The sequence below is a fragment of the Pleurodeles waltl genome, chromosome 3_1 (genome assembly GCF_031143425.1).
Source record: "Pleurodeles waltl isolate 20211129_DDA chromosome 3_1, aPleWal1.hap1.20221129, whole genome shotgun sequence".
In the NCBI taxonomy this organism is placed as follows: Eukaryota; Metazoa; Chordata; class Amphibia; order Caudata; family Salamandridae; genus Pleurodeles; species Pleurodeles waltl.
The window spans coordinates 897,288,042-897,432,220 of record NC_090440.1 but is presented as its reverse complement, the minus strand read 5'-3'; the positions used below and the strand labels follow the sequence as shown (position 1 = coordinate 897,432,220).

At 44.4% G+C, this 144,179-nt stretch overlaps 1 protein-coding gene across 1 annotated transcript; it reads right to left on the bottom strand.

Moving 5' to 3' along the window:
• Positions 1–32,884: 32,884 nt before the first annotated feature.
• On the bottom strand, positions 32,885–87,014 carry ZC3H12A (zinc finger CCCH-type containing 12A). Its single transcript, XM_069223873.1, has 6 exons — positions 86,728–87,014; positions 81,584–82,196; positions 45,342–45,481; positions 38,043–38,277; positions 35,154–35,260; positions 32,885–35,043 (listed from the first exon to the last, which is right to left on the bottom strand). Exons 2-6 carry the CDS (start codon positions 82,150–82,152, stop codon positions 33,941–33,943), a joined length of 2,154 nt encoding a protein of 717 aa, XP_069079974.1. The 5' UTR covers positions 82,153–82,196; positions 86,728–87,014; the 3' UTR covers positions 32,885–33,940.
• Positions 87,015–144,179: the final 57,165 nt, after the last annotated feature.

Below are 144,179 nucleotides of genomic sequence, written 5' to 3'. Positions count from 1 at the left end.
TTCTTTTTTGTAAAAGATGAAATCCTGGAGGGTCGGATTAATGTTCATCCTATGCCTGTCTTACTTCATAAACAAATATGGTAATGCACTGTGACACCTCAGTGAGTGAGGCTGTTATCAGCCAACATGTGCCAGAGTTGCTATTTTGCACTAAATAAATTCTTTGAATCCTGAAAGGGCATAGCTTTTTTGAGCAAAGTGAAATTTTCTTTGGTTGTAATATTTTGAGATCTGTTCATCATGGAAGTGACAATTAATGTGGCAAAATAACAGGTTACTTAGAGTAATTGTCCTAATAAAAGCATGTTCACATATTTATTACTAGACTTCAAAGATCAAATTCCATTTTATTATGAAGTACAACAAATCTAACATGAGAACAACTGTTTAATTCTTCACAGACTGCACTTAACTATTACTTAACACAGGGAAACATATCTCTGTACAGTGACAAGACCTTTTCAATGGGGATTTTACCTTACTGAAAGTATTTACCATCTTGCATCCGGGTTTTGCTTAAATACCTTTTGTTAAAATAAATAAACATTACAGATGTCATGGCATAAACCAAATATATAGATATACGGAGAGAATATGTCCCTTATTAACATTGTTAAGGGAGATCAGTAGCTTCAATGCCCGCTTATGGTTGCCCCTCTTGTTTGTCAAGGCCTCTTCCAACACTTAACAATGAAAAGGTTTTTTTTCTATTTTGGCTATACTGTTGCAAACCACTAAGGTATGTACATGGCATTTGGAACTCACTTTGCATAGTCCTGTGAATACGGGGGAAAAAGTTGAGCTGTGTCAAAATGAAGTGGTTTCAAAGTTAGCTCCCATAGAAAGTGCTGCTCTTCGCCACAGTAGAAGTCAGTTTACCAATCTAACATAAATAACCGCGTACATTAATAGAATAGCATCCATTTTTGGTAAACCACCCTTCACCTGTGGTATGCAGCAAGTTCCCCAGGTTCCCCAGATGACTTTCCTACTCTGGCCATTCTTCTGAGTCTATATTGAAGTTTAAGCTGCATATCACGAGCATCACTCCGTACCGATCTAAACTATAATGCCACTCTAACTAGGTATTCCTAAAACATGTACAGTAAATCTCTAGAAACTTCATATGTGAAAAACACTTTTAGACTTTGCAGGGTGTCCGAGATTCTCCTGTGACTGTCTTGTCGCGCATTCCCTTACTACTCTACTGTACTTCAAGCTGTGATCCATCTTCCGAAACTGCCCTTCCACCATCGAATATGCGCCTCATTGTCCTCCGGCTAAAAGGTGTACCTAGAATTAAAGACAGTTTTTTCATACATTCGTTGGTACCAATAGACTAAGTAAGAGGAGTAGGCAGTGGACTGTGCCCTCCTACAGACACAATTGGGTTTCCAAACATTTTTACCGATTTTATTTATGTATTTTGCAAGGATGTAATTTAAACACTGGTTTCTTCCCATCCAGTACACTACCTGTCTGCGGAATTAAAGAAAATTGATCAAATGTGGCTGCGTATGAGAATAGCTTAACCCTCCGAGTCATATCACCCAATGATTATTCAATGTGAAGGCTGGAAAGGAGACATGGAAGACATGGTGGAGTCCACACTGCTTCAGGAAGCCGTCGGTGGTGTAATTGACACCTCAGGGACACCCAGCACCAGCAAAGGTAAGGGCAGTAACGATGTGTATCCCCATATGTGCATGTACAAATGTCCCCTAGAAATAGCTATTAGCTTGATAAGTAGTCCATGCCACATCTTACATACAATGCAACAATGCCTTATGGGAGTGATAGTCCACCATCCTAAGATCACTAAACCACATTAAAAACAACTTGGTGTTCAGCCACATAGAGAAACAACACACACAAGTCACAGTGATACAATGTCAGAGTACAAAATGTACTATTGTGCTACTTATTGTGAGATATAAATAAATGACATGCTGCACATTGTCGTTGCAGACGTCCCGGGCCCTGCTGCAGCAGAAGGTGGAAATGTGGGGGATGCGGAAACACAGCCACAGTCCGACTCCAACACAAATGAGTCTCTCCGTATTGTACCAACCAGACGCAGGGCAAGGGTGTTACCTCTCCCAGAGTAGAATCTGGATTCAGATAAGATACCGGATGAACTCCCCACAACACCCGCAGAGGATAGATCCACAGGAACACAGCAGTCCCTGTCCCAGCACCAGTTAACTCCCCTCAGGAGGCATCATGATGCAGGCAGACAGTGCACAGAGGAAGGAGAGGGCCCATCAATCTTTGGCGGCCTTGAAACTTCTATGCTGAAAGTGCAGCGCCTGCAATGTAAACACATGAGGTCAATGCACAGGCAGTTGGTGTCATTCAATCAGAACATGGGCGCAATGAGCAAGCAGTTGGAGTTACTGAATGAGAGGCAGCAAACAGCAGCCGAAAACACAAAGGACCTGACAAATGCCATTTGGGACCTCTGCACTGAGATTCAGCAGGAGCGTGTCAGCCACCCTAGGCGCCATCACCAATTTATGAGAAGGTTTGATGAGTTCTGCAGAATGGTCAATCGGCTTGCTAGCTCAACTACCATGATCTCACGACTTGCTGTGGGCATACAGGTGGAGATGGCCCACTGCAGTCATGACGTTGCACAGGGCTTAGTGCAAATAACCAATGTCTGGGTGGGTGCAATGCAGACAGCACGTAGTGCTACAAACAGCAAACTGGGTGCTGGAGATAGTGAGGAGTTCTCTAGCCTCAGCAGTTTTACAGCCCCTCTGATGGATCCTAGGTGTCACAGTACCAGACACAGTACTGCCAGTGAACCCGCTACAAGAGGTATCAGTGAGGCCACTGAGCACTCAAGTGGAGTGCATAGACGTAGGAAGTAATTTAAAGGCCTACTGGGGACTACCTTAATATGTAGCTGTGCAGTTATACTATGATGCTAATAGTGTGACACTGTTATTTGCACATGGTAGCCTATGGTTCATGGCTATGTCTTACTGACGCATACATTACCTGAAGCCAAGGTAATAAAGTTGTCAACTACAGAAAGACATAAAATTGCAGTGGTGTTGTCATTACTTACATCAGAAATGGTTGTGCGTGATGTCAGCATGTCTTTGCCTGCCCTCTGCTGCACTGGTCCTGTCTACTGGGTGATGAGGTGGTAAGGGATCACCATCTTCATCTGAGTCCGTCTCTATTGGTTCAACAAGTATGCCCCTTCTTGTTGCAATGCTGTGCAACATTGCAGATGTAGCCACAATTTTGAAGTTTGTCTCTGGGCTGTACTGTAGTGTCCCTCCACTCTTATGGATGCACCTGAAGCGGCTCTTCAGGAGATCGAAAGTCCGCTACACCACACTGCGGGTTGCCCTGTGTGCAGCATCGTACCTCCTCTCTGCAGGCGTTGCAGGGTTCAGGTAAGGCATCAGTATATAGGTGCGCATTGCGTAGGCACTGTCTCCTGGAATGAAGAGGGTTAAGTGAGTAATGTTGGAATCTGCAGTCAATATAACTTCAATGCAACATAGTCATCTATTACTTTACCCAGTAGGTATCCTTCGCCAAAATCCCCAGCTAGCAGTCTTGTGTGAATCCTGCTGTGGTGAAAGGTGTATGAGTCATGTGTGCTACCTAGGTATCTGGCCACAAGATCGCTAATGATGTTAGAGGCATTGCTAATCACCGGTATGTTCATGAAATGATGGTTTTTACGGTTGCAATAAAAATACTCAATGGCTGATGGTGGACAGATAGCTACATGTGCCCCATCGATGGCACCTATGAAATGTGGGAACTGTGCAATCTGATAAAAATTGATTTTCGTTTGTTGTAATTCCTGTGGGGTGTTGGGGAATATTATGTGCTCTTGTATTTTGCTCAGCATGGCATTTAGAAATGCTTTGAAGAATTGTGAGAGAGCACTCTGTGAGACCCCTCCTGCTGCTGCTATGACCCCGTGCTAGCTCCCTGATGCTAATACATTCAGGGAGCATAATACCTGCACATGGGTGGGTATGCTATTGGTCCGGTCTGTGGTATGCTGCAGTAGGGGTTGTAGATCTGCTATCAGGTCAAGTATCATGGCTGAGCTTAACCTGTACTTCTCATATATCTCCTCCTGTCTGGTCAAAAAGGGTTATGCGCACTGTGAAAATGCGCTCCTGTCTCCTCCTCCCTCTCCTCAAACCTGCCAAGATCCTCATTCTTCTTGCCATCACATAGAGTGCAGCCATTGTGGAAGAGCGGCTGAGTCATTCTGTACCTCTTTATATAGGCTGCACCTTGTTACCACCTGATTTCAATTTGTGGTAAATCGCATGTGCAAAAGCCCATTCTGCAAATTTTCGCAAATTGCTAATTTTTTATGCATCACATTGCAACATGGTTTTGTGTGTCGCAATCTGCGTATCGCAAATTGCGCCAGGATTTTGCGGATCGCTATCTGCGATTCACTAAACTGTGTCGCAGTTTGTGACTCGCAAATAGCGATTCGGTATTTCATGTTGCTATTTGCGATACGCTGATTGTGATACACAAACCCATGTCATATTTGCTCAAAATTGCAATTTTTGCGATTCCGTACTGTCACACTGCAAATGCCTTTCATACATCGCAGGGTCCATTTTTGCATTCGCAAACGGACGATTTTTGAAATTTGCACCGTTTGTGAATGCAAAGAAGTTTGATACATCTGGCCCCAAATGCGGTATTGGCAAAAACAATGTTCAAAACAGTTCAATACCAATCCTCCCGTCTTCCTCTCGGTTTCCCACAAACACTTTGGGTCTCTACTTTCGCTCTCTTTTGTTTCTATATTTATCTCACTTTCCTATTTCTTACTCTCTCTTTGTTTACATGTACAGTGAGAACGTGTACATCATTCTCTCTCTTTCTTAACTGTTTTCGTTCCTTGAGCCCCCACAATGCATGGAGCAAATTACCTTGGAAAGCACGGGAAAGTACTGAGGTGTCAGCAATGCTCTTAAATCTTCTCATGAGGACCTCAAATGGCTCCTCACATCTGAAACGCCAAATGGAACAAATGGGCAGTCTAACTATTGTTGTTTTTTGCCTCATCAAGATGGCGGATGGGAACTGATCTTCCTTGTCTCAGTCTGTACAACTAGCTGTGATCTGTCGTCTTCCCATTTTTTAAATATGTAGACTGTCAACCTCACCTTCTGCAGAGGCAAGCTCAAAGGGGTGTTGAAAATTACTTTACAAGAATGAAGACTTGGGAGATTCTTGCATGCAGTTCCCTGATTGGACAAACATAGGGCATTCTAGCTGAAATAGACTACAAGTGTTGCAGAAACACAAAACATCAGCTCTCCTAAGGCTATTCAGATGTCATCAGGAAATCAGGAAAAAATGGCAAACTGTGAGGAGAGAAACCACACAGATCGAGGGAGAAAGATGTAGAAAGGGTGTGGTTATTCTGCTGTGCAGAAGACAAAACCTTTAATACAGGAGAATAATGATACCTTGTGTTATGAAAATTCTCTGGTTTGGTGTTATTGATCTGTTTTACCTGCAACAGTTGCAACGAGGGCCAAAATGTAAGGCAGGAGGATGTGGGTAGAAGTGCCTTGATCTTATGTGACTGGTGGCTGCAAGAAATCTGGTGTCCAAGAAAGAGAACCGCTGTTGTGATCATGAGCTTGTCCAAATTAACAAACTGGGGGTGGGCCTTCACATTAGAGAAGGGATACTCAAAGTGTGGCCCTCTTGACCTCTACATGCAGCCCCTAGGCTGTTGTTTACTTGTCTTAGCACAGACCTTCAGGCTGCAATAAAACAGGCAAGTATTTATTTATATGTTTATAAATTAAAAAAGAAATACAAAGAAGGTGCCCTGCACCACTTATAGAAGCATCTGTATTTATAAAGACTGTGCAGCAATTATGAATAAATGTGAAAATTTAAAAGTGCATTTCATTAACATACGGAGGAGGTGTTTTATTTTAGTGCATCCAATTAGATCAGTGCATTGGCAGGTATTTATTAAAAGTTACAGTCCTCATGCTTGAACTTAGAAACATACATGCTTTCCCCACTCTGGCAAGAATGCTATTAGTTAACCAAGAGGTAAGTTAGCTGTCATGCCATATGCACCCGCTATGTGGCCCAGGTTTGTAATAGACATGGAACAACATGATAGTTTATTAAATCTAACACAGGATGTTTTGTACAGAGCACATCTTGAATTCGTACATTTTGAGGTGCTCTCCTCATATATGATTGTTAGAAATGGGGTCTTTGGTTGGCAGTCAGGTTACCCCCTGTCCAAGCAAGGACCCTCACTGTAGTCAGGGTAAAAGAGAATCACCCTCAGCTAACCCTTGCTTACCCCTTGGTAGCTTGGCACGAGCAGTAGGTTTAACTTCAGAGTGCTAGGTGTAAAGTATTTGTGCCAACACACACAGTAAGTTAATGAAAACACTACAAAATGACACAACACAGGTTTAGACAAATAGGAAATATTTATCTAAACAAAACAAGACCAAAACAACAATAATACACAATACACAAGTCATCAATTAAAAAGCAAAAAGAGTCTGTATGTAGTTTAAAACACACACTAACACTGTCAGCGTGAAAATGTACCTTGGGTGTGTCAAAAATAACCCCGCACGGGCCAGAGTGCCTCAATAAGGGCTTGCGTTTCGTCGATTTCACTCACGAGCGAGACCTTGCATCATTTCTCTTTTTGTCCGGTCGGTGCGCGTTGTTTCTTCTCTCCACAGGAGAGTGATGTGTCGATCGGGTCAGCACTCTGGGGTCCAGGCAGGCTTGGCGTTGTTTTTACACATCCAGCGGTGTTTGCGTCGGAAATCCAGCTACATGATGATCTGAAAACCACACAGCGCTGGTTGCGATCTCCCAGTCTCCGTCAGGGATTCTTCGCGTCGTTTCTCCAGCTCCGTGCGTCGATTCTTTGGTCGCATTGCAGGCGAGCATTGATTTTCAGCTGCGAAGCCGGCGGCGCATCGATTTTTCAGCCACAGATCAGAGTTGTGTCGATCTTTTCCCGCACAGCGTTCTGTGTGTGGATTCCTTCCTCTTGGGCTGCCAGCTTCTCCTTTTAGGGTCCCAGGAACTGGATGGGCACCACATGGCAGAGTAGGAGTCTCTCCAGAAACACCAGGTGCTGGTAGAGAGAATTCTTTGCTGTCCCTGAGACTTCAAACAGCAAGAGGCAAGCTCTAAATCAAGCCCTTGGAGATCTTCACAAGATGGAAGGCACACAACGTCCATTCTTTGTCCTCTTACTCTGGCAGAAGCAGCAACTGCAGGATTGCTCCACAAAGCACAGTCACAGGCAGGGCCAGCTCTTCTTCCTCAACTCTTCAGCTCTTCTCCAGGCAGAGGTCCCTCTTGGTTTCCAGAAGTGTTCTAAACTCTGTGGTTTTGGGTGCCCTTCTTATACCCAATTTCGCCTTTGAAGTAGGCCTACTTCAAAATAAAGTCTCTTTTGAATGTGAAATATTGCCTTGCCCAGGCCAGGCCCCAGACACTCACCAGGGGGTTTGAAACTGCATTGTGTGAGGACAGGCACAGCCCTTTCAGTTGTAAGTGACCACTCCTCCCCTCCCTCCTAGCACAGATGGCTCATCAGGAAATGCAGACTACACCCCAGATCCCTTTCTGTCACTGTCTAGTGTAAGGTGCAACCAGCCCAACTGTCAAACTGACCCAAACAGGGAATCCACAAACAGGCAGAGTCACAGAAATGGTATAAGCAAGAAAATGTTCACTTTCTAAAAGTGGCATTTTCAAAAGCACAATCTTAAAATCAACTTTACTAAAAGATGTATTTTTAAATTGTGAGCTCAGAGACCCCAAACTCCACATATCCATCAGCTCCCAAAGGGAATCTACACTTTAATCCGATTTAAAGGTAGCCCCCATGTTAACCTACGCGAGAGCAGGCCTTGCAACAGTGAAAACCACATTTAGCAATATTTCACTGTCAGGACATATAAAACACCATACACTGCATCCTGCCCTTGGGGCTACCTAGGGCCTACCTTAGGGGTGCCTTACATGTAAGAAAATGGAAGGTTTAGGCCTGGCAAGTGGGTACACTTGCCAAGTCGAATTTACAGTTAAAACTGATTATACAGACACTGTAATGGCAGGTCTGAGACATGATTACAGAGCTACTTGTGTGGGTGGCACAACCAGTGCTGAAGGCCCATTAGTAGCATTTGATTTACAGGCCCTGGCACCTCCAGTGCACTTTACTAGGGACTTACTAGTGAATCAGATATGCCAATCATACATAAGCCAATTACATACACCTTTTGTAAAGGAGCACTTGCACAGTAGCACTGGTTAGCAGTAGTAAGGTGCCCAGAGTGACAAAAACAGTAAAACCAGAGTCCAGCACACATCAACAACCTGGGGAACAGAGGGAAAATGTTAAGGGAGAACACAACAAGGATGAAAAAGTCTAACAATGATAATGAACAAAAAGGAGGTAAGGTGGAAGAAAACAATTAAACAACCGCCTATGATCATACAGTTTGGTCATGTGGGGGAGCCAGGATTCATATGATCTTTCTGGAGACTAGGAGCTTAATTTAGAGGGCAGTATTGAGTGAACCCCTCAAAATAACACCACCACTTACTGTGAACACTACACACCTGCTTTGCAAACCCTACGTCCACATTCCAATTACTCCCACCAATTCTGCTACATTAATGCAACTCTCTGCCACCTCACGGACCATACTTTTTGGCCCCTGGGAAAATTTTTGTGAGTACCCATGCATTAGAGAAACTCCAACAACTCCTCTTCCTAATGCCAAATGAGCATACTGGTTCTCAGGTATGCACTGAAAGGAGGGCATTCCCACAGGCTGCATGGGACAATGGCACTATGCAAATAAGGAAAATTCATTTTCCTGTTTGCATTCCCCAATTAAAGAAGCAGACACACAGGCATAGGGAGACAGGGCTTTTATATCCGATTTTCTTGTTAGTGCAGCAAGAACCATTCTGATAGGATGAGTGCATTAGTTCTTCGGGGTTGGTCTGTGCTCCCCTCACAAAGGAAGGGTAAAGTTTATTAGAAATCATTATCTATGTGTGAGTGGAACCACTTAGAGACACAAAAAATGAGAGCATCCATGGCTCTTTGACTGCCTATTGTATTGTTCTTTCCATACACCTCCAGAGAAGCTGTGAGCACCTTCACAGAGGAGAATACATGTACTCTTTAATAGGGCATACAGCCCTGCTGCTCTTGTAAACATGTTGTACTCAGCAAGCATGGGTATATATCAATCATATGGGCATGCACCGGCTATGTTACTATGCCCCTTGTGCAAGTGGCTGACATCTAGCTTGGGTAAAAACCTTCAAAGATACTAGATAAATGTAATTGAAGAGTAATGTAAGAGCTTAGAACTTTCTGAAAAAAATCTAAAGAGCATTGTGGGTGCCTCTTACGGGACAGAAAAGAATGAATGCCAATTAGAGTGCACTGGTGAGAATTAAAATGACCAGTAATAATTCACGTTATGGCCCAATTATGAGTGAGGGCAAATCAGGTGTAAAATTTCCGGGTGGTTGGATGTTCTACTTTTGGATGAAATCTTTGCACATAATTCCACCAATCACATTTGAAACACAAGGGAAAGGGGACTAACTGTATGAACCTAAATCTACTGGCTGGAATTCCACACATAATTCCCAAATCAGTGAGATTTAACACAGACCTCTGCCATCTGCTCTGTGCTCTTATGCATTCCATTGTTTGTTAGGACTAGATTGTTCTCATAATTTACCTGCTTATCTTAAACAGCCTTTCCAAATCAATGTCTTTATAACACTCATTTAGGTAATTATTGGTCTCATTTACACTTAACTTGCATTTTGGAGCACCAATATCACTTCACCGCTGGGTGAAGTATTAACATACCATTACCCTTTGTGCACATAAAAAAAGGACATGGTAATATTGCATGCTCCTCGACATTCCTAGCTGCAAAATTCTAACCCTTTGTTTTTTGCTACTGGGCAAATTCTGCCAGGTTTTATCTGCTGGAAATTATAGAGCAAAGGATTCAAGGTGCAGTACCCTTGAATAATTTGTACTCCTAATTCTGGTTCAAATTCCCATTTTCACTCGAATTGGGAGAAGAGTGAGTGTCATTGGGAAGCTCTAAGACCTTTATATGTGACAGCATAATACTCTATTGATTTAGCATGCTTCAATAACTACTCTATTTATTTTTAGGCCCGGGTCATCACAACAATATTAATACAATAGGCTTTGGGTCCGATCCTTTCAACCACTGTCTTTCTTTAACCAGTCTCTTTTAGCTGTTGGTGGGAGACTTTGTCAATCATGTCTTGGTCCAGCCGAGCAGTGTTTGAAACTTAGCTAATGCTAGTGGCTGTTTGGGTGTAACCCATTGCCTCCACTTTAGTGCTTCCTCTGAACAGCATGAGGGACTTTTTCTTAACAACTGGTGCCACCATTGTACGCTTCTGATGGCTCCCTCTTCAGTGTCTTGCTGTAGTGTGTTGATGCTGCTTGCATTAGCACAATTACAATGCTCGCCTCAAAATAGCTTTCAACCAGGTGGTGGTTTAAAATGACAACAGGTTCATATAAGTCTTCTAATGAAATCATGCAGTATATTAGTACCATAATAAATAGTGATGCTGCAGGTACAACAAACGTGGTTTGGAGATAAAGCTGTTCTTTTGATTGAATGTTAATTATCTAAAAATATTTACAGGCAATACGTCGGAACGTATTCACCCTTTCATTTTATGTTCCATACCTAACGAAAAAAATCGCAATAGAGGTCTATCTCAAGATAGCTAAAAGATATCAGACATGTTTCGCCGTCCTTATTGTTCAAAATGCAGTGGCATAAAGCTATTTAGCATGGAACTATGCCATAAAGAAACTACTTCCCGACTTCTTGTGAAATAAGGTAGACCTCAAACAACTCGACTGAGCTTTAGTTTGTCAGGCCCTCTAGGATTACATGTCAATTGAGGACCAATTTTAGCAGCTGGGTTAACTAAATTGTCCGCCACAAAAAGGGAAAGTCTGCAGCACATTCTCTTATAGTATTATTTTCATCTACGTGAGAATGAATCATGTTGCTGTAATGTGGGAAATATGTAGTAAAATATGTTGCAATTGTGGTAACTCCATAATTATGCAGAAAACAGCTAAACAGCAGAATCACATGTTTCCACTTGCCCTGGCCATTGCATTTTTCAGTTAATTAAGATTTTTTTTCATGAAATCTAAACTTTCTAATTCTATTGGTTTCTATTTTTAAGTGCACCTTGAAGAGAACACCTTACTCGATTTCTCACTTCTATAAACAGAATACTTTGTTAACAAAGCAAAGGGTGCTTACTTCTAAAATTCAGCATTTGTAAGTGTAAAATTAAATACCTGTTACTGCAAACAAGCAGTGTAGTGCAATATATAATTTAATAATCATTTTAATATTTAAAAATATATATTTTCAATCTATCTCAACAAGCACTATACCGCCAATAGGTTTCACCTGTGGGACATATTGGTTTTGCGAATGCCTTTTGAACATGATGTACAGAATCAGTAGGTTATTGTGGGTCTGTCCAAAAAAAAAAGGAAAAAAAAAAGGGAGACGCTGCCACAGGGGATGTTATATTGCATGCACACACGTGAGAACACAGTTCCACACATATATCATTAAGCATGTTTGCCAACAAAATGACACGTGCCATTTTTTAAATTTATCGATCCGAGATGGATTGGTAAATAGAAAAAAAGGAAAACATGTTTTTAAAAAATGATAGTAGGAGTGGGGGGCAATGGAAGAGCAGATGGTGGAAGGAAAAGGGAAGTGGCTTGAGGAAGAGAAAAGCAGCACTCTAGGGAGCATAAGGGGTGCGGAGAAGCACACGTGAAATAGCAACCAGGAGTGCATGGGAGGCAAGGTGTTTAGCAGGAGGAGAAGCGTACAAGAGTTTGCAACACGAGTAAGAAAACAATATGGAGCACAGTAGAGGAATTTGGAGGAGGTGGAGGAGAAACACAAGTAGGGGAGATCTGGAAAACTCATGTGCTTGCTTGCATTACTTAAGCCAAAAAAATATAGTTCCCTAAAAGTGAGCAGTGGAAGAATACAAGCCAGCCAATAAGAAAGATGATGAGGGCTGTGCTCCAGGGGAGGGACAATCACAAGATAGACAAGCTGGCATGAGGGAAGCCATAGAATAATAAGTAAGCAAATGAGAATGACAAAGCCAGCCAACAGTAAGCAAGGGGCGGACTGTAAGCCCATGTAAGCTCTTGGAAGCCCACAATAGGTTTTTCTGCAAACAGCTTGTGCTGTCTAGCACGCTCAAGCTACAAATAAATATGTCATTTAGTCCTAGGTTACCACCTCAAGGTTTCAGTGACACTTACAAAGTGCCTTAACGTATATCGTCTTACACAGTTACATATAACACAGACCTAGAGGTCTGTAAATTTCACCACAAGCCATAGTTAGCCACATAGGACTATATTACATATGTTACACATAATTCATTTTTATACTGCATGTTTATTTTGGTGCAGTTAGCATAGAAAGTGACTTTTCCGCTACAATTACATATTTGAATGAAACGAGCGAGACACTTGGCTGTAATGCTTTACTGTCTGTAGTAAAAAGAAGAGATAATGTTTACATATATAGTTAGTGTCAGAAATGGGGTCTCTAGTTGGCAGTCAGTTTGCACCCTGTCCAAGCAGGGACCCTCACTCTAGTCAGGGTAAGGAAGATACACAGCTCAGATAACCCCGCTCACCCCCTTAGTAGCTTGGCATAAGCAGTCAGGCTTATCTTAGAGGCAATTTGTAAAGTATTTGTACAAAAACACACAGTAAAAACACCACAAAGGGACTCCACACCAGTTTAGAAAAAAAGCCAATATTTATCTAAATCAAACAGGACCAAAACGCCAAAAATCAACATACACAAGCAAAGATATGAATTTTAAAAGGTAAATCGCAATAAAAACATTTAGACGCCCAATAGCTACAACCGGGGCTATCACAGCGTCTTTGATGGAGTCATTCCCAACAGTCGGATGCCATTCGTGGGCAGTGCTGGTCACAGAGTCGTACGGACCCCCAGGTACAATAACTTTAGTAATGAGGAAAATCAAGCTGGTGCACGGAGGCGAGGAGGTGTGGAGTAGCTGGATCCGCTGCAGCGCTGGCTCCTTACTGCAGAACAGGGAGGTGATGTGACATTGGTACGAGACATCTGTCCCCTATAATCTGGCAGAGTTGATGAATCCGGAACATCAAGATGCAGTGGGGCGACCTCAGGGGGTCACGGTCAAGACACAGAGATATAGGTGCTGTGGCAGGTGTCACAGACGTCAGTGACATGGCACTAAAGGGGTCATGATGTTGCAGGACTTCAGTGGGGCTGAAGTGGTGTTAGTGGTGTCGTCGCACTCCAGCGGGGACCGCGGCTTCGGGTTGCATGTAACGACACAGTCATGCAGTGGCGCAGGTTCTGAAGTCCTCCGGAGTCGGTGTGCCTGTTTTTTCTTAGTTTTCACGCCACCTTTCACTACCAAGGGCCCAGGAACTGGATGGACACCACTTGGCAAGTCAGAGTCCTCAGCAGGAGTACTCAGGTGCTGGCTGGTGACATATTTGCTGTCCCTTAGACTTCTTAACAGGAGGCAAGCTCAGTCCAAGCCCTTGGAGAAACTTCACAAGCAGGATACACAGCAAAGTCCAGCCTTTGCCCTCTCTCAGGCAGAAACAGCAACATCAGGCCAACCCATGAAAGGGGCAGTACTCCTCCTCACAGCTCTTCAACTCTTCTCCTTGGCAGAAGTTCCTCTTGATCCAAAAGAGCTCTCAAAGTCTAGGGTTCTGGGTCCACTACTTATACTCATTTCTGCCTTTTAAGAAGGCAAACAAAAAAGGAAATCTCTGTTGTTCACAAGATCCTTCCTTGCCCAGGCCTGGCTCCAGACACACTCCAGGGGGCCAGAGACTACATTGTGTGAGGACAGGCACAGCCCTTTCAGGTCCAGGTGTCATCTCCTCCCACTCACTCTAGCCCTGGAAAACCCATCAGGATATGCAGGACACACCTCAGCTCCCTCTGTGTCACTGTCTAGAGGAAATTCACAAACAGCCCACGTGTCAGTCTGACCCAGATGTGAGTTCCACAGGCAGGCAGAGGCACAGAATGGATAAGCAAGAATATTCCCACTTTCTACATGTGGCATTTTCAAACACACAATCTAAAAACCAACTTTACGAAAAGATGTATTTTTTAAATAAAGTTCAGAGACCCCAAACTCCAGATCTCAATCTGCTCCCAAAAGGAAATTACACTTAAAGATATTAAAAAGGCAATCTCCATGTTAACCTATAAGACAGAGAGGCCTTGCAATAGTGACAACAAGTTTAGCAGTATTTCACTATCAGGACATGTAAAAAACACAATTACATGTCTGTTGGACCTGGCTTTTTGACAGGGACATCCCCAAACTTTTTGCCTCCTTCCTCCTATTTTTTTCTGACCTGTTGTTGTTGGCTTTTGACCTCTGAGCACTTTACCACTGCTAACCAGTGCTAAAGTGCATATGCTCTCTGTGTAAATTGTACTATTGATTGGTTTATCCATGATTGACTATTTAATTTACCTGTAAGTCCCTAGTAGAGTGCACTACATGTGCCTAGGGCATGTAGATTAAATGCTACTAGTGGGCCTGCAGCCCTGGTTGTGCCACCCACCTCAGTAGCCCCTTAACCTTGTCTCAGGCCTGCCATTGCAAGGCCTGTGGGTGCAGTTTCACTGCCACTTCAACTTGGCATTTAAAAGTACTTGCCAAGCCTAGAACTCCCCTTTTTCTACATATAAGTCATCCCTAATGTGTGCCCTAGGTAACCCCTAGAGCAGGGTGCTGTGTAGGTAAAAGGCAGGACATGTACCTGTGTAGTTATATGTCCTGGTAGTGTAAAACTCCTAAATTCGTTTTTACACTACTGTGAGGCCTGCTCCCTTCATAGGCTAACATTGGGGCTGCCCTCATACACTGTTGAAGTGGCAGCTGCTGATCTGAAAGGAGCAGGAAGGTCATATTTAGTATGGCCAGAATGGTAATATAAAATCCTGCTGACTGGTGAAGTCGGATTTAATATTACTATTCTAGAAATGCCACTTTTAGAAAGTGAGCATTTCTTTGCACTAAAAACTTGTTGTGCCCTTCAATCCACGTCTGGCTAGGTTTAGTTGACAGCTCCTTGTGCATTCACTCAGACACACCCCAAACACAGGGTACTCAGCCTCACTTGCATACATCTGCATTTTGAATGGGTCTTCCTGGGCTGGGAGGGTGGAGGGCCTGCCCTCACACAAAGGACTGCCACACCCCCTACTGGGACTCTGGCAGACAGGATTGAGCTGAAAGGGAACTTGGTGCATTTCTTAGAGACTCTTTGAAATCACCCCCACTTCAAAGGCACAACTTAGTATAAAACAGGGCCTCTGCCCTACCTCATCAGACACTTGCTGGAGAAGAAACCGGAACCAGAAACTACATCCTGCCAAGAAGAACTGCCTGGCTGCTCAAAGGACTCACCTGTCTGCTTTCTCCAAAGGACTGCTGTCTTGCTGTTGCCCTGCTGCCTTGCTGAACTCTTGTCTGGCTGTGAAAGTGCTCTCCAAGGGCTTGGATAGAGCTTGCCTCCTGTTCCTTGAAGTCTCAGGACCAAAAAGACTTCTGCCTTTCACGTGGACGCTCCGTGCGCCGAAAATTTCGACGCACAGCTTGTTTCGCGGCGAGAAAAACGCCGCACACCGACGCTGATCAACGCGACGCCCTCGGGACGATCGAGACTTCGACGCACAACCTCGCAAGGACAAAGCCGCCCGACTTCCAAGGAGAAATCGACGCGACGCCTACCGTGAGTGCGAAACTTTGACGCACGGCCTCGCAAGGAAAACGCCGCCCGACTTCCAAGGAGAAATCGACGCGACGCCTGCCGTGAGACCAAAATTTCGACGCACGGCCTCGCAAGGTCAACGCCGCCCGACTTCCAAGGAGAAATCGACGCGACGCCTACCGTGAGATCGAAACTTCGACGCGCAGCCCCGCAGAACGACGCGCAGCCGGAAAATAAGCAGGAGAATCCACGCACAGACCCGGGACATCTGGTAATCCCCGCGATCCACAAAAAGAGACTGTCTGCGCGCCGGAAAACGACGCCCGACTTCCCCGCGTGGAAAAGAACGACGCAAGTCTGTGTGTGCTGAGGAGAAATCGACGCACACACCCCTTTTTCCACGCATCTCTTCTCCTGTGGCCCTCTGAGGAGATTTCCCACCAGAAACCAGGTACTCTGTGCTTGAAAGACACTTTATTGCTTTTTAAAGACTTAAAGACTCTTAATATCACTTTTCAGTGATATCTTTACAAATTCGTATTGCAACTTTGATCGTTTTGACCTACAATTATCCAGATAAATATTCTATATTTTTCTAAACACTGTGTGGTGTATTTTTGTGGTGTTATACTATGGTGTTGTATGATTTATTGCACAAATGCTTTACACATTGCCTTCTAAGTTAAGCCTGACTGCTCGTGCCAAGCTACCGGAGGGTGAGCACAGGCTGATTTTGGATTGTGTGTGACTTACCCTGACTAGAGTGAGGGTTCTTGCTTGGACAGAGGGCAACCTATCTGCCAACCAAAAACCCCATTTCTAACATTGGTGATCAGCGGTGAGGATAGGACTTGTGTTTGTGCAGTGACATACAGTAGCTAAGTATTTCACTACCTACCCACAGTTGAAGGTCGACTTGATTTTTTATCTCTTTTTTGACTTTTGGTCTCTGATGTCCTCCTGGATATACTATTGATATTTTGGACTTTGGATTTTGGTTTTTGCTGGTAAGATCCTATCAGAATGGGATCGCTTACCTACTTATTCTTTTTGCCTACTGACCACCTCACTAAGGCTGACCTAAAGAAGCTTTGCAGAGAATGTGGCCTTCCTGTAGCAAAGAGATCTACTAAAGCAGAGATGCTACATGCCTACATAGTCTGGGAGGAAGACAGATGGGCAGAGAGAGAGGCAGCAAGAAACCAAATGACTAAGTACCCCTCAGAGGAGGAGGAGGACGACTCAGATGAGGAAAGAGACCCAGTGAAAAAAGAATGGCTCATGGCTCAAGCACGGTGGATGGAAGAGCTAGATGAGTTTATTGAAAGGGCTGAGGCAGCAAGTCTCTTAGCCCTGGAAGAAGAAAAGATTGCAGCTCAAGAGCTGAGCTGTAAAGAGCTGAAACTGGAGGCCGGAAGGGCTGAGTCCAGTTCAGATGGTGGCAGCAAAAATCTTGCATCTAGTACTGCTGAAGAAGGGCACAAGCCCAGAGATGTGGTGCCCAACTTGAAGAAGGGAGTTGACACACCCCAGGCAGTTCAAGGGTATGAGGTAGTTCCCGTTATGCACAGGGTCCCTGAGAAGAATTGGGGAACTGGCACAGGGAGTCATATTCCTACTGGGGGGAGGGACACTTTACTGACTCTAGCAGAGAGTGACAGAGAAAAGGGTTCCCCCCTGGTGGACGTCCTGGATATAGAGTGTAGAGACATCCCAGAAGAGTTTGGGTTGAGTGTCAGGGACAGACAGAAACTGTCTCACCAGTCTCAAGAGGGTGATGTAGAGTGCTTTTCCAAGGCTGAGTTACTAGGTGGTTGGGTGAAGGGTACTGTGGTTAATACATGTGAAGGGCAGAGTGATGTAATTGCTGGAGAGCATATGTCTGGTCCTTATTTTCCAGAGCTACGCCAACACCAGGTGGAGTGTGAGTTCTCTGACCCCAGGGAACTTACAGTGGAGGCAGACTTTTGGGTGAGTACCAGAGAGTCTGAAGAGGCATTTGGGGGTGCTCCTGAAGGGAGTGGTCTAGGTGGTTCCCGACCAAGTGAGGTGGGAGAGGATTGTAGTGTCCCAGGTAGGTCTCAGAGCCTAACCTGTACCGTAGGGCCACCTTTTGAGGGAAGCCCCGCAGTGTCAGAAGAACTTGGGGGGATGACTGTAGACAGCATCCCAACAGTTCTGGTGTCTGGCAGTACCACTCCTAGTGAGGGGGTGCAGAAGTTCAGACATAGGGTTGAGAGGGGGTGGCAGACCCCAGTGGAGGATCTTGAAAGTCAGGGGTCAGCTCTGAGAGCAGAGCCCCCCAGGAATGACCCAGGTGAGACCGTTTCTGGTTTGGGGGAAACCCAGACTCTGCCGGATGGGCAGAGGTCGGGAGACCTGCGCCAACCAGACTCTTGTGTGGCCCTTGGGGACGGCGTGTCCCTTGTGGGGGGTGAGAGTGCCCCCCAGGAAGTCCTGGCATGCCAGGCAAAGATTCAACCTCAGGGTGGTGACTCTGGGTTGGATAACCGGGTTCAGAGGTTAAACTTTGACCTGGTGGAGGGTAGATGTGCCCCCCAGAAAGTCCTGGAATGCCAGGCAATGGCTCAACCTCAGGGTGGTGACTCTGGGTTGGCTTACCAGGTGAAGAGGTCAAACTCTGACCTGGTGGGGGGTAGGTGTGCCCCCCAGAAAGTCCTGGCGTGCCAGGCAGTTGTCCAACCTCAGGGTGTCGACTCTGGGTTGGATGGCCAGGTTCAGAGGTTAAACTCTGACCTGGTGGGAGGTAGGTGTGCCTCCCAGAAAGTCCTGGGGTGCCAGGCAATTGCCCAACCTCAGGGTGGTGACTCTGGGTTGGCTAACCCGGTTCAGAGGTCAAACTCTGACCTGGTGGGGGGTAGGTGTGCCCCCCAGAAAGTCCTGGTATACCAGGCAATGGTTCAACCTCAGGGTGGTGACCCTGGGTTGGAGAACCAGGCTCAGAGGTTAAACTCTGACCTGGTGGGAGGTAGGTGTGCCTCCCTGAAAGTCCTGGCCTGCCAGGCAATGGTTCAACCTCAGGGTGGTGACTCTGGGTTGGATATCCAGGTTCAGAGGTTAACCTCTGACCTGGTGGGGGGTAGGTGTGCCCCCCAGAAAGCCCTGGTGTACCAGGCAGTTGTCCAACCTCAGGATGGTGACCCTAGGTTGGAGAACCAGGTTCAGAGGTTAAACTCTGACCTGGTGGAGGGTCAGTGTGCCCTCCAGGAAGTCCTGGCGTGCCAGGCGATTGTTCTACTTCAGGGTGGTAACTCTGAGTTGAATGGCCCAGTTCAGAGGTTAAACTCTGACCTGGTGGAGGGTCAGTGTGCCCTCCAGAAAGGCCTGGCGTGCCAGGCAATTGTTCAACCTCAGAGTGCTGACTCTGGGTTGGATACCCAGGTTCAGAGGTTAAACTCTGACCTGGTGGGAGGTAGGTGTGCCTCCCAAGAAGCCCTGCTGTGCCAGGCAATTGTCCAACCTCAGGGTGTTGACTCTGGGTTGGATGACCAGGTTCAGAGGTTAAACTCTGACCTGGTGGGGGGTAGGTGTGCCCCCCAGAAAGTCCTGGCGTGCCAGGCAATTGCCCAACCTCAGGGTGGTGACCCTGGGTTGGGGAACCAGGCTCAGAGGTTAAACTCTGACCTGGTGGGAGGTAGGTGTGCCTCCCAGAAAGTCCTGGTGCGCCAGGCAATTGTTCAACTTCAGGGTGGTGACTCTGAGTTGAATGGTCAGGTGCAGAGGTTAAACTCTGACCTGGTGGAGGGTCAGTGTGCCCTCCAGGAAGTCCTGGTGTGCCAGGCAATTGTTCAACTTCAGGGTGGTGACTCTGAGTTGAATGGTCAGGTGCAGAGGTTAAACTCTGACCTGGTGGAGGGTCAGTGTGCCCTCCAGGAAGTCCTGGCGTGCCAGGCAATTGTTCAACTTCAGGGTGGTGACTCTGAGTTGAATGGGCAGGTGCAGAGGTTAAACTCTGACCTGGTGGGGGGTAGGTGTGCCTCCCAGGAAGTCCTGGTTTGCCAGGCGGTGATCCAGTCTGAGGGTACAGACCCTGGGCTGGAAGACCAGGTTCAGGGTGTCCCCCCGGACCTGGAGGGAGGGGCTACTGATAACAGTGCCCCTACCAGGTGGTCTTCTGAGGAGGCCACTCCTAGTTGGAGGGTGCTGGACCCCAGAAGGGAGGGCAGGGGGAGGGAAGCCTCACCCCGGGCCCTAGTCCAACCTGAAGGTACAGACCCCAGGTTGGAGGGCCAGTGGCAGGTTAACAGCCCTGCACTGGTGGAGGAATGGTACAGGGCGACTTCTGTAAGCCCCCTGGCCATGTTGGACTCTGGGGGTACCGCTCCAGGAGGGAGGGTACAAAGCCCCAGAGGGGAGGACCAGGTTCAGGCTGTCATCCCTGACCTGGTGGAAGGGAGAGTGGTTAAAGGGTGCCCAGCACCTGGGGCTACCGCCCCCCACTCTCCACAGCCACAGTGGTTGGAGAGCTTTGAGAGGCCTGGGGCCTGGCTCTCATCCCTGGCAGCTGTCAGTAATCACTGTGGCTTGCTGTCCGGGTGGACAGAGTTATCCCTGGGGAGGGGACAAGTGTCCCACCCTGGGGATAGAATGGGCAACACCACTGTGTTGGTCCTGGTGGTACTATCCTGCTCCTGGGATACATCTGTGAGCAATGTAAGGTTAGGTGCTGCACAGATGGGATCCGCAGGAAAGGAGAAAGGTTCCCCATGGATGGGCTTAGTGGGCCCTGAGAGTATGGACAGAGGGATCCAATTGGAGTCAGGAAGGCGAAGAACTGGAGCATGCCCCTGCTGTTGTGGGCCTGGGTCCTTGTTCTGTCGCCTCAAACAGGGAAGTACATCAGGATAGTGATTGTTCTCCCCTGGCTTTAGGCTGGTGGGGGGTCATGTTGGACCTGGCTTTTTGACAGGGACATCCCCAAACTTTTTGCCTCCTTCCTCCTATTTTTTTCTGACCTGTTGTTGTTGGCTTTTGACCTCTGAGCACTTTACCACTGCTAACCAGTGCTAAAGTGCATATGCTCTCTGTGTAAATTGTACTATTGATTGGTTTATCCATGATTGACTATTTAATTTACCTGTAAGTCCCTAGTAGAGTGCACTACATGTGCCTAGGGCATGTAGATTAAATGCTACTAGTGGGCCTGCAGCCCTGGTTGTGCCACCCACCTCAGTAGCCCCTTAACCTTGTCTCAGGCCTGCCATTGCAAGGCCTGTTGGTGCAGTTTCACTGCCACTTCAACTTGGCATTTAAAAGTACTTGCCAAGCCTAGAACTCCCCTTTTTCTACATATAAGTCATCCCTAATGTGTGCCCTAGGTAACCCCTAGAGCAGGGTGCTGTGTAGGTAAAAGGCAGGACATGTACCTGTGTAGTTATATGTCCTGGTAGTGTAAAACTCCTAAATTCGTTTTTACACTACTGTGAGGCCTGCTCCCTTCATAGGCTAACATTGGGGCTGCCCTCATACACTGTTGAAGTGGCAGCTGCTGATCTGAAAGGAGCAGGAAGGTCATATTTAGTATGGCCAGAATGGTAATATAAAATCCTGCTGACTGGTGAAGTCGGATTTAATATTACTATTCTAGAAATGCCACTTTTAGAAAGTGAGCATTTCTTTGCACTAAAAACTTGTTGTGCCCTTCAATCCACGTCTGGCTAGGTTTAGTTGACAGCTCCTTGTGCATTCACTCAGACACACCCCAAACACAGGGTACTCAGCCTCACTTGCATACATCTGCATTTTGAATGGGTCTTCCTGGGCTGGGAGGGTGGAGGGCCTGCCCTCACACAAAGGACTGCCACACCCCCTACTGGGACTCTGGCAGACAGGATTGAGCTGAAAGGGAACTTGGTGCATTTCTTAGAGACTCTTTGAAATCACCCCCACTTCAAAGGCACAACTTAGTATAAAACAGGGCCTCTGCCCTACCTCATCAGACACTTGCTGGAGAAGAAACCGGAACCAGAAACTACATCCTGCCAAGAAGAACTGCCTGGCTGCTCAAAGGACTCACCTGTCTGCTTTCTCCAAAGGACTGCTGTCTTGCTGTTGCCCTGCTGCCTTGCTGAACTCTTGTCTGGCTGTGAAAGTGCTCTCCAAGGGCTTGGATAGAGCTTGCCTCCTGTTCCTTGAAGTCTCAGGACCAAAAAGACTTCTGCCTTTCACGTGGACGCTCCGTGCGCCGAAAATTTCGACGCACAGCTTGTTTCGCGGCGAGAAAAACGCCGCACACCGACGCTGATCAACGCGACGCCCTCGGGACGATCGAGACTTCGACGCACAACCTCGCAAGGACAAAGCCGCCCGACTTCCAAGGAGAAATCGACGCGACGCCTACCGTGAGTGCGAAACTTTGACGCACGGCCTCGCAAGGACAACGCCGCCCGACTTCCAAGGAGAAATCGACGCGACGCCTGCCGTGAGACCAAAATTTCGACGCACGGCCTCGCAAGGTCAACGCCGCCCGACTTCCAAGGAGAAATCGACGCGACGCCTACCGTGAGATCGAAACTTCGACGCGCAGCCCCGCAGAACGACGCGCAGCCGGAAAATAAGCAGGAGAATCCACGCACAGACCCGGGACATCTGGTAATCCCCGCGATCCACAAAAAGAGACTGTCTGCGCGCCGGAAAACGACGCCCGACTTCCCCGCGTGGAAAAGAACGACGCAAGTCTGTGTGTGCTGAGGAGAAATCGACGCACACACCCCTTTTTCCACGCATCTCTTCTCCTGTGGCCCTCTGAGGAGATTTCCCACCAGAAACCAGGTACTCTGTGCTTGAAAGACACTTTATTGCTTTTTAAAGACTTAAAGACTCTTAATATCACTTTTCAGTGATATCTTTACAAATTCGTATTGCAACTTTGATCGTTTTGACCTACAATTATCCAGATAAATATTCTATATTTTTCTAAACACTGTGTGGTGTATTTTTGTGGTGTTATACTATGGTGTTGTATGATTTATTGCACAAATGCTTTACACATTGCCTTCTAAGTTAAGCCTGACTGCTCGTGCCAAGCTACCGGAGGGTGAGCACAGGCTGATTTTGGATTGTGTGTGACTTACCCTGACTAGAGTGAGGGTTCTTGCTTGGACAGAGGGCAACCTATCTGCCAACCAAAAACCCCATTTCTAACAATGTCCTACCTTTTAAATTCACTGCACCCTACCCACATAGCTGCCTGCGGCCTACATTAGGGGTAACCTATATATAGTAAAAGGGAAGGTTTGGGCCTGGCAAGTGGGTACATTTGCCAGGTTGAATTGGCAGTGTAAAACTGCACACACAGACACTGCAGTGGCAGGTCTGAGACATGATTACAGGGCTACTCATGTGGGTGGCACAATCAGTGCTGCAGGCCCACTAGTAGCACTTGATTTACAGCCCCTGGGCACCTCTAGGGCACTTTATTAAGAACTTACTAGTAAATCAGATATGCCAATCAAGGAAAAGCCAATTACCAATACATTTTAGATAGAGAGCACTTGAACTTTAACACTGGTCAGCAGTGGTAAAGTGCCCAGAGTACCAAACCAGCAAAAACGAAGTCCAGCACACAGTCAACAATACAGGAAGCAGAGGCAAAACGTCAGGGATAACCATGCCAAGGATGCCAGGTCTAATAGTTAGGAATGTAAGATTTTAGAAACACATTTTGCTTTGCTAAACAATTTGAATTAGAATGTTCAAGTTGTGTTTGCCTTTAAAAAAAAATGCTTGTTAAACAATAAATAATGGTAAATCAAAGCAGGGCATTTCAGAGCTGCCATTATTTGAATGTACTGTCATGGCTACAGACTGATTAGCTGAAGGGAAGGAAATGAGACTGGGACAGGAACTACATTAGCACCAATGTCATGTTTCACAACAATAATGTCATTTCTGTAAATTATTGTAATGTTTGATGGGTATGACGTCATGATTAAGCCTATGCAGAGTTTGCTGAGTTCTGCTGACAGTAATCTGCAAAGTGCCCAAAAAACACCTCAAGCATTTTGCGGAGCTCTGCGAGCAGTGTAGTTTGGGTAAGTCTGCTGTTTGCGCTGATTATCAGCGCCAGGAGTGTCTCCCGTGCTGTATAACCAGCACGAACAGCATCATGCTGTGTGCCAAAGGGCGCTAACTCCTTTTTGCTAGAACGGCAGCTTCCTAAACACATGCAGAAGCTTTCTTATTGCGAGCGGTTGCAGTCTACCACGGCGACTCACGTTCAGAAATTTCTTTGCGCTCGCCAACTTAGCAATTCCTCATGCTCGCCAACTTAACGATGATGAGCTAGAGAAAAAAACTCTGCTCTGCGTCACTTTACAGAGTTTTTCAGAACTCTGCGCAGAGTGGGGAAAACTCCACAAACTCTGCCGGCAGAGCAGAGTTCTTCACCCACCCCTAATCAAGGCTGTGAAATATGGGGTTTTAATGACTGCTTTCATGCAGTAAAAGCCCAAATTAATACATTGCATAGTACAATACCTCACACTGATTCCAATCACAAATAGTACAGACGCAGCTGGTGACTCGGAAAAGTGAAAGGGGGGATAAAACATTTAGCCCCTTAGCTGCTGGGCCTTTTCCCCCCCAGTGCTGAGCCCTTTTTTGGCTATTTGGGGTAGTTCGCGCTTAGGGCTTCATAACTTTTTGTCCACATAAGCTAACCACGCCAAATTTGCGTCCTTTTTTTCCAACATCCTAGGGATTCTAATGGTTCCCAGAGTTTGTGGTTTACCCTGGAGGAGACCAAGAAAATAGCCAAAATACAGTGAAAATTTAGTTTTTTCCAAAAAATGGGAAAAAAGGGCCGCCGAAGAAGGCTTGTGGTTTTTTCCCTGAAAATGCCATCAACAAAGGGTTTCTGGTGCTGAAATCACTATCTCCCCACCTTTCAGGAACGGGCAGACTTGAATCAGAAAACCACATTTTCCAACACAAATTTGGCATTTTACTGGGACATACCCCATTTTTACTATTTTTGGTGCTTTCAACCTCCTTCCAGTTAGTGACAGGAATGGGTGTGAAACCAATGCTGGATCCCGGAAACCTAAACATTTCTGAAAACTAGACAAAATTCTGAATTCAGCAAGGGGTCATTTGTGTAGATCCTACAAGGTTTTCCTACAGAAAATAACAGCTGAAATAAAAAAATATTGAAATTGAGCTGAAAACAACAGCCATTTTTCTTTATGTTTTACTCTGTAACTTTTTCCTGCGATGTCAGATTTCTGAAAGCAATATACCGTTTTGTCTGCTGGACTCTTCTGGTTGCGGGGATATAAAGGGCTTATAGGTTCATCAAGAACCCTAGGTACCCAGAGCCAATAAATGAGGTGCACCCTGCAGTTGGTTTTCATTCTATACTGGGTATACAGCAATTCATTTGCTGAAATATGAGGAGTGAAAAAGAGGTATCAAGAAAACCTTTGAATTTCCAAAATGGGATCAAGATAAGGTTTTGAGGAGCAGTGGTTATTTGCACATCTTTGAATTCCGAGGTGCCCATACTAGCATGTGAATTGCAGGGCATTTCTCAAATAGACGTCTTTTTTACACACTCTCTTATATTTGGAAGGAAAAAATGTAGAGAAAGATAAGGGGCAATAACACTTGTTTTGCTATTCTATGTTCCCCCAAGTCTCCCGAAAAAAATGATACCTCACTTGTGTGGGTAGGCCTAGCGCCCGCGACAGGAAATGCCCCAAAACACAACGTGGACACATCCCATTTTTTCACAAAATACAGAGCTGTTTTTTTGCAAAGTGCCTACCTGTGGATTATGGCCTCTAGCTCAGCCGGTACATAGGGAAATCTACCAAACCTGTACATTTTTGAAAACTAGAGACCTAGGGGAATCCAGGATGGGGTGACTCGCGGGGCTCTGACCAGGTTCTGTTACCCAGAATCCTTTGCAAACCTCAAAAAGTGGCTAAAAAAACAAGTTTTCCTCACATTTCGGTGACAGAAAGTTCTGGAATCTGAGAGGAGCCTCAAATTTCCTTCCACCCAGCGTCCCCCCAAGTCTCCCGATAAAAATGATACCTCACTTGTGTGGGTAGGCCTAGCGCCCGCGACAGGAAATGCCCCAAAACACAACGTGGACACATCACAGAAAACAGAGCTGTTTTTTGCAAAGTGCCTACCTGTAGATTTTGGCCTCTAGCTCAGCCGGCACCTAGGGAAACCTACCAAACCTGTACATTTTTGAAAACTAGAGACCTAGGGGAATCCAAGATGGGGTGACTCGCGGGGCTCTGACCAGGTTCTGTTACCCAGAATCCTTTGCAAACCTCAAAAAGTGGCTAAAAAAACAAGTTTTCCTCACATTTCGGTGACAGAAAGTTCTGGAATCGGAGAGGAGCCTCAAATTTCCTTCCACCCAGCGTCCCCCCAAGTCTCCCGATAAAAATGATACCTCACTTGTGTGGGTAGGCCTAGCGCCCGCGACAGGAAATGCCCCAAAACACAACGTGGACACATCACAGAAAACAGAGCTGTTTTTTGCAAAGTGCCTACCTGTAGATTTTGGCCTCTAGCTCAGCCGGCACCTAGGGAAACCTACCAAACCTGTACATTTTTGAAAACTAGAGACCTAGGGGAATCCAAGATGGGGTGACTCGCGGGGCTCTGACCAGGTTCTGTTACCCAGAATCCTTTGCAAACCTCAAAAAGTGGCTAAAAAAACAAGTTTTCCTCACATTTCGGTGACAGAAAGTTCTGGAATCGGAGAGGAGCCTCAAATTTCCTTCCACCCAGCGTCCCCCCAAGTCTCCCGATAAAAATGATACCTCACTTGTGTGGGTAGGCCTAGCGCCCGCGACAGGAAATGCCCCAAAACACAACGTGGACACATCACAGAAAACAGAGCTGTTTTTTGCAAAGTGCCTACCTGTAGATTTTGGCCTCTAGCTCAGCCGGCACCTAGGGAAACCTACCAAACCTGTACATTTTTGAAAACTAGAGACCTAGGGGAATCCAAGATGGGGTGACTCGCGGGGCTCTGACCAGGTTCTGTTACCCAGAATCCTTTGCAAACCTCAAAAAGTGGCTAAAAAAACAAGTTTTCCTCACATTTCGGTGACAGAAAGTTCTGGAATCGGAGAGGAGCCTCAAATTTCCTTCCACCCAGCGTCCCCCCAAGTCTCCCGATAAAAATGATACCTCACTTGTGTGGGTAGGCCTAGCGCCCGCGACAGGAAATGCCCCAAAACACAACATGGACACATCACAGAAAACAGAGCTGTTTTTTGCAAAGTGCCTACCTGTAGATTTTGGCCTCTAGCTCAGCCGGCACCTAGGGAAACCTACCAAACCTGTACATTTCTGAAAACTAGAGACCTAGGGGAATCCAAGATGGGGTGACTCGCGGGGCTCGGACCAGTTTCTGTTACCCAGAATCCTTTGCAAACCTCAAAAAGTGGCTAAAAAAACAAGTTTTCCTCACATTTCGGTGACAGAAAGTTCTGGAATCGGAGAGGAGCCTCAAATTTCCTTCCACCCAGCGTCCCCCCAAGTCTCCCGATAAAAATGATACCTCACTTGTGTGGGTAGGCCTAGCGCCCGCGACAGGAAATGCCCCAAAACACAACGTGGACACATCACAGAAAACAGAGCTGTTTTTTGCAAAGTGCCTACCTGTAGATTTTGGCCTCTAGCTCAGCCGGCACCTAGGGAAACCTACCAAACCTGTGCATTTCTGAAAACTAGAGACCTAGGGGAATCCAAGGAGGGGTGACTTGCGGGGCTCGGACCAGGTTCTGTTACCCAGAATCCTTTGCAAACCTCAAAAAGTGGCTAAAAAAACAAGTTTTCCTCACATTTCGGTGACAGAAAGTTCTGGAATCTGAGAGGAGCCACAAATTTCCTTCCACCCAGCGTTCCCCCAAGCCTCCCGATAAAAATGATACCTCACTTGTGTGGTTAGGCCTGGTGCCTGCGACAGGAATAGATCACACAACGGTCAATGTTGGTCCTTACGTGAGGCAGCTGTTGACCCTGGGGTGATCCATTCCTGACACAGACACTAGGTGTAGGCACTCAAGTGGGGTAGTGTTTTTATCAGGACAGGTGAGGAGTCACTGGGTGGTAGGAATATTGTGGATCCCAGCATATTCCTGTAGTTTGTGTGACAGAAATGCGAGAAAAATTTAGTTTTTTTTCAACATTTCAGCTTTGCAGGGTATTCTGGGTAAGAAAACTTTGGGGAAGCCACACAAGTCACACCTCTGTGGACTCCCCCGAATGTCTAGTTTCCAGAAATGTTTGGGTTTAGTGTGTTTCTCTATATGGCCGCCGAATCCAGGACCAAAAACACAGGTGCCTGCCTTACAAAACCAGTTTGTTTTGCCATGGATAATTTTGATGTCTCCACAATATGATTTGGGTGGTGGAATTTGGGGCTGAACTAAATTGGGGAGCTCCCAAGAGAGCACTCTCTCTCTGCTTGCCGCCGCATTCACCTGCTCTCTGGGTTGACCTAACCCACTATTACCCAGTTGCACAAACAGCTTGCGAAGGGACAGCAGGACTGTCCTCATCACCTCCCTCATAATGTACTGGAAGAGGAGTTATCGAATGGGACTCCTCTGACTGAAAAATCACTCCCAGAGTCTGCGCCATTGTCCTATCCCTCAGATGCTGTCTCAGTATCTGATGTCTCAGTCTCTGATCCTATGTCAGAGCGGTCCTCTATAACCCGAGTGTAGGCAGCAGTCATCCATCAAGATGCCATCTCTGCTATTGGCTAAACTGTTGCTCTAAAACACTAGCCTACGTAGACAGTCACAAAATCGATGGTGTGTGAGATACGTGCAACAGTAGAGGCCACCTTACCTGCGCTTCTTCCCTCAATCAGCACGTACTTTCAAGACACTCAAAAAACACCTTGTCACATACCATTCGTCACAGTCTTTAGCACCTCCTGCGCCCAGTCCAACAATCATTATTGGTGCTCCCACTCCCTCCTCCTCGGATTCCCTCATTACCACCCAGCAAAAGTGCCCTTCATCTCTCCATAGACTTTGCTAATGTACTCAGCTATTTACATAAAATACAGATTTGCTCTTTGCAGTAGGCATATAAACCTTCTGCGCTTCTTTATGGCACTAAAACTGCCACTAGACAAGTCGGACCCTTTTCCCCCCAGGGAAACCACACACATATTGACAAAAGTGATATATATATGACAGCCAATCACCTGAAACTCAACTCAAGCAAAACCGAAATAATCCTCTTTGGCCCACACAAAAACACCTGGGACCCCTCATGGTGGCCCACCACGCTAGGCCCTGCACCCACCCCCGCCAACCACGCACGCAACCTCAGCATCATCCTAGACTCCTCCCTCTCGATGACCCAACAAATCAACGCTCTCACCTCCTCATGCTTCAACACACTCCGTATACTGAAAAACATTCAAATGGATCCCCACAGAGACCAGAAAAACTGTCACTCACGCACACATCAGCAGCAGGCTTGATTACGGAAACGCCCTCTACGCCGGCACCACTCTAAAACTCAAGCGCAAACTACACGCATCTAGAACTCAGCAGCACGACTCATCCTCGACCTCCGCCCACACGAACACATCTCTCCACACCTCAAATCCCTCCACTGGCTCCCCATTGACAAAAGGATCACCTTCAAGATCCTCATCCTCGCACACAAATCACTCCACAACACAGGCCCTGCCTACCTCAACGAGAGTCACCTTCCACACCCCCACACGAAACGTCCGCTCAGCTGACCTCTCTCTCGCCTCTGTCCCCCGCATCAAACACACCACCACCGGGGGCAGATCCTTCTCCTACCTTGCACCCAAAACCTGGAACGCCCTCACAACCCACCTTCGCAAGACCCAAAACCTACTTCTTTTCAGGAAGGGCCTCAAAACCTGGCTTTTCGAACAGTGAACCTCCCAGCCCCTTTCCCTCCCCCCGCCCCCCCCCCCAAGCGCCTTGAGACCCTCACAGGTGAGTAGCACACTTTATAAATCTCTTTGGTATATATAGATCTACCTCTATATATATATATATATATCTCTATGTACATAGATATATCTATAGATATATCCATGTACATAGATATATCTATCTACATAGATATATAAATATAGATCTATATATAGATCTATTTTTTTTACTTGTTGTATGGTTTCCTTGGGGGCCAAAATGGCCCCCAGGGAAACCCTACAACATCTAAAAAAAAAATTGCCCCCACAGGGGGTCACCCTGCCCACGGGCGACCCCCTGTCATTTTTTTTTTTTTTTTATTATTTAAAAAAAAAAAAAAAAAAATCCCCTGGGGGGGGGGGGGGGGGGGGAGTGGGCGCGATCGCAGCTGTGCTGCGATCGGTGGCCAGGAAACACTTTCAGGAAGGCCTCGTAAGAAAGGGGAGACACTCCCCTTTCTTACGAGGCCTTCCCGAACGTGAGAAAGGCAGTTTTCCCCATCAAAGCAGGAAGCGGCCGCAAGGCTGCTTCCTGCTTTGATGGGGAAAACACCTTTGCAACGTCAGCGCGCCGCGAGGCGCGCTGACGTCACAAAGGGGCGGGTGGGGGGCCGGGGGGAGACACAGAAGCTTCCGTGTCTCCGGGGGGGGGTTTAAAAAAAAAAAAAAATCCTCGGGTGCGACGCACCCGAGGATTTATTGATACCCTTCCTGGTGTCGGCCACTGGTCGTGACCCGCACCAGGGAGGGTGTGTGGGCGTCGGCCAGTGGCCGACGCCCGCACCTAACAGGTTAAAAACAAAAAAAAAAACCTTACCTGAACGTCATTGCCGCCGCTCTGCTACACTGCAGGCTCCCGGCCTGCCCTGCGGCCAATCATGACGCTGCTCAAAGCAATGTTATGATTGGCTCAAACGCACCTGCTGGGCACTCAAGTGCAGATTGGGAGCATGTGACCGTGCTCTCCAACTCGGCAACACAGTGTCGGGTTGGAGAAAGCCCTTGTACGCATGTGTGTTTGACCACTCCTGAGAAGGCTGGCCAAACATACATGTGCACTGAGGGGAGTCTTCTGTGAACTCCTCTCACTGCTCGTCAACCCAATGGCCCCACCCCCTTTAAAAATAAAACAAAAATAAACACAGTTTATTATTGTTTTATTTTTAAAGGCTTGCAGCTCCTGCTGCTGGTGGGGGACGACGCTCCTCCGCCCTAATAGAGGAGGTGCCCCTGATAGTACATACAAATGTATTCTAGTAATAATAGGAATCAGTAAGGAGGAATGAAGATGATGTAATTTGTGAAAGGAACAATATAACTGACCTAAATGAAAAAAGGTATTTTAGATACAATTTGCGGGACCAGTGCTAAAGATAGGAAGCAGTACAGTACACCTCTTAATAAGAGGATGAAATTAAAGGACCATTGAAAGAAAGTAGATGACAACCGAAATGGTTTTCTTCATGATGCATTAGCAGTAGAAAGTATGATCATATTGATAAGCCACTTTAAAAAAAAAACAGCAATAGTGGTCATAGATCTTTATATCACATCAGATAGTCTGTTGAAACATATTCCAGAACCATTTGTTGAAACCACATACCCTCCATCAAAAAAACTGCTTAATTACTTCACCATAGCATCTAAGAGAAGTTAATTAATTCAAGTTTTAGGCATAAAAAAGAGGAAGACAAATTGATAGATACATGCATTTTTTTATTTCTGTGAAGGAATTCCGTTGACATCTACTTAAATTGGCGAGAAAGATGAAAGTTCCTTTTACCTAAGCATTAGATGTCTACTTTTGTTTTTATTTCTCGGCAATTCAGGTAAAATCAGATTACAAACTACAAAGAACACCTTCGTATGAAGGAATACAAGTCAATTTTTAATATCCCTTCCAGCTCAACGTGAACAAGGTACTTTACAATATTTTCCAATTACATAGATCGTAAGCACTTTACGAAAGTTAGGTGCAACACTGCACATTGTCCCATACAGAGCAATTCCACAATCCAGAGCCACAATCAAATAATCCAACATCTTTGCATTCGATAATTGCATCAATAAACACAACAAGGAAGCAGTTTGCTTACTAACATATGACATTACAATTCTGTAATGATAATTAACTGGAATACAAGGGTATGTAACGCCCCTGTGGTTTCTTAGCACACAGTGCTAATTGAGCCAGTGTGAACAATCAATCAAGGCGAAAATAGAAAATGTCTCACAAAAAAGTTTATACATTGTTTGACTTCTTTGCTAGAGCCATGTTCTATTGATTATCCCCTTTTGGCACACTGCGGGACTTGTAGACTGACCCATATAAACACGTATTTCTAATAATGATACAATGTGTATCAACAAATCCATTGCCTGGTCTTGAAGGTACATTCAGTTGCAGCCTAAAAACAGCAATGACGTTTGTGACCAGATTCAATTAGTTTTTTTTTAACCGCTTACTATTTTCTTTTTCAAATTACGCAGTATTTACAAATACAGTATTAGTCCTTCCCTGAAATCGGAAATGTACCAATAAAGACAATTTATCTAGCACAGAGCAAGAGGTATACACACTTTACAACTTAGAGAAAAAAAAATTGTTCAGTCACAGACAGGCCGCAAAATGTGACAGTGGCAAACTCACAGTTTTATACGGGAGGGCACGAAATACGAGTGACGGAATAGAAACTCATGTAAAAGAGTACACAAAATGTGACAGTGACAAAAATAACACAACGCCCAGCATTAAGTCTGCAACCAGATTGGCTAAGTGTATGCTTATGGAACACCCTGGCACCAGCAAGTAGTTAACAGAATGCACACAATGCCTGTGGATTCCTGATTATTCAAACTGCAATCCAAGATTGTCTGGAAGACAATGTTTCACACCCAGCACAATACCCATCAGTTAAATGTAGGAGGATTAGCAAATTAAACGGCGACTTCACTAAAAAATATTAATTTCTTTTTTTTTTAAATATTTCTTTGCAGTGGGCTTTGTTACAGTTCAATACAAACTATAAAAAGTAAACCTCAAATGGTACATATCACGTGGATTTAGTAGCAGATGCTTTGTGACACAGAGGTCTACCTCCCTAAATCACTTTGTAAATTAAAGACAGTCCTCAACAAATAACCACATTTCATACATGGGTTTTGACGTGAACATGCACGACCCGGTTTACAGTAATGGGGAGTGACAAGCATGCATCTTTGGACACTTTCTACTTAGTGTAGTGATTTTCTGCAATTAGGCACGTCCTAAACGTTATGAAGACAACAGACAGACATCCCAACCGCCCCCCAAATTTTTTTTTAGAAAAAAAGAAAAAATTATAATATTAAGAAAGCAAGTACAAGATACACTAAATTAACACCATCACAAGAACATGGCGGAAAAACACTTTCTACTGAAGTCTGAAATCACTTTCCGCTGAAAATGCAGTGAATGCAAGGAATATCCTTTCATTATTACTGGATTAGAGCAGACATCTAGGTGTGATAAAATATGCAAAGGTTTACTGTGGTAAAAACAAGTAGAGAAACCGTCAGAGTACATGGACCATATTGTGCTTATTATCGGCCAAATTATAAGTACAGAAAAAGGTGATTCAGGAAGACCTAGGACAGATAGACACCTATGTAGTTTGAAAACAAGGGCAAACGATACAGAATAAAATAATCATTTTAAGTTTCACATAAGTGTGGTACAGCAATACCACACATGGAATGTGCTATGCTACAGGGTGAGGCAATTTGATGGTGTGATAATATCACATAAATCCGAGTTTTGGACTTCCTAAATGGGGACAACACACTAATTGTGGGTGTTCTTCTGAGGTGAGCAAACTCAGAACGGCCGGCGTTTGCCTACAAACAATGTACAAGGTTTCACTCGTTTACAACTGAATCAGGATTAGCAATGAGTTTTTATGAGGTCTTAAACAGGGTGCAAAAACATCCATGTAAATTGGCAGACTTTGTTGCCCTTAATGTGCCCAACTCCATTCAATTTCCAAGCGCCCATACAAAAGTGCATGAACTCACATCCCTGGGTTTTGAGACTTATAACTGAATATTTCAGCAGCCAACCTTTGGGGGTCTATAAGATGTGGGTGCATTTGCATTACTCTGTCTACTAACTGGGGGTGGAAGATTCCACATAATTTTGTGCGTGTGCTTGAACGCTCTTTTGCAAAAGGATCACTCTGTGACCACTGGTTTACTGATGCAGATGCACCAGGAATGTGACAGAGATCCCGAGATCTTGTTTGATGTGACATTTGATGTGATTCTGAAAGAAACTGAGGGGGGGCAGAGGTGGAGTGATATGGGCCTGGGTCAGAACGATACCGAGTAGGATTTGAGGTGGAATGATGGTCACTGGGAAGGCTGTGCATGTCAGCTGGAGACTGGTGCTCAGACCTTACAAAACCTGGATAGTTGTACGATGACCTACATTGAGACTGGTCCTGTATGTAAGGGAAGAAAGTGCCACTAGAGCAACTTGCAGTAATAGTTTTGTGAAAGTCCTGGTGGTGAGGAGGGTGTTGGAGAGGCCGGTGATGATAGTCTTTTTGTTTTGCAGCACTAGATGGTTGGTAGGCTTGTCTTTCTTTATTACATGGACAGTAGCTACAGGATCCCATTTGGTCTGGATGAGAGTGTTCACAGTGGCTTGTTGACCTGCAACTCCACATATCAGCCATTTGGCTCTCAAGAGACTGAGACATAAAACCAGAGTCTGCACAATCGAGAGAGGAATAGGAAATCGAGTCCATGTGAGAGGGATGATGTGGATACCATTCAGAAGATCCATAGCAGCTGTCATGAGAAGACACACTGTTTGAGGCACTTCCTCTGATGGAAGGTTCAGTCACAAAGCAATTTCCCTTATGGCTGGAATTTCTTCTCTCCATTGAAATTATTTTCTGAGATGCTTTGTCAGACTCTTTCGACACTGCAGGCGCAGGTTCAGCCTGTGATGGCTTCCTGGTCTTTTTTTCTTCTCTTTGTGGGCCAGCAGTGCCCTTTGTTGGGGAAAGCCTGGCATTTGCACGAAGTTCGTCTGCGACAGACCTCTGTGGCTGATTTATCCTCTCTGGGTGGTAAAATTTGCATTTGATCCCATATGTACATTTTTTGCCTGAAAAAAATCAAAACCAGAGATGCGTTGTAATTAACCTCAATTAATTAATTACAGTAAGTGAAGCAAAACAGATTTACACTTTCAATGGAGTTCCTACACATCCTTACCATATGGACATTGAGCCTTTTTGTGCTCTGGAACAATGGCTTTTTTTCTCAAAAAATTGTCCAAGCTTGGTCCATGGCGACCCAGGGGATCATCAGGAGGCATAAACCTAGAATACAAAAATTTAAATTACAGCTAGCTTTTCTTGATAGTTTATGCACAGAATATTATCTTGAATAAATTATGAACATGCAGACATAAGCTGCACAATCTAAAACGCTGGGTAAATCTACATTACTTGCAATCACCACTAGGTCAAACAGTGCCAATATTTTTCAGATCACAGAGACAGCAAAGCAGAGGCAAAAATGTGTGGACTAGAGAGAGTATGATGGTATGAGCCACTCCTACTCTCAATCATCACTGTTTCCATCCCGGTGGTTATCATATGTCTAATAAACACCTAATCAGCCACTCCACCTCTTTTCTCCACAAAGCTCCCCTAATGAAGCCACTTAATAGTGGTGAGCTGCAGATTCTAGCTGTTACCAGAGACCATTGTAGGTGTTCTTTCGAGGTGAGCAAACTCATAATGTCCGTGGTTTGCCTACTAACTTAGTACAAGGTTTTACACTTGTTTACAACTGAATCGGGATCGGCAATGAGTTTTTATGAGGTCTTAAACAGGGTGCAAAAACATCCATGTAAATTGACAGACTCTGTTGCCCTTAATGTGCCCACCTCCATTCAATTTCCAAGCGCCCATACAAAAGTGCATAGACTCACATCCCTGGGTTTTGAGACTTATAACGGAATATTTCAGCAGCCAACCTTTGGGCGTCTATAAGATGTGGGTGCATTTGCATTACTCGGTCTACTAACTGAGGGTGGAAGATTAAACATAATTTTGTGTGTGTACTTGAACGCTCTTTTGCAAAAGGATCACTCTGTGACCACTGGTTTACTGATGTCCTCAAAACAGGAGATTCTCTATTTGAATAAGGGTCAACAATCCTAACAAAGTCAGTAACAACTGACTGACTCTGAAAAAAACAACAGAATCACCATCAGATTTTACACAGACTGCAAAAAACGTCAAATTTCCAAATGTTGAATTCATTTTTCAATACATTCCGTTATTACCTACAAATGGCAATTCTACATGGTGTGCTCTAAAAGTGTACTGACCCAATCAATTAGCTTGTGGGCACTCACTGGATATTTAAAGGTTGTCACTCATTCTGCTGTGGTTTTGATTTACACAAAGGGAAAAAGTACTGACTGGGTAATGGGTTCCACTCTAGGCAGGTGTTTGAACCCTAATTTATATTCCACAATATATGGCATCACTTGCTTCTGCTGTACACATTTGCCCATTACAAAAAACACCAAAGGACATCTTCCAATTCACAGCATCCAGCCACATTAACAATGCAGAAGGACCAAACTAGCATTGTGTACGTAAGTAAATGAATTTCTAAATTTAGCCCAAGCTAGTTAAGTTTCCAATCCTTCCTTTTGGAGATTTTAAGACCATTCTATTTCCCTTAGTGGATCTTAAACACTAAATACCATTCCATTTTCAAATCAGTTATTCTGTTTGTTTTTTTTAGTTTCTGTTCTCCTTGTTAAATTACGAATATGAAGTGAAATGCAATACTTTACAGGGTACGAAAACATATATAGTTACTGCTTGCACTAGACCAGAAAACACAAAAACCAGAAAGGTTTTTGCACCTCCAAAGTGATAAAACATGCACTGGAAAAATCCCAAAATGTAAACAAGTGGGACATTATGAGGTCTATAACATGGATTAAGTCAAGCAAAAAACAGATCTTAAACTAAATTGTGATCACCACTTAAGAGAGACACATTGGCCCTCATTATGACTTCGGCAGTCTAAAACCTAGACCGCCGAAGTCCTGCCAGCCACAAGACCGCCATATTATGACTGCGGGCGGCTCTCTGACGGATTTTGGGCGGAGAGCTGCCAGCAGCCATACTGGCAGTCAGTGGTGCAGTGCCGGCTGCTCCGCTTGCACCACCACGGCATCACAACACCGCCACACCTATTACGAGTTGGTGACAGGCATGGCGGTGTCGTGGTGATGGGGCAGTGCCGGCGGAGAAGGCCACAAGGAGCCTGTCCCCTCCCGGACGTTCACTGTGTAAACTTAAATGCCTGTCCGTTGAGGGGAAGGGGGGTGATGAGTGGTGTGTGAGTGCATGGGGGTGTGTGTTAGTGTGATTGGAGGGGGTTGGGGTTTGTGTGTGTGTATGTGTGTGATTGAGAGTGTCTGTGTGAGTGCGTGAATGGATGCAGGGCTGGTGGGGGTGTGTGCAAGTGTGTGTGTGTCTGTATGAGAGTATGAATTGCGTGACTGCATGTGTGTGTGTGTGGTGCTTGCATGTTTGGATGGGGTGGAAGTGGTGGGGTCTCTAGGGGCTTACGGGGGACCGTGGCTGGGTGGGGGGGGGGGCTGGGGAGAGTCTTATACTCTTGACAGGAATGTAAATTCCTGTTGCCAGTATCCTTTCTGCCAGGGATTTCCTGGTGGTGTAGGAGACTCCAAATACCATCGGCGGTCTATGGTGAACCACCGGGTCGATGGTAGTCCACCTTCGCCCCGTTGGTCCAACCGCCCTGGCGGTCCAGGCGGTGAACTGGCTGCTTTGCAGCCTGTTCACCGCCGTGGTAATAATCTGGCAGTCCAGCACTGCCACGCTGTCTGCGGTGTTACCGTCACCTCTAGCGTAGGGGAGCTGGACCGCCAATGTTATAATGAGGGCCATAGTATTTGTATATCACATGCCACTTCATGTTCAGGAATCCTGAATATTATAGTTAGTTGTACAAGATTTGTGTGTTAAGTGGATCCTCTGCATATTATAAACATAAATGCTGTGCCCGGTCACATTTTATAATTAGCTCTTTGCAGGCAACACATACTTGTCATTAACAAAAGAATACATCAGTAGTCGTTCCTCAATGAATTTCTTCCATTCGGGTCTTTCATTTTGCAGATCACGGTAGGTATCATTTGATACAACAATACCATCAGACTCGTAAGCCAACTTCACAATGAAACGGTCATCATAGCACACAACACGTTTGCCTCCAACGCGCCGAGAAGGGGTGAAGACAAGGATTTTCTTTCGCTCAAGCTCACGTAGTAAATTTTGATCTGAAAAAGAAAATCATCAAAATATTTAGGAAACAAGTTATGACATATGTTGATACTCAGTAAAACAGGTGCTTAGGAAAAAACATGCGTGTGCATTACTCATATGATCTAGAATTGTGGACTGTTAGACCTGGCATCCTTGGTGTGGTTTCCCCTGACAGTTTGCTTTCTGACCTCCTGTTTGCAGGCCTTGTTGCTGCTGGCTTTAGTACTCTGGGCACTTTACCAATGCTAACCAATGCTAAAGTGCATGTGGACTTTCTCTAAAACATGTTACCATTGGCTTATTCACAACTGTCACATTTAATTTACTTGTAAGTCCCTAGTAAAGTGCACTACATGTGCCCAGGTCCTGTAAGGTAAATAAAACTAGTGGGCCTGTAGCACTGATTGCGTCACACACTTTAGTAGCCTTTAAACATTTCTCAAGCCAGCCATCGCAACTTTAAACTGCCATGTAAACCTGGAAAGTAAAACCTCCTGTAAGGCCCAACCCTTCCTTTTTAATACATTTAAGCCACCCTTAGGGTAGGCCCTAGACAGCCCCATGGGCGGGGTGTTTTGTATGTAAAAGGTTTGACATGTAAATTTAAGTTTTAAATGTACAAGCAGTGAAAAATTCTTAAATTCGTTTTTCACTACTGCAGGGCCCATCTCTCCCATAGCTTTACATTGGGATTGTCTTATTACATTTTGCAAGTGTAATTTCCAATTGGGGCCTGAAGAAAAAATCAAGTTTGGTGTCTCTGGAGTCACAGTTCAAAATCACAACTGATAGTATAGTTGCAATACTGAAAATGTCACTTTTAGAAAGTTGGCATTTTCTTACCCTACCATTCTAAGCCTCTGCCTGTCTCTGAATACACGTCTGGGTGGGTGATAGCTATGATCTTGTAGATTCCCTCTAGATAACCACATACAAAGGGAGCTAAGGTGTACCTGATGGGCTATCAACATCCTCTTTGGAGTCTCCCCCACTTAAAAGGCACAACTGGGTATAAGTACTAGACCACAAACTCCACCAAATCAGTACACTTCTGGACCAGAGGACATTTTGTCAGAAAGAAGGACTGCTGTGCTGCTGAAGGAACTCTCTCTCTGCTGGAACTCTGCTGGACTTCGCTGAACTCTTGCTTAGATGAACCTCTCCTGCTGTTTGCTACCCTCCTTGTCTGGGAGTGAGAAGGACTGGACCTGCAACATCCTGAGAACCAAAGTGACTCCAAGGGCTTATTGGCTCGCCTCCTGTTCTGAAGTCTCAGGCAGATCAAAAACTTTGCACAACTCTGTTACAGTTTCTGGACTGTGAGTCCTACCCTGCCACGTGGTGCCTATCCAGTCCTGGGCCCTTGGAAGTCTGTTCTGCAGCTGCTCCTTACAGAAATCCATGCATCGTTGTCAGTGTGCAGACTGAAACTGCTACCTCTCTCCTCAATGCCGAGGCATCGCTGCTGCCACTGAGGACAAAGACATTGCTGCTTAACTCAACGACGACACATCACCTTGTCATAGAGGGTTTGGCGTCGCACTTGAGGACATTGCATTTATGACTGAGCGACCCCTGACTGTTCAGATGAGAACCGATGCATCATCTTTGCATCGTCTCCTCTGCTCCTTGCATCGGATTCTCGATGCCGACGCCACCCTCCATGCAAGATATTCTTTTGGCGGGACAAGGTTGGTCCATGTAGCAGGTTTGCACTCCATCGCGGTCGGCCTGAACTTTGGATTTACCCCAATCTAGTGCGATCAGATGGCCCTCGTTGGTGCTTTACGTTTGTAAGCACTATATTTTCAGATAATCTTTTTTTTTAAAACTACCTCACCTTCTGTTAATTGGACTTTGTGTTGCTTTGATCATTAAATTAAGATCTATTTTTCTAACTTTGTGTGGATTATTGTAGTGTGGTGCTTTAAGGGTTGCACAAATACTTCACACATTGACTCCTAAGTTAAGCCTACCTGCTCTGTGCCAGGCTACCAGAGGGTGAGCACAGGTTAATTTATGATGTGAAAATGACTTACCCTGACTAGGATTGTGTTCCCTACTAGGTCAGGGTCCATCCTTCTGCTAACTAGAGACCCAATTTCTAACACGGTGCTCTACCCGAGGCAATATGTGACATTTAAATCCAATTCTGGAGTTAGGTGGTAGTGGGTGGGGGGTTGGAGGGGCAGAAGACATTATTCAAAAGAAGCAAATTGATTTTTTATCTCTGATGTGCCATAATGTGTCATTGGTTAAGTAAATAGTTTACTAGTATGTTAGTATACACCATCCATCATTGAAGGTAGCCATTACTGTTAGAGCCACCCAGGTTATTCACATTTCTAACGAGTCAGTATGATGCACTACTGGAATGGATAGAGCAGAAACAGGGACTAGAAACAATTAGACATCTACAGAGTGCACATCACCTGGGCACCAACCACCATTTGTGTTGTACTTAGGCCTGAAATTAGAGTAAAATCCATGCAGTGTGGTGACAAAGAAAGGAAACCAATAGAGGAAAATGAACGTATTCATTGGTGACAAGGTGGAGTTAGTGCAGTAGTCAGCAACTTAGTTCTGCAGAAGACAGACTTCTGCGTTGTTTCACATTCAGGAAAAGGCAAGGGTGCCCTTCGGGTAAACAGAAATTATAAAGTACCTGAAAACGTAAACTAACGTATAGTTTTGGTTTATTTCGCAGTGCAGCGCTGAACTTGTTTGCTGGTGTTTTATTCCACAGTGATAGTGTGGGTACTCAATGACATTCCCTGAAACCCGAATGCAGTTAAATATTCAGGATTTCAACAATACACACATGACATAAATATGCATACTATGCGTTTGAGTGGGTGTTTTTTCAATATTCCTTAGTTATAATTAAATCTGCCTTGGACATACAGGATGCGCCTTTAGCATTTATGGCCATATTCACATGGTGATAAATAGATTTTAAGTGCGGTCTGCAATGTTTTGTTTTCTACTTGCTCACTGCTAAAAGACACATTTTGGCAAGGTACCAAGGCCTACAGTCGGTGCCATATGAAAACTACAACACTGCAATGGGGACCAGGATGTTGCCTTCTGCTCAGTATCTGAACATACAGTATGTTCATGCTGCAAAACATAGGTCATCTCCTTTTAAAGTTCAACCATGATAATGACTTACAAAAATATATCACTTTTCTTTTTATGCATCTAATACTAACTATTCTGATTATAAACTTTTACAAATGCTGTAATGTTTTGTGCAGCTTTTAATACATTAGTTTACGTTCTTCTGAAATAAAAGGAGAGGTTTTGTATACATAGACCAAAATCACAGGGATGCCATTCATACACTAGAGCTGTGATACTCAAAGTACGGCCCGGGGGCCGCCTGCGGCCCTCCTAACCTTCTCATGCGACCCCCAGATTAATAGCAGCACTGGGCTGCTGTTTACTTCTAAGAGCAGTAGCATTCAGAAATATGTTAAACATGGGGAAGCTTTTATTTACAAACTAACTGAAGTAATGGAAAAGTAGCAAATAAAGTATACCTCACCATTTAACTACCCACAAAGCCCCACTCCTATCCTGCCAACATCAGTGCGGCCCTCGGGATCACCACAGACCATATTTTGTGGCCCCTAGGAAACTGTTTGCGAGTATCTATGCACTAGAGGTTAAGAGTAAGGTGTATGAAATCTCAGTACTCAAAGTTCTGGCATACTGCAAACCTTGCAGGCTCAAATCTAAAGAAATTAAGCATAATCATTTATTTTTGTTTAGACGCTGAGGTGGGGATAACTTTAAGTCACACAAACGTGGATTCTAAGCAATGCAAGCATAAAAAACAAAGATAAAAATAAAAAATTTGAAAAGTGTAAACTAATGTCAAATGTCCATTGAAGATCATTCCACACTAAGGTAATGATTTATGGCCTTTTTTTTTTTTGTTTAGCTCTGTATACCGCTATGGCAGTGGTTCCAAACCTGTAGTCCCGGTACCCCTGGTGGTCTGCTAAGTCTCCTCAGGAGGTAAGCGACTGCTTAGAAAATTAAATAATAATAATAGAGTAGGTCCCCAGCTTTCAGCAATGACTCAGTGGGGGGGTCCCCGTATTCCAATAAAGATTCGGTGGGGGTCCCCTGGCTCCAGTAATGAAAAAGTGGGGGTCCACAGAAGTCAAAAAGTTGAGAACCACTGCTCCACGGAATATGTATAGAAGCTTCCTTTTATGGGCACTGATACATAAACGTCTCACTTGCTTTCAAACTGTCTGTTTCTAAAACTATTCTTGGTATAGACAATCGTTCTATGCACTTTTGTCACGACCAGAACATTATGTAAATCTTTTTTAATTAAAAGTTCTTATTTTGCTGAAAAATTATAGCACTGCCAAAGCCTAAACTGCTATTACTTTGAAGCGCCCTGGCATTTCTAGTAATCGCTGCAGAGCTTCGTTTTCTTAGAAAAGACTACTAAGTTTGTTTTCCAAATGAAATAAGTTCCTCAAACTTTTTTACTTCCTCATTGGACCCCATCTGTTTGTGTTTCACATTTTATGTGCGATTACTGGAAGTAGTTCAACCCACACACGGGTTCAGTGCTATTAGCTGTGCTGAAAAGAAAAAGTCATTGGTGCATTTTTGAGGAATACGAATTGTGAAATAGATTTTTTCGTAATCAAGTAAATCAATTAGAGAGCTATAAATTATTGGCACTTTTAGATCAGAGGAAGAAAAGCCTTGATGTATTTCACTGCCAATGAGCAGATTAACCCCGGAATAAAGACATTCCAAATCTGCCTCCAAATCCTCAATATTGTTAAAAATAAGCACATTTTTATTCCAATTATGTTAAAATAGATATTACTAATACTGTTCTCCCAAGATTTGTTTATATTATCCTTTATTAATAAACCACTATACCATCTGCCGTGGCTAGGAGGCAGTGTAATAAAAGCTGAAATCACCGCTTTCCCTTTGGACACGATTGGGGCTCAGCATCTGAACACGGTAACTGTGCTATAGAGCAAGAATGCCACTGAGGGTCTGTGGCGCACAAACCCTAGACCGCTTTGACAAACCATAGTACAAACATTACCTAACAAGTACCTGCTGTATTTTGTGCTCTACCTGACTTATCTTGGCATAAAAATATTATTTTTTTCAGTTAAGATCTGTTCCATTTGTTTATTTTACGTGTGTAGTGAAATTAATTGTAAACAATGTTTATTCATTTTATTCAGGTGTAGTTTTACAGCATATTTCTTATTGCAGATTTGAGAGCTTTTGCAGCTCTCGTCTGTGATATTGAATTACGAATAAGCCACTGATTATGGATAAGATATATATATTTTGCATATCCTTTACTTGGAGAATTCTCGCTAAACAGAAAGCAATGATTTTCTTCCACAGTGTGAGCATTCTTCAAAAGGTAAATGTTAGTTTATGAGCAAATTTATTTTTAAGTGTATTATGAATTCACAAAGGAATTTCAGCAGGTGTAAGTGGCTTTATGAGTGTGGCTATGTCCCTTTATGGGGTGGTAAATAGATATAACAAGCATTTGCAATGCATTGGGTCTTGCGTTTGCTCGAGTTGAAGCTATTAGCGTTGTAAACGCCTAACCGGACTTTTCTTGCCACATAAACTGAAAATGAAAAGTAAAACAGTTTCACATAAGCAAGCCGACGGCCGCCATGAGCCAAAGCAGACACACAAAAGGAAAGAGAAATTCGAAGGCAATGAAATGTATCAGCAAAAGTGCAATTATCCGTGTAACCTGCAAAAGTGCAATTATCCATGTAGACAGCAAAAGTGCAAATATCAATGTAACAGGGTCAATGTCATGCAAAGCGCTCGACTAGTGCCCAGCGAGATCACGCTTCCTACGAAATAAAAGGAAAAAGTAGTCCAGAATCCATACCGAAAACATGGAGACTCATATGTTTTCAGTAGTTGGCCGGTGCGTTCGAGGAGGGCTAAACACAGGAAAAGGCATGAGGTATGCATGCCTTTCACTAATGAAATCAAGTGAATTTTAAAAGGTAAGCCCAGGAGCCAACCAAATTGACGGGCGTGACATGGGCATGGATAAAAGCCCACAGAGAGATTACACCATGGACGTAGCGTTTTGCGCCTGACTCTAAAAATGCATTGTTTGCCATTGTGGTTCGGCATTTTCAAAATGTTCTCTAATCTCTTCCCAGCCTGGAAATGGTCAGAGATTCTGTTAGTAATTCTCTTTCTAGGACTGGAAGGAGTATGAATCACTATCAGATTTGTTACAGCACAGGGCAACTGGTTTCTCCACGCTGAAAAAAAAGGTTTCCATGTCGAAAAAATGCTTTTGAGCAGGAACCTCTTGTGCGGTTTGTCGCCATGGAGACCTCTGCACACGAGGAATAGGACCTTTGGAAAAAGTGATATGACATTCCCAGAAGCACACCCGAAAGCACACGAGTGGAGCAGCTTTCCAGGTGTATTACTGAGACTTGGAAACCCAAGCAAATCTTCACCCACATGCAGCCATAAATTTAGAGGTGCAGATTTACAACTTCTTTTTTTAATACGCTCTCGTTATTTAACGGTAGATTTATTCTTGGAACGTAATTAGATGGTGAGAAAATAAAAAGGCAGACTAAGAAATAATGCTCTATGTTTCCTACTGGAAGAAATCTATAAATGAAAGATGTAATTCCCACCATGCAAAATCATTAATGAGTATGATTACTTTTTGTGCTTTGAGAATAGGCACTTAAAATCAGAAGAAAAAAATAATAATCCAATAAGAAAGGCAACATAATCATGCACGTCAACTTAGTGGGAAATTCAAATCAAGTGTGATAAAATTATTTGACTCCATAAGATCTTTCATTCATCTCATTTGAAACACCCTTTGTATTATCCCTTAAACATTTGCACAGTTGGTCAAAATAGTCCCTATTTGATTATCAATGTGTTTTCAAACGAAACATATAGCATCAGAATAAACGTAAGAAAGCATGCAGAGTGCTGTTGTGATTTTAGTTTCCGAGCTAAAACATATTCTACAGTTGAAAATTATTATCGTAAACATTCAGCATACCTGTGATTGGCACATCCGGCCTTGGTTGCTCCTTCCGCCATGATGGTACAAAAACGGTGATATCGGTGTGACCCCGTTCCAAAAACCAATCCACAGCCAACGAAATACCACGACATGAGAAGACTTCTTTGTTTCCATGGCTGTTGAAAATCACATAATTGGACATGTAAGGTGTTGCTACAGTCTAAACAGGGAGAATCGCATTCTACCACTGACAGTGACCCTCCAGTATGAAATGAGCATCACCTTAAGCTACGTTTTGAAACCCTTCAAACATGTTTGCATGCTTCAAAATATGAAACTGCCTTTGAAATGAAGGACGAAACTGGAGTGGACTTGGAAACATAATAAAACTGCCTCTAAATGTTGAATAATTCAAATGAATCTATATTACTGATATCCAATGTAGGTCCAGGGGGGACGCATTCATGACAATAAATCTAAAGAGAATATTTTTTTTTAAATCAATGTTTATCTTGAAAATCTCGTATTGATCTGCCACTCTTCTACCCTGTACACACCCACACAATGTCTTAAAACTAGAATTAATCATTTACCAACCATTCAGATAATGGTTTCCAGTACAGAAAACTACATCGTGTTTGTTCTTGTATGAAATGATGGCCTAATCAAGCCAGCAACACCAAAACATGACTGTGACAAAGCGTGCCTCGGAGAGATAGCATTGTAGTAATGTTAACGTGTTTTTCTAAATGAAAAAAAGGGATGAAATGCTGATTTAGGCGTAGTTTTATTTCAATGAGCCGAAGGATTTTCCCTAAGTATGGTCTTCCAATGCCATGAAATTCTTTTACTGTGACTGAATATTTTCATCACCACATCAGCACGTCAAATTATACCATTGTAAAAAGAGGAAATACATTTTCAAGGTAGCTAACATTTATTAAATATTCTCGGATTCACAAAGTCTCTTGGTTATGTATTTTATGTAAATCAATTCATATGCTTAATATTTCAGAACAGTGGGAGTGATCTGCTCAGAATTCACACGCAGGCAACATACTAATAAGTATACACCATGTGTCTGACTGGTACATAAATCTCTGTTGGTAAGATCCAATATATTGTCAATAATTGAATGATGTTGATTAAGGCACCTGAAGATCAGACCAGATAAACATAACCTCAACTGTTTGGATCCATTGAAACATCTTATATTTGATCGGCCAATCACCCTGCTTAGCTTTTGAGATCTGTCAAGATCAGGTGCATTCAGTGTGGCATACAGGGAAGAACACTCTTGTGCCACCAAGCCTGTCCTAGGGCCAGAACAGGTGCTGGCCCTATAATATAACAAGGAATATAACAGAATGCAACCTGTGTATCACGCCCTGGCCTCATAATGCCTCGTAGCCTCCCTGGAAAACATTAGTGACACAAGTCAAATAAGAGGGGCAAGCAACAATGTGGAAGGGTGGCAGAAAGGCCCGGTTCAAGCAAGGATGCAGAAGGGGTGCTTTAGGTATGGGGGAACAATGCAGGAGGGGGGGGGGAGGGACAGGCAATTAACAATGCTAAAAGGGGGAGCAAGCAACCACGTGGGTTGAGACATGGCATGCAGCAACGTGGGCGGGGGCATGGCAAGCAGCAATGTGGGAGGGGACAGGAGCAAGAAGCAAAGTGGGAGGGGGCAGGAGGAGTCACAGCAAGCAATGCGGGAGCAGGCAGAGAGGATAGGGACAAGCAACAAAGCAAAAAGGGGAAGCAACAACACAGAAGGGCTGGGGCAAGCAGCAATGCTAGAGGTTGTTTGGAAGGACGGGGCTAAGCAACAGGGCAGGGGGGCAGAAGGATAGGGCAAGCAACAATGCTGGAGAAAGAGATGGGCAAGCAACAACGTGAGAGGGGGCGGGTGCAAGCAACAACATGGAGGAAAATCAGGGAGACAGCCTGCAAACATGCACTCTTCTGAAGTGCTGCAACTAAAAGAAAAAAGTAGCTCAGAAACTGTGAGCAGTGAAAGGACACTGGGCAAGGAAGCAGTACTTGGGCCATGCTCAACTGTAGGGACAAGCAAATGAGGAGAAAGTGAAGTCCGAAGTGCTTACCAAAGAGAAGCAAGGGAGTGAGAGTGACAATGAAACCAACTAACAGTAAGCAATGGGTGGGCTTTGAGCCTCCTGCAAGTAAACAAATGTCTTGCAAGCAAAAGCGCATGTGCTGTCTCAGGTAAGACCTAAAAAATGAAAACTGCAGAGATTCACAGATTTCCCAACGCTACCCACTGCCATTACACTCTGGTTTCATCACATATTACTCTATTTAAGCTAAAAAGTGCTTTTTATTGTCTTCACTCAGCACGAAAGTTCTGGCAACAAAAAAAGAAAGAGCTGACTGCCGTATTTTGCTGTGTTCGCCAATTATGCTATCATATAGAAACCAAACAGCTAATGCTATAATAGCTTATAGGAAGTGGCACTGAATTACTTGCATCGAGTTGTACATGCATAATTGTACAAGTCAAATAAAACACTTGAAGCTAAGGCACAGTATAACTGTTGTCACGCCAATGGAAAAAAGTCAAATAAAAAAAAACAATCATTATACACTTTCGAAAACGGTAATAATGTGTATAAGCAGTAACGCTGAAAAAGACTCGTTTTTCAGTAACTTTAGGCGTCTAATTGGAGGGAGTGGTCAATAAATTTCGGCATCGAATATCCCTTCCCTCCCTCCTTTTTGTCACGAGTGAACTAACAGATTAAACCAACAGAACTTTACATTTTAATGACACTGCAATTTCAAAAGCAAGATATTTGAAACATCTCCGTTGTCGAAAAGATCGAGTCATAAACGTTTGCATATTATGAAACCAGCTATTGCAAATTGAAATTGTAAAAATGTAATAAAATCTTTGGCTTCCTGTACAAAACAAGGCGAACTGAGCCTTTGGAACTGATCGTTTGTAACATAATCAAGCAAACAGACAGACAGACACACAAACACCCTTTGGCATACTCGGTGATACGATTTGGCAACTACTGCGAAAAATTCCCCCGAGGAGGAAGTAGGTTCAGATTTACATACAGCTTTGCATAATGTTTATCAAGAGCGTCGCACGGAGACATGCTGAACACCGTGCACATGAATCAGCCAGAAACAATGTACAAGCTTCACAATACAGGAAGTTGCAGTGTGGAATTCCCCTCCTGGTACATGCACCGTGAGTCAATCAGGTGATTTCAGAGCAAACACGCAACATCACAGCTAGTTCATGGAACTGCACGCTCTCCTCAGGAGAGGAAGCAAGCACCATTTTTGACTAGCAACAAGGTGGCAGGACTGCAAATACATACATTTCAGGCTGCCTGACCGACCCATTTTATTCCCCATACGCAGAGAAACGAATAATCCCCTCGTTGCCTGGACTCCAACGTAATCCCAACATGCCTGGTGGTTTGGTGCAAATGTATGCAGCTTTTGAAGTCGGCTGGGCCCACGTTGTATAGTGCTATGTGTTGTGAGTGAGAAGCTTGCATTTTGCTCTTGTGTATCATGAGCCTGTGGAGCTCCTGCAGCTTTGGTGTGGTGCAGGATTGGCAAATGACTTACTGCCTACTACCCCTCTCTTATGCTTACTACCCCTTCTGGGTATAAGACATCACCCTGGACCCTCCAGCCAACTGTGTCCTGGGCTTTTCATTGAATCTGACTCCAGGTATAACTCATTTCATTGCAGTCAGCCTCTAGGTCTCAGTAACAGGGGTTTCTTGGCCTTCCTCTCTTCCTTTGAGGATTCCAGGTCAGGACTTGCTTGGTGGTGTTTGATGCAGGCTTGTGGAGGGTATGACCTTTCCAGTCCCAATGTCTGTTCACAATATCTTCACGTGCAGGGAGTTGAAAAGTCTGCTGCCATAGGTTGTGGTTGCTGATGGGTTTGGCTAGTGGACTTGGAGGATTTCACTCAGACAGGTGTTGATGAACGTCTAGATTTTGGTGATGGTGGTCACTGTTGTTGAATCGATTTTACGTTAGTGTTAAAAAGCCTGATGTTGGTTTGCCTTGGTAAGTCCTTGGAGCTCCAGATCTTCTTTAGCTGAATAAAGGCAGCCCTTGCTTTGCCGATTCTTGCCTTGACATCGGCACCTGTACTGCCCTGCTTATGTATGATGCAGGCCTCAACTTTTTCCAGTGTATCATCTGCAAGAGTGACGGCAGTTGTGCTAGCCATGTTAGCCTTCAGGATCTTGGTTTTTCCCCTGTGGATGTTGAGGCCAGTTTGCGCTGATGTGGCTGCCACACTGTCTTCTCTTGAATCAGCAGACGGGCATTGGAGAGTAGAGACAGGTCGTCTGCAAAATGCACGTCGCCGAGCAGCGCCCAAGGTGTCCACTGAATCCTATTTCTTGTCCTTGCTGTTGATGTCTTCCGGATCCAGTCTATCACCAGCAGGAAGAAAAAACGTGAGAGTAAACAACCCTGATGGACTCCGGCCCTCACTCCAAGGCTTTTGTGAGTTGTCTACCATAGACTATTCTACAGGTCATTCCCTTGTAAGAGTTACTGACGATTCTTACAAAATTATCTGGCACACCATAGTGGTGGAGGAGTTTCCAAAGGGTCTCTTTATCCACGATGTTGAATACCTTCTCATTGTCGATGTTAACAGGGGATGGGGGTGGAGGAGGAGGGTCTATTATATCGATTGCTCAACAATTATGCATAGTGTTGCAATCTGGAATGTGCAAGATCTATTTTTGTGGAAGCCAGGTTACTGGTATAACAAAGGAGTGTAGACTTGTTCCTTTATTCTGTACAGGATGACTCCGTTAAGCACTTTGCCTGGGGTTGATAGAAGATTTATCCCTCTGTAGATTACGCAGTTTCCTAGGTCACCCTTCTTGGGAATCTTGATGAGAAATCACTCCTTCCACTCTGGTGGCACCTTTTCCTCTTCTGCCACCCTTCCAAATATGGGGTAGAGCATGTCTAGTGATGTTTCAGTGTCTGCCTTCAGTGTCTCTGAAGGAAAGTTGTAAGGTCCTGCTGCCTTCCCATTTCTCAGATATTTGATGGCTTGCTGTGCTTCTTCCCATGTTGGTCTGCTGCAGTCTACTGTCAAGTCCTTATCAGCTGGCTGTATGTCTAGTGGAGAATGCGGCACAGACTGGCTCGGCAGTTCTTTAAAGTTTCCCCTCATCTTCATTGTGGGCCTTTGTAACTCATGATTGTCTTCCCAGGTTTGTCTTTAACAGATGTTTGTGGCTTGCTCGATCTGCCAGAGAGTTTCCTTGTTATGTCATAGAGTTCTTTCAAGTTTCCATGGCTTGCTGCTTCCTGGGCTTTTGCGCAACGCCATTGATGAATCGTTGCTTGTCTACCCTTTCACCCGTCTCATTCATGTCACCATGCCTCCTTTGTACCCAGTGTTGCTTTCAATCTTGGCTCTGAGGTCCCCCATCAGCATACTGATGTCTCTCTTGAAGCATTTCTCCAGGATGAACTAGAGTCTATTGTAAAACTGTTATTTTTCTTCTTTTTTTGCTGGCATCAGCATAGGTGGTTGAGGAGAAGTGTGTCTGCTGCAATCTGGATTGTGTTTAGTCTCTTCGTGAGTTGCTTGGTGATTCCTACATAGGTGTACTGCCCATAGTCCAAACTGCTACTGATAAGGGCCTGAGCGGTGATTTTTCAGGTGATGTTTAGTAGCCACCTGTTGATCTTTCTCAGTATCCTCAGGGCGTGGAAAGAGGTTGTGCTGACGGCACTGACCTGGACAAACATGCCCTGCTTCTTTTTTCCTGAAGAACCGGAGGTATCTTGCTTGTGGGCTGTAGTCTATCAGATGTCTGCAGCCCACCAGCAGGAAACCTATGGCAAGGCATCCACTAAGAAGATCACCACTTCCATCCTGGTGGCGCTACGCTAGCTACAGTTGGACTCCACTCAAGTGGCCACTTCTGTCATGCATGTGATGAAGTCGCTCCTTGTACTGGGGGAATTTTCTGAGAGGGACAGTATCATTTGCATGCCAGCAACACAGGGCAGGGTGCTGATGTGTGTTCCGATTATGCCAGCTAGTACAGAGGTGCATATGTTGAAGAGGGTGGTGCTGAATGAGGAGCCCTGAGATACTCCTCGGTGTTAATCAATTGAATGAATGCTCTTTCGTCATTAGGACAGAACACGTGTTGTGTAAACCACCAATATGAATGACAAGGAAAAGGAAACAATGTTAAAGAGAGAATAATCCACACTGCATGGTGGAGTGCAGTCTACAAAGAGACTGGCTGCCACATTATCACTTGACCAATGACAAAATTAATAAGTAAAACATAAAATGTGTAAGACTTTTTTTTGCTTAATATCTAAGAATTATGTTGAAGCCATCCATTTGGTTTGAAGCAAAACCCTCATTTGAATTTGATTCCACTTTCAGCACCACCACCCTGCCCTACATTTTTCAGAAAAAGAACATAATTTAACTGCAACTAATTTTTACATTCTGTTATTTTAACAACAGAAACCCCAGTGTGAGGCAGATGTGCTTTAAAGCAGTGGTTCCCAACCTTTTGATTTATGTGGACCCCCACTTTAACATTAATGGAACCCAGGGACCCCCACTGAATCATCATTGGAATCCGGGGACCCCCGCCTGAGTCATTACTGGAAGCTGGAGACCTAATTTGTCAATATTTGTTGATATTTTTTAATTTTCTAGGCTCTCACGGACCCCCTGAGAAGGCTTCGCGGACCCCCAGGGGTCCCCGGACCACAGGTTGCGAACCACTGCTTTAAAGCAAAGCATAACCTGATTCATAGGGATGTATTCATAATAAGCATGCTTTTGCACAATGTAAATTAATAATAATACAGAGTGAACTAAGTTTGATCAAAATGCTTTGTAAAAACAAGACCACCAGATCTCTTGTTCTCTCTGCAAATTGTTTTCAAGCCATGCTTGTTTTTCTCACAGATGAATTACTAGACAAAGGTGCAAGCATTGGCAGTTTTAGCATCTTGCTTTGGTGCATGCACCTCAATAGACAAGTAAGGTCCAAGGCTTATTTGGAGACATAACTAAGTTTGAACTGTTTCAAGATGGTCATTGTTTGAATGGGCATGTTTGAAAGTGTCCCTGCCATATGTTCAAGTTTGATCTGGTGGATGATATACTGACTGTTGCCCAGACCAGTGGAGTCTGCCAACGACAGAGACGGTGGGGCAGGCAAATGGGTAGTTGGTGCATGAACGCGCAAAGTGCAGAATTACAGTAATTAAATTGCTGCCTGCCGACATGCATTACATTATAGTTTTAAAGTTAAAATGTGTAACTTTAAAACAGTAATGTAATGCACATTTGCAATTTAGTGCACATCATACATACCAACATAAAGTATATTAAATAAAATAGTCACTTATATTGCTGCACATCCTTGCTCCAGTCCTGGTGTTCTTCTCTCCTCCAGCGCAGGCCCAGTCAACTTCCCTAACCACTTCTGGCACTGCTCTAATGCTGTGAACCGGCATGACACCAGCACCAGGGTTAGCTGGAGCGGGCTCTCTTAGCGCTCCCAAGGGCACTGGAGGCCTGTGCTTGCTGTCAACCCAGCTAAGACAGCTGGGTTGAGAGGTTTAAAGTGTCCATATCTGGCTGGCTGTTGCAAGACAGCCGTCCAAAGAGACATGCACATTTTAAACTTAAGTGCCTAGCCCACCACTCCTCCCTGCTGCTGCTACTCAGCAGCAATGTCCCTATCTTGTCCTGACATTCAGCTCGGGACACGGATTAGTGAAAAATAAAATGGTAATAAATTAGTTTTATTACCATTTAATTTTTCATCTCTTGGGCATGGGGGCATTTTAATTAGTGAGGCAACACTCTTCCGCCCTAATGAAGGAGCCGCTGCTGGTCCAGGCTTAACAATATGGGTGAAACCAGTGAAAAAAGATAATTTCCCTGACCTGAAGAAAGATGTATCCAACTTGATCTAAGCACAGGTCTCTATGGAAAAGGGGTTACCTTTGTCTTTTACCGAGAAGCACATGAGTGAACAGGCTAGGCCACTCCCGAGCCATTGGAACCCCTATGAAGGACAGACTTTGCTATTTATTTGGGGCATAGAGTTTGATGTAGATACACATTAACTCTAGATGAGATACAGTAAGAATTAACTGAGGTCTTCCTGTGCTGTGTTTGTACAATAACATTGTGTCTTCTATTTCTGGCTAGCTATTCCATTGGGCCATTTGTCAGCCTACTGGACCTGTGATCTTAAAGTAAGTTATTTTCAAATGGATATATAATTAAAGAAAGCAACAGTGTATTTTTGTTAAATCAGAAGAAATGCAGGTGAGCTTAAGAAGGTAATACGTTTTAAATTGCAAACTTGCCTTTTCCCCAAGCGATTGTCTCACAATTACTTATTAGACTAATTATATGACCAAATAAACTGGCCTTTCTAGCATACGATTATACTGAAAGCTCTGCATCTGGAATCTAAGGATGCACTGTTTATATATTTCCCATTACATAGCAGCAGTTTACAACTACTAATCATCCTTTGTAGTTTCTTCCAACATAAAAGTTGTGGATATTGGGTGACAATAGAAATTCAATAAATTAGACAAGCAGAGATCAAAGGACCTGCTAATGTATGACGTGAAACTATTGTTTTTAAACATCATCGTCGATCAGAAAACCTTTTGTATACAACTCTACGCTGTTACTGATACAATATAACCATATGCTATTACTGATACAATATCAAACTATGATATTCTGACCCTTAGAATAAAAAGAACGTTTTAGATCTCATCTAAAGACATATACTACCCACTACACAATATACATCTAATAACAATAAAGAAAGGGCCTTTGGACAGCTCTTTGAATTAGCCAACAATATTGTCCATCAGGTTTGGTAACAACATATGGCATTTTGGGGATATGAATGCTTTCAAAATCTAGTCCATACCCACATAGCATTTAATTCCCTCTTTATTTTTTTTAACTGGGAAGTCCGCAAAACTCTCTTTAGGTGCTTTAAATGACCATCATCACAGCTCATCTTTTGCAGCCCAGGCCTCCACTGCTTGCTTTCCAATAAACTTTGGGTAATTTTATATTACCATTCTTTAATCGCTGTTTACTTGTGTTGAAATGGTAAAATAAAAAATGGGCACTGTGTGCTTGCTTGCATTGTGTGCATGGGTCATGCCAGCCGAGCAGCCATTTCAAGTTGTATTTAACTTTACGCATCTAACATGACTAACTGCCATTTTAAAAGTGAAAAATATAACTACCTAAATAAGGCAAAATAGCAAGTGAGCAGCCGGATAGCAATTAGCACCTGCTGGGATCTAAAATAAAAAACGCTAGCAAAGTCCATTTGTTGGCTCTGGCCTGTTAAAGGTGAGACCTATTGGCGTTGCCAATGCTTGTTTGGCTTGCTAATAACACTGACTAATCTACACGAAATCTGAGGCCAATTCACAAATCCGATTAAGTTTTGGTATGTTAAGCTTCCTAGAGATCAGTTTGAGAGAGAGGGGAGGAGTTAAAGTAAAAACTTTTTCAATTTTAGCTTCCAAAAGAATATTTGCTCTCCACTGCAAAACCTGCCGAGTGAAATTACACTGATCTATGTAAGAAACTGAGTATTTCCTTAGAGAGTCAGACATCGCTCTGAAACCGTGTGTTTAATCGCACTGTTTGCAGTGAATTATCTAGAGCTCTAGTGAAGGTCAGGCACAGAAAAGACTTATTTTTCCTCAACACTTCAGATGCACCTGCCTGTCCAGGAATAACCAGAGTCATGACACACCTGTAAGACCATTCCCACAACATGGGATAATATTCTAATGGAGCTGGATTTAATCCAATGCCAGATGTGGCCTATTTCCTTGTGCTTGAAGCCAATAGAGGTGCACGTGTTTCTTCTGGACACAGATATAGAAACTATCTCTTATGATGCTTCTTAAAATAAACGTGATCCACCGTTAATTGTTATGCAAATGAGCTGCACAGAATAATTGGTAAAATCCAACCTCAATTCAGGCTGTGATGTACTTCACAAGGAGAGTTCTCACCACCCAAACTCCAACCAAAAACCATGCAGGTACAATCAAAATGGATTACTCTATTTCAATTTCCGAGTACAAATCTAATCCTGTGATAGAAATAGTTAAAGTGATGTTTTTATTCTTTTCATAGCTTTCCTAAAGGCACAAAAAAAATTCAAATGGTACACATCCCAACCAAAATCCTGCCATTTTATAATGGTGCATTTGCTTGTACCCTCTACATGGGTATGCCAATGTGATCTACTAAAGACAGCTCTACTTCCTTGGATGAACAATTTGCTTGATCTTGCCCTAAAAAGGTAAACATGGCCCAGGCGAAAGTTTGAAAAAATTCTGATCCTTTGCAATCCATCTAAGGATCACACTTTGAAGGACACGTCGCCAAAGTATTGGATTATCTATTTTGCAATTAACATGATAGCCATGCTTTAATAGATTGTGAGGTGAGAATAACATTAGGGTTATTGCAGAGTAAATACATATAGCATCAGGGGTGTGGAATTTATTAAAATATCTACTTGTCCAGGGGACAGGTTGCTTCTCAAATCTACTTGTCCTGTAAAAAGATCTACTTGTCCCTTTGGTGCCATGTAGTGTGGCGACAAATTATGGCAGCAATTAATAGCCTCTCTGATTATGCCAGGGCTACTACCATAGTAGGGCTTGAATACTTGCAGTTTCAATCCCTACTGTAGCAATTTCCTTATTTTGCCACCTTTCTGCAGATCTGCATACTGGGGCTGGAGGAAGCAGTAAGCAATAGTTCCAGGGCTGGAATGCCTTTGAGTCTGCAAACCTACTAACCTGCATGTTTTAAAGATTTTTACCAGCTTCTCTCTAATATTTTCCCATAATAAGAAAGGTTGGACATTTACTCCTGACAATGGCAGAATTAGAACTTCTTCCAGGGTTGGGAAGAAAGTGGCTGGAGGGAAAATTAACTTGCAAATGCTCAATAGATTTTCACATGAGCAAATCTACACATCGTATTTACCCATGCTAAAATACAGTTCACAAATATTTTATAGGGGTACGACATATACCATGGGTGCACTTTTGTGACTTTCTTTAAGAATTTGGGGCCACATGTAGGTAGGTTCAGATTTGTGACTTGCAAATTGCGAGCTGCAAATCCGAATGTAGGATGGTGTCCTTGACACCATCTGTGATTCGCAATTTGCGACCCCCCCGCGAATGGTGGCCTGCTGGAGATAGCAGACCACCATGTCTGTGACTGCTTTTCAATAAAGCATTTTTTTTTTTTTTTTTTTTTGTAATGCAGCCCGTTTTCCTTAAAGGAAAACGAGATGCATAACAAAAACGAAAAATGAAACGTTTTCGTTAAATTTTTTCAGAGCAGGCAGTGGTCCGCAGGACCACTGCCTGCTCTGAAATTTTTTTTACAGTGACATTCACAATGGGGAAGGGGTCCCATGGGGCTCCCTTCCCTTTTGCGAAAGTGTTAGCACCCATTTGAAATGGGTGCAAACTGCGATTGGTTTGCGCCCGCGTTCGCGGTCACAAAACAATCCTACATTGCACTGCGAGTCGCAATTAGGAAGGGAACACCCCTTACTAATTGCGAGTCGCAAACCCGTTTTGTGATTCGGAAACCAGGTTACTGAATCGCAAAACTGGGTTTGTGCATCGCAATGTGCTTTTTGCATGTCGCAAACAGCGAAAGTCGCTGTTTGCGACATGCAAAAAGCTACCTACATGTGGGTCTTGGTCCCTAATTAGGTCTGGTGTTAACAAAGACATTTTGTTTTTATTAAACTTCTATTTCTCTCTCTTTCGGCTGGCTTTACTGTGAGTGATCGCATTCTGCTCTTCCACAAGGAGCATATTGCCACACAAAGTAGTTTTGTTCAGTGTCAGGAACTACAGTGGCAATCAGTGACGTAACGAAACTGGAGGGTGCCCCTTTGCAAAGAACATGGAGGAGCCCCCTCTCCAGACTCACTCAGGGCAGGTGTTGTGCTGAAGGGGCCTCCTGGAGGGCGGCTGCGGGGCCTTTGTTATGCCGCTGGTGGCAACGTGTGCTTTTAGAGTTCAAAAACTTTTTGGGGGGGTTTTGCCAGTGTTTGTTACAATGTTGAGGGCCTGGTAGCTCCCACAACAATAAAGTGTTACAAAAGCCATGTCAAAACAAGACACGCATTGATGAAACCTAAAAGACTTATCAAAATATGTCAGATCAGTTGGCTTTGTCAGTGTTTGTTTATTTTCATGCTTCCCATAATCGTGTTGAAAATGGCTACACTGATTTTCCATTAGAAATATTTTTGGGAAATACTAGCATGCATCAATACATTTTACTAAATGACACTTCATTTGCATATAATCAGAGAGCATTCTGGGAGCATTATACTTAGCCTCTTAGCCTAAACTTTTCAAACATGTGTGCACACGTTTTTTTGTTTTTTTTTGTACTGGAACCAACGTCAGTAGTGAAGTGTGACCTTAAAACATTTATTTACAGCACTCACCCTAATAATGAAGGCTTTGAAATAACGAGCCATAAATACAAGTTCGAACAGCATTATCTTTTGGAAACACATTACCTCAACTGCAGAGAGTTCCACTCTCTGTAAACAGGCAGCCAAAGGGTTTGTGCTGCAGGGGGTTGGGCCTACTTGTCCCAAGGACAAAGTAAACATAAAAACTTGTTGACCCCAAACAAGATGTCCCGGGCGTCATATTAACTCGGAGCTTCGCAGTGGCAAAATGCATGAGCTACACAAGGCCTCCTCAAAGCCATTTCTGCCTCAAGGTCAGCACTTCTTTCAAAACAATCACAGATGGTCACAATGTGAAAAGAAAATTTACTAAGGTCCTCTAATACGGGCTTAGGTGGATGTTTAAACTTTGTAGAGTATACATTTTGTTTGGAACAGAAGAAAGGAAATTCTTATTTGAATCATCCTTATGAGTTATATGTTAATGACAGGGCACAAACGTCGCACAAAAAATTAATTTTAATGTATGATAACACCCCACCAAACAGTTTAAGGCAAGGTTTGTTGAATAGTAAGGCAGCTTAGCCTTGATTCCACCTCATGCCTCTTGCTTCCACCAACCTACATTTTCGGTCTTAGTCTCATTTTTAGGCCTCGCCTCCAGGCAGTGTGCATGTGCTGTCCCTTGGTGACGACCTCTTGTACTGTAAAAAAATAAACTCTAAAAGGAGCTTTTAGCCTAACAATTACATACTATTTGTTGGCATAATTACCACTCATCTCTGCTGCCTTCTAATTCAGCAGTGCGTGTGAGAAGTCACTTCCTGGTCTTTGTGTGGAGTTTGGGCCAAGTATAGATTTAGTTAAATTTATTAGTGTCTGTCGACTTCTCCCAGTGTGATTGAGGTCTTATTTTTTTCCCATTTTTAAATAGCACTAACCTGGATCCGAACATAAGGTATTGGGGTGCTTTACATAAGCATCAGTTACATTACACAAGGACACATTTGTTACTTTTAGGCAGGTAAAATAAAGTGATTTGCCCAGAGTCACAGGGTGTTGAGGCGACACTGACACTGGTTCCTCAGTTCTGAAGTCGGCATCTCTGGCCTTAGCACCATATCCTTCTTTCCCCTCCCACGTACTCCTCCATTCAGGTTGGGCTTCATCACTACTGGCTGCATGACTTTATTCCTTGTTATCCTCGCCACCAGTACAGGGATTACAGCTGCTCTCTGAACACATCCTGCTTCCTTCACCCTGCTGCCAGGTCTCATTGAAAACTGCATGGTCTTTGTAGGACTCCGCACATGCTGCATGGCCTTGTAGGACACATTTATCCACTTCTGAAACCTGTGTGAGTCGTGTCATTCCTGACCTGTGCTTATCACACCACTTGCTTGTAGCCATTCCTATCAACTACAATTAGCGGTATAGAAAGAGTACGAGGACAACATCTTTTCCAGCAAGGAAAGCACAAGATTGGGGTACAGATGTAGAAATGAATATACAATGGCATGTACCAACAATCTGCCTTGCTTTCATACTGCTTGTCTCTTTACTGCTCATTCAAAGACAACTACATGGCCTATTTATTTGATCTTTTATGTAGTGCAAACTTTATTAGATGGCAGTGGGATTGTCCTTAAAGTACAGCAAATCTTCTGAGTTCTGGCACTGCAGCAATAGAGTATAGAAGTAATTTGTGTATTGTGGCATTTATAGTATATCAGTCATGTTGTAAAGAGCTGTGTCATAATCGGTGCCACTGCAATTATGGGGCAACATTGACTAATAACGCTTCTGTTTTCATTTACTTTCAGCCATGTTGCACAGCAGCCATGCTGCTGTACAACATGGCTAAAAAATACACTGTCCAAGCCAATAGATCTCGCATAGGCGAGACCACTTGCCAATACTTGTTGCAAGTACTGTTCCATTCCTGTTTTGTTTTCCTAACTTCCTCTTCCTCCTCCTTTTGCTATTTATTTTCATACCCTCGGAGAAAGGCTCAAGATAATAAATAAGTCTAAGTCCACAAATACGAGTGTTGTGTCTACCACTTGCAACCAATAAAACAAATTAAGCATTGGTAATGTTGGCCAATGAACAACGGATATCAGGTTGATAGGGTTACCTTTATTGAATTTTGTGGAAGATTCACAAACCAGAGAAGAGCAAACTCGCTTCTGTTGTTCAGGAAGAAAATTATCCAGTGCCAAAACTTGAGTAGTAAATACTCCTCCTTCTCCTCCTCCTCCTACTGCATATATCTCAGGAACAAATACTAAATAGGATGAAGGTCTAATAAAACTAAAAGTGTAAGACTAATTACATAGTGGACTGTCTATGCAGGAGATTTCAGACGGTTGCCTCCCAACCAAAGCCCAAAACAAGAAAAAAAGCCAGGAATCAGATAATGGTTGCCTCATGAGCGCAAAGTAATGTCCGTAAGGTTGTTCTGATTTTAAAATGGTAATTTTGTGCCAGGGAATTAAAGATACAGGTGTAAATAAGCTTCTCAACTATTTCCATTCACTAGTGTAGCAAAAAGTAATTCACATTAAGTTTCTTGACAGGACAGATCAAGATTTCTCTAAATTTCAATTTAACTAAACAATGCAGTCTAACTGCACGTACAGGCTTCTTACGCCCACCCATAACCCCACCCATAACCGCTCTCACACCCAATCGCCTCTCGCTAGCATGTTCTTTTAGTTTGAAACTCGAGGCAATTAACAACCTACCCCAGGCCATTTTTCCTCTTGATTTCTTGTTGTTTGCTGTTTCTAGATTTCCTAGGACATTGTATTTGTAACCAATAACCTGCAACCAAACAAACTCCAAATTTACCACATCTAATAGCATATTGCGATTTGAGCCTTTAATGCACAGAAACAGAAAGACAAGTATTGGGATCTTAGCCCCGATAGACCTAACAAGGGATGCTCACGATAACTAAATAGCTCATTGCTAAAACTAAGTTGAAAACTACATTTCTGAGATACTGTTTTGCAGCCGGAAATAAGACTAGATAAAATATCTACTTTATAATGGACTATTTGCCAAACATGGCGAGGATTGTTTACATTTGCTAAAACAATTGTAATAGCTATCCTCACTTTCCCCACAGTCAAAACATCCATAATCCATATGCTGGTCGCTGTAGTACATCTCACCCGAGTGATTACTTTCCTCTACAAGGTTTTCCCCATAGTCTTAAAAGGATCCACAATGAAGCCTACCATATCCTGTCACAAAAAGCCTTTCAACTATCCATGGATACTATCGTTCAGTGCCAGAACACCATCCCTTAACATCACAAAGCGGCCACCACTGTGACCTCTTTCCATCCTGACACTCAATCAACACTTCCTTCGGCTCCAAGAATACCAAGACGCTTCCACTGCCTGACAGCTTGGTTCTGATTCGGATTACTCTCGGTCACTGGCTTTTAAAGGAAGTGAGGTTATTTTACTCACTTTAATATTTTTTACATGCTGTGCCATTATTCACCTGCTCCTTCCTATAGCCCCTGGATCCATTTGCCAATTTTGTAAAATCTATGGTTACTTTACACAAGTATACTACATACATAACATACATACAGCATCGGTGGATCCAGCTGCTACAAAAATACCTAGATGCATGGGGATGGGAATTAATGGGTTAATGAGCCTACGTTTGGCGTCTGCAGTGCAGAATCCGAGCAAGCCGTGAATCGTCATTGTTGATAATGTTTTAAAAGTGATATTTTTCTCATTGTCAGCAGCTTGCAAGCAAGGTCAAAAACGTTGCGCGTAGCTTCACAACTGCCAAGTTGAATTTTAGTTTCGCAACCAGTGGGGTTTATTAAGGTCAGGCTGAAACTCCTAAACAGGACTGCAAATGGAATCTTCCATTACACACATTCTCCTCTGCCCACAAAGAGGCCAAGGTCAGCCAAAGAAACACCCAAGCTGCTGCTCTTTGCTGCATGACAATCAGTTGTTACAAGCCTGTGCTATATTTAAGACCTGCAGGTGAAGAGAAACGTTGACCTTCGTGTCAGCAAGCTGAGAGTCCCAGAGACCAACATCTGGCAGCTGCTTAACAAGCTATGCAAACAGAATGTGGATGCCTCATAGTAACAATTTTTAGTGTCACTCATATAACTGTCCCAACCACAAATAAAACAAGTGTTTGCAATACAACAGGTCTAACATTTGTGAGAGTTAGAGCTATTAGCGTTGCAAATCACAATGTCTTTTATCTATGTGCTTTGGTTTGGAGCACATAGGTAAAATCTCAGGCCTGTCGCTGAAGGAGCGAGGACACAACAAGGTCGCCATCTTGGGAGTGTTTTTGCCTCATTCCTACAGACTTGCTGTGCTATTATACACAGGAGTCCAGAGAGTGATGGGGAAGTGCTCTCAGCCTGCGACAGCAACTGTGGGCTGTATTCGAAGTGGGGCCTCTTCAAACAGGAAGCAGTGCTATTAGAGCGCTGTTTCAGACAGCACTTTCGGGAGTGGCATCTGCAAAGTCGTAGTAGCTGTGAGGGGACTGCAAAGCTGTGACACCGGTGAATACTGAGAGGAGGAACTGATGGAGCTCTCTCCACTTTTGTGCCATATGATACGCTGCTCCTCTCACTGTGGTACCCTTGTGTTAGCTTGATTGCTGTCTCTACTAACTGAACTCTATTTGAAGAGGCTGAATTTACATCCAAAGGCTAGATGCTTTTTGCTATCAAGCTTGAGGCCGTGAAGTGCTTGGGTCTGGAGTCACAACTCCTTTTCCACCATTTTGGAGATAGCACTTTTCGCCATCTTGTTGCCTAGAACTAACCTATATGCTTGGTTGGTGACCCTCCGGAGGTTAACAAGAGCACATGCTATTGCCTAGTGTTATACTCTGATCAAGTCAGTTGGTTAATGCACCCACTGCAGAGGTACTGACAGAATGAGAATGTCACAGATTACAATCTTGACATAGCTTTTTATCTCTTCATCTCAGCAAGGTCGAAGCAAATGAATTATAGTGATTTTAGGAATGGCACCTGTTTTACAGTGCTATGAAATGGCAGAAAGTTTATTACCAAGCGCTTTATTTAAAGAAACGAGCAGTCCTAAGACTTTGCGCACTAGCTATTACTTGAAAGTCCAATGGATCCTACCCTCTTTCTAGGTAACTGTGCTTCATACTGTCCTGAACATCCAGGCATGTGTGTAGTGCACTGAACACAATTTATATATCATCCTTAGGACTTGAAAAAAGAGTAAACCATTCTTCAGCATGAATGGATGATGGTTTAACGTTAGTACTCCATACAGAGTGAATAACTTATATGATGTCAAAATACAGATAAGATAAAAAGAGGACAATATATTTTTGCTCTGAAATTTAAACAGTCTGATTTACCCCTTGGGTATACCACTTCTTCCTTACTAAACTTCAATCTAGAAAACAAGTTGTTTAACAACGTTTTATCTTGATAGTTAACTTGCAAGCCGCAAGCACAAACATAAAATATAGGAAGTTCTCCCTAACAGCCAGCAATGTCCTCATCACAATACTAATTCCCAAGTTGGCCCTAATACACATTTAAATTTGTGGTTCCACAAATTCTTACAACCCAGGGATCATCTGCTAATGAACCCAGTCCACATGAGTGCTTATACCAATGAAGAAATCTGCATAATTTCTGAATTCACATTACAATCACTCTGAAACATATGGTGTTGGCAATGGTTCTATATAGGAAACCAGCCATCAATAAACAACTTATTTGAAATTATCAATGGCTTTTCGTTTGAAGGGATCAAGGTCTCTGAAATACTGATGAATACATAATTAGATGATAGCTGTAACCTGACTGCTGCAGTTACTGTGATTAAAGGGTTAAACCAAATAATTGCACTACACCATCAAGGATGGGTGTGCTGTAGGGCACGGGCTCAGTGCATCAATATAGGATATACTATATAGAACCACTGCCAACACCATATGTTTTCGAAGGATTTCTCATGCTAACCAAGTGAGACTCTCACATGGCACTTCACATATTAGAAACGGCCAACGGTGCATTTATGCGGGATTGCACCGTGATTGCTAGTTTATAATACATGTATTTTTTGTTTACTCTAACTATAGAAACTACTCTTCCAGAGTCCAATCTACTGCCCTTGTGGATTCAACCCCACATTCCACCAATAGATAACCACCTCAGAAGTACCACTGTTAGGTAGGTTGCATAGCCATTGAATCACACCATTAAACAAATCTACTGTTCTACAACCCAAATGAAATGTGGTTTCTCATCCTTAGGTACTTCCCATCAATAATTCCTTGTCCTGATGATGACCATATTTGTTTGGTGTTGAAACATCAACACAATATCAGTGGGCTGTTTTTCACTCAATTTCTAACATATTACTCTGTTTCGGAATGTGTATTAACCATCAGTGTATCTAGATCAGTCACTATTCTTATACATATATTGTATAGCACTTGCGCACTTCATATTTACTTATTTCACTTTCACTCTGCCGTTGCAATATTGGATTCGAATAATTTTAGCAAACCTCTGTGTGCCTTTAGGAGGAGTAAGAATCTACGTAATATGTTAGTCAGGTCTACTATGATTACTATTAAGGATACGGTTAAAAAAATCGATCACTGGCCCAGTGACAATTAAAGGCAACCACAAATGTGGGAACTGTCAAGCATGTACATGAGCTATTATGTCAGATACACTTATATGGCAAAAAAAGACTATATATTTATCAAATATGATGAACTGCAGAACTAAAAATGTGATATACCTGACCCTATGCCCATGTAGTCTGGACTATGTAGGAGAAACATCTAGGGAATTTAGGTTCAGATATTATGAACACAAGTCTGCCATTAAGATACATATGCCCAATGCTCTTCTGGGTATCACATTGGATGTCTAGCGATCAAGAAGAAATCACATGGACCATACCAGAAAAACGTGTTCCAAAGACTGGACAAGACTCTGAGGCCTTCAGGAAAAAAAAGACAAGTTTTCTGGATATTTTGTACAGATATATACAATAATGGACTCAACAAGGAAATGCCGTGGCAAAATGCGATCTAAAATTAATGAGTTATTAACACATGGGTAGCATTTTCGATATACACTGTTATATGTTCTGGTAAGGTATTCTCATCGAGACGATTCTTTATACTGGAGGTTTTTTTATTTCTTAGTTTGACCATGCAAGCTAAGGATAGACCACCTAGACCTCAGAAACTTTTTCAGATTCATGATTAGATGGCTGCTAAAGAAATATTTTTTTCTTTTTTCAGACAGTTTCCATTAGGCCTCTTATGGAATTCTAAATACATTTTTAATATAAGTTAAGCCTATCAGTGATCTAGTTTAATCTTGGTATAAATGTATCATTTTCTTTCAATATATGACAGATCCATGTAGTATTTTTTGCCTGAACCGCAGAGTAACTGTCTTTTTAGACATCTGTTATGCTGCATGTCGAGCAATCATAATATATCTTTAGGTAACGTTGGTATTATTACAGAATCCTGGCGACATTCAAAGATGGCCACCACTGGAATGTTTCTCTTCCTTGTTTCTTAAACGGTATTGGTCCCTTTTCGACTTCTTTGTATGTATTAGCGAGGCAGAACGCGAGGGTTTCAGTTCACAAACAGAAGCGTGGAAACCAGTTGTTGATTGTCTGCGAGTTCGAGAACCATACCAGAATTCTATGTCAGGACCGGAGGCAAGGATTATGCAGTTCTTTCTTCACTTTTTATTAAATAGCAAGTTCAAAGTTTAAACAAAAAAACACTTAACGAACTACATATCCCATGAGTCCGCTTCCATAGTAACCATTGTCCAATAAGGTTCTGTTACTATCAACAGTATAAAATGCCCTCTACCACGTCACTCTCCCTCTTTCGTCACTGCTGCAGTGACAGATAAGTGCCCTTACTGCCTCTGAGCATTTTCAAGTGTTTGGTGACAGTTTTTTGGTGACTGCTTATATATTTGCACGTTCGCTGTTGCTCTCTTTCAGTTGTTGTAGCAACTACTGTTGCTAGGCTGCGTTTCCAACGTGCGGTAGGCTTTCAGCCCGAGCGCTCTTTTGGATCGCGGTGATGCATCGTGCCCACTGGAGGGCGCGCGTCTCAATTTCTTTGCGCGTTTAACTAGCGACTGAGTCGCTTTGCGCTCGGCGCTTGTTTTACTGCGCACTAGGGGTTATTTATATGAGCCTAGGCTCTCTTTTACCCCTACAACCCCCCACTGACACTGTACTGCAGTCCGATCATACCTTGAGCGGGAGGAACACTCCTCAGCCGTTTTTTTTACGCTTTCCAGCGGGTCTCCTTTTTCTTTCAGGCTTTGCCTTTTCTTCGACTGTTGGCTGACAGAAGTGTGGAGGGGCTGCCCTATCAGTTTTCTGGGTGTATCTTCTGTCTAAATCCCCCTGTTGCATAATGCAGCCTGCGCAGGAACATGATTCCTTTTCCCTCATGTCCCCTGGGGAGGGCCCTTGTCACCACGTCCTTCCCCCTGGGGTGGATGTGTTGCTTTCAATCGCTCAGGCTCTTGCCCCTATTAAGGAGTGCGTGGCGCAGCTTGCGGAGCAGGTGTCCAAAGGGCCGGGCATGGTTGGGACGACAGGTGTGGTGACGGCACCCAAGAAATCGTGCAAGCGCAACGCGGGGCACCTTGGGGAAGTCGAGCTTCCCGCTGGTGTCCCCAGCAAGAGTGTGCGCGCGCAGAAGCGCATACCCTTCCGGTAGGGCTCTCTACCCAGCATAATGGGTGAAAAGCTTCACCACCAAATAGGCCTCGAGGTGGGGTCACCTAAGGACATCGCAGGTGATTTAATTGGGGATTCTTCCTCCGGGGAGGACGACAAATCTGGCCGCCCTTGGTGCCCTGGGGCATCTCTACTGGGCCCACAAGATCTGAGGGATTCGGACTCGGACATGTTCGAGCCCGAGGGTATTTATCATCCTCGCTCTTCGGAGTGTCGGCCAGAACAAAATGTATCCGATTATGTGGCAAGCAAAATCTGGGGACCGCTGGATAAAGAGGTTCGGGCTCCCCTGAAAGCCGAATGCCCACGCCCTTCTATACCTGACAGGGTAGTGGCTACCCCCGACATTGACCCCAAAATGTGTACTTTTTTTGCCAAATACGTGATGGACCCTAAGAAGGGCATCGATCGGTCCTGGTGGGCTTGTCAGGACAAACTTCTGGACGTCTTGGGTCCTTTGACTCAAATCATTCAGCTGGCGGAACATTCCAAGCAGTCCAACGCGCCCCTTCTGACAGACATCGTGGCGGGGTGGGCCCAAAGGGCAGTTTGCTTCCTGGGTAATGCCAATTGTGCCATTTCGGCCAAGAGACATCGATACCTGCTCATCAAGATAGATCCCAAATTGGGAGAATTGTCTTCATCGGAGGCAGGGGCGGTTGCCCAGGGCCACTTATTTGGGGATCCGTTCATCAAAGTGTTGGGGAAGTTTGTTGCGACCTTCTCGGCCCTTGACAAGGCACAACCGTCGATCAAGAAGATTTTTCTAGGGGGGGCCGGACAAGGCAGGGGTCGCTCTTCCGGCCGCCAGTACTAGCAAGGCCCCGGCTCTTACAGATGGCGGGACGGTCGACAGGGAACCTTCTTCCCCAATAGGGGCAAAGGAAGATCCAGAACGAACAGAACCCCCGGGGGCCACCAACGCCCCAGGAGGAACTTCGGTTAAGGATTATCCCTTCTTCCCCTCAAAAACTGGGAGGTTGCGTTTCTTCAAACACAATTGGGAACTTATATCCTACGATGCCTGGGTATTGCAGACAGAGTCTGGCTTTCACATCGAGTTTTGGGGAACTCCAATTCAGGAGAAACTTCCCACTCCTCTAATTTTTTCAGCAGTGGATTCCGCCCTTATAGATTCCGAGGTTCAGGAGCTCCTTTGCAAAGGAGCTATTTGCACTTCGGCTCTCCCCAGAGGATTTGTGAGCAATCTTTTCCTGGTGGAGAAGAAGGTCAAGGGGTTTCGCCCGGTGATCAACCTTCAGTCATTCAACGACTGGGTGATCGACAGACATTTCAAAATGGAGGGTATACACCTCCTCAACAGAATTGAAACTTTCCTTCACGATAGCTAGGAAATTTCGCATTATATAGGTATCAGTAAGTAATTATACCAATACAACATCGTAGGCATTCAAAACCTGGAGATGTAAATATCAATCAATCTAAACAAGAATCACAGAAGGTTTGGAGATTTCCTGTCACTATCTGTAAGCACTTCAACTTTCCATGCGGGTACTCCCTTGTAATAAGCACTCACACTTCAAGCGTTTTTTGAGTTTTTATTTGTTTAATTATACGCAAAGTTTTCTTTCTACAAACGGAAGCACGGGAATTCGTTGTCAGCAGTTTGCGCGATCGAGTGTTCACGCAAGAAACGCCGAGGTCTTGACAAGACATAATATAGCTATAGTACCATTGCAACTGGAGGTGTGTGCATTACTCTGCTTAAACTGGATCCACAGGCAGGTTGGAGATTTCCTGATATATTTATAAAAATACCAGCCGTTTAAGAGCGGTTTCCCCTTAGCCAGCACTCAAACTTTTAGCATATTTATGGGAAGCTCAGCTTGCTTTCTAGGTGGCTTTTTAAGCCCCTGTCACACAAACATTGTGGTTCTCATTATTTTCTAGAATTCTCACACCCCCCAGAGGAGATTTCAATTAATCATATAGCTCACTTCTGTTAAACCATCAGGTATGAGGAAGTTCATTATATTTTTAAGATGCATGTGTGTAATGCTTTTTTGATGTTTTTTTGATTTATTATTGCTTTTTGTTTACTTTTTCGGGCACCTTATTATTCTTCGGGTGCGATGTTTGCATGTGGTGGTCAACAATTAATCTTTTTCACTAATCACTTTTGGTTGTTTTTTAATATAATTTTTATTATATACATATAAAGGATTCACGTCTATTTTAAGGTCTTGTAAGTAGTCTGGCTGCACCAAACGTATTTATGTATAAGTCATGCTGGGAACAACAAAAACTGTTCTTACGTTTTCATTTAGATTTTTCTGAAGGTTCATTACTCCATTATTGTATTAATTGCCCTGATGAAGGTGGCTGTTGTATAAGTATAAAAACAGGTCTCTATGTCCACTGAAACGTGCGTTGGCATTTGGCACAAGATTGGCAAATAAAGGAGGCATTATGCATAAGATTGGCAGAAAAGGAGGCATTCGGCACAAGATTGGCAGTTAAAAGACTGTCAACTGGCATAAAATTATCTAACGATTATATAACAACTAAACCAGGTGGATCTTACAACCCAGACAAGAATGATGTTTAACGGACATCAGAATATCAAGAACTGTAAAACAAGCAGGTCATTGAAAAAGAAAAGTGATTTGTGTGATTACTTAAAAGATACAATTATAGCTATTTCAAATTATGTTTCTCGACAAAATAAAAAAAAAGAGGACAACGAACATATGCTGAGTTGGTCAGTATGAATTCAACGTGACGAGATCGATGCTGGGTTGTCTAGTATAAATTGCAAGTTTTTTCTGAATTTTATACAGTATACATTGCCTGTCTTGTTCATAGTTATTGTGTTTTTCTTACAGTCATTGTTATTTATGTTTAGATTTTAGCACTTATGAATTTTGTTCACGGGGGTTTGCACAATTTGCACATTTGTCTGTATGAATGTTTGAGTGAATGGTTGTTCTTAGTAGTTTAATATTAGACAAACAAGGAGGTTGTTTTTGAAATTATATAGAATACATTTATATATCTTAATTTACATTTAAATGCTTTAAGAGTCATATATAGTTCCCAAAATATCTTACATGATTTCATATGAATTTAGATAAGATGTATATGTACCTGCATTTAGTCAATTTGGAGAGACATGCTAGTTACTGTAGATATCCATTGAATCACACTATTTAACAAATCTAATGCTCTACAACCTAAACAAAATGTGGTTTCTCATCCTCAGGTACTTCCCATCAACACTTCTTTGTCCTGATGATGACCCTCAAAGAATATTTGTCTTTTTGGAATTTAACAATAATTAATTGAATAGAATTGTTCCTTTTTTCATCAAAAGCAATCTTTTGAATGGTTATGTATCGTCACAGAGAAAGTTGAGGTTCACACTTCCCCCCCACCCCCATAAGGCCTATTGTTCACTTTAATTATTAATTTGCTAAGGTCCCTGGATTACTGGGCTGCCCCATTTTTTTCTATATATACCCTCACCATTTTAGATCGAGCCTATCGGACAGCAAAGCAGTTTGATCGCAAAAGACAAATTGTTAGCTTACCAAGAGCATACAAGGGCTTGGAGCCCACATGTTGTTGCCCCTCTCCACTCATGTTTTTAAACAACAAAAAAAATAACTTTTGCACTGCTTCTTTTTTTACTTTACTGATCCAATTCTCAAAATTAAAAAGAAGGCACACTGCTTTCTATAGCCATGCCGCACAGATTGGTGATGCTGCACAGCATGGCTACAAACCACAGCCAAACCCAATAGGCCCCAAAGGTGAGACCTACTCTGTGTGTCAATGCTTGTTCTTATATGTAATTGAACATGTAGACACAAGCTAGATATTCACACACAAACATACTACCTATCATGTACAGTTTGATGAAAGGTCAGTTTTAGAAGGTCCTCTCTACTTGTTCTTAATTGCATTGCATTGAGCTAAAAAACATGGTGATGCTGTGCCTTCCATGCAATCGCAATGAACATGGAACTCACTGTTACTTCACGGGTTTTCACCATTTGTTCACATATGTACACTGACAAAGTACTTAAACTGAGGATTGCCCTTTTCGCATTCATCTTGCATGCTCTGGTAACACCATCAATCATATGTGGTTTTTCATTCGAATTGTTTAAACCTATACAAGCGTACATTTCCCCTCAATCATTTATATATATCTATATATATATAAATATATATATAGCCTCTCTAGCCAATTTGCTATACAATGTACTGAACCGTAGCAAAAACAAACTTTTCCACAACCCTGAAGGTGCTCAAAGCAACACATTTGACAGCAATAGTCCAGCCACTAGAAATAGAAACCTGAAAATTAAAATCACAAGACTACAAACAATTTGAAAGCTATCCTACTGACTTACAGTTAGCTTGATAAGGCTGTATCTGTAAACATCACTCAGCCAATCTTTAACCAATATTCACAAGCTGCATATTTGTTATGGCCCGTGAGATGAGTAAAGATTGTACGCCTGTATTGGAAATGAGCCTCTTGTGCTTTCTGCAATCTTTGTATCAGCAACAACGACCTAACAAAATCATTAAATGTTTTAATTATATGCATAAATTGACAGAGAAAGGTGAAATCAGTGTTATTCCTTTGCCCCTGTGCCTGTTTGGAGTGGATTCCTGATCCACAATCGCGGTGAGGGCTACGATCGTCGAGCAGGAATCCTACCACTAGACCACCAGGTATTTGTTTTGTGTTGGGGAATCAACCCCTTGGGCAACGGTATCTCCCAAGGGGGCATTTATAAGGCATCCATATTTTGGCCCGTATGAGGTAGTTTGGATGTTTTTTCAGCCAATTTGCCCTCCAGGAGAGTGGAAACCCAAAAGAAACCAGGGATTTCATTATCCTGATGATTACGAGGAGGGACTCTTTAGTCAAGAGTCGCTCCCCTTTGGGGAGTATTTTTTGGGGGAATCCTGCCACCCCCAGATTGCAGATCAGCCACTTTTAGGCCAATCTGCCTCCTGGAGGGTGGAGTGGGCACAGGTCCACTAGACATCTGGGAATAATGTTTTGAAGGGGAGCGATACCTTAGGCAATCGTCCCTCCCCTTGGGGGCACATTTTTTTGCATTCTGTTCCACACCGAAGGGCAGATCGGCCATTTTTAGGCTAATCTGCCCCCTGGGGGGACAGAAGTCTACTAGAACCCAGGGAATAAAGTTCTGAAAGGTAACAACCCTTTAGGCAGGTGTCACTCTCCTTGAGCTCTATATTTTTTGTCTGGATTTTGTATGGGAGTGACCCCTTGGGAAAGGGTTGCTCTCCTTTGAGGCCTCGTTGAGGGCAGATTTTTGGTCTTTTTTTAGTTGATTGGGCCTCAGGGCCGGTGGCAACACTTGAGTCACCTAGGAATAAGGTTATGTATGTGGTAGGGGAATCTGCTTTTAGGGAAAGGTTTACTTTCATCAGGTGGTGTCTTTTTTGCCTTTGTCAAGCCTCCTCTCAGGGGAATATCAGTGTCTTTTGATTGATATTTTGTTATCATTTTTATTTGAGTTTTAATTTTCTTTTCTTTATTTTAGAGACAATTGTTTCCTTTGTCCTGCTGGTAAATCCTCCTTTGGGTGCAGCTTTGGCAGATCTGTAGTTTGCGAACTCGTGGTTAGTAAGCAACTCATTTTGTAATCTTTTCATCTAATGCATGTTTGTATTTATATATATATTTTTTTACTACTGTGGTAATCTTTGTGTGCTTGTCTTTCACAGTAACGTATAGATGTGTGCACGTTCTATACTGCCTTGAGATGTGCAATTTTTTGTTTTTATTTTCCAGTGAGACTTCTTTGGTGCTTGATGTGTCTGTGCAGTGCAAGTGCAGTTGATTCACAGTCTTGCTGTCTCTGGCAAGTGAGTGGTATCGTTTTTGAGCATCTAGGTCTTTAAGTGCTTTACACTGATTGACTTTTCCTTCCAGATTACAGCACGCCAGTAGTTTTACTTTCTGTTTGAAAAGGCCACACTTTCTTTAATACTCATTTTAAACAGTGTTGGTTATTGTTGACATATTTATTGTGTTACTTTTATTAGTAAGGATTATGGCTTGCCACAGGATTACCGCTCAGCAGGTTGTTAACTTTTTTTTTTAAACTTCCTCTGACCATGGTTCTGAGTCTGAATCCCCATCTAAGGCAGTGGAGGAAAGTCAAGATTCTGGCAGTGAATTTTTTGTCCGAGAGGCTATATTTCCTGCAACCATGAGTCGTGATCGTATTTGCTTCCGCTTAGGATGCTGCATTTTGTTGTTAATGCTTCAGCACTGCCACGAGATCACCCTGACTGTGACCATCTCTTCAAGCTTTGCCTGTCCTTGACCATTCTGTAGATCACTTTTCAGTGTGATCTATGTTCCAGGGAAAGAAATAGCTGTGGATGAGTGTTTGGTCTTGTTCAAGGGTCGTTTGGTTTTTAGGCAGTACGATCCTAGCAAGAGGGGACATTATAGAATTAAGATGTATATGCTGTCTGAGAGAAGTACTGGATATGTCGATAATGTGAGGGTGTACACTCGTAAGGATTGTTCTGTTGTCCCCCTGGTTGTCTGTCTACTTTTGGAGTCAGTCAGAAAATTGTGAGAACTTGGTAGAGGGCTTTTTAAACAAAGGTCATAATTTATATGTGCATAACTTCTACAATGGTGTGCAATTGTTCCAAGTGGACACTGTTGCTTGTGGCACAATCCACCCTAACTGTGAAGGTTACCCTAAAGAGCTTCTATGTAAAAAGCTTCAGAGGGGACAGTGCAACGACTTGTATAGTGATGAACTTCTAGCTGTGAATTTTTCAGACAAGAAAGATACCCAAATGCTGACAACCATTCATGATGAAAGTACTTCATGTTTGTAGTCAGGTTGCTGAAGCATGCAAACTTGTGTCCATTTTTTACTATAATAAGCACAGGGGTGGTGTGGATAGATTAGTTCAGACATTGGAGCCTTACACTGCTGTTCGAAAGGCTTGCATTTGGTACAAGAAGTTGGCTAGTCATTTTTTTCATTTAGCAACCTTCAATGCTTTTGTTGTACTCAAGGATTGTTCTCCAGATGCAAAGATGACTTTTGTTCAGTTTCAGCACTCTGACAGGCAGCCTTGTAGTAGTGGAGCAGGCAAGTGTTCCTAGAGTTGGAATAATAGAGGATGTGTTTAGACTGAAAGATCAAAAAAAAAAAGATGATGGATGTAATGCTGAACAATGTCAAACATTCACCTCCCAGTCACAGATCTGGGACTTAATCCATTGTGTTTTTTTACTCGCAATGCCATTCCAATTTGGACCCAGCCATATGCAAATCAGTCTTGACCTTGCTCCCCGTGCAAACAGTCCAGCCCAGACTACAGGTCTGGTCGTACCTGGACAGGAAACAAGCATCCTGAGACCGGTTTCAGGGTATCACCCCTGATCAGCCAGGCTAGCTTGAATCCGGTGTCATTTCGAGCAGATTGGGCTGGACTGTTCCCATGGGGAGCAGGGTCAAGACTAACTTGCATATGGCTGGGTCCAAAACACAGTAGCATGATCTGCTAAAAAATGTTGGATTGGGATGAGACCCCAAGAGATTGCTGTTGGCTGAGGTTAATTCAAGTATTCCATCCATCACCTTGTTGTCTTAAATTGAAAGATCACCACTTTCCCGGTTAAATTCCTCCCACGCCCCCAAAAACACTTTCCCTGTAGGAGCTGTAGAGTCTGCGTCTGAAGAGGCATGCGGAAGGAGAGTCATATGTACTGCTCTGAGTGTCCTTCTGATCCTGGGCTATATGTGCTAGCATATTTCAAACTGCACTACGCACAACTGAATTCTTGGGAAGAACCATGGGCGTAAAAGTGAACTGACTGGTTTGTATTGTTTTATATTTTCTGTTCAGTTTCACAGTTGGCAGTAGTTTGATGTACTTAGTTAGACATCTTGTGTTTGAGGTCATAATCCAAAGAGAGGCATATTGCAAAAAAGGGTCATTTTTCAATGGAAAAATGTCATGTGTCCAGGTTGCATTTCGGGACGTTTCCTGTTGGGGGCACTAAGCCTACCGAGACGAGTGCTGTAGCTTTTTTATCAGAAGGCTTGGGCGAGTGCTGGGTGGATAGAAGTTTGTTGCTCCCCTCAGATTCCATAGTTTTCCATCACAGAAATGTCAGGAAAATGTGTTTTTTAGTCAATGTTTGAGGTTTGCAAGGGATTCGGTGCAACACAACCTGGTGAGAGCCATCCAAGTCACCCCATTCTAGATTCATCTAGGTATCTAGTTTTCAAAAATGTACATTCTAGATTCATCTAGGTATCTAGTTTTCAAAAATGTACAGGTTTGGTAGGTTTCCCTAGGTGAGGCTGAGCTCAGGCCTAAAATACACAGCTAGGCACATTACAAAGAAGGGTCTGTTTTCAGTGGAAAAATGCGATGTGTCCACATTGCGTTTTGGGTAATTTCTTGTCGCGGGCATTAGGCCTACCCACAAAAAAGAGGTACCATTTTTATCAGAAGACTTGGGGGAATGCTGGATGGATAGAAGTTTATGGCTCCCCTCGGATTCCAGAATTTTCCATTACAGAAATATCAGGAACATGTGTTTTTAGTCAAACGTTGAGGTTTGCAAGGGATTCTAGGTAACACAACATGGTGAGAGCCACCCAAGTCACTTCATTATGGATTCATCTAGGTGTCTACTTTACAAAAATGTACAGGTTTGCTAGGTTTCCCTGGGAGACATCTGAGCTAGGACCCACAATCCACAAGTAGGCACACTGCAAAAAAAAGGATGCGTTTTCAGTGGAAAAATGTGACGATACGAGTGAGATATAACAATTGCATTTCTCTGCATTTGTGTCTCCCAAATATAAACAGTGTGTAAGAAGGAAGTCATTTTGAGAAATGCCCTCTAATTCACATGCTAGTAAGAGTACCCACAAATTCAGATATGCAAATAACCACTGCTTCTAAACTCCATAGCTTATGCCCATTTCGGAAATAAATAGGTGTTGTTGATAACCTATTTTTCGCTATTTATACTTTACCATATGAATTGCTCTATACCTGGTACACAATGAAAACCCATTGCAAGGTGCAGCTCAGTAATTAGCTCCAGGTACCTCAAGTTCTTGGAAAACTCACAAACCCTGTATAATTCCACAACCAGAAGGGTCTAGCAGGTGTAATGGTATACTGCATTTGTAAGTCGGCTATTGTGATAAGAAGATACAAATGAAAACGCTTTCACAAATACACATTTATCCTACTAATTTTCAAAGTTTTTTTTTTGTTTCAACACTTATTTTATTTGGGAAAACCTTGAAGGATCTACACAAATGACCCCTTGCTGAAATCAAAATGTTGTCTAGTTTTCAGAAATGTATAGCTTTCCATGATCCACCATGGGTTTCACCCCCATTTCCACTGCAAACTGGAATGAGGTTGAAAGCACATAAAAAATAGGAAAATGGGCTATTTCCCAGTAAAATGCCAAAACTGAGGTAAAAATTTGCTTTTCTGAAGCAAGTTTGCCTATTGCTGATAGCTGGGAAGATGGTGATGTTAGCACCACAAACCATTTTCTTGATGCCATTTGCAGGCAAAAAACTGATACTTTCTTATGCAGTGCTTTTTTCGATTTCTCCCAAAAAAACAAAACTTAGCTATATTTTGGATACTTTTTGAGCCCCTCCAAAAGAATACACAAACCTTGGGTACCTTTAGAATACTGTTGGAAAAAAGAATGCAAATTTGATGTGGATAGTCTATGTGGGCAAAAAGTTATGGAGGCTTAAGCATGAACTACCCGAAAGTGCCAAAAAGGTCTTAGTCCTTTGAGGAGGTGGTGGGGGTAGGACTTCAGCAAAAGGGTTCAAATACTGTTTGTGCGTTAAATTATACACATTTATCCTGTTGTATTCCCCCGATTATTGTTCTTTGTTTATTATTCTTCCCTTGCAACGTGTGATATGTTCTTTTTGGAATTTCCAGTTGTAAGGATGTATGGAATAACTGAGGACCAATTTATGCGTTATATAAAGCAATGAAAATAAATACAAATACAGGTGACATCTTTAAACAGTAAGATATATGCTAGAGACATTTGACATGAGAGATAGTATGATGATACATCGAATACACCAGACATCTGATGAAAGTTAAGAGTAGAATAAACGTCTTCTAGGCAATGGACTCTGTATTGCCCACATCTAAGCCTACAATTTGATGAGATGTGCATTGAGAGTTTTCCCCAAAAATGAATGAATACTTCAAACTACAAATCAAATGATGCCTGTTCTACGAGAACAGGCAACTTCCATGCTAATGGGTTGAGTGCTAGCGCTGAATTAATGAATGTACTGCAGAGGACACAGACACTTGGGTGAGACATATGTAGAGTGTATTCTGCTGCAGGCACATTACGGCCGCACTGTGAAAGCATGTGTGGACCAAGCTTAGAAATTTGAATTAAAAATGAGTTTCCATTCCAAGATAATAAAGCCAATTGGAGAAAAAAAAATACTTGATCGTATTGCATACATTATTTGATCAAGCTGGATTTAAAGTCTTCCGAGGGTGATGTACTAAACGATTAAATGTTTTAGGAATGCCCATAAGTAGCACAGTAACACAGTCAATTCTGTACATTTGCAAATTTAATAGGTGGAGATGAACACATGGAAATTTTTCTTCAATGACAAGATAGTACCCATGGAATGCATGGAGGTGTATTCGAACAGGTACACTCTGTAAATGTCAATAACAGAATTCTGAAAATCCTCTGCCAGGACAGATCATTGCATGAGAACAAAGAAAAGCTAAGGACTGTGCAGAGGGAACAATATAACAGCAGACACTAATACGGTCTTCTTAATGGGCTGGTTAGTCATCATGTGTGATATCTAGATCTACTTATAAATCTGACACCACATATCTGAGGGCACCAACTCTAGACTAAAAGTGTATTAACATACTAGCCCTGCTCTTGAATAAAAAAAATTGTAAAAATTGCTCTCACTCAGTGTACTTTCAAATGTTAATATATATTAAAAAAGTGAAAAACATTTCCCTGACATATTTTCATATACTTTTCCAAACAAAGGTCTACAATGTTTTGATTCTCTAGAGGGTTGTACCTGATTTCACAGGAAAACGATTTAATGAAATATCATTACTGAGAAATCACTTCAACTAAATGGTGTAATGGAAATTTTCTAAATGAATGGCATTTACCGTTTCACAGAGACAATTTCATATAAAATGTATTTTTGGGTCAAGCATAGCAGCGCGCAAGCGCTGCTTTTCTGGCGTGTTGGTATCTACGAAGGCTTTTCACCACGCCCACAACACACCCATCACTATCACTAGCTCATGGGTCAGCCTTTAAAAATCCTTTATTATCATTGGTAAATGCTTTACATTTGTCCCTCATTGGGGCAGTTTTGTTACCACCTTGGACACTGACCCTGTTACTTGGATAATTGCGTGACTGCCGATATGTTTGACTGCAAGCAAACTCCTTTTTCCTTTTGTGTCTCTCCTTCGCACTCACGGTTCTGTGGCGCTTTGAATCGGCGTGCTTATGTCAACTGTTTTACTTTTCATTTTCAATTTATGTGGCAAGAAACGTCCAGTTAGAAATTTACAACGCCAATAGCTTTAACTCGAGCAAACGGGAGAACCATTGCATTGTAAATGCTTGTTTTACTTGGCTGTTGCATACTTTTCCAAGTACTCTCTGCTGGTTTCTCCATCCCATTCTGAACCACAAGATGGGGCTGCTACCAATTACATAACATTACATTAGACCCTTTCCTTGGGGAAAAACAACAAACTAACGAATGCATATAGAATGATATTACTGGACAATACATGCTAAGTATCCACTCTGTGGAATGGATCAAAATTTTCACTGATTAAGACAAATATTTAACAAATATAAAAACATGACTTCCTGACCTTGGTTACATTCTTCAAATTCCTGGGAGATACACTAGGCCTTTTTGGACAAGATTAACACTGTTTTATCAAAACCATGGATACAAAGTAATATCGCACATGGGCAAGTATCAACAATAAAAAAAACGTCCATGTTCCGAAGAGGAGGTCCACATGCTACAAAACAATAAAAAGTTTGCAAACCAAAGAAAACATTTTGAGTAAGCACACTGACCTTCACAACTACGTAACGTAACTAAAGAATAATAATGCAACAAATCTATGGTAAATCTGCGAAACACTCAAAATATGAGACTGGTAAAGGTTGTGTAAGGATAACTGTCATACTGCCAACATGACCACAGTGGTGAATGGTTTGGTGGCCTCTGCTAATGGATTACACTCCAGTGCCAATGTCCCGAGTGAGTTGCCTCCAAAGGGCACAAAACAATGCTGGGTGCTTCGCTTCCAGCATTAAGAACAGAACATCTCGAAAATATGTAGTTGCTTTCAGAGAACGGAAGGGTGGCGATAACCATTCCTTGTCTACCATTCAAATGGCACTGAAGCATTATCTTCAACTCTGAAAACTTTCAAATACATGAGCATCTATGCCCCTTGTAGAAATTATGAAAAAGTACGGTCATTCTTCTTTTAAACCACACTAAAGTCTGAAAGCCATATAGTAGAAGTGTAAGTGACATTGACTGCGACATAATTAAATGTTTTCACAATGGCGCTCATCTCACTCCTACTTTTTACCAGTAGAATAGGGAGAATGCATGCACAGTTAAGGCTAAAAGCTACTGTCTCATCATAGTATCCAGGTAGTGACAGCTGCAGATTCCGCTAGCAGGACCACTGCCTACTCCTTCAACCACCTCAATATACTAACCTTGTATTAAAGAGCTGGCAATGCTTCTCCTTAAACCAGCCTACATTCAGATCCGCTTTCAGCTTGTCTAAAAGTGGATGGTGGTGCAGTGGGTCTCCTTGTGACCTTCTGACTAGAGTAGGGGTGAAGGACTATCTGGGGACTCAGAGGTGGGACACATAAACCAACTACCCCAAGGAGGACAATATTTCTTGGAGCAATCCTATATCGTCCCGTCAATATGAGCATTTTAGTGCAGTGGAGAAGAAACACAGTCCACACAGGCAGACAGTATCTTCTGCTTTTTGACTCACAAGCGTAGAATTACAAAATGTAAAGAAACCCCCCAGTGCTAGCTACATGGAGTTGTCAGATAAAACTTTCCATTGATGGCATTTAATATATTATGACTTGCAAACGAGCAACAATGAGCCAGGGACGTTTATTTTCAAATACACTTCCAGAGTTCATAGTATTATCGTCCTCACAGTATGTGTTAGCTAATATCCTGTGAAGGGCAATGTCACACCCTTACAAGACTTCAAAGTAAACTATAAAAGGTTTCTTTCGCATTTGAGTTCTAATAGAATAAAGGAGTGGCATTTGAGTTCTAATAGAATAAAGGAGTGTCATATCATCACTCATTATCCAAAAAGGCCATCTACGTTACTTACTCTACAAAGGTAAGCCAATCAAAGTTAGGATGTTTTAAGGAGAATGATCAACAACAAACTTAGGGGGTCATTTTCGCAAAACCGTCAAGGTACCGCCGTGCTGAAGACCACCAGTGGTGGCGGTCTTCCGAACCGCGTATTATGACCGCTGGCAGCCCGCCGTCCTTTTTTCGTACGGAAAGCCGCCAGCAGCCATACTGGTGGACGGCGAGAAAGTGGAGGTTGCTCAACCTCCACCGCCACGTCAACAGAACACCGCCCACTGAATCCCGTCCCATGATTCGGTGTGGCAGTGTTCTGGTGACGGAGCTGCCCCCAATGGATCCCGTCCCCTCCCGGAGGATCAACGGACAAGGTAAGTTGATCGTCCGTTAGGGAAGGGGGTGGGGGTGCTGTGTGTTGTGTGCATGCATGGGGGTGTGCGTGTGAGAGTGTAGAGGGGGTGAGTGAGTGAGTGTATGCATGCGGGGGTGTTGTGTGTATGGGAAATGTGTGCGGGTCAGACAGTGTGCATGTCTGTTTGTATGTGTGCGGGTATGTGTTGTTGGAGTGTATGTGTGCGTGTAGGGGTGTGTATATGTGTGTGTGTGTGTAGGGGTGCATGTTGGGGTGTGTGCATGTAGGGGTGTGTATATGTGCATGTTCGGGTTGGGAGGGGTTGTGCCACCTTTGGGGGGTGGCAGGGGGGTAGGTGGGTGTTAGGGGAGGATTCGTGGGGGGATAGCGGGGTGGGGGAGACCCCTATCAGTGCCAGGGAAGGAATTACCTGGCACTGATAGTGCCTACCGCCATGGATCTCATGGCGGTTCCCAACCACCCGAGATCCATGGCGGTATGTAGGGTCCTGATACCGTCGGCGGTCTAGTGACGACCACCGGGCTGGAGACCGCAATCTCCAGTCCAGCGGTCTTCACTGCCATGGCGGTCGGAATGGTGAAGTGGCGGATGACCGCGGACTGTTTGCGGTCTTACCGTTGCTTTACCACCGACCGCCAGGGTCGTAATGAGGGCCATAGTCTTCGAGTATTCTTCTTGCATATGGCTAGTAAAACCCTTAACTGGCATTTAACCAAGTAACAAGACCAATGAAATAATCTGGTAAATATTTCTCTTAGGCTAGTAAAAACTTTTCAACGCTGAACTAAATTTTGGGTTACCAAAAGAATCCATGTCATGAAGGATGCAGTGTTCCAGTCCTAGGCTTTCATTTGAAGGTATTACTAAATTGGATAGGTGGATTGAAGTACTGATATGGAAAGATTTGTTAAAAAAAGACCATAGTGTACATGTGACATGGAACCATCTTCTATCATTAAACGCAAGTGGTGGGAGAAGTGTGATTTGAGAACACAAGATGAAATATCCGAATCACAGGTAAAGGGGCAATAAAGGCTTAAAAGATCCTGAGCAGATATTTAGTACATTGGCCTGAATAAGCATTGACAGTTCATCTTACCTCATGGCCACATTACTTCCATCAATAACAACGGGTTTAAACTGCTTCCCTTCACTCTCCTCAGGAACCACCACTGGGACAGGGCTCGGAGTAGAACCGCCTCCTCGTGGTACCAGACAATATTCTGAAGTAACTTCGGGCACCGACTCTTTATCAACAGCAGCCGGGGCATGCTTCACAAGTTCTCCGAGCACTGCATTAGTGTCGGCATTCACACCCAATTTCTGAAGCACTGCAAAGATCTCTTCAGAGGTGTAGCCAAGTTTGCGGCAAAAGTCCATTTTGATTTGCATTTCATTGTCATCTAAGGTTTCTGCCTCAGCCTTTTTCTGTTTCTCAGGTGTGAGGCCAGTCGCAGACAGCACCCGATTGGCAGAGTTGAGGTCTTTCAGATTCTTGCTTGTCAATGAGTCCTTGCTCTGAAAATCACAGTTCAATATGTTAAGAGAAGGCATGTCCCACTCGGGCTGTGTACCTGTCTTGAGCTTATTATCATACAGCTTATCATTCCAGAGCGGCAAGTCCAACATGCTGAATGCATCAAATGGAAGGTTGCTGTCAAGATTCATGATTGCTTCAGGCTGCTTCTGTCCAGATCAGTTTCACTCCGCTCCTGCAAACCAATACATTAATGGTTAACTTTGAAGTGTTATCAACAACAAACATACTTATTTTTTTTATTTCTTTTTTTTCAGTCAAGTTCTTATACGTCGTGTTGCTTTGGCTCATAGTCAATGTATGTCAAAATTGGCACGAAACTGAAATAAAAAGATTTCACTAACAAATATGAAAGTTTTGCCTTAGAACAAGCCATGTTGAAAATCCAAGTCCATCTCTTGCAGTTTAAAATAATAGGTGATCACCTTACTGCTGCCGCACCCCGTCTTTCAAATACTACACAAAATATTTGCTTTGTGTCTACAGAAGTGGCAGATTTCTCATAGAAAGTGTTTTAGCAACGCAGTTGTAACTAGCACCATTTTGTTGTGAGTGATTAAATAGGTCAAGTTGTCAAAAGTGAAATGGGCTGCCATCTCAAGAATGCAAAAACATCAACTTACGAAAACAAATTAAAGGACAGCTCAACAGTTGGATCCAACAATTAGAGGCAGGGCTTGATAATTTTGATAAAAGTAAGAGAATCGTGCAATTGAACGGATCATAACAAATAAAATCAAGTTAGGGAGTCGAAATGCTTAAACTAGAATAAAAACGCATCAAACAGCAGTGCTCCACAAGGAAGCTACATGAACAAACATATAGTGGCTGGTAGCATTTAAATGTCTGTGAACAGCTTATTTCGGTGGTTCAATGTCACAGCCCTACCAATTTGGACTCCACTGTATGTTTTATCAGAAAATTGTTTATATTCTCATACTATGAGGCTATGTTCGACTAATGATGGATTTCCATTGGGCATAAAGCAACAGGTAATTACAGTGCACTGAGGAAAGAACTCCATTTGACGAATAGATAATGTTATCACAATCACCCTCAGTGGCAGGAGGAGGGAAGAACTGGAAAATCCACTATAGCAATAATCACAAAGCAGGAAAGGCTGGAGTCCTGTAGGCACCTCCACTTCCTCCACACCGCAGGTATGAAAGAGTCAACTTCGATTCTTAGAAAAGCAGCTCATAAAGATTTCACACGTCACGAGGATGGAAACGAGCATTCTTGACAATTAAGTGACCTTTTGTAAACAGACGTAGGTTAAAAATGGCAGAGTCTGAACAGATGAGACGCGCCCTTAAACAGGGATCGGTATTTCCTGTAGCGAAACGTACGATATCTGCAAGAACATATGATCAGCCTCTTCCCAGGTTCACTTATGCATAGGTTTACCTAATGCACACCTCTACATCAATATGGGTGTGCCAGTTTCAATGAAAAAATACTATGCCTACTTGTTTAAAAACCCTGCCACTTGGCATTGCCAACGCCATTCAATCTGGTGCAATTTTTTTTTTTTTTTTAATAACTGTTGCAAGTTATGCCACAAAAAGAAAAGAAAAAACTACCACTGCCTATACATGGTGGTGCTATCCTTGCGAAAAATGTTATTAAATAAAAAATGACATAGTGCATGTCTTCTTAATAGAACATGGCATATGCTTCCTAGCAGAAATGTGCTTAAAACAGGAAATGAAACTATTTTTGTTTGAATGCATAGCACAGGGAAATACGATTCCTATTAGCACACAAAGTACTATTAGCTTTCAATTATTATAACTTGAAAACATATTTCAAACACACAAGTTTGACAGAAAAAATCAAAATAAATGCAGGGGAGGCTCCTCTGTTATGGTGGAGGTGCTTCGCCCTCCCCCCGCCAGCAGCAGGTGATGCAAACCTTTAAAAATAAAACGATAATTAACAATGTTTTTTATTGTTTTATTTGTAAAACGGTGGGGCCATGGGGGTGACGAGCACTGAGGGGAGTGTACAGAGCACTGCCCTCAGTGCGCATGTATGTTTGGCCGGCCGTCTCGAGTCGGCCAAACACATATACGCACAAGGGCTCTCTCCAACACTGCACTGTGTTGCTGGGGTGGAGAGAGCAAGCCCTGGCTTCCAGTCTGCGTTGTAGCGCCCAACCAGGGCTCTCCAGCCAGTCATAATGCTGCTTTGAGCAGGGTCATGATTGGCCGCATTGGCAGGCTGGGTGAATATGAAAAATGAAGAAACTCACATTGCGATAGAGTCAATAGCTGAAGGGGACTGGCTGTCCATGCTAAATGTTGCTAAGGATAGAATCAAAATATAAATGATAGCTGAACGGGCCAGTGGATGAAGAGGATCGATTTGTTCAATTATTTTTAATTACAATAGGCTTGCAAGACAACTAAAGCTGCTTCTAGGAGGGCAAAAAGAGAATACCTATATTCATAAAAGTAAAGTACAAAAAGCATTTCAAGGGAGGTGCCTGCAAAGCAAAACAAATACAAAAGTTAGGTAGATTCTGCCCAGTCGTCTGTTGACAAAGTAGCAGAAGTTCAGTCCAGTAGCAGAAATGAAAATAAGGTGGGGGGGGGGGGGGGGGGGGCAATCGTTTCATGCAGTGTTTGTAATATGAACTGCATAAGGACCAGCAGAACCACAATTTATTAAAGAAAGCATAGGCACAGCAACTTCTTCCATTTCAGAGATGGGACGGTTATAGGCAAGCTCTGTACATTACAGAATATTATAGCCAGACATAAACGGTGCTCTCCTACATAAACACAGTTCCTACAAAGTTCCTGGATTGCACTGGTTATTTCTCCTGAGACAATCTACCCACAACAACCAAAATTGTGGACAGATGATCTCTTGACAAACAAAATTACGAAAGACCACCATGACTCTGACCAAGGAGAATCTCAGGCCCTTATGAGGTTCTGAGACCATGAAAGAGCTTTGGTACCATATAAATAGTAGAAATGTGCTATGCAAATGCATACAAAACAACTCGCAACATAGCTCGTGAGCCTCCCATGCCCATTTGTGAGTAGCTAACCCAGTTTACACCCTGGGGTTTTTGGTTGTATCACGTTAAAACAAACAGGATTACACAGCCCAAATACAAAGCAAAATATAAAGGTCTGTAGGAGTTACTCACACGAGGACCAAGGAATCTTAAGAGCAGTGCTCAACATGCCTTCACAGAGCTCACAGAGTCATATTTCAGATAATCACAAACTCCTGTTAGATTATGTTTTGCACAGTGGGTCCACAAAGGGAAGCAAGGGGATAGCGCATAATTACGACGCCAAGGGGGATTTTGACGACCGCTGAATGTTTTTCTTTGCATTCAAAAATACAACTTTTAAATGGTGGTGAAATCATCTCAATTTGAGTTCTAAATTGTCACTGCTGTAAACTGGTCAATTTGTATGTATATTTGAAGTTATTAGTACGGGACGATACACATCCTGTTCGCTTAAAGGTCTACGCTGACTAAAGATGTCAGTAGTGAGTATCTTGGAGCACCTTTGAACGTATGCAGTTATTGCGCCATAAGAATTCATGGGAGTCTGTACTCCTACAGTAAATGATCTCAGCGTAGGTATGTCAAAGTATTCATCAGCTAAGAAGATGCATGTCAAAGATTGGAGAAAACAGGCTAAATAATATCCCATGGAAGGTGTTTACCTTACCCAAGCATCCACCACCCTCAACGCTTTGTTCAGTAACCCCTGGAGTCTGGGACAGGACGACCCGGCATGTGCAATAGGAGGAGAGAAAGAGGTGGGTGGCACCAGAGAGTAGAGTTGGCGGATGTCTCTATGTCACCGAGACTGCACTTTCATATAAGAATGATATATTCCGGAACTATAGTTTCACTTCAGCCAATTTATGAGAGGTCTCGAGTTTCCCTATTCCATTGGCGAAGAGATCTTCATTCCGGGTTTGCTCTCCTTGTTCTGTGACTTCCATTTTTTTTAAATGTATCACTGGATCAGAATACAAAGTGAAATCCTGGCGCGATGACCTATCCCGACGTAGAATCAGAGAATATAAGAGCTTAGGATAAATTGTGCCCCAGTGATACTAAATCTATTAAACCAGCAAAGGATTACTTTGGAAACGGCACCACTTAGTGTGTGTGAGTGTTCTACCTATTTTTTCTTTCCCGGGGTGCACGCTTGGTTTTTGGGTTCTTAAAACTGTGCTTGACAACATTTCTGCATAGATCGAATCATACAGGTTGGAAGGACATCACTTTCCCCTACTCAACCTGTCCCGCTTTTCAACGTTCTGATACGACAAGAATTCAGAAATGTTTCATTCGCCGCGAGCAGAAGTTGTTTTTTTCTACTCTATTTCAAGGTAGGGAAATCACATGTATTATTGAGTCTCGCGTGATATGACATGTCCTTGACCGGTCACGTGACATCTTGCTCTCAAAGGATCTCATCGGAGAGGCCCGCTTCCGGACTTAGAGGAAGCGGGGGCCACATAAACACAGGGGCAAAAGGAGGCGTTACAAAGTTAAATGCCCAGTTCCCTGCCTTCCCACCTACCCTGCTAATACGAGAATGAATGTTTATAAAGTTACATAAACTACGTAGTTACGTAATTCAGTAACCCTGGTGCCCAAATTTAAAGTAAAATCTCCTTCGGCTTTACCTCCCGCTAACACGGCCCACTTTTAAACTTACGTGAGTTTTCGCCCCTTTCCAGCGTCATTTCTGGGTGGGTTGTTTCCACTGTAGGCCGTATTTCGTATTGCTTTTTTTTCAGAGAGGTGGGCAGAAGGCACAACAGAGCCGCGGGTGAGAGCAGGAGGCTGTGTCACACATTTGTATAGTTGCTACTGCTGCCTCTTTTCTGCCCCTCGTCACAGTCAGGAGGGATTCGGCCGCTGGCTCTTGTCGACTTAGAACAGCAAAAGGTTCTGCTGCTGGGTGAAGGTGCCAGGTGCTCTGTTCACTTCCTGTACAGCTAGGCCCTGCCCAGGCTACGAGGGAGTGTACCGTCCTGTTCCAATCGCCCCCTGACTGTGCAGGCAGCACGGGAGGAGCCGCAGCTGGAGCACGCCCCTCTCTGTGTACCCTCCCAGACCCGCCTCCACCTCTGAATAATAGCAGTCCGGCTCCACTGAGGATTCGAAAACCTGGCACGCTCGTTCGGCGTGAATCCCTCTGGTAGTTATTTCCACAATAACATGTAAAAAAAGTGCTTTGTTTTAATGAGACCCACGCACATATTGAAAAAGTGAAAAGTAAATGAAAAAAACAGAGGCATGCAATGGAAGACATACGATATACAACATTAGTCTCCCCGGCTGCGGTCAATTCATTTAGATGTTGTTATATCTCTCTTTTTGCAGCACAGGTAAATATATTTTGCCTTCTAGTCGACTGTGAGTGGGTTGCTTGCCAGCCAGACTCTAAGAAAGCCATATATGCCACTAGACGCGAATCAGGGGGAACATTCCCGATTTTTAAATCATGAAAAACTAATTTGACTGCCTCCCGCATATAATTGCTTCTCCTTCATTAGAAGTCAATGGGGGAACTACATTCTCTCGATTGCGGGCTCGATTCACAAAGGTAAACTTAGACGTTTGGTCTAAACTTAGACAAAACGTCTAATCAATCAATCACGAATTTGTGAAGAGCGACAATATCACCCTCACCAGTCTCTGTGCACTGGGGAAGCTGTTTCTCCATCAAAGAGCCATGTCTTCAGTTGTTTCCTAAACACCGCCAAGGAGGGGGCCGTCGTAAAGTGCAGAAGTAGGTTTTTCCAGGATTTGGCAGCGACTTCGGAGAATGAGTGGCTGCCGCCACAGGAGCGATGGATGCGGGGGACATGTGCGAGGTGAAGGGAGGTGGAGCGAAGCTGTCTTGAAGGGGTGTGAATATTTAGTCTGTGGTTGAGGTACGTCAGGCCTTGACTGTGTAGTGCTTTGAAGGTCAGCGTGAGGATCTTGAATTGGCACCTCATTTGGACCAGGAGTCAATAAAGGGCTCTGAGGTGGGGGTGGTGCTGGCCCGCCTTGGAGCTCCAGGACGAGTCTGGGCACTGCGTTCTGTAGGGACTACACTCTCTTGAGTAGCTGGGAGGGGAGACCGGCGCAGATTGCGTTGCCGTTGTTGAGGGAGCTGGTGATGAGTGCACGCGTGACTGTTTTTCTTTCTCTGGTGGGGATCCACTTGATAGTTAGGAGGTTTATCCATGGTATGTGGAAGCAGGAGGAGGCCACCAAGTTAACTTGACGTTTCAGCTAGAGTTGGCTTCCTATGATGATGCCGAGGTTGCGAGCATGGCCAGAAGGGGTGGGTGAGGGTCAGAGTTGTGCTGGCCACCAGCTGTGCCCAAATGTTGTTTTGTTTTTGGAAGATCAGGACTTCTATCTTGTCGATGTTGAGCTTGAGACTGCTATATTTTATCCATGCGGCTAAATCTTTCATGGCGTTGTGAAAGTTGGTTTTGGCGTCGTGGGAGTCCTTGGTGAGGGAGAGGATCAGTTGGGTGTCATCAGTGTAGGAGAGTATAGTGATGCTGTGGTATCTGATGATGTGGTGAGGGCGTCATGTAGATGTTGAGGAGAGTGGGGCTGAGGGAAGATCCCTTGGGTACGCCGCAGGTGATGGTTTTGGATGCAGAGGTGAAGGGTGGGAGGAGCATGCTTTGCGTGTGCTCTGTGATGAAGAAGGTGATCCCCTTGAGGGCGTTATGTTCAATACCGATGTGGTAAAGTCACATGAGGAGCGTGTGGTGGGAGACCGTGTCGAAAGCCACGCAGAGGTCTAGTAGGATAAGTGGTGCTGTTTATCCCATGTCGAGGAGGGTTCTGATGTCGTCCATGGCTGCAACCAGTTCGGTCTCTGTTCTGTGGTTGGCTCAAAACCCCAATTGTGAGCAGTCCAGTAGTTGGTTTTGTTCTAGGTGTTCCTTGAGCTGTTGCTTGATGACTTTTTTGATGACCTTGGTAGGGTACAGTAACAGGAAGATGGGTATATAGTTACTGAGGTCGTTGGTGTCTGCCGAGGGCTTCTTGAGGAGTGGGGTGATCACTGCATGTTTCCATCTGGAAAGGAGGCCATGGATATGGAGATTTGAGAATATTTGTTAGAACTGAGCTGATTGCGCTTGCTCCGGCATTGAAGAGGTGGTAGTGGCAGGGATGCCCCTGAGTGAGGAGGCCATGATGTTGACAGTGCTCTGTGTGGTGACTGGGGTCCGAGAGGTCAGTGTGTGAATTGAGGCTACTGTATGCTGCTGGCGATCCAGGTCTGTGGTGTTGAGTTGGGGTTAAAATTGTTGTAGATGGTGGCAATTTTGTTGTAAAAGCTGTTGGATACGGAGTTACAGAGTTCCTGGGAGGTGTGGATGGTGGTTTCTGTGGCTGTTGGGTTGGCAAATTCATTGATGATTTTGAAGTGTTCCTGGGGGTGGTTGTTTGCGGTGTTGATGCGGGTGGCGATTGCTGTTTTCTTGGTTTACTTGATGTTATTGTGGTAGTTGCTAAGGGCTTTTTTGAAAGCCGCTCTGTCGGAGGAATCTTTGGTTGATCACCACTTTTTCTTGAGTTGGTGGTAGCTGTGTTTGATTTTTATTTAGCTCCGGGGTGTGCTAGCTGGCTCGCTTGGGGGCGTTGTTGGATTTGGCCAATTTTAGAGGAGTGAATCTTCGGCCCAGTTGGTGATCCAGTTGGAGAAGTTTTTCACTTGCTGGTTGAGGTCGGTTGTTGATGCGGACTGTGAAGCATGTAGGTCTGTGTCCAAATGTCTTCTGTTATCTTGCCACAGCTGCGGCGGAGGGGCACTGTGGTATTTGGCGGTTGGGTGGCGAGCATCATGGATGAGAAAGTAGATGATGTGGTGGTCCAACCATATGGGGTCGGGGACGTGGGTGAAAGAGATCCGGTTGCTGGATGTGAAGATTACATCAAGTGTGTGTCCTGCTTTGTGGACGGGTTTGTTGACCAGTTGGGTAATTCCGATGTTGTTGAGGTCCTCCATGAAGGTGGTAGAGTTGGTGTTGTTCGTATCACGTGGGTGGGCGTTGAGGTTTCCGAGTAGGAGGTAATGCTGGGAGTTGTTGGGTAATTCCGATGTTGTTGAGGTCTTCCATGAAGGTGGTAGAGTTGGTGTTGTTCGTATCACGTGGTTGGGCGTTGAGGTTTCCGAGTAGGAGGTAATGCTGGGAGTTGATGGCGAGAGAAGCAGTGAGGTTGGTGATGGCGTTGCAGAATTCTGGTCGAGGGCCCGGGGGTCTGTATTCTAGGGTGCCTCTCATTGTGGTATTGGTGTAGGTCTGGATTTGGAAGTTGAGGTATTCCATGAGTGGCGGTTTGGTCATTTCCTGTGATAGTGCAGTGGATGGATTCTTTGAAGATGATGGCAATGCCCCTGCCATGCTTGTTGATGCGGTCTCTGTGAAGCATCTTGTATCTGGTCGGGGTGAATGCAGTGACTTCAGGGGCCGAGGAGGGGGTGACCTATGTTTCAGTGATTACCGCAATGTCTGTGTATAGGGAGGTGATGGTATTTCAGATTTCCATGGTGTGTTTGCATAAGAAGCGAGCAGTGAGCAGGAAGCACTGGAGAGGTTCAGGGTTTGTTGTGGTCTTTGGTGTGGTCATTCTGGGGGCACAGGTAACCGATGTCTGGTGTAAGTCGCAGGAGAAACGACACTGGATTCAGCTAAAAGGTCCCTTCATTGAGCATGGGGAGGCCAAGAAACAGCAGTTGTTGTGCAATCCAGTGTTAAGGTGCAGGAGTTCCTTTGAGGAGTAGCAGTGTATGGTACGATGGCCAGGGGTCCTGGCATTGAATGCAGTCTCGGTGTGGATGGGTGCAGATGGGCTTGCCTTTGGTGTGGCAGTGGCACACCCACTGTGTGCGACCACTGCATGTGGCCTCTGCGCAGTTGCGCTGTACCGGCATTAAATGTGCCTGCAGGTAGGCGGAGACCACTGGGGAGGCAGGAAAGCTGGGTAGTGGGAAACCTGCTCTGGATGCAGGTTGGGTAAGGTGGGAGGTTGGGACGCTGGAGAGCTCTGTGAGTGCTTGTGTAAGGCTCAGGAGATGTTGAGGAGAAGTGACCTCAAAGGTCAGACAGCTTCTCAGCCAGGTTGCGCTGCGACCAGCACTAAATGTGGTGGCGGGTAGACAGGGCCGACTGGGGAGGTGGGAATGCTGGGTGGCAGGAAACCTGGCCTGGACGCAGGCGGGGCACAGCTGAGAGCGCAGGAGTGTGGGAGGCTGGAGAGCACTGTGAGTGCTTGCAGAAGTCTCAGGAGCGGCTGGGAAGAAGTGACCTCAAAGATCAGGCAGCTTTTAAGTTTACAACTTTGGGACTTCATAAAGGGCATTCACGAGTGGTATCTTTTGGTCCGCACTTGGGGCAGACATCCGCATAGGCTGCAAAAGTGGCAGAAAAGAAAGCATGATAATAGGCTTGGAATAATTACCGTACTTTCCAACCCCACTTCCTGTTACTCTCCAGCTGTTGGTGCAGGCTGCAGTGATACTATCTATCGGGAATGACAGTGGTGAGCCAGGTTACCCAGTTCATTACTCTAAATTAAAGCTTTTCTTTGCCTGAGCTGCTGCGTGTGTTTTGATTAGCTCAGTAATTAAGTTAAGAGCCCGAAGGGGACCCGTTTCAATCTCTGTTTTTAATTACTGTCAGTGCTCAGGCCCAGCCAGACTTGGCCCACTTGAAGCCCTGGCCACTGTGTATCTGCAAAATGTAAACTTTACCTCTGCACTTTACTGCAATGCAGTATCAGCAATTGAAAATAAACCCTTAGAATGGGGATGAGGGAAGGATCATAAGGGTGGAGTCATGGGTTGCAAAGTCAGTGGGTCCAGAATCCTGTTCAAAGGCAGACTCATGAATTGGAGGAGAGTATTGGAAAGGCCAGTACATATGGATTATTTTTTCACAAACTTCCTTTAAAGAAGTTGAGGGCAAGAAAGTGAAACTGTTCTCGCTCAATTGCTCACAGACAGAATGTATGCCACAACACGTAAGTGGTTTAAACCCCTGCTGCAGAGGTCTATGTACATCCAACAAGTCACAATGTATAATACCAGAAAGATATATAAGGTGTGAGCTGGCTGATGAGATCTGTATGTAATCTTGAGTCAAAGAGCTGAATAATCATAAAGTAGCTTCACCAGTTAATGTGCCTAATACAGATCATAATGTCCAATGCTTAATTTATAAAAGAATAGGCGCTGGGACCACAAGTTTGGCTTAGCGGTCCAGGCTGGCGCTACTGAATGTCAGCGTGCTGAATATCAAGGTACACTGTTTAGTCTTGATTCCACGTATTGCTTCTGCTCTAAAACTAGACACACCTTGCCTGTTTAGCTCACTTTTGCAGGTTCGTTTGCATCCCTGCTTTCTTACTTTGTCATGGTTTTGCAGTCTTTATCTTCATCCTTCGTCCCTTTTTTGTGGATTTTTATCTCTTTTGCTCTGTGTCAAAATCTCAGGAGTTAAAATTCATGTCTGTCCCCAAAAATGAATGCAGATGGACCCCACCTGCAACCACTGGCTTACATTGAGCAGTTAATATGGCTAAAACGTACATCACAGATTTACTGTATAATCGATGTAAAATAGGTCAACGAGTAAATGTTTGTTACAGTGATCCCTTTGTAACCCTTTACCACATGTTAAAATCCTGGTACCTGTGCATAATAGACAAAATGAAGATATCATAGCATACAAGTGTAGAAGTCCAAAAGTAAGAGTGAAAGGCCATCGCATGGAATTCTGTAGGCAGTGGTTTCAAAACAATATTTTGATTGAGCCGTATGAAACTCTGTATACTCAATAACATATCAGCGGATTTGTAGCATATATTCGTGCAGTTTGTATACTCTTGGATGACTCCACAAAGGGAGAAAGGCGCCAGGGACCCCATCCCCTGGCACACAGTGCAAAATGGATGGGGGTCCTCTTGCCCCTGCACCAAAAGAAAGGGGTCCGGGACTCCATCTCTGTACCTTCAATGCAGAAAAGAGGAAGGGGAAATCCCCCTCCTTGGCAATGGCTTCGGTCCCCCACCCCCTGGCCATGTTTGAGAGGTGCAGGGCAGCCACTGCCAGGAAATGCCTGCCCATACTGAGCGGGAAGGGAGAATCTAGGTGCTGGCTCCCACAATGGCAGAGGCGAAGCTGACAACACAGGGTGCCGGCCCAACAGAGCAGGAATGGCCTGCCCAAACAAAAGGAAACGACAGGCTGGTAGGGTGGGAATGAACACCCTCATCCAGAGTGGAAAAGTAAAAGAAGTTGATGGGCTAGAAGCCCCATACAGCGAGAGAAATCCATGGCAATAGCCCTTCATTGCCTATTCATGTTCCCAGGAATGAGCACCCCATAATGCTCTGCGGGGCAATCTCTGGCAAAAGGCTGCCTTCTTGTGGGGGCTGAAGGATGGCAGGGGCACCACCAACAGTATAAAGAAGAGTTGGGGGGTTACAGAAGTGCAGCAACCCCCCACAAAGGAGTTTTAAATGTGACCCAGGTTTCCAGGGTCAAGTAAATTATTACCCCTTCAGGTTTTCAGCCCAGGATTTAAGCACTCCCAAGGATATCCTACAGCCTGGGAGTGTAGGGACCTCTAGTGCGTGGTCCCATGACTGGATGGTTTATGGTCTAAAGTAATTAAAGAAAGACATGTGATATTGTTTTATGACATTTTATTTAAATGGCATTGTAGACAGTAATTTTTCCGGAATGTTAAAATGTTTTGTTAATTATAATGATTGCTAGAATAATGCATTATAAAGTGATGCTTGATAATGGTTAGCAAACACAAAAAGTGTGGTGGAGAGGAAAGAATAAATTTGAGGATATTACCTCTTTCAGTTAAAGCCATCTAGTTCCAATTTTGGGTTTTGGGCGTGAACGCTTGGTTTTAGGACAAAGAAAAGCTTTTTCCTTATGGAAGAGATGGTCTCCTGCACTTAGTCATGTCATGCTTAATCAGTGACTAACTCTCCGTACCCTGGTAGGCAGTGACACCAGGGCACACTCGACTTCTCAGTAAACCTGCACTATAGGGAGTTCTTGTATAATAGCTACCAGACAAAGGGTGGGATCAGTTAAGAATACCCTCAAGACTACCAGTATATTTTGCCTTTACTAATGGGGTCTGTAGGTATGATTAAAAATAGCACACAGACCGACATTATGAGAATGATGACTCAAGCCGTCTTAAAAAGCTGGCAGGTTTCTGCCCTCACTATGAGCCTATCCTTGTCTGGGGCATTCTTCAGGGCTATGGATACCTAGTTTGAGAGGTGTAATAATGCCATGCCCAAATTATTGAACAAACTGGGACACCCAGGTCCTACCTGAGTGAGGATTAACCTTTAAGGCACCCTAGGGGTACTCTAGGAATACAGGCAAAGTAGGGATCCATAGCCCGAAGAATGCCCCAGATCAGGACAGGCTCATATCTTTGACTACTACATTAAAATACAATGCTAAAAACGTGGCTTTTTCTCATCTGGTAGGGTAAAGGTTTTTGGCCCTCGTGTACAAAGCCCTTCTGTATTTACAAATCCTGCAATTTGCAAAATAATGCGGGTTGCAATTGCAAAAGGGCTTTTTTAATTTACAAAGCTGCTTTACAAGTCAGAAAATGCTTTCTGAAAGTTCTTTCTGACTCGTAAAATAATATTACTCGTAATATAATATTTTCAATTTCGCAGGAGGGAACGTGAAAGGGTGAAAGGGGTATCCCACTCCTATTTCTGTTTAAAAAAGGATGGTACCAATGGCTTACAAATGCAATTGGGGTTGTAAACAGTTGATAAATTACTAATCCCTGAGTTGGGGTGACGGGTGATTTACAACGGGGAAGCGATTCCCTTTGAACCTCTTTCACTATTAGGAATTGTGGTAGCTCCCCCTAAAGTTTCCCAAACAGTGAAAACATTTTCTTTAAAAATAACAGCACTGATTCCTTTAAGAAACGCAACCTATTTTTAAAAGAAATAGTTTTCTGTTTTGGAATTTGATCATAGGGATTTTGGTCTGCAGTCCTTGCAGTTTGCAGTCCACCATCCCTTTGATTGCAGCTAATCACAGTGGGTCACAAAAAGTGAACGGTCCAATGAATATTCACTAAGCAGGTCACTCTGCAACCCCCCGTAATTCTCTATTAAACAAAAAAAAAAATCCTATTAGTACGTAAGTTAGTTCGCAAAAAGTCAGTGTGCAATTTTTTTACCACGATTTGAAAATGAAATAATAATACATCAGGCCCTATGTTTCATTATTTGAATAGAGAGTGGTTTGATGACATCCTAGTTTATGTTCGACATTACCCTGATATCGAGTCTAGGAAGCTCTATTTGAAATGTAGGCCCGACTATGCTATCTCATGCAAAAGATGAATTTATGAAAAGCATCCGAAAAATGAAACAGCATTTTTATATAGCTGTGATGTGTTGGATACTCTGACACACCTAACTTTATATTGTCAGTTTTTGATTGAGCCTTGTACCAAGAAAGAAGTATTTGAACGACCTCTCTAATTTAATAACTTTCCAAATAGCTATTTGAACTGTGCATGTTTGGCTTCCTCCTCACATAAGCACTGGCAGACTTGGGTATTTTACAAATCAAAACTAGGATTGCACAACCATGCCATGTCATGTGAAAAAAGGCTGACATGGGCTAGACAAGTACTTCATTGTTTTAAATCTATATATATCTGACAGACACGACAGAATGTTGCAGTACTCTAGACATTTTCATGTTTATATAGAAAGTGCCCGTAAACCCTGATCGTTTTGAGAAGTGATTTGACTGTTGGGATAGCCAAGGATAAGTGTACTGAAGAGGAGGTGGAGTCTAGGTGCAAGCTTTTTGTAAAACCTGGTATTCTCTGTAACTTTGCTGTGTACTTGCGGTGAAGTCTTAGATTGCTAGTTATTCAAACAAGACCTTTGCTCCCTAAAAGTGTGTTTTACTGGTGATATACCAATAATCTGGGCGTATTGCAGAGGAGCTTGCAGCTGTGCTATTGATTATATTGCCAGGGACATAGCTTCGGGGATGTTTGGGGTGTTACATCCCCCTAATAAATGTGTTTTATAAATAGTTGGGTACAGGTGCTTTCAGTTGGTGTGGTGAAGTGTCTGTCACAAGGTATGTTTCCATACACACAGACAAAAGCTTACACAACCTCTACCCCTCTCCTGCTTTGAAAGTCTTCAGAAATGTGGGCTATTTTACCAAATATTGGGCCTGATTACAACCTTGGCGAAGGGTGTTAATCCGTCCCAAATGTGACCGATATACCACCTGCCGTATTACGAGTACATTATATCCTATGGAACTCGTAATATGGCGGGTGGTATATCCGTCACATTTGGGACGGATTAACACCCTCCGCCAAGGTTGTAATCAGGCCCATTGTATTTTATCTCACTTAGTACCCCCTCCAATCGGCATTCTTCTCCCATTCCACTGCCCCTAAAGTTCTTCTTGTGCGCCTTGCTTATCTATATTGTATTTTAACATTCTATGCCAGAGTGATTGTTGGGAAATCTGAAGCTTACACCTCACTATTCGTAGTGACCAAGCTACTCCCCTGTATAATGCCATACACTATTGGGTTCACTGGTGATATTAAAGCTTCAAATTTATATGCTGGGAAGAAAGAAATTATATTCATATGATAGCACAAATATTACTCAGCAATATTACATGGGGTAGGACATTACAAAAAGCAAAAATGTTCATAATAGAAGTTAAATTGCCAATTGGGACTCAGCTGTGGCTTTAGGTGACGTATTTTGAACCATATGCTAAAACATATAAATGGCTTCTTAAATCAAAAAAGTGACGACATAAATTGAAAGTCTGGCTTCAAATTGAAGATGCAACTGAACTAGAGGGCTCTCAGTTGTTCTGGCACAGCCCATATTCAGTGGGGACCTGTGATACTTATTAAAGAACCATTCCTGGCAGACTCAGAGCCTGATGTAGAGTGCAGTTACTCGGCCAGGGTGACAGAGTATTTTACTCTGTCTGCCCGACGGAGTAACTGCACTCCAAATTTAGAGATGCCCGCTGCCCCTCTTACATTGACACAGGAACCATTGTCACTGTGGTTTTTGTCCATGCAGTGAAAATGTGCTGTGAGCTGTATGCATACATTTTTTTGTCGAAAAGAAAATCCCAAAGTGGGATTTTGTATTTGAAAGTAAAATATAAAGAGCAATGACCCCAACACTATGGGTTTTCTCTTCCATGGGGTGGGGTTCACTGAAATGTTTTTACTTTCACTTACCATCAAGGTGTGGATTGAAGATAAGCAATAGTAAAGACTTGCTGCCTGTTTGCCCCTTCTCAATATTGCAAGTGGACAAATGGCAAGGTTTGTTCAACAGCTTCTGACTTATTATACACTGCTGAGGAATTACAAAACTCAGTTTCCTGTTGCCCTCATTTCCTGCCAGCGTGTCTGCTATTTTATTTTGGTTTGTACAACGACTGCTGACTAATTAGGGGCCGTGGTTTCCTGCTAGAGACTGTCTTCTGATTGGCAGGTGGCACCCTCCATGTGCATATAGAACTATAAACATCACATTGAAAGTGTGGCTGCCTATTTGGCTTTATCGATCTGTCTGAAGAGAGAGGTGTGTCTCCCATTAGAACTGCGTGTGAATTCCGATCCCTGCCGCCTGTGACAACAGCAACCCTGACACTGTTGCCTGAAAACTGGGAGCTGTCATCCTCTCTTGAAATCCTGTCCCTTCCAGATGACTTTCTACGACTTTGAGCCCTGAAATCTGATCATTTGGGCAGAGCTGCCATGCCTCCTCCCTCGCCTTCACTACGACCTTTATGCTCTCACTGCCACCCAGGGCTCCAGCTATTTTAGCCTACTACATGGACCTCCAGACATCTCTCATTTTTGGTTCCTACTTCCTTCAAGGACACCCTTAAAGTTTGAATTTAAATGACAACATTTTAGCAGAAGAAAATGTAAATAAGACTGCCATTGGGCTTAAATTTCTTTCTGTAATTCTTGTTTGATATTTTCTCAAGTACCGACACCCAAAAAACTCTGTAAATTATTTTTATTGTAAAAGAAGAATATTTTACCAACTTTACCGTCCGGAGAACAGAAGCGTAAACTCGATGGTGGTTCTCACAAGTGGATTGTGGAGGTAAACCACAAATAGAAAACCATGCACAAGCTGACTGTAAAGCATTCATGTATAGTTGCCTAAAGTGATTGTGTTCTTTTGTCATAGAATACCTCTTGTGACAGAGAGAGTGCCCCCTTACCTTGAGAGCTTGAAGGGTCCTGCTCAAAAGGATCAAGACACACCCATCATTCTTTCCACAGTAGCTTCATAGATCCATAAATACCATGTGCCTTGCCTTATTGGTAGAAAGGCCTACTTAGGGCAGACATGTTAATATGCAAAAGAAAGGTTTAGAGTTTAGAGTTATGAAAATGGTTCAAACTGCCACAGTCCAGCTACTATGATTGGCCTGAATCTATGTTTAATCTGTCACTGTAGTAGACCGCACAATATCAGCTGCAGTTCGCTTGTGGTAGTTCATTTACAGGTATGGGTACACTTTCTACCATTTATTAGGGCTCATAGGTAAATTAAATATGCCAGTTAGGAGTATAATGAATTTTGACATGTTTTATGGATCAGAGCATAAGCATCTTGGCCTGGTTACCAGAGTCCTAGTGCACAGATTCAATATATAACACAGCATCAGTCCATAAAACATGGGGGTGACTACTCAAAAAGTAGCATTTCCTTACAATCAGTGTTCTAAATATATTCATGATATATTCTGTAATTGATGTTTAATTCAGTTAAAGAAAAAAGAAAGGTACTTACAATAATTTGTTACTTTCACAAAGTAGTAAACTTCATAGTTGTGAATGTTTTGAACTTTGTACAACTGTGTTAGAGGAGTTCTATCCTCCATTATTATTTCAATGTTCATTACATTTTAGAAAAACGGTGGTATTTCCCATGACACTGCTTTTCAGTGCACCAGAATTGAGTTCACATTCTTTTCTACCAAGGCATCATTGCAGTTCACCTTGCAGTCACTCTCAGGTCTTATGGTCTTAAAAGTAAAACATTGTTCTCATGCATTAAATAATATATCCTCTATTAGAAGACAGGAGATAAATTAAATTACTTTACCCTCTCTCATATGAAATATGATTAGTCTGATTATTTAATCATTTATTTGATCGTGAGAAAACATTTAATCATTTACCCTGTTTTAGTCTGCATGTGATTGCTGTGTTTCCACTGCAACATACTTAATTGTAGAAATAAATCACTTTGAACTGTTTAGATTCTCACTTTCTAAAGCACCATTCAAACCCCTCACTCTCACTTGCAGTGCATTGCATAACACTAACCCAGCATACCTTATCAATCACATCTGCTTTCACAAACCTTCCAGACACTTCTGCTCATCCAGACTCCTACTTGCACACACCCAATGCATACAAAAAACCAGATCAAGGTCAAATCATCTCCTATATGACTCATAAAGTGCAGAACAGCCTTCTATTGAACAGAACAGCCTTCTCACTTCTAGAATTCCACAAGAGGCTGAAGACCTGGCTTTTTGAGCAGCCCCACTGGGCACTAAGAGTGGCTAGACTCACACCTGCTCAGTGCCAGGATACCCTTCTTGGTGATAGTGCACTCTACAGATCTGCATAACATTGGGCTTGATTAACAAACTACATTTTGTAGCTACTAAAGTATTACTCCAGTTGTACTGAACACGTATCACAGAATGCAGTTCACAAACTTGCAGGTGGAGATCTCTGTCTCTCAGTGCATAGATCTTTGTCACAGAGAACTCAGCACATGTACTAATACAGATTACTATCAATGTGTGACGAACCAGGTACAAGAGTGGAAAAATAGGAACTACTGATTATTAAATGGGAGGGGTTTAGGGAAATTTAAGGAGTGGTATGGGACTGACATGGTAATACAAAACACACACCAACAAAAGATTAAGACAATTGCAATTCGCAAAATACAGTTCTAATGTTCTAACAGCTACAAATATGTCAAAACAAGCTCAAATGAACTCCAGCCCAGTTTTCGATTGTCAAGCACCACACATGGTCAATCACTGACATTGCAATCTACTCCAATAGAAAACAGCTGAGGCAGGGAATAAAACGAACTCCCCATAAGAACTAATGTTAAACAACATATATATATATATATATATATATATATATATATATATATATATATATATATATATATATATATCTTGCGCCCCTGCATGCACAGTTACCTGATCAATAATTTTACTGCAGATGTTACAGTGACATTATCAATGATGTTATCAAAGATGTCATGAGTGCTGTCATTCATGGGGTAATTAGCAGTGCACGGCGAGGGTGCGAGTTATGGGTACCTTAGGATGTGAGTTATAGTTATTTGAGATAACATTAACTATAACTGCTGAATTTCTCTGGGTATGTGCGAGTAAATTCAGAACCTAACTATAACGTCCCTGTAACCTTTGCTTTTTTTCAGTGAATTCCTATGTTTTGTTTAACGTAAAATAATTTTCTTTACTAAACATGAATCCAACCATCACTGAGCCCGGCCTTCAGCCTCTGGCCCGGGCCCATGCCCAACTCCTATAACCACCTAACCCTGTGCTGTGCACTGCCTTTGGATGTGCACAGTGGGAGATGGCAGCAAGGCCTGCCCTCCGGGCAGCACCCAACCTCATGTTGCACATGGCCTTCAACTGTGCCTCTGGCCAGGCCATGCACCCAACCCCTATAAACACTCAATTCCGCGCTGCGCACATCCTTCAGCTGAGTGCAACAGGTCCAGTGGCCAACCCCTATAGCCATCTGGCCATGCACATCAGGAGTTGGCTGCATGGGACAGGCCCTGCGACCAACCCTGCACTGGACACAGCCTTTGTCTGTGCACAACATGGGTTGGCCACAGTTCCGCTTGCCCTTGGACAATTTCAGCCCCAGCTTCCCCCCCCCCTCCAAAGGGCCCAGCCTTCAAAAAAAGTTTTTTGGGGGGGGGAGCATGGCCCTCCTATCTCTTTTTAAATTAGCCGCGAGGAGGTGGCGGTTACCCGGGGCTGTGGCTGACCACTTGAAAACATGTGCCCAGGGAGGTGGCGGTTCTCAGGGCTGCAGGGGTGCCAGATGGCCCCTGCGTTTCATGTCTTTAAATCCCTGGGGAGGTGGCATCCCTGGGGCAGGCCGAGCGGCCCCCACATTTTTTTTTTAATGCCCTTGGGGGGTAGCGGTCCCCTAGTCTGCAAGGGGGCGGGTGCCCCCCATAACATTTGTTTTAAGCCCTGGGGAGGAGGCAGTCCCCAGGGCTGAAGGGGGCCAGGTGCTCTGCTTGTCATTTCTTTAGAGCCGTGGGAAAGTGACAGTCCCTAGGGCTGCATTTTATTTCTTTAAAGACCCTGGGAAGTGGCGGTCCCTGGAGCTGTGGGGGGGGTGCTGGGCGACCACCCACGTTACATTTGTTTAAAGCCCAGGGGAGGTGGCGGTCCCTGAGGCTGCAGGAGGAGGCGGGCACCCCCCATGAAAAATGGTAGCTACCCTGGCACTTGGACCACCCAGGGGCTTCAGGTTTAACAAGCGTGGGAGACACACTTGTTTTTTTGCTTTGTACTTTTTACCACACATTCACAAATGGATTGTGCATCCATGGCAAATTTTTTTTAAAGTGTTTTGTTGCCTGAGGGGTAGGGACACTCTGACCTCTTAGCTCTGGAGTGGGGTCCCAGAGGGACCCCTCAGGCAACTTGTTTCCAGTTCAGGGAGAACCTGGCTTGTCAGTTCGGGCTGGACTGTTCCCAAGTGGATCAGGGTCAAGACTGATTTGCATATGGCTGGTTCCAACCTGGGGTGGTATAGTGAGCAAAAGAATGATGGATTAAACCCAGATCTGTGACTGGGGGTGAGTGGTTGAAAAGTTTCAACACTCCGTCCATCATCCTTTTGTGTTGCTAAAGTTGGACTGAGTGGCAAGGGTATGCCCAGACGTGGGTCCCTTGCTCACTGTGCCACTGGATTCAAGCGAGCCTGGCTGATGAAGGGTGATACCCTGAAACTAGTCCCAGGATGCTTGTTTCCAGTTCAGGGAGGACCTGGCTTGGCAGTTCTGGCTGGACAGTTCCCAAGTGGAACAGGGTCAAGACTGATTTGCATATGGCTGGGTCCCAGCTGGGGTGGCATAGTGAGCAAAAGAACAATGGATTAAACCCAGATCTGTGACTGGAGGTGAGTGGTTGAAAAGTTTCAACACTCCGTCCATCATCCTTTGTGTTGCTAAAGTTGCCCTAAGTGGCAAGGGTATGCCCAGACGTGAGTCCCTTGCTCACTGTGCCACTGGATTCAAGCTAGCTTGGCTGATGAAGGGTGATACCCTGAAACCGGTCCTAGGATGCTTGTTTTCAGTTCAGGGAGGACCTAGCTTGGCAGTTCAGGCTGGACTGTTCCCAAGTGGAACAGGTCAAGACTGATTTGCATATGGCTGGGTCCAACCTGGGGTGGCATAGTGAGCAAAAGAACGATGGATTAAACCCAGATCTGTGACTGGGGGTGAGCGGTTGAAAAGTTTCAACACTCCATCCATCATCCTTTTGTGTTGCTAAAGTTGCCCTAAGTTGCAAGGGTATGCCCAGACGTGGGTCCCTTGCTCGGCAGTTCGGGCTGGACAGTTCCCAAGTGGAACAGGGTCAAGACTGATTTGCATATGGCTGGGTCCAACCTGGGCTGGCATAGTGAGCAAAAGAACAATGGATTAAACCCAGATCTGTGACTGGGGGTGAGTGGTTGAAAAGTTTCAGCACTCAGTCCATCATCCGTTTGTGTTGCTAAAGTTGCCCTAAGTGGGAAGGGTATGCCCATACGTGGGTCTCTTGCTCACTGTGCCACTGGATTCAAGCTAGCCTGGCTGATGAAGGGTGATACCCTGAAACCGGTCCCAGGATGCTTGTTTCCATTTTAGGGAGGACCTTGCTTGGCAGTTCGGCTGGACTGTTTCTAAGTGGAACAGGGTCAAGACTGATTTGCATATGGCTGGGTCCAACCTGGGGTGGCATAGTGAGCAAAAGAACGATGGATTAAACCCAGATCTGTGACTGGGGGTGAGTGGTTGAAAAGTTTCAACACTCCGTCCATCATCCTTTTGTGTCGCCATACTACAACATAGGCAAGAAAAGTTAGAACTGCAAGTTAAAAATAGCGATATTCGTTTACTGTTATTATCATACAGAACTGGGCATTGTGTTGTAGTTTTGCTGTTCTTACATGCCTTACATTTTCTACAGGGGAAGATACCTCTGAGGAAGGCAGGATTCCCAGGGTGGTTTTAAGAGAATTCATTCCTCACTAGGTGGTCTCTCAGGGAACTGCCTTTTCTGTATGTTATCTTGAGCATGTCTCCTAGAGTGTTATTCAAGGTAGCCTCACATTTTAACATTTCCGAATTCTTTTTGCAATCTATTTGCAACCTTCTGAGTGCTTTGATAGATGGTAATGAACCTTACCTCTTTTTCATTTGGAACTACATTAGGCTTGGTACTGTAAAACAGGATAGACACTGTGTCCTTTTCCTTGACTCTTTGTACTGCTTTTTACAAGACTCAATTCGGGTGAATCCTGTCTCTAGATCAATCCAGCATGCATTTCTGTTCTTCCTGGAAGAGTTCCTCAGTACTACAATTTCTTTATGCTCTCTGCAGTTCCCCATATGGAAAACTCTATTTCAGTAGGTCAAGATGACTGCTGAGAGCATGTTGTACATCATTGCTACTGCCCAAAGGGAGCATGCAAAAAACAACTGTTCATTCTGAGAGGGAGCAATGTAGGCTCCCGCACCATATGGGAAGCTGACAGGTGCCGCAGTGGCCCTGAGGCTCCCTCCGTGGCCCCCAACATGGTGGTTGGTGGGCACCAGGCACCCACCCATAATTAGCACAGGCTCCAAGATGGTGTCCCCCGATGCCAAAATAAGCTCAAGGAGGAGGTGGTTGAATGGCTACCTCCCTTTTAAAAAACCGATAGCCCTGGGGGTTTGGGTCCCCGGGGCCCTAGTAGGTTCAGGGAGGGAGGCTCTAGACCACCTCCCCTTTTTTAAAAATACGGTCCAAAGGGATGGGGCCTCCGTGATCTATGAAAGCTTGGGACGAGATCAGATCAAACAGTCTGGTCTATAGGGTGCATTCCTTGGCTTCCATTTGTATATCAAGAAAGTCTATTTTTGTATAGTGTATAGTATGAGTGAAAGACAGATTCAAGTCATTGTCCCCCAAGTGTCTGATGAATTCCTCAGCTAGGTATTGCTCACCATACCAGATCAGAAATAAATCACCTATGCACCTGATCCAGGTGATAATATGTTTTGTGTGGTGTTCATTTTCTGTCAACCATATGACCTGCATCTCCCACCAGTACATGAACAACTATCTACATAAGGGCCAGGGGAGACTGAGGCGCCAATAACCATTAGTCATGTGGAAGGTCTTTTGTCCTTGAACAACAGGGAGGAGCATGACCAAACAGAGTAACTGGGCATAAGAATCCATATGAGAGGTGGCAGTGGGTTTAAATTAAAATCTAAAAGGAACCCATCTTTACCAAGAGACAACATTGATGTGTCTTTAGTTCTATCTGCTAGGACCACCTGAGTCATCTCAAGGAAGTGCTTCTGGCTCTGCAGAGAGCAGTCCTGGATTCAGTAGTCTACTTGGGTCAGTAGGAGGAGCAAGGTGCAACACTTCTGGGCCAGAATTGAAATCATCCTGGCTTGGGAGCTCCCCGCAAGACCCAGACATAGGTGAAGGCCTTCTTAGCCCTCCCAGGCTACTACAGGAGATTTGTTAAGGGTACCGTACCATTGTTGCACACTTGACAAAGCTGACTTTCAAGAAGCAGCCATATCAGGAGATCTGGACAGAGGGATGCCAGAAACCTTTTGACACCCTGAAGGCAGAGTGTACAGCACCCGTGCTGAAGGCCCCTGACTTCTCCCAAGAATTAATTGTGCAGACAGATGCCTCAGAGCATGGCATAGAAGCCTGTAGGAGGCTGGCCTGGGTCATAGTGGGTACCTGATGGTACTTACACGTTGTGCCAGGTCCAGTTATCCCTTATTAGTAGATTCGTCGTGTTCTAGCAGCTTAGGCTGATAGAGGTAGCTATAGCAGAGCAGCTTAGGCTGAACTAGGAGACATGCTAAGCTCCTACTATACTACTTATATCATATAGCACTATATCATAAGAAACAGAATACTCAGAGTTACTAAAAAATAAAGGTACTTTATTTTAGTGACAATATGCCAAAAGTATCTCAGAGGATATACCCCCTTAGGAGGTAAGTAAAATACACAAAATATACACACAAACCAAAATCAGGTAAGTAAAACACTTAGAAAAGTAGTGCAAACACGGTAGAACACAATAGAATGCAATAGGAGACAATAGGCCTAGGGGCAACACAAACCATATACTCCAAAAGTAGAATGCCAACCACGAATGGACCCCAGGCCTAGTGTAGTGTGTAGAGGGTCGCTAGGAGTGTAAGAAAACACTAAGGGTGTCCAAAATACCTGTAGGAAAGTACCATCTTTCCTGGCATGTTACCCCCATTTTTTACCTGTATGTATGTTGTTTTTGCCTGTGTCACTGGGATCCTGCTAGCCAGGACCCCAGTGCTCATAAAGTGTGCCCTGTATGTGTTCCCTGTGTGGTGCCTAACTGTATCACTGAGGCTCTGCTAACCAGAACCTCAGTGTTTATGCTCTCTCTGCTTTTAAAATTGTCACTGCAGGCTAGTGACTATTTTCACCAATTCTGATTGGCACACTGGAACACCCTTATAATTCCCTAATATACGGTACCTAGGCACCCAGGGTATTGGGGTTCCAGGAGATCCCTATGGGCTGCAGCATTTCTTTTTCCACCCATAGGGAGCTCAGACAATTCTTACACAGGACTGCCACTGCAGCCTGAGTGAAATAACGTCTACGTTATTTCACAGCCATTTTACACTGCACTTAAGTAACTTATAAGTCACCTAAATGTCTAACCCTCACTTGGTGAAGGTTAGGTGCAAAGTTACTAAGTGTGAGGGCACTCTGGCCCTAGCCAAGGTGCCCCCACATTGTTCAGGGCAATTTCCCCAGACTTTGTGACAGCGGGGACACCATTGCACGTGTAAACTACATATAGGTCAATACCTATGTGTAGCTTCACAATGGTAACTCAGAACATGGCCATGTAACATGTCTAAGATCATAGAATTGTCCCACAAAGCCAAATTTGGTATTGGGGTGCCAATCCCATGCATCCCGGGGCTCCAGAAGAGAACCTGGGTACTGCCAAACTACCCTCTCTGGGGTTTTCTGTGCAGCTACCGCTGCTGCCAACCCTCAGACAGGTTTCTGCCCTCCTGGGGTCTGGGCAGCCCAGTCCCAGGAAGGCAGAACAAAGGATATCCTCTGAGAGAGAGTGTTACACCCTCTCCCTTTGGAAATAGGGGTTAAGGGCTGGGGAGGAGTAGCCTCCCCCAGCCTCTGAAATGCTTTGCTCATCTAGTGAGATCATTAAGAGGAGCTGCAATGGAGCTATAATTCTTAATGAACCTCCTATAGTACCCTGTGAGGCCTAAAAAGGCTCTCACCTGGGTTTTGAGTTGTAGGGGGAGCCCATTCCATAATGGTCTGGATCTTCCCCTGCAGTGGTGCAATCTGTTCCCCACCTAACAGGTGATCCAGATAAACCACTTTCCCCTGCCCTATCTGGCACTTTGAAGCCTTGAGAGTGAGGCCTGCCTTTTGCAGGGCCTCTAAAACTTTCCACAGGTGGACCAGGTGCTCATCCAAGGTAGAGCTAAAGACTGCTATATCATCTAGATATGCTGCACTAAAAGCTTCCAACCCTTGCAGGACTGTGCTCACCAACCTTTGAAAAGTGGCAGGTGCATTCTTCAGATCAAAGGGCATTACAGTTTAACATCTTCTGATAATGTAATCTGCCAATACCCTGCAGTTAAATCAAAAGTGCTTAGATACTTGGCAGAAGCCAGTGTATCTATCAGCTCATCTGCCCTGGGTATAGGGTGAGCATCTGTCTTGGTTACTTGGTTGAGCCCTCTATAGTCAACACAAAACCTCATCTCTCTTTTACCATCCTTACTGTGAGGTTTTGGGACGAGCACCACTAGGCTAGCCCATGGGCTTTCTGAAGGCTCAATCACTCCTAAGTCTAACATTTTCTGCACCTCTTGTTTAATGCAGTCCCTGGCATGGTCAGGCTGCCTATAAATCTTACTTTTGACAGGTAAACTGTCTCCAGTATTGATTGTATGCTCACACCAAGTAGTGGTACCTGGTATTAGTGAGAAGAGTTCAGAAAACTGACTTAAGAGATTTTCACAGTTGTCCTGCTGCTCAGCAGTAAGGCAATCTGCAAGTGCTACTCCCTCCACTAAGCCATCAGCTTCAGTGGTGGAGAAGAGATCAGAGAGAGGGTCACTCTCTTCTTCCTGTCCCTCATCAGTTGCTATAAGCAGGGTGAGATCAGCCCTGTCATAGTAGGGTTTTAGGCGGTTGACCTGGAGCACCCTAAAGGGACTCTTGGCAGTGCCTAAGTCTACCAAGTAGGTAACCTCACCCTTTTTCTCAACAATTAGAAGGGGTCCACTCCATTTGTCCTGGAGTGCTCTTGGGGTCACAGGCTCCAGTACCCACACCTTCTGTCCTGGGTGGTACTGTGTCAGGACAGCCTTCTGGCCATGCCATTGTGTTTGCAGCTCCTGGCTGGCCTGAAGTTTTTAACTGGCCTTTTTTATATACTCAGCCATTCTTCATCTTAGGCCAAGCACATTGGGGGTCATTACGACCCTGGCGGAACAAGTCCGCCAGGGCCGTGGGACGCGGTGGCACCGCCGACAGGCCGGCGGTGCCCCGCGGGGCATTCTGACCGCGGCGGCTCAGCCGCGGTCAGAGAAGGGAAACCGGCGGTCTCCTGCCGGTTTCCCGCTGCCCCAAAGGAATCCTCCAAGCCGGCGCAGCATGCTGCGCCGGCATGGGGATTCCGACTCCCCCTCCCGCCATCCAGTTCCTGGCGGTTCTCCCGCCGGGAACCGGATGGCGGGAGGGGGAGTCGCGGGGCCCCTGGGGGCCCCTGCCGTGCCCATGCCTATGGCATGGGCACGGCAGGGGCCCCCGTAAGAGGGCCCCTAAAAGTATTTCAGTGTCTGCAAAGCAGACACTGAAATACGCGACGGGTGCAACTGCACCCGTCGCACCTTCCCACTCCGTCGGCTCTATTACGAGCCGGCGTCATCGTGGGAAGGGAGTTTTCCCCTGGGCTGGCGGGCGGTCTTGTGAAGACCGCCCGCCAGCCCAGGGGAAAACTCGGAATACCCTCCGCGGTCTTACGACCGCGGAGCGGTATTTCGGAGGGGGGAAGCCTGGCGGGCGGCCTCCGCCGCCCGCCAGGCTCGGAATGAGGGCCATAGTCCACCATGTCCTGTTTAGGAGCTTTCAAAGGTTGTTACCAAACCTCCTTAACAAGTGCAAGGGGACCTTTCATAGGGTGTCCAAAGAGGGGTTCAAAGGGGCTAAAGCCCACTCCTTTTTTGGGGTACCTCCCTGTAAGCGAAATGGAGGCAAGGTAACAGGACATCCTATCTCCTTCTGAGTTTTTCAGGGAATCCCATTATCATACCTTTGAGAGTTTTATTAAACCTCTCAACCAGAACATTAGTTTGTGGATGATAAGGAGTAGTGAACTTGTATGTTACACCACACACCTTCCACATGGCTTTGAGGTATGCAGACATAAAGTTACTACCTCTGTCTGATACCACTTCCTTAGGGAAGCCCACTCGGGAAAAGATTCCCAGGTGGGTCTTTGCCACTGTAGGAGCTGTAGTGGTCCTTAAGGGGATAGCTTCAGGACACCTAGTGGCATGGTCCACTACCACAAGGATAAACCTTTTGCCTGAAGCTGTTGGAGGGTCAAGGAGGCCAACTATGTCAACCCCTATACTTTCAAAGGGCACCCCAACCACAGGAAGTGGCCTTTGGTGTGCCACCAGTCTGGCTTGGCAGGTCACACAAGAGCGACAAAACTCTTTGGTGTCTTCTGACACATGAAGCCAGTGAAACAGGGGAACAAGCCTGTCCCAAGTTTTACACTGGCCCAAATGCCCAGCCAAAGGAATGCCATGTGACAAGGTAAGAAGAAACTCCCTGTACTGTAAAGGGATGACCAGTCTCCTGGCAGCTCCAGGTTTAGGGTCCCTTGACTCAGTGTACAGGAGGTTGTCTTTCCAATGCACCTTATGGCTATCACTGACATCCCCATTCTGCTGTTTGATAGCTTGCTGTCTTAAACCCTGTAGTGTGGGACAGGTCTGCTGCCCACACTCAGCTCTTCCCTAGCAGGCCCCCCTGCACACAAAAGCTCAGCAGTGTCTGCTGCCAGCTCCTCTGGTGTAGGTTCTGCACAGGGAGAGGATTCCTCTTCCTCAAAAGGGGAATCTTCTGGTGAGGAAGGGATAGTGGGCAAGGATTTACCCTTACTACCCCTAGCTTTTGGGAGCACTTGGTCCATTGTTCCAAGATCCAAGTTTCCCTGTCCTTTTTGTTTTTTGGCCTGAGTCCTTGTCAAAGCAAAAATATGCCCAGGAATGCCCAGCATTGCTGCATGAGCCTCCAACTCCACTTCAGTCCAAGCTGATGTCTCCAAACCATTGCCTAGTAAGCAATCTACAGGTAATTCAGTGGCAACCACAACTTTCTTTGGACCAGTAACCCCCTCCAGTTGAGATTCACAACAGCCATTGGGTGGCTAAGTGTGTTATTGTGAGCATCAGTCACTCGGTACTGTTGACCAAGTAGGTGTTGATCAGGGTGAACCAGTTTCTCTATAACCATAGTTACACTGGCTCCTGTGTCCCTGTAGGCCTCAACCTCAACACCATTAATTAGGGGTAGTTGCTTGTACTTACCCATATTAAGGGGACAACTAACCAAGGTGGCAAAGTCAATGCCACCATCAGAGACTAAAACAGCCTCTGTGGTCTCCCTAACAAGACCAACCCCAACTACACTGCCAATAGTGAGCCCAGCTACACCCTTGGACTGGCTATTTGTAGTAGACTTCCCACCACCACTGCTATTGCTAGGGGCACTAGAGGTTGTAGTTGGGGTTGTGGTAGTGCCAGCCTTGGTGTTTTTCTTCGGACAAGTGGCATCACTTGCCCAATGGCCTTTTACTTTACATAAATAACACCATGGCTTTTTCTGATTGTGAGGAGGGGATTTGGACCCACCACCCCCAGAGGATTTTTGTGGGCCTGATGAAGACTCAGAATGTTTTTTATCTTTGTCCCCACCCTTGTCAGAAGACTTACCATACTTCTTCTTGCCATCATTGTCACCCCCTGTATGAATATTTCTGTTCATACTTGTTCTGACCCATTTGTCTGCCTTCTTTCCCAATTCTTGGGGAGAGGTCAGATCTGAGTCTACCAAGAACTGGTGCAACAAACCAGACACACAATTGCTCTCTCAGGATTAGATTATACAGGCTTTCATAGACAGTCACCTTACTGCCATGTAACCAACCCTCCAAGGCCTTCACTGAACAGTCTACAAAGTGTGTCCAGTCCTGAGAGGACTCTTTTCTGGTGTCTCTGAACGTAATCCTGTATTGTTCAATCGTTAAGCCAAATCCATCCAAGAGTGCATCCTTCAAAACATTGTAATTGTTAGCATCACTTTCTCTGACAGTAAGGAGCCTATCCCCACCCTTACCAATGAAGGAAAGCCACAAGATAACAGCCCACTGCCTTTTGTTTTGTGATGCTTTTGTTTGTCAGAGCTACCCTTGGATGTTGAGGTGGATGCATGATTGGCTGTCTGGGTGCTTTGGCTGGGTCAGGGGAGAGGGATTTGGGATTGATAGGAAGAGGAAGGTGGAGGGGGGACAGAAGGCAAAGGGTGTCTGGCTGCCATCAGTTTGGAGCCCAGAGCCTGAAAGGATCGCTATAGGCCAGCCAGTGCACCATGAATGCCATCCAGGAACACATTACTCTGTTGGATTTGAGCTGTCGGTCCCTGGGTGGCATTCATGATGGTTGAGGTCAATAGCCTCCTCACTGAGGGCAGCAGGGCTGACAGGGGCAGGGGCAGAGGTGCCTGTGGCAAAGGAAATGCCCACTTTCCTGTGTGGGGATCTACAGGGAGTGTGGTGGTAGTAAGGGTGGTGCCTGATTGAGATGGTTGTGGGATGGTCCAAGATGGGTCTGCCACCATTGGGGAGTGTCCACTGGAAGGAGGATTCCAATGATGAAGAACTGGATCCTGTCTCCCCTGTGGCACTCCCCTCACCCTGTGTTTGTGTCGGTGGTATCAGCACTCAAGGTCCCGTGGCAAGCAGCTTCCCCACTCAGCTTTGCCCCGTCTCCTTTGCCTGCTGATGATGATGCACAGAAAGAGAGAGAGGGACATCACATTCTTAACATACACGTACATTACAACATACACAACACTAACAACACATCTATGTCACATAAAGCCCCTGATAAGAACCATTTAGAGCCTACATCATGTCACAATTGCATATTTTGAACATTCCCTATGTCCACAGTCTCACCCACTACATAAGCCAACCATCTGACCACTACATCACCATCCCTTCAATTCAACAGTAACTCAAAAAGACCATGGAAAATATTAATTGACTATATCTAAAGTCTCTCCCTATACAGGTCATCACTGTGCATCAACAAATCATTCTTAGGAAATACAGTTTACTAACAACATAATGTCATGCCTGCCCCCACTCCACACTTGCTCAGTCCATCACCAGTAGTCATGTTCCATGGAAGTAAACTCATCTCACTTCGAATACAACACAGCATGTTGCTTTGTAATAACATACCTAAATTGTGAATCTGTCCATATCTTTCACAGTGTCAAATACCTCAGATGAAGACACTACATATGGCATACCCATGTAGTGTGTCTCACAAACAGACGTAGCATGTCATTGAAAAATCAATCTAAATACTAAACAATTTTCTAAAGGGTACCTGGACCCACTTATCTAATTCATTGACACATAGACAAAATTTCAATGTCCTGCAATAGGGCCCTACTTAACACACAGAATACAACCACAGACAACCACAGGAAGCATACCATCACCTCCAATACAATGGTCACCAAAGAGAAAGCATGAATCCCCCATACCATTGCAATATACATGCTGATTAGAAACCTCTACATGACAACATCTAAACACCTACATCACTAACAACTGTACAGACATGTGAATACCATTACCTAAAGTCCAGAACTAATACTTACATAACCAATTACTAATGTAACCATGAATGACACATGCACCTAGAGTTAAGCAAATTGAATGACAGCAAATACCATAAGGCCAACATGTGTATGTCAAATGAAAGCCCTGCTACACTATTAGGTCAGGAAGAAGTGAACAGATCTATTACTAGAACTGCCCAAACGGCCTCAGATTAGCAAAGGTTAGTCTGGCAAAGATGAGGACTCAACATACCAATATGCACGAAGTATCAATTGACACATGATGTAGGCACAAAACAGTTTATGTTACACCCATGTAAGTATGGTAAAGCCCGCCCTATGTAGCATGGACAATATACATGGGCTAAGGGGTCAGCAGCCTAGCCACTTACCTGCTCAACACCTTATAGATCTGAATAAAAAGTATTTGAACACATGTCAATGTTATGTCTTGAAATGCCAATGTATTGTTACCACCATGATTTTCAGTATGTAAGGATGTCTACCCTGATCAAACTTCACATTTCCCAATGTATGAATCTGATATGTCAATGGGGACAAGTTATCAAACCTCATTGGGAGTGTAGTAAGTTTGCCACACCAAAATCCTGATTGGGGTGGCAGCCTCACATGAAGTTACCATCTATTTCATGACACAGGATAATGTGGCCATGTTACTCATCTGTCTGACCCAATGTTACACATAGAGCAAGATCCAGTGGAATAGAACTGGTCAGAGCCCAAAGAGCAATATAACTTACCATTTGGGTAAATGGACTTGGGAACACTAGGTGGGAAGGATGACGCTAAAGGTCATACATATGTATGGCTGAGTAGAGTTACACACATGACACATTCACATGTGCATCTCCTGATGCAGTTATACTATTTGGTCGACATACGTGATTAACATGTCCCTATACACAATATAATGGCCACATCTGTGTTTCAATGTTGGTAACCATAGTACTATGTCTTCCTAGGACACACTTTACCTGTAGCACTTACCACAGTGTCATAGCTGCAATACGTAGACATCACAATCTTGTGTGTTGTCAGATGCATAGTTATGTGCTGTTCTGCAGATGTCAGAGGTTGTAACCGACCTCAACAGCAGATATGTGTGACTTGTAAATGAACATTTACGTGATGTGTTCATGCTTCATGTCTCAGATTATTTTGCATGTTTCCACATAGTTACCTTGCCATGAAGAGAGGAAGACAATCACCAGTGTACCATCCACTTGCAGACCTGTACATCATAGAGGAAAGACATACTATCCAGACATAACAGATGAATCAGCATACTATCATGGATCTTTGTGATCAGTTGGAGTCAGAACTGATGCCTGCCATACCCAATCCCTCTAGCATACCTCCCATTGTTCAAGTTATCTCAGTGCTACACTTCCTGGCCACTGGGTCATTTCAGAATACAGTGGCCCTAACTGCAGGGTTGTCTCAGCTCATGTTCAGTCTGGTTTTGAAGGATATACTGTGTGCATTGTAAAAACACCTAGAAAGCTACATCAGGTTTCCCCAACATGCGGATTTGGCCTCTATTGAAGGCAGAGTTTTATGCAATGCGACACATTCCACTTGTGGTTGGAGCCATAGATGGCACCCATGTAGCCTTGGTTCCTCCCAGTGCCAATGAACAGGTGTATAGGTACAGGAAAAACTACCACTCCATGAACATTCAAGTGGTGTGTCTGGCAGACCAGTCCATTTCACAAGTCACTGCTAGATTTCCAGGATCAGTCCATGGTTACTTCATCATGCGTAACAGCAATGTCCCACTGCTGATGACACGACTCAACACAGCGAGGGCCTGGCTAGTTGGTAAGTTACAATTGAAATGTGTATTTGCAAAGTATGTCTCCTGCCATCACAATGTTGCATGTCACACATATATGTTTGTGTTGTTCTACCTCATTGCTTACAGATGGCTCTGGCTATTCTAACCATCCTTGGTTGTTGACACCAGTGTGGTACCCAACCACACAGGGGAAGTCCGCTACAATGATGCCCACAGGAGGACAAGGCATGTTGTGGTGTAGTGTAGCCATTTTTAATACAGCCTTTGCGTGTTTGCTTAAAGCATTAGGCCTCTGTACACTTTGCCCTAGATGCATTTTATTCAGCCTCGCACTGTTATTTTTCAATAACCAGTTTCACGGTCTTGTTTTATTTTTTTTTCTATCACACTGTTTAGCCTACTTCAGCATCGGAGTTCTCAAATAATGCATTCTTGCTCACTCTGTGCTTCAGTCAAGGATACAGTCTGGTACATTGCCGATAGACATGTTAAGAGTTTAGTCTTTTGGGTTCGTAGACGATACACATTCTTACGTAGGGACGTTTCTTAGCACATCGACATGTTAGTTATAAAAACACTTCCTAGTCCTAATACACGTAAGAGGGAGATTCCGACCGGGGAACCACAACTAGATGCTGACTGCCCTGTTGCAGATGCTGATCCAGATCACAGGCCTTTGCTCAGGTATGAGGGTTTATGTCCTCCTGGGGAATCTGAAAGGCAAGCTTAGAGCTTAACATGCTGTGCTCAAAATAGAACTTAGTAGAGAGGACATAACCTGTTAACACTATGATAGCGTTATTTCTATGTTTCACTCTCCTCGTTACTATTTCAATCCTACTGTGTTGTATGGTTCTGGTTATTGCGGCTCACGCCTTATTATCTAAAATGCAGTCGTTTTTTAAAATCTATAAAACTCAAACTGCCTTTGTCATTTGTATATGAGACCACACTTTGTATGAGAGAGCTGGTTTGGATCTGAGTGACCACGACTTTCCTGAGAAGCTCTAAGATGTCATGCGCTCAGCTGCCCAATCATCCCTTCCCTTTGGGAGAAATGAGGCACTGCTAGTTAGCCGGAGCAAAACCGGATTGAGGGTGACAGGGATCCTTCTCCGTGGGATAGACTTAGTCCCCCACACTGAGAACGACCCTGATACCCAAATATCCAGTAGTCTCATTTAGGATAATGAGAGCCAACGTGACAGTGGAACAGACGTTTGGGCTTCTGAAGGCAAGATTTAGGTGCTTGGACACGTCAGGAGGAGCCCTCTTCTACTTGCCCAACAAGGTATGTCAAATAATTGTTGGTTGCTGCATGATCCACAATCTTGCCCTGAAATGTCAGATACCATTTCAACCAAATGACGGGAAGCCTGCAGTACCTGTGGGTGGAACTACTGATTTGCAAAATGATGATGAGCCAGATGAGGATGAAGAAGGAGGCACCATGTCAGATCTCATCAATCTGTACTACAACTGACTCAAAGTATGTGATGTGTTTGTGGTGCAGTGATTAAAGATATTAAGCCAGTGTTGATGTGTAGCTTCTCTTTACCATCAGCTATGGGCTATTAGGTAGTTGAATTGCCTATGAGTGAGTTGCGCATGCAGACTGTAATGTGGTATTGTGGAAAGAACAGACTTGTATACAGTATCATGTATTGTTAATGCACTTACAATAACACTCTTGTGAACATGACTTGTCTGCATTGAGGAATGTTTTCTGGTATGTCCTCTCTGTCATCTATGTCAATCACAGATTTGGCACATTCCAGTTTGGCTCGTCATAGTTGGCAAGTCACAGTCATTGTCAAAGGTAGATGGGAATTGCAGGAACACATGAGAAGTGTGCATGGCTGAAACCAGGTACTAAATGCAATGAGTCTGCAGAGTGTAAGTTACATGGCCAAACTGTCAGGACACCAGGCATAATTGTGCCTACCTCTCAAGTCTGCCTGTAGGGTACTGGAGGTGGTCAAATGGTGCAATTGGTGTGTCCATATGTGTCTGTCACATGTGAAAATGTAGAACCATACCCTCTAGCATCGCAATGTTTATTGTTGTATCTAACCTACCCCGGACCCAGCTGTCAGTGTGTTCCTACTTTGCAGAACAATGTACATGTCTCTGTGGAATGACATAGGTGAATGGCAACCCTACAGGTATGTGACCAATGTAAGTGAAAGATCCCTGGACTGTGGACATCAGCATTGATATCTGTCTGTACCACAGGGTATGTACACTAGTGAGCAAAGGTATGGTCATGTGATAAGGCTTTATCAGGTGATACAAAGGAATATTCTATATACCTTCTGGATTGTGGGAAGACTGATATGTCCCTAACTTCTGATTCCTGTCAATTAGCAGTGAATGCCACCTTAGTAGACATCTTGATGTTACTGTCAGTCATACTCAATGTTTTGTTTGCAGGTCTACCAATAAATGAGTGTAGATGTAGCATACCAATGTTTATGAATGTATCGATGTTTGAATCCTAATGTGATAAGTAGTATGCTGATAGTGTCCACGTGTGATGTCCATGACATAGTTTGTACAATACAGAGGGACATATTGATGGTAGAGTTGCCAGGCATCACAGTTGCACATGGTAGTTTCATGACATATAAACAGGACCTGTGTTAAAGTGTGAGTTATTGTGAACAGACAAACAATATGGGTGACAAGGAATCTACAATGTCACAATATAAACAGTGAAGGGTTCAGGCATGGTGGCTTAAATCATGAGGGTAGCTGCTACAACATTGGATACACAAGTCCAGTGTCCTTGTACCATGGAAAAATGGAGTTTGCTTTAAGAAAAGTCAGCAGGGTATATCTGTGGCACACAAGGGGAACAAGTCAGGGGAGGGTCACTTCCTGGTAGTGGGTTTCGTCTTGGCATCTGCTCCTCCTCCATGTCTGGGTGGATGTCCATGTTTGTGTGGGGGTTCCTCTGCTGCAGAAGATGGGGTGTCTGAGGCATGTCCTTCCCCACACAGGGACTCCATTCCACAAGCAGCCACAGTTATAGAAGGGCTTGCAGACTCATTGCTAGTGGAAGAGGCCTGATGTTGTGCTGCAGTCCTACTCAGGATAGTGTTCATGTCCCTCAGAACCCAAGTCATAAAAACCAGGCAGGCATTATGTGCCTGCCGCTGCTTCGTGACTTCCTGGTGTTGGTCCCATTGCAGCTCTTGGATTTGCCTCATCATGGTGATTACCTGGCCCATCATGCCTTGGGAATTTTGGTATGCTCCCAAGACTTGGGAGATGGTTTCCTGGTCAGTATTGTCCCTGAAGCCCCAATCAGCTGACCCACAGCATCCCTCCCATGTACCTTAACCCCATGGCACAGTCCACCTGCTCCCAGTGGTAGCAGAACTATCATTGTCAGGGGTGAGAAGAGAAGACTCAGGTACTTGTACTGTGGGGTACACAATGGATAATATAGTCCTTGGGGCACAGGTTTGGGGGCAAATGGTTGCCTGTGATGTAGATGTAACATGACTGGGAGGAATCAATGTGGGCAGAGTGAGGCTGACAGTTGTTGATTGATCAAGTGTCCCTGATGAGCCAGCTTCCTCTTCAGTGTCCACACATCCAGGGGTGTTGTCCTCACTGGGGCCTTGACCTAGAGGGGTTATGGCAGTCTCTGGTATCCTGTCCATTGTGTCATTGGCAAGGTTACCTGTGGGAGAAGTGGAAAACAGAGTTGCTGATACATTTAAGGTATAGTTGATGTGTGAGATGCAGGCAGTGCCTTAACATGATCCTCAGTAGTGACAATGACATCTGCTGCATAATCTTGCTAACTTCATCATGAGACTCTGTAATTTTCCTACCATACACCATGCTTGTGGCTATTAAACGTTGTTGGTAATGATTGGACTGCTTATACCATCTTCTGTTGTCAGATTATTGCCATGGATATTCATCGTTGCTGCCTTCTGAAGTATTTGGCATGATACATGGCACAAAAAAGACGTATACAATGCACAATAGTGTCAGAGTAGCAACACAGTATTAGAGAATTCAATAGCCATTGACCTGTAACTGGTTCTACTGCATGTGCATCCACTTTTACATCAATATTTTAATCTTAGGTATCTTTATTCTATGGCCTTTGTGCTTGGGCACTCGGCCATAATTGTGTTTTCTTGGTGATGTTAGTGGGAGTCGGCCATTAAATTGCTGTCATTGCCATTAACTGTTACACACTTGCACGATCAAGATGGCCTATATTGGTAGTTAGTTTCACATGCATGCCTTCTCACATTTTGTGCACTGTTCTGATTTTCCCGATGTTGGGTTATTACATTCTGGGAATTATAGTGCTATGAGTCACCAGCACTTCACATGCCATTTCCAAGGGCTGTGGAGCCAGGTGAGTTTAGTGGACATGTGGCGTGCCAGAGAGGGGTTTTGGAACATTTGGACAGAGGTGTGGTGGGTGGTATGTGGAGTGGGATGAGTTGAGGTGGTGGGGGAGCATGCAGGGCATGACAAATGGGTGACATGTATTTTGTTGGATCTTACCAGACTCCACTCCCCCAGGTATTCCTGTCGGGCCCTCAGGATGCAGTATGTCCAAGAACTTCTTCCAAAATGTGAAAGTAGGGGGAGGAGGTGGGGGGCCCACCGCTAGTCTTGGGTACCGCCAGCTGGTGCCTGGAGGCTATGGAATGTACCTTTCCCTTGAGGCCATTCCACCTCTTCCTGATGTCCTCCCTTGTGCGTGGATAGCTGCCTACAGAATTGACTCAGTCAACTATTCTTTGCCACAACTCCATTTTCATGGCCATTGATGTTTGCTGGACCTGTTCTCCACACAGGTGTGACTCTACACTGATAATTAAATCCATCATGGCCCTCAACACCTCATCCGTGAAACATGGGTGTTTTTTATGTGGGGACAATGTAGTGGTGGTGAAGATGGAGTGGTTGTGTTCAAAGGTGAAAGGCTGGAGTAAAAGGTAAGTGGTGAGATGTAGGTGCTGTGATTTTAGTGGGTGGCAGTTGTTGTGGATTGTATGTTGTAGTATAATGTGTGTTGTATATGTTGTGCAGGTGTGTGATGTGTGCGTAGTGAAATGTATGTGGATGCCTAATATTGGTTTTACTACTTTGGTGTACAATTTTGCTTATCTGTGGCTGTGTGTGGCATTCAGGTTGCAAAAGACTGTGGGTTGTGTAGGGGTGGCTTATATAGTGCAGTGTGTAGATGTGTTGTGTGTGTGTGGATGTGTGTCAGTTGTGGGGTATTCAAACTATCCAATGTGGTGCTGTCTTCATTGTGCTTTCAGTTGAGACAGCTGCGGTTCGCACCGCCAATGGCTTTCCTCCATAGAAGTACCTCTGTCTTGATTTGTGGATCGTAATCTGATGGGTGGATTTCTGTTGGGCTGGTGGGGTTAGTGGTTCAACTGCCTATTTTCTGTCCTCCAATGTCCTGGTGGTTTCAGGAATTTGACAGTTTTTTGTGTGTCTCCTAATACGGTGGTCGGTTGCCACCAACATGGCGGTCTTTTGGTGGCTGCCACCACATCGGTCTTACCCCCAAAGTAATGAGGCTATAGCTCCTCTTACATAGCCCCTGGTAAGTAGTTATTTTGCCATTTCAAATTAGTGGCCATATACAGTGATCATACGCCCTTCTAAAAAAACCCAAGGCGGGCCCAGCTCCCCTTCCCAGCAAAAGTCATAGAGAAGGCCGTCAACAGACAACTAACCCGCTTCTTAGAGGAGAACCGCACCCTGGACCCTTCCCAATCCGGATTCTGCAGAAACCGCAGCACCAAAACTGCCGTCATCGCCACCACCGACGACATCAGAACCATACTGGACAGTGGCGAAACCGTGGCCCTCATCCTTCTGGACCTCTCGGCCGCATTCAACACCGTCTGCCACCACACCCTACGCTCACGTCTCAGAAATGCTGGAATCCGTGACAGAGCCCTGGACTGGGTTGCCTCCTTTCTCACCGGAAGAACCCAGAGTCTCCACCTCCCCCCATTCCGTTCAGAGGCCACCAAAATCATACAATGATACAAATTGAAACGCGGTTGCTTTGGGCTGATCATGCCAAACTCTGAGAACAGGTAGACGATGACGAGTCCTCCCTGACCTTACTCAGGCCCTCTTGGTTGTCATGCAGGACGAACTAAAAAGTTACAATCTGAGGTGCGGGATCTGAAAGAGATAGTGGAAAACTCCAAAGGGCACTCACGGTGCAATAATATCAATTTTCTTGGCTTCCCTGATGGGTCTGAGGATCCGAATGTTGAACTTTTCCTAACGTACTGCATGTCAACAATGGTTCTGGCCACCCAGGTTCTGAAGTTTTTCTCTATTGAGAGAGCACATAGGATTCCTTGTTGGCTCGCGGGGATCCACCACATCCAGTCATAGGATGCCTACTCAACTTCAGGGACAGAGATCTACTGCTCCAAATATTCTGAGCAAAGGGCCCCTGGACCTACAATGGCAATACTATCACAGTGTTTCCGGACTACACAGCAGAGGTTCAGAGACGTCAAAACACCTTTGAGGTGGTCAAAGCACATGAGATTATTGTATGTATTGCTATTTCCTGCTAAGCTTTGAGTTGTGGATGCCGATGCGACCCTCACACATCTCCCGAGGAGGCCTGGCGGACACGTTTTGGTAATTTTTGGATGGCTCCTGCATCCAGAGTGGCCACCACTGCTTCTCCCTGGTGGGTCCTTGGGGCCTTGATAATCTGTGTGCTTCTTGGGTCACCTGCTGTGGTGCTCTCCTCTCCCTCGCATATTATTTGAGTGATCTGGGCCACCATTGTCTGCCACCGACGAAAAGGGTTTGATAACTCAACCGCTGACACTTTGACACAATGTGTGACCGCTGCCAGGGCACAGTCCAGTCAAAGATCCCCAAGCCCCTGCCCCAGAAATCCATCATGGCCATACTGACAGACACTCCTGCACCAGTGGACCTGATTCAACAACTGAAATGCACCCTACAAAATCACACTGGGATGTTCGATAAAGTACTGCAAGCTATATAGGACTCAAAGACTGCCATGGAGACCCAGCTTGGAGGAATACAAATTGAAATTGGGTCAGTGTGGGCTGACCATGCCAACCTCTGAGAGCAGATGGGTAAAGACGAGTCCTCCCTGACCTCAATCAGACCCTCTTTGCTAATAATGCAGGACCAGCTAAAAAGTTACAATCTGAGGTGCGGGACCTCAAAGTGAGGGTGGAAGACGTCAAAAGACACTCAGGGTTCAATAATATCCATTTTCTTGGCTTCCCTGAAGAGTCTGAGGGTCTGAATGTGTAACTTTTCTTAGAAGTCTGGATGTTGTAAATGGTTCTTACCACCCAGATTCCGAAGTTCTTCTCTATTGAGAGAGTGCATAGGATCCCTGGTCCCCCTCTGGGGCACTGTCATAAACAGTCATAGAGTGCCTGCTCAACTTAAGGGACAGAGCTCTACTGCTTCAAATATTCTGGACCTACAACACTGCCACATCCTATCCGGACTTCACAGCAGAGGTTCAAAGACTTCAAAACACCTTTCAGGTGGTCAAACTACAGCTATGAACCCTAAGATTATTGTATGCATTGCTCTTTCCTGCTAAGCTTTGAGTTGTGGATGCCGATGTCACCCTCACCCTATCCTGTGTGTGGCTGGGCACCAAGTGGGTGTACGTACTTACGGAGGCTTTTGACAATGTTGTTGGGCTGGTCTGATGGGAGTTCCAAGTGCCGTACAAACCATGATCCCAACCCACTGAGGAACAGGCAGCTCAAGGGCGAGCGCTGGTGTTAGAGACAGCATCCATTCATGGCACCAACAGATTCCAGGGCCTGTCCCCAGACACAATGGCCCTCATTATGACATTGGCGGTAAATCCCACTTACTGCTATGCTGACTGCTACCAACATACTGCCGCAGCGGCGCATATCCGCCAACCATATTATGACACACACATACCAATCCGTCACTATACAGCCACACACACAAGTCCACAGGTCAGTGATAAACTGGCGGTATCCAACAGAACTAAACTGGTGGTATCCAACAGAACTACACCCACAACATTATGACCCACGAATCACCGCAGCGGTCATTCCATTGGCGGTACATACCGCAGCGCTCAAAATACACACACACACACAAAACAATACCACATTGGTCAATTTAAATAACACACACCTGACACCTATACACACACCACACCCACACTCCCACACCACTATAAAACAGACACCCACATTACCCACAACTCTTTACCATTTTCAACAGAGAGAGAAGCAGCAAGAGCATCCACACAACCAGAGCTACATACCACCATCACCTATGCACCCCCCACTCACCTCACAACACACACTCCAACACATCACTCTACACACCCTCACCTACACCACTCACACCACACTCATGGCACCACAACGACACCCCAGATTCTCTGAGGAGGAGCTAAATGTCATGGTGGAGGAAATCATCCGGGTAGACCCACAGCTATTTGGATCACAGGTGCAGCAGATATCCATTGCTAAGAAGATGGAGCTATGGCTGAGGATCGTGTACAGGGTCAAAGCCATGGGACAGTACCCCAGAACAAGGGATGACATCAGGAAGAGGTGGAACGACCTACGGGGTTAAGATATGTTCCATAGCAGCAAGACACCAACGCGCTATCCAGAAGACTGACAGTGGACCCCTACTCTTCCCCACAACTAACAACATGGGAGGAGCAAGTCTTGGCAATCATGCATCCCGAGGACCTGGGAGGAGTAGCAAGTGGACTGGACTCTGGTAAGTCAATTCCCTATTTCTACCACCCCCTACCTCCATGCCATCACATACCCCACCCTCACCCTCACTCCCATCACTCCACCACCTCCCACACATCCCACCATCACAACCCACTCATCCCAATGCCAAGCCCTGCATGCAACACCAATGCATGGACACCTCTCACAGACCTGCATGGACACCTATCACCACAGCATGCACACTAGAGAGAATCAACTAGCCCACCAAATTACAACTCACACAAGGAAAAGCTGCCAGGGCAAATCCAACCAAAAAGGGCAACACACCCATGCACAATATGTCACACAGAAACAATAACACTGCATATACATCCCCACAGGTAATTCAGCCAATGTCACCGGAGAAGAGGTGCCAGCAACACCCAGCCCCCCTACAGAAGAGGCCCACAGTGAAGACAGCAGCTCTGGTTGCCTCGATCTGATTGACCAACCTGGCCCATCTGGGACCTCTGGACAGCCGGTTACCCAGGCACACTCTCACACCACCACAGAGCCTCCCCCCTCAGGAGACACCACCATAGCACCCACCCAGCGGGCCCATACATTTGTCCCCAGAACACATCAATCAGCAGTGTGTCCACCACTAAAGGGACCCCAGGGCACCCCACAAACACAGGAAAATTAGAGACCTGGTGGCAGTGGGCACACTGTTCAGGGGACAAAAGCACAGGACAACAGGGAAGCTGGGAGGACTGCTGTGCGACAGGGGGAGGATAAGCTCAGGGAACCGGCCCTCCAGGAGGCACTCACCGCGATCCTGGGAGCATACCAACATTTCCAGGATACGCTGGGCCAGATTCTGGACAAGTTGCAGGAGAACATGCAGCTGAAGGAGGGACAGTACTTGAGGATCAGAGAGGACTTGAAGGACATCAACACCACCCTGGTCTCCATTGCAGGGGTGCTGGCAGACATGGCCAAGAGTATGAGGGAGGCAATGGCACACCACCAGTCCCCTGACACTAGCCAAATGACTGAACAGCCCTCCACCTACGCTGCCGCTAGTGGACAGGAGGCCCACCACAGGACCAACAGGCTACCAGCACCCCTCCCCCTGCAGAAGGAGAACCACCCCACAAACGTTCCCTGTGATCCAGGCAGAAGCCAGAGACTATTGCCAAGACCCCTGTCAGGAAATGAGACTCTCCTGATTGTAACCCTTGTGTCCTACTCTGTCATCCTGTTCACCTTGAACTGCCATTGCTCCCCTTACTATGCCCCCTTGTACAATGCACCTGTGATACAAATAGACTGGACTCTAACCTGGACTTTCCTCCATCATCACCCCAGCCCATTCCACTACCCCCTCTTTTTCAGAGCACTGCAGTAAACACACATTGATAAAATACAATTATGGTGTATGTCAAATGTTTTAAAATTGTATTAGTTTAACCAGGTTCAAACATTGCAATTCAACTGTACAGTAATGTTTACATTGGAAAGACCTGTAGTTGGTTGCACTGAACACACCAAGAACAATAGTGGGGCACCAACATCTGCAAAAAGACATGCCAAATGGTACAGTGAGTGGACATAGAAGTAGGAATGCACAGCCTGCCAGTGACAATGTCACACATCAAACTGTCAGTTATATGTGTATTATCACTGTCTTACCTGTGTCTCATTGGAAGTATTGACAAATAATTGCACTTCTGTTGTCCTCATCTTCATCCTCCTCATCTTCACTGTCCACAGGATCCACTGCTGCCACACGGCCATCTCCAGCCTCCTCCTCCTCCTTCAGAAAAGGCACCTGGTGATGCAAGGCACGGTTGTGCAACATACAGCATGCCACGATAATCTGGCAGACCTTCTTGGGTGAGTAGCACAGGGATCCACCTGTTAGATGGAAGCAACGAAAGGTCCTCTCTATAATCCTTCTTGTTCGCCCATGTGCCTCATTGTAACGTTCCTCTGCCCTTGTCCTGGCATTCCTCACAGGGGTCAGTAGCCATGAGCGGTTGGGGTAACCAGAGTCACCTGCAAATATTGAGGGACAACTGTTAGCCACACACTCACCCTTAGGGCTCACATAAACCAACATCCACTGGGTGTGAACCAGGGCTCACCTATTAGCCACACCTTGTGCCTCTGGAGTTGGGCCATCTTTTTAAGGATGCTGCTATTCCTCAGGATAAAGACATCATGCACAGACCCAGGATTCTTTGCATTGATGTGAGAGATGTACTGGCCCACCAGGCACACCATCTGGACATTAATGGAGTGAAGACTCTTTCAATTTCTGAACACCTGTTCATTTCGCGAAGGGGGGACAAATGCAATATGTGTTCCATCTACTACCCCAAAAATGTTGGGGATATGTCCCATTGCATAGAAGTCAACATTCACTGTGGCCAAATCCTCCACCTGGGGGAAAATGATGTAGCTGCACATGTGTTTAATCAGAGCAAACAACATTCTTGTCAGAACTGTTGAGAACATTGGCTGTGACATTCAAGCTGCCAGGCCCCCTGTCACTTGGAAACAGCCATTTGTCAGGAAATGGAGCACTGATAGGACTTGCACAAGAGGGGGATCCTGTTGGGGTGACGGATAGCAGATATTAGGTCAGGCTCCAATTGGGCACACAGCTCTGTGATTGTGGCCCTGTCAGTCTATAGGTGAGGATAATGTGCCTGTCCTCCATTGTTGCCAAGTCCACCAGTGGTCTTTACACGGGGGGACGTCTCCATCTCCTATTCATCTGCAGGGGTTGCAATCTATGGGAGAAAAGAGTGAGCAACTGGTCATTATCTCTACATTCCAACCACTACAGTTCAATGGATATTGTGATTGTAACATTATTTTATTGGAGGTGTCCAAATATTGCATTTGTGTACTGTGACACAGTTAGGGTCCATGTCTTGCACCCCCCCTGAAATGGCGTCCGCCTGTCCTGAATGGAGGGACAGGTGGAAATGAGGTAATTCCGCCGACGTTTGCACCGTTGCGGGAGGTGGTCGAGAACCACCGTGCAACTCCTCATTGGTTATCGTTGGGCCCTTTGGCCAATGGTGATGTACGCTGACAGTGAAGATATGCACCGCCGCAGACGTGACTGCGATTTTCTATCTGTGCACTCACTTGCTACCTGACCTTCAACAGGAAAGGACCTACGCTGCAAGTGCTGCTGTGACCTGTGTCTGGAATCGACCATGGCTCGTGTTACTGGGGAAAGGGCCCCTGCCTTCACCTCGGCGGAGTTGGAGTGACTGGTGGATGGTGTCCTACCCCAGTACCGACTACTGTATGGGCCTCCAGACCAACAGGTGAGTACACCATGAGTACGATGCATGGGGCCTGAGTGCATGGAGTGCTGTGTGTGAAGGCCTCATGTGGGGGGGTTGGAGGATGGGCCCTGGGCAGCGTAGAGCATGTATGGTGGGCCATGTCTGTGCTAATGGGGATCGGAAGGGGCATGGTGGGCCATGTGTGTAACAAGCAGGAAGGTCGGACTAATACCTTTCCCTGTGTCCATTTCCCTGCAGGTCAAAAGAAGGGTATATGGCGTGCCATCTCTAAGGACGTGCAGACCCTGGGGGTCTACGGCAGGCGGAGCACCCACTGTCGGAAACTGTGGGAGGACCTGAGATGCTGGGCATGGAAGACAGTGGAGACCCAGCTGGGGATGGCCCCCCAACAACAAAGGGGTGCCTGTCGAACACTGACCCCCCGGATGGCCTGCATGCTGGCAGTGGCCTATCCAGTGCTAGCTGGGCACTTGGGGGCATCACAGCAGTCACAAGGGGGTGAGTACAGTGGGATCGCTTCGCAGGAAATGCCAGATCAGTGATACAACCCTGAAGGTGAGTGAAGGGAGGAACCCACCTGAGTGCTCAGGAAGATTGGGATAAGACTCTGATGTCCCCAGATACTCTTCTTTAGAAGGTTTGGGGTTCTATGGATTTGTTTCCACTATTGGGTCCAGGAGTGAGTAGATAGTGAACTTCTGTTTTTAATAGACTGATCCTGGCCCAACTCTCTAGAGATTTCCGAACTGACGTTTTAGCAGTAAAGGCACACATTTCATGCTTATTGTATTGTTTGGTATACTGTGCCACAATGCCTGTTATCGTTCAAGCCACAGTTGTGGGAGTTCAGTTTTTTCTGTATATTACAACAGGGCAGGGGTACACTGGGGAGAGGGTGGGGAGGTGTTGGGAGCTACAGAAGGTCTTTCCATGGATCCTGGGTCTTGGAGTATTTTCAAATCTGTATCTACTACACATAATGTGCTGACCTGGAACATCCTTGGTATGGCGAATCCTGTGAGGTGCCACAGAGTGGTTGCATATCTTAGGCATAGGCACATCCACAATGGATGCCTCTAGGGGACACACCTAACCACTGCAGAACTTGAGAAGGTCTCCAGGTGCTGGAGTTGGGAGATATTGAGGAGTGGGTACTCCACATATGCCTGGGAGGTCTTGATTTAGATTGCCCCGTGGGTGCTCTGTGTGAAGAGCAGGGATGTGATAGATATTGATGCCGACATGGGATATTGGAAGGTCCCCTAGATAGTAGACCCATCACCGTGATATCCTCATATGCTCTAAACACACTCCAGTGTGAGTTCTTTAACACTCTGGGCCTCATCATGAGTTTGGCTGGCGGCCTCGTTAGTTTGGTCTTCCACCCGCTGCCCCTATTATGTGTCTCCTGCTGGGCCAGGGGGTGGAAACAGAGTTTCCACCCGTTGGCCCAGTGGGAAATCACCCTCAACATTGATGCCAGCTCGTAATCGAGCCGGCAGTGCATCAGGTGCAATAGTCTGTAATTCATGCAGTGAAAAGCTCCACAGGGCTGTCAATGGGGGCCCCTCCGCTGCCCATGCTCCTGGCACCCTGTCTCTGCCAGCCTTTGCATGACAGTGGAACTGCCATGCAAAAGCTGGTGGACACGGGAGTTGTAATTCCCCAGGCAGTGCTGCTTGCAGCACTGCCCTGGCGAATTAAAACTGCTGGCACTGTCAGGCCGTCAGCCGGTGAAAAAGTAGCGGCACCGGCGGTCGGACCGTTGTGCTTTTGCCACGATCATAATGTGGCTGTCGCACTGCCGCATTGGAGGTGGTCTGAATGCCACCGCGAGTCTGGTGCTCCTAGGACAGCCAGATTTGTAATGAGGGCCTCTGTCTCCGGTCATACTAGCAGACCCCCATGCTCCAGGGATTTCGGGTGGGGACTTTAAATGTATACATTTTATTGACACGGATCACTTTACCCCCCCCCCCCTCAGTGGATGCAGATCTCCTATTTACATGACATATGGGTCACCCAGGAGAGTCAGAATTCTTTTACTATGCTCCGGGATACCAAGTGCACACCAACATAGATTAAATTTTCTGTAATACAGAATTCTGGACTACGCTGCACAGCCCTGAGCATCTGAGTGGAAACATGTTAGATCATAGCCCGCTCAAGGTTATGTTCCAATGGGGAGAGTTTCCGGCACTGATACCAACATGGCTGCTGTGGACAGAGGGCCTTCTTGACGCAGTATACAAAGATACCATTGGGACTTACCTCCTGCATTACTTGCCTAGAATGAGGGCTCTGTGGGTCCCGGGGGATAGAATGGAATGCCATGAAGGTGGTCATGCAGGGCCCTTGCATTAAGACATCTTGGGGAGAGAGGTATCCCTTACTATCAGCGTATCAGCACTGAAAGCGCACTACAGGAGCACTAAAGTTGAAGCAGTAACAGTGGTTGAGGCATGAGCTTGTCTGATGGAGCTCCGTCATCAATATCGGTCAATAGATTTCATATGTGGTCAGTGAAGTAGTCAATGATATCATAAACAGTCCATCATAGCGATGCAAGTTATACTTCTGTAATTTACATATAACTGGTGAATATCAGTGTTTTTGGTTTTAAAACATTATTTATTAAATTATCCACTTCAAGCTTTGTTTTTCCAATGAATTTCAGTGAATTTCAAACGTTTTTTATTGTAAGTTAAAATCTTACTATCTTGCTTACATATAACTCCACATTAATCTTTATTTTTTTAGTGAATTTCTATGTTTTTTTAAATGCAAAGTAATATTTTCTTACATTACTTTTGTGGCCAAACCAAAAGCATGGCCTTCAGCTGTGCACAGCATGGGGTTGGCTGCGGAGCCTGGCTGCAGGTGGCCAACACCCAAATGAGCAGCCAACAGGCCACAGACCTCCACCCCACATTCTCATGGGTTTTATTTTTGGACCCGCAGGCATCCTGCAGGAGTTCCCAGGAACACACTGGTGGGGATTGGGGGGCTGTGCTGGCTCCCACAAGAGGCCAACAGGACTGAAACAAACGCAAAAACATTTTTATCTTTTTTGGCTCCCACCCCTTACAAAGCATAGGGGAGTAGGCTATTCCTACCCTGGCCGTTTAAATATTTTTAAAATTTGTTTTTCAGGACTCAGGGACTGAGTTCTCTAGTCCGGTGATGGTGCCCGCAACATTTATCTTTATGTTGTGGTCACCACTAAGATGACTGAGGAGATTTATACCAAACCACAAAAAAGCACACTTTCTGGGTAAATATCCAGCTTTCTCTGATTTTGGTGTAATCCTGTTCAGCCGTTTGCTCTGTATCACAGTTGATTTTTCTCTATGGAGTTTCCATGGGTGAAACTGTAATGAGACACCCCCTTTCTTACAATACAAAACAATAATATAATTAAAAATAAATAGTTTTAATTAGTGATGTATAAAAATATTAAAAAATAAACCATTTTGCATTACATTAAACACATCATAATTTTCATAAAAATATTTCCGATTAACGTGGTCTGAATATAGAAATAATAAATATATACTAAAATGTAAAACCAATTTTTTAATAATTGTGAGAAATACAATAAAAATATTAACATTACATTTAAAATTAAAATGAACAAACATATATCAACACAAACTTATATCACACTTATTTAAAAAATTAAATGTATATAAAAAAATAAAATGCATGTAAAAAAATAAAAATGAAATAATAAATTACAGTTCTTTTTATATATAATATAAAGGTTAAACAAAAAAAATACAACAGTACAAAATAAACACCACTGGCAAAATTACTTTAAATGAGACAGATTTTCTATTCTAATTCCAAATTTGGCAAAAGTAAAGTGTTAGTCTTTGGAGGGGTTAGATTTAGTATTCCTACTCGAATCCCAGCAACACTATTCGCACGCAAACCTAAAGCAAAAGCAGGGAAATTGTTGTATTTTAGACTTTTGGAGGGTTTAGATTTACTATTTCCATGCCAATCTCAGCAACTGTAGGGAATGTTTTGGAGGGCTTAAAAATAGCATTCCCATTCCTAATTAATTTACATACCTAAAAACAATGTTTATTTAAAAATGTATGCATTATAAATACATTAAATTAAATGTAATTAAAACAACAAAATGTAATAGTAAAAATTAATTCAGAAGTATAAAAAAAAATACACTTTTCTCCATATTACCAAAACCAAAACCAATTACATAGATTAGAAATAAAACATCACTAGCATTAAAATAGTAATTAAATAAAACAAATACAATCAAATACAATAATAAATATAACATTAATTTTTAAATATTTATTGCTACAACTCTTATCATTGAACTAACCATTAAAATACAACAAATAATTGACAAAATAATCAAATCATTTACATAATTACAAGTGATCTTTTTAACTAAAAAAAGGAATTAAAAAAAAATTATAACTTTTTATTTAAATACATTCGAGCCTTTTCTACTAAAAACCCATAACCCACTAGGAAATAATAAATTAGTAATTAAACTGTAGAAAATGTAAAATGCATATTAATAATCATATCACACAATACACTTAAATAATTAAAATTACAATTATAAAAGTAATTGATTTACATAATTACCAATTACATATTTAACATAAAAATTTACTTCAAAATAACAAACAATATTATTTAATTTAACTAACTCACTGTTTCACCACAAACCCAACAACCTACTAATAAATTATAAATTGCTAATTAAATGTAAACAAAATACACATTAAAACTTACAAACTCTACTATAATAATATTAAACACTTAGCATAATAGCACTAATACCTAACAATAATGTAAGTAATATATTTTAAATTAATTAACAAACAGGATTTAATACAACTACGTTTATGTAACCAATAATATAAATACAAAGATAATTGTAATACAGATAGTAATACATAATCTAAAAAAATGATATTCCTACCTTGTATATTCTTTCCCACAATATTTATGACTGAATTGTATTTTTGACACAATATTGTTGCACCATTATATTTTAGAAACAATATTTTGAACATTAACTGCAAACTTGAATTATCTAGTGAAAACACTGTGAGATCAAAAATGTCCTGGGTGGAACAAACACAAAAGTAGGAAGGAAGGCCATTAAATCAGGAGTCAGGATTAGAAAAGTGAGATAGACAACAAATCCATCAAATCATGAGTAAAGGGTTAATCCAAAATCCACTCTGATTATGCGTAATGTTGTAAAACAATAGGTCTCCAAAGCTGTCTTTCTTTGTGATCTAAAAAAAAGTAACCCTTTCAAACAATTGTGCTGCCCAGAAAAGTACACAAGATGAAAAGTAACAACATGCTAGTGCGATTTAAAAAAAAAACGAATATGTTGCTTCACATTGTCTCTAGCGGTGTACATCACGTGTAATTTGATGTATGTATGCTAAATTATAATTACATGAGAATACACAGAATTACGAAATGAGCATAGCCTAGCATTTAGCCCTATTTTTTTTTTTTAGCACAGAATGTCCCTTTTGCCCCAAATGGCCACAGGGATGCATTTTAGTGCTAATTGCAACAGAACATGCAAAGCAGCAGCCACTTGTCGCTCACACTCGCCACGTTTGTTGTTCCTGTGCTCCTGCAGTAGGATTTGTGTGCCAAATTACATATAATTATGCAAACATGCATAATCATCTTGTAATTTTCAGCAATTTCACATCAAAATGTAACATAAATTTGCCAAAATTACTCTGATTACTCCAGCATAAATAACATTTCACCCAGACCTGATCATCTCACGAACACTGCTAGGAATCTGCTGCCTTGCCGAAGGTGTATTCCTCTGGAGAGAATCAGGAAGAGTGCTTCAGCTCATCAGCTCCATTTTCATCTGCATCCGGACTTGGAAATAATTAAGGGCCACATGTACGAATATTAGGTTTTGAGACCCACAAATTTTGAGGCACAAAACCTGATGTACAGCAGTGTCAATGACACTGTTTGTGATTCCCAATAGGGTCGCAAATGACCTACCTCATAAATACTCATGATGTAGGTCGCAATTTGCGACCCCACTGGGAATTAGCACCCTCACAGGGATGGTGGCCTGCAGACCACCATGCCTGGGACTACTTTTAAATAAAGCAGTTTTATTTTTGATGCAGCTCATTTTCCTTAAAGGAAAACGGGATGCATTTCAGAAACAAAAATGTAAAGTTTTCTTTTCATTTTTTCAGAGCAGGCAGTGGTCCGTCGGACCACTGCCTGCTCTAAAAAAATATTTTCGCTACCATTCCCATGGGGACCCCTTCCTATTTGCAAATGGGATAGCACCAATTTGAAATTAGTGCTAAGATTGTTTTGTGACGGCATTCATGGTCACAAAAGTCCTCACAAATCAATCCTACATCGCATTGCGATTCGCAATTATGAAGGAAATGCCCCTTCCTTATTGTTATTTGCAAACCTACTTTGCGATTCGGTAAATAGATTACCGAATCGCAAAATAGGGTCTGTACATACTAAAATGCTTTTTTCTTGTCGCAAACTGCCCGATTCTGTGAATCGTGCCATTTGCAACAGCTAAAAAGGTACATACATCGGGCCCTAAGACTGTGCCAAGTCCCTGGACCTTGAAAATGTTTATTTAAAAATGCAACACGAAGTGCAAGGTAGTAAACTTAATCAAAATGAAATAAAAGGCCACTTTAGCAGTTGATGGTAGATGCAGAAAAAGGTCCTTATGGGGCAACAGATGAAATGGTGTCTCTCACTTTCCATCACAAATTCTGACACCAACTCTTGCAAGAAAACATATTCCCATTATTCTACCTAGAAGTCTACTTCAGAGCTGCCAATCAAACCCTAATATTCTTGCATTGGGCATGCTCAATCACATCCCAGACTCCAGACTGCCCCCGTGCATGCACAGCCTACACACCTCAATACACCTCATTAAGGGCTTGAAGAAATATGAACACATCATCTCCATCCTGATAGAGTGCCACTGACTACTCTTACGGGCACAGACCATTGTCAAAAGCAGCTGAATCACATACAAAGCCATCACAGCTGCTTCAATGGGTCTTGGAACATTTGCAATTAGGACATCATCAAATTAAAGATGAAGAAGTTCAAAAAAGAAAAAAAACAAGGCAACAGCCTGCCTCCATTTATGCACTAAGGTCCTGAAATTACATTACCATGTCCTTCAGGACCACCCCAAGCCTGTGGCAATTTAGGAAGGAGCTGAAGGCACACCTACACTAAATCATTGTGCAGGTATATATCACTTTCACTCTTATAATCCACCTACTCCTCCAATCATACTTTGACTGTATCTTTGCCCTTGACTCTGTACAGTGCTCCCTGCCTCTTACCTTAGTTTACACTATACAAATACCACATACATAAATGCCTGAGAATGGAGAACCTGTGCACCCAACCATTTTGCTGTCTACTTTATGCTAATCCCTCTTCATTTTACAGGAGCACCGTAATAATCCCAACGTAGACCACCACCACCCTCCTCCAGCCCTTCTCCCAGGCTCCATGTATTTATTGTAGTGAGAGCATCAATAGCAAACTTGTCTCCTGATTCCTTGGTGCAGGGTGTTCTTCCCACAGCACATCCTGAAACAGGAAACCATCACTCCTGCCAGGGCCACATGCCAAAACTTCTCTCAAGCCTAAGTCAATGTTAGAAAATGTACCCAATATCATTAAGGGTGCAATTTCTGATACTGCCTTGCATTATTAATAAATTTGTCTTGCAGGCTACCTTCTTATATCAAACAACTCTGAAGCTGAAAACTGCTAATTTTCCTGAACCGAGAGACATTGGTCCCAGACATGACATCAGCTGTGGCAGCCTGGGGCACAGCCACCATTTCCCATGCTAGCTGCTAAACAAATGCTTTTCCTGACAATGGTAACTCTACTGCAGAGCAGCCAGGCTAGGATTCCAATCATTCATGGTGAGCTGCATAAAGGAAGGGATGCAATCCTCCATGATGGTCTGAGTAGAAGCATGGATCCACTCCTCAATAGCAAGCTTCTTCAGGCCAGAGCTTCATGATCTTGAAAGTCTTTAATGCAGAGGTCTTCAGCTAGCTGAGAGAGGCCTCAGTGAGGATACTTCCTATCCTTGAGTCTACCCTTGCTACTCTCAGAGATGCACTGATAGCACATTTCTCTGGAGACTGCTATGCACTATCTATGCTGTCGTCAGATGGATTGTACTGGAGCCTTCGTGACCCTTCGGTAATAATCAGCTGTCAGTGTTCCAATAAACATGATCCATCAATCTATCATGTCATCTCCTCATCCAGTGCTGGTTGCTGAGCAGCTTTTGTGCATTTTTGTGGAGTGGTGCCATATACTTCTGTGTGCCAGGTGTCATCTATATCTCTGACATGTAGTAAGGGTTGAGTAAGGTGACAAATCTTTCCTCAACACTAAGGGGCTCATTACAAGTTTGGTGGTCTTTTGGCAAGACCGCCGTGGTAGCGACTACTATGTTTGTGGTCATACAGACCGCTGTATTACGAGTCACACAGCCAGGACTGCCAAACTCCAGCCAAAATCCTGACACTGCCGGGCCTCAAGCGGGCGGGAAAGAGGTGGTTCTAGCACCTGCTCCGCCAGCCCACCAAAGATCCTCCAAACCTATTATGTCCCACAAATCACAATAGCACTACTTCCATGGCAGAAAACCAATGGCAGTGTGAACCGCGGTGGTCGGCTGTCACTACAGTAAAACACTACACCACATTGGATAGTTTGAGTTCCACACACCTGACACACATCCAAACACCCAACACGCCTACATACTGCACTATAAATCACACCCCTTCATATACCACAATCCTTTTCAACCAGAATGCCGCACACTAAAGACAGAGCATGATTTAAAAATACAGAACCATAAAAAAGGCACCACTCTACATTTAAAATACCACTCATCCCACACTTGCACATCATATACATCACACAAATCTTTCTCCATACATCAGACACCACCTGTCACCCACCCACAACACAGCACCCACACCTCATCACCCATTTTTTTTACCTTTTCATGTCATCCACCACTACCATGTCCCCGCAAAAACATCCCGCTTCACAGACGATGAGTTGATGATGTGGTGGAAGAAATCATCAGAGTAGAACCACACCTATTTGGAGCCCAAGTCCAACAAACCTCTATTGCCAGGAAAATGGAGATGTGGCAAAGAATAGTCAACAGCGTGAATTCTGTAGGCACCTATTCATGCACAAGTGAGGACATCAGGAGGAGGGGGAAAGGTACGCTCCATGGCTGCCAGGTACCAGCTAGTGGTCCTCAAGACTAGCGGTGGGCTCCCACCTCCTCCCTCAACGTTCACATCATGAGTGCAGAAGGTCTTGGACATCCTATATCCTGAGGGCTTGACAGGAATACTTGGGGCAGACGAGTCAGGTAAGTCACAACACTGAAAATGTCACCTTAAAGTTCTGTCTTGCATGTTCACTGATCAACTTTTGACATCTTAACAACCAACATACTCCCCACCCCTGTGTCCAAATGTCCAAATACCTCTCCATGGCATTCAATATGTGAAGTAAAGTCACCTGGGAGCACAGTATCCGTGAATGGCGTGAGTAGTACAGGGACTGACAGCTCTACAACTTCAAGCAGGCACTGTTTTACCATTGAGAAAACCAGAACAGGGCATCAGGATGAAAATAACCTTGTATGTCAACAACACAATCGACTAGACCCACTGAATGATCCTCAATTGTACAGTCAAGGGTAATGACAGCAATGCCATGGGCATCTGCCAGTACAATACCACCAACAGCTACTGCTGTGTCCTCTGCTAATTTGACCCTCTATCACCCATTGAAAGATACTCACCTGGGGGAACACACATATCTGCAGTGTGCTGTACTAGGTGTAACCTGACATATATGACCAGGTAGAATGGTTACTCCTAAGCTGATGGACAGGTCAGTGTCTAATTGACATTCTGCAGCTGTGTGACGACTCAATTCTGAGCTACTGCAAACTGGGAGGTGACATGAACAATGTAAAGCTACACAGCAGACAAGATATGAGTCTATCAACAGACCTCCAACTGCCGAGCTAATCTGGAATCCTGTAGCAAGGTGTATGATATAGGAATTCCCTGCATCCCATATAGCTGAACCTCAGATACACATTTCTACACTGGTGATTGTTCATACCCACCAACAGGTCAACCCTCCCAATGTCATGGTGGTAAGGTGTGGAGGTCCTTTAATTCTGCCCTTTATAATGTCTCAAGATTCCTGTCCATGTGCAACATAGACTCAGACATATTCAATTCATAGCTAGTTTTCTATTGCTTTCTTAGAAGTGACAGCAGCATGTGAGGCAATGATGTCCATCTGACACTTCACATGACATGCAAAGTAACATCTGTGAACCTGTTAAAAGGTAACCCCTCTTCATAAGTGAGGGATGTAAATGGACATATGTGAAGTCTCATCAGAGTAGGAAACATGCAGGTTGGATATTATTGAGGAGTTTCTAGATTTCTATGGGCCCACATATATTGGTATCAGAGGCTAGAATGTTACCACCTTGCTAATGTTCTGTTACTGGAAAGTAGCCACACAGCTTTGCCTTTGGGCATACTGTTCTAGGCATAATTCATAGGCAATGATAGCCTATTCACGGATACATTCTTGACAGATATGTGTCAACATCATGTATCAATTGAAAGGTTCAGTAATTAATCAACATTGGAAAGGGTTATGTCTACTTGCTGTTGCTATGAAGGATGTGGCAATTGAGTTCTGGCTGTTTTGAAACCTAATGTTGGCAATGACACCTATGTGGTGCAGGTTTGATGGTTCACATATACATGTGAGTTGTATTGTAAGTGTATGTAGGCTTGTGGCTTGCATCAAGGTAGGTGTACCTGATATGTTAGCAACACATGTGCTTTGGCTCTGAGAATCCTACACAGTCAGATATAAGGCTTACCATGTCTGATGTTGCCACTCAGTAAGTGGCTTATTGATGGACAAATTGCATGATTATGTAAGTCTAGTTGTCATCTTTCTGCACAGTATAGAAGTCGATATGTAAGGTACAGTCATTTTGACATCTTGTGGTTGTGTGTGGGACATAGGACTGAGCTTACTTGGGCCATACTTGTCTGATGAAGTGTGTTTACAGAAGACCAATGCCCTGGATGACTTGGTCCATGTTGTAATTTTACTCCTTGATACATCACTATTGGTGGATGTGTGTATGCCATGTGTTCTGACTGCTTAACCCGAAAACTGAAATGTATAGCAATTTGAGTTGTTACAGGTTTCCATATGTCCACAGTTTATGGATGTAACTGTGTGAAATAAAGAAGGTATGGCATGTCTACAATGGGCTTGCTTGCCTTTGCTTTTCAACATGTGCATAATCTGGTACATGACTTCAGAGTCAAAAAGTTGTATGTGTTGAGTATGTGTCCTGGAGGGCATTCATGGTGCACTGACAGGCCTACATAGATCTTTTCAGGCTCTGGCCTCCACACTGTTGGCAGCCAGTCACCCTGTTAGACCTGGCATCCTTGACGTGGTCTCCCCTGTCTTTTTTGCCTCTGCTTTCCATGTTTTGACTATGTGCTGGACTCTGTTTTTTGCTGTTTTTGGTACTCTGGGTACTCTACCACTGCTGACCAGTGCTAAAGTGCAAGTGCTCATGTGTAAAGTGTATGGGTAATTGGCTTTTCCATGATTGGCATAGATGATGTACTAGTAAGCCCCTAGTAAAGTGCACTAGAGGTGCACAGGGCCTGTAAATCAAATGCTTCTAGAGGGCCTGTAGCACTGGTTGTGCCACCCACATTAGTAGCCCTGTAAACATGGCTCAGACCTGCCACTGTAGTGTCTGTGTGTGCAGTTTTAAACTACCAATTCAACTGGGCAAGTGTTCCCACTTGCCAGGCCTTAACCTTCCCTTTTTACACATGTAAGGCACCCCTAAGGTAGGCCCTAGGTAGCCCCATGGGCTGGGCGCAGTGTATGTTAAGGGTAGGACATGTACTGATTTGTTTTACATGTCCTAACAGTGAAATACTGCCAAGTTTGATTTTCACTGTTGCAAGGCCTATCTCTAGGTTAACATGGGGGGCTGCCTTTAAATATGAAGTTTGGTGTCTCTTAACTCACAATTTAAAAATAAATCTTTTAGTGAAGTTGGTTTTTCGATTGTTAGTTTGAAAATGCCACTTTTAGAAAGTAGGCATTTTCTTGCTTAAACCATTCTGTGACTCTGCCTGTTTGTGGATTCCCTGTCTGGGTCAAACTGACAGTCTAGGGAGGAGTCTCACTTACAACTGAATGGCATGCCCTCACACAATGCAGCCTCCTACCGCCTGCTGTGTGTCTAGGGCCTGGCCTGGGCAAGGCAGGATGTTGTGAACAACAGAGACTTTCCTTTGAAGTTTGCCTACTTCAAAGGCAGAAAGGGATATAAGTAGTGGACTGAAACCCCCACACTTTAGATAACTTTGGGAACCAAGAGGAACCTCTGCCAAGGAGAAGAGCGGAAGAGCTGAGGAGAAGTACTACTCCTGTCTATGACTGTGCTTTGTTGGGCTATCCTGCAGTTGCTGCTTCTGCCTGTGAAAGGGGACAAAGACTGGACTTTGTTGTGCATTCCTGCTTGAAGAAGAATCTCCAAGGCGGTTGGAATCTCCAAGCTTGAACTGAGCTTGCCTCCTGTTTTGAAGTCTCAGGGACTTCCTCTGACAGCACCAGGACTCTCTGATGAGACTCCTGTCCTACCAAGTGGTGCTCTATCCAGTCCCTGGGACCTTGGAAGATGAAGTTGGCAGAACAAGAGCTGAAATCCACGCTCCACCTGCATCACGGATGGGAGATCGATGCATCACGGCTACGGAAACAACGCAACACCCGCTTGCGGCTGCTGATAAAGATACAAACCTTGTGCAGCGTGTTTTTCTAACACCGTACAACCGAATTTCTCATGCACTGCCCCTCAGCGTCAAAGTCATCATGAACTAGCTCAGATCCGAGGTGCCCTGTCCGGAAATCGATGCATCAATCTCTTGTGAGGGAGAAAAACGGCGACTGACTGGAGAAGAAACGATGCACAGCCTCCCTTGAGAGTAAGAAATTGAAGCATCACTGACTTTTCTGACGCACGCTCGCCCATGTGGCTTTATTTTTGATGCTTACCAGGTACTTTGTGTGAAATCAATATTTCCAATGTTTTCTATGGAGTAAGACTCTTATTCTTTTGAAAATTCATATCTTGATTTGTGTATGTTGGATTTTTGTAGTTTTAGTCTTGTTTGATTTAGATTAATATTGCCTATTTTTTAAAACTGGTGTGGCATCTGTTTTGTAGTGTTTTCACTGTATTACAGTGTGTGTTGGTACAAATACTTTACACATTGCTTCTGAGATAAGCCTGACTGCTTGTGCCAAGACACCAAGGGGGTGAGTGGAGGTTATCTAAGTGTTTCTCCATTGCCCTGACTACAGGGACTATCCCTGCTTGGACAGAGTGCAAACTGACTGCCAACCAGAGACCCAATTTCTAACACACACCCTGTCTACTGTCCCCCTTCCACCTTCCTCTTCCCAGTCCCAATCCCCCCTTCCCTACCCAGTGAAAGCACACAAACAGACAGGCATGCATCCACCTCAACATCCAAGGGTTGTACAGGCAAACATAAGCACCACAAGAAACATCACCGGCACACACACAGACAGCATCCACCTGTAGTCACAGCAGGAGTCAAGACCTGCCCTGACACCCCCATCACCCTTAGCATCACTGAGACAACACCGGACACACCTGCAGACACCACACCAAGATTCACAGATCCAGCCACCACACCTATTCTACCTGCAGACAGCACCCCAGCAGACCCTCAGACATCCACCCCATCACCACACCCGCAGACACCACAACCACTGACACACATACATGCAGCACATCTACCATACCTGCAGTCACCGCCCCAACAGACAGCCACCCACCCATCCACCACAGCATCCCACAGCACCTCCACCCCCCTCAGCCCAAGACACATAAACGCCCACACTCACCCACCCAAGAGACACCTACCACCCACAAGCATACCTTCCATAAACACATACCCAAGGCATCCACACCTAGATGTCAAACAACCACTCCCTCTGCCTCCACACCAAAAACCCCTTCTGATGACAGTCCCATGTGCCTAAGAAACTTTTCCTATCTGAATTTGGCCTTTTCCCTTAACCTCCCCAGTAACACCCCTAATATTTCTGTGTCCGTTCCCATGGCCATCCTTTCCACCTCCAAGGCGTCCCCTAGCCCCCTGCCAGCACCCATGCCCCTCCACCTGCCAAAATGAAGTCCATCCCTCCCAAAAAGGTCCAACGCCCTTCCAACCCAAAGCCTACCCCCCCAAGCCTAAGCCCAAACTCCCACTACCGCCCCCTACGAATCCCTGATGTACCTGCCTGTCCCTTTGATGCCCCTACGTACGATGCTTTTATGGCAGTCAGGAGTCAAGTAGGGGCACCATTTAGTGCCTTCAGTGTTGTTTTTTAAAGACGATGGACTGGCCTATGACCTTCGACATACTTATTTTACTCCCTATATTTTACATAAATATAACCAACTAGTTGTTGGTTTTCTGGTTACATCTTTGTCCTGCATTTTCTTTCCTAGGCTTGAGTTGGTCCTGGCTGGCATTAGTTGTGTGACACTATTTGTGTGTGTGCTAATTGATGCTTCCGGTATAGTCTGAGCAGTCTGTGAGGTTGTGTGTAGTGCTTTTATCCCCCAGGGATAGGGTGTATTTTGTGTGATGGGTATGTGTTTGTTGTCATGGTAGGGTGTTGTGTTAGTGATGATATGTGTTTGTTGTAGTGCTGTGTGGCTTTGTGCGTTTAGACTGTTTGAGTCTGCATGTATTGTGCATGGCATAATAGGTTCTGGGTATTGTGTGTTTGTGTGTGTTGATTGCTAGGTTGTATGATGGTGTAACTGTGTTTGTTCCTTCACAGATGGTTGTACATTGTGTTGTATTTGTGTGAAGACCCTGGCCAGTGTCGGTAGTGAGTGTTTGATATATGATTCTATTTGTGCGGTTGTGGTGTTGTTGTTATGAGTTTGTCTGTGGTATGTGAATTTGTGAGCCTGGGCCTGTGCTGTGCTGCCATGCATAACTGTCTGTTATTGACATGTGTGTGTGTGCTGGCTGCAGTGTGCGTGCTGTGTATGTGTGGGTGTATTTATTGCTGTATGTGAGTGTGTGTGTCATTGTACTGTTACATGTGAGTATATCCCTCACCCCCTCCCCATAGTATGTTATGTTACAGGTCAAATTTATAGATGTTACTTATGTAACAGGTGAGTGTGTGTACTTATGATTGTTGTCATCCTTGTCAGCTGTGATTCCGTTGTCTTTCTGTTAGCAGGAGCAGTGTGATGACGTCTAGTTGTAGTTCCATGGCAAGTATGGCTTCCTGGAGGTGAGCAACTCCTTTTCGTTTCCTCCTTGTGTTCCATGGAGGTCTGACCGCGGCTGAAATGTTGGCGACGTGCAACCTCATAATGAGTCCGGTGGATACATGGTCTCCGCCAGACTGGTGCTGGCTCCAATCGACCACAGCGGTCTGACCACAATGGCAGTGCTGGCGGTGCTTTGACTGTCTTCTGTGTGTACCACCGCCAAACTCATAATTTGGCAGTCCTCTCTGCCAGCCTGATGGTGGTTAGACCGCCAACGCCAACATGGCGGGTCGCAGACCACCAAACTCCTAATAAGTCCCTAAATCATTTGTGTGGAGCAAATCCCTTTGAAGGAGGAACTGATTGGAGAAGGTAGTGGCAAGCAGAGCCTAAAAGTGACAAGATTCCATAAAGGTCAAATGGTAAGGTTCCAGGTCATAATGCTAGAAGATTAGTAAAAAGCTCTCTATCTTGGATGATGGCAATAAAGGGGGTCATTCTGACCTCGGCGGTAAAAGCCGCTTACCGCCGGTCAGAAGGCCGCCACAATACCGCCGCGGCCGCGGTCAGCCGCCACGGACATTCTGACCCACAACTGCAAAACCTCCAAAAATCCGCCCTCCACTGCAGTCCGCCTCATCAGCGGCCAGCGGTAAACTGGAGAAGACCAAACCTCCACCGCCACGCCAACAGAAATACGCCCATCCCATTATGACCCGCAAATCCACGCGGCGGTCATTCAACCGCGGTATTCCATTGGCGGTACACACCGCCGCGGTCAAAATACACACACCTTTACAAACCCCTACCACATTGGACAATTTGAAAGGCACACACCTGAAACACATACACACACCACTCCCACACATCCAATACCATATAAAACACACACCCACATCACCCACAAACCCCTACAAACAAAAACCAGAGACGAAGGAGAGAGAGACACATCAGAGAATAGATAGCCAGACACACAGAGGCACACCACAACATCTCACACACCACATAGAAGCACAAAGCACCACACACCAACACACACATCATCACATACACCACCCCACACCTCATACACACCACCCCATGGCACCACAAAGGCACCCACGCTTTTCGGACCAAGAACTCCGGGTCATGGTGGAGGAAATCATAAGAGTGGAACCCCAGCTCTTCGGCTCACAGGTTCAGCACACCACCATAGCAAGGAAGGCGGAGCTCTGGCAGCGGATCGTGGACAGGGTCAACGCGGTGGGACAGCATCCCAGAAATAGGGACGACATCCGCAAACGATGGAACGACCTACGGGGGAAGGTGCGATCGATGGTCTTGCGACACAACATCGCAGTGCAGAAGACTGGCGGGGGACCCCCACCCACTCCACCCGAATTCACAGCATGGGAGCAAGAGGTACTAAACATCCTGCATCCTGATAGCCTCACTGGAGTACACGGAGGAATGGACTCTGGTAAGTACAAGGCCAACCACTTCACCCCCCCCCCAGCATGCTAACCCCCACCCCCACCCTCACCCCTAACCCCCCAGGACACATCCTCCCTGAGAATGTCTCTCCAGCACAACCCACCCAACACCAACCCCTGCATGCCATCCCCAAACTATGGACACCCATCAGCTAAGCATGACCACTGCACATACCCATCCCCCCCCCACAAAATACCCTCACAACACCTCCCCCAAGGGAATGCCAGCACTGGGGGATAAGGGCACCCATAAAACGCAAGCTAATGCACATACAGAAACAATAACCATACCCTCTTACCCCATGCAGGACCCGAACGACAACACACCGGTCAGGAGGGACCAGAAATGTCCATCCCACCCCCGGAACAGGCCCCTAGTGATGACAGCAGCTCTGTCGACCTGGACCCTGATGACCAGCCCGGACCATCGGGGACCTCTGGACAGTCGGTTCCCCTCACCCAGACACAGGCCACTGCAGACCCAACCCCCTCTGGGAACAACAGCACAGCTCCCACCCAGCGGGCCCATGCCTCTGTCTCTAGGACAGGTCAAGCAGCGGTGTGTCTACCACTACAGGGCCCCCAGGGTAACCCACCAACCCAACAACAACAGGGACCTGGGGGCAGTGGGAGTGGGCACACCGTCCAGGGGACAGAGTCCCAGGGAAACAGGGCAACTCGGAGGGCTGCTGTGCGACAGGGGGGGGAGGAGAGGCCCAGGGAACCCACTCTCCAAGAGGCCCTCACCACCATCATGGCAGCCTACCACCACTCACAAGAGACGATGGCGACGGTACTGGCCAGGTTCCAGGAGATCCAGGCACAGCAGGAGCAACGCTACATGGGGTTCAGCGACCAACTCAGCAACATCTCAACTGCTAT

Coding starts and splice junctions, on each gene's coding strand:
- ZC3H12A (XM_069223873.1), bottom strand. CDS start 82,152: ATGAATCTTGACAGCAACCTTCCATTTGATGCATTCAGCATGTTGGAC. Junction 45,482..81,583: donor GGAAGTAATGTGGCCATGAG/GTAAGATGAACT, acceptor GATTTTCAACAG/CCATGGAAACAAAGAAGTCT. Junction 35,261..38,042: donor TATTCTTTTGTTAATGACAA/GTATGTGTTGCC, acceptor TTTGTATTCTAG/GTTTATGCCTCCTGATGATC.